The sequence below is a fragment of the Canis lupus genome, chromosome 34 (assembly GCF_048164855.1).
Source record: "Canis lupus baileyi chromosome 34, mCanLup2.hap1, whole genome shotgun sequence".
Lineage (NCBI taxonomy): Eukaryota > Metazoa > Chordata > Mammalia > Carnivora > Canidae > Canis > Canis lupus.
The window spans coordinates 2,780,439-2,924,617 of record NC_132871.1 but is presented as its reverse complement, the minus strand read 5'-3'; the positions used below and the strand labels follow the sequence as shown (position 1 = coordinate 2,924,617).

At 34.8% G+C, this 144,179-nt stretch overlaps 1 long non-coding RNA gene across 2 annotated transcripts; it reads right to left on the bottom strand.

Annotated features, from left to right (window-relative positions):
• Positions 1-45,624: 45,624 nt before the first annotated feature.
• LOC140624537 (uncharacterized) lies at positions 45,625-111,935 on the bottom strand. Of its 2 annotated transcripts, none has more exons than XR_012024009.1 (7): positions 111,807-111,935; positions 110,207-110,508; positions 105,730-105,929; positions 93,093-93,163; positions 90,860-90,982; positions 50,747-50,832; positions 45,625-46,477 (listed from the first exon to the last, which is right to left on the bottom strand). It is a non-coding gene; the product is annotated as an uncharacterized lncRNA (long non-coding RNA). The 2 variants fall into 2 exon arrangements; XR_012024010.1 differs by having other exon boundaries at positions 45,626-46,477; positions 105,836-105,929.
• Positions 111,936-144,179: the final 32,244 nt, after the last annotated feature.

Below are 144,179 nucleotides of genomic sequence, written 5' to 3'. Positions count from 1 at the left end.
ACCCTGGGATCTAACCGGCTGAGCCCCCCGGGCTGCCCTGTAACCACAATGTAAAGCGTATGTATACAGCCACAGGTATAGGTAGGTGTGGATACACCTATAAACAGGTAACACACCTCACGTGCGAGAGCAGTGCCACATTTTAGGGTTGATCACACATTTAGGTATTGATGACACATGAGAGATGTCCCAGGGCTAAGTGGCCTGATAGTGGGAATGTGATGAGGAGAGCTGCAGCCTCTTGCTTATTGGAACATGAGACCACGTTGAATTTCTTCTCACCCAGGTGAAGGCTCACGTACCGATTTTCTCCTTTCCTGCCCCAGTTCATGCTGGTTGACTCCAGACGCGTGCGAGCCTCGAACCTCGATGTGCGGGCTGTGCACCTGCAGCATCCATGACCTGCAGGCACGTTGTCCAAGTGCAGAATCTCGGTTCTACCCTCGGACCGGCTCACCCGGTGGCTTCAATTCCAATAAATGTTTGGGGAAACTGAGGCAAGTTAAAGTTTGTGAAGGAAGGGAGGAGACAAGAGGAGGGCCTACGGGGCCAAAAGATCGACGTAACGTCACCAGGGCTAGTGGCTCCTGACCCTGCGCATCCTGGAGGGACAGGGTCCTTGTCAGCGGTGTCAGTGTTCACTCTGGCCAGGGCCTGCCCCCCACCCCTGGGCAATCACAGCCTCACCTCCCAGAGCTGCAGACACTCCAGCTCCACCCCCCCCACCCCCCACCCAGGCAATCACACCATCACCTCCAACGTGCTGCAGACACTCCAGCCTCGGTGGCAGTGATGCTCCGTGTTACAGGAACTGTTGTGTGTTTGCTTGGTCTTGATCTCTTACTGCCCTGACCTAGACCTGACGACCTTGAACCCAAAACACCTCATCAGAGCACAATTCGAGTGACAGAAACTTCGTTGCATTTATAATGATTTCTCCTCTAAAATATTGGCCAGTTGTTTCTGATTAGCCTCAAATGTACTCTATCATTTATTTCTATAGAAATCTCTCTGGTGTAAAAATAAATTCCATTCCTACTGATGCGCTTAGTTGTACCTAAACCCTAACGCAAAACACCTGACTCAGACTCTAAGATAGCTTAAATATCTTAAATATCTGAACCTTTTGGAAATAGGACTGAAGATATCAGAAGTCACCAAATGGGTTGTTTACCCTTTATTTTCTCTTAAGAAGAGAGGTTATTTTGACGGATTGATGGAGCAGTTTAAGTCTCAGAATGACAGTGTGCAATTTTCTGCGATTTGGGTTAATGATCTTTAAGAAAGTAACCTGCCCCTGCTTTAAAAGGTAAATTTAAAAACAAAAAAAGGTAAATTTAAATGGAGATCTTAAAACTGTTTATATTGGCAATTATATAGAAATAAAGTAATAGCTGTGCTCCACTTCAGGGCAAAAAAAGAAGCTTATCACATGCTTCGTCTTTCGGAAAAAAGAGGCTGAATCAGAACACATCCTTAAGTTCTGACAAGGATGATGCTCCTTCCTACGACAGGTGATGTGCTCTACAGTGACGGGAAGTTTGAATAAGAAATGAGGAAGTGACATACGTTATAATAAATATTGGTCGGTTTTTATAAGGTGGCTTTAGAGTCGTGATGGGGAAATGCAAACGCGTTTGGGGTGCAAGGAGCTCCACGTTGCTGCTTCAGTGCTAGTCTTCCCCAGCCTTGGTTTATGCAGCTTGTTTCTTCTCCATCATCCCAACCTGCTGAGATTCCCTCTTTGTGGACCCACTGCTATGGCAGCAGGTAATAGCAGTTATTAAAATGTGTCCAAATTCTATCTGCTGGCCTATCTTGCGTGGTAATACGACTTTAGGGGATTTTTAATAATTGAAGAGACATCAACTTCCCCAGGCTCTTGGGATTAGTATGGCTCCATTTCAAATGAAAAAAAAAAAAAAAAAGAAAAGTTTACCTGCTGTCTGTCTATATTCCCTGGTATTTTCATCTGTTTGGCAGATTCTTTAAAACAAGATAAGAAAACAAATGGAATACAAATAAAACACAATCTGCAAATTTGTCATATAACAAAAATGCTCAGAAAGCTTTCTTTGGCCCCACAAGGGATGTGTAAGCCTGGGCCAACTACGTGCACCTTAATGAGAGCCCGTTAAGGAGGTCACTTTGATGTGTTTTTGTTTTTGTTTTTGTTTTTACTTTGATGGTTTTAAATGCATTTCCTGGGGAGGGGAGCCTGGGTGGCTCCATCAGTTGAGTGACTGACTCTTGATTTCAGCTCCGGTCATGAGCTCAGTGCGGCCTCTGCTTGCCCCTCTCCCCCGACTCACACGCACGCTCCCTCTCGCTTTCTCTCTCACAAGTAAATAACATTTATAAATAAATAAATAAATAAATAAATAAATAAATAAATAAATAAAATCTTTTAAAAACCCCACCCATTTCTTACTTCCTACAAATAGCAGAATTGAGGACCTATGAGTAAATTTATGAACTATCCTTGTATATTCTTCTATTAAGATTGAGGGGGAAAGAAAGAGTCAGACTGAATTAGGCTTTGCACACAATCATCACTCCTCTGTCGACAAAAACCCTGTCACTTAGGTCTTGGAAATACACCCCCCTCCCCGCTCCCGCCACCAACAGCGTTGCCCACCTCCCACCCCCGCGCAGCTCAGGTTTTATGTGTTAGAATCAACTTTATGAACAGAGAGAAGCAAAGGTTACTTTCACTGAGAAAACATTGAGGTCTGGTTTCTTTCTGATACTCAGTCTCATGTTTCTTTTTATTTTTTTCAAAGCAGGCACTTCAGTAAAAAACTAGGATCACAGGCAAATGTAAGGTTTTAATAGGAGGCTAAGAAAAAAAAAAAACAAAACACCACAGACATCTGTTCTATGTCTATGTCAAGATGATGTCGAATTCAAACACACTTTTCCCCTGTGTTCATTCCTGATAAGAAATGATTCTCGAATATTAAGGACAGTGAAACAGATTCTATATATAACCATAAATACGGAAAAGCATTAAATAAATCCAGCCTCCTTTGCGAAGGCTTCCATGATTTGGGAATTGATGAAATATTAGCAAATTATAATGGGTTGTTTAGGCAACGTGCAGGCATGGTGAGGAAACAGTGCCCTGTTAGGAGTCCCATTGGATCTCATGGTTGGCACCTCATGGGGCAAAAGCGGAAGGTGGAACTGTTTTTTACTTTTATGACAGTACAGCATCTCTCCCATTGTATTTGAGGAATTATTTTAAGAGACATTCCACCAAGCTGTGAGAAGTAAGCTATATTATCTCCCTGTTGAAAAGATGAGGGATAGGGAAATCGGAAGGTTAAATGATTTGCTCAGCATCACACGCTAAGTTATTGGCAAAGGAAATATAGGAGAATAGCCTCTGGACCTCAAATCTGTTGCTTAGCTACTGATCCACAAGGGCTCCCGATTGACGAACTGCAGAGTACTAGGGAATTTGAAGATTCAGAAAAGATCATGCCTCCACCGAAATGAAGAGTGGAAAATCCCATCGTCAGATTGTTCTACACATGAGCCATTTCATCCTTGTCATCCAGTAGATCCTTGTATTGGTGTGTTCAGTTTATTTTCGAATTTCAGGATTGTTATAAAGAAATTCCTAGCTGACGCTGTTATAAATGTTAATTAGAAAGTAGCTACATTAGCTCACCTCTAACTATCCCTTTAAAATATAGGTAGGGGCGTCTGGGGGCTCAATTGGTCAAGCATCTGCCTTCGGCTCAGGTCATGACCCCAGGGTCCGGGGAATGAGCCCTGAATCAAGCCCCCTGCTCAGAGGGGACCCTGATTCTCTCTCTCCCTCTGCCACTATCCCCCCACCTTGTGCTCTCTCTCTGTCAAATAAATAAATAAAATATTAAATAAATATATATATATATATGAAATTTCTTAATCTCCATGATTTAACCTCAGCTGTAATAAGGAAAGCCCTTGCTACTGACAATCCGTGTGGCTAGGCATCCCACTCCCCTATAAAGGAAAATTGAAATAGAATTGATACTTTCTTTCACAAGTCAAATAGGGAGATTGATTTAAAATACAAAAATCATGTAAAATCCGGGTTTGCTCAGAACAGCCTTGCCAGAAAAGTGTCTTGATTTCTAGTACCTTGTGGTTTTAGTCTTTAATTTAATTGAAGAATATTTTAATTTATTTAATTCACTGTCCACTTAAAAGAAAATAAATGTCTCTGTCCCTTCTCTCAAGAGAGAGCATTGATTTCTTCCTTTTCCATGTGCACGTCCCATCTATTCCCATGATATTTTGATTTCCCACTCTGACCCCGCTAGCCCCCTCTGCTGACCCCTATTCAGCTGTCCCATGTGGAAATACACAAACCTCTCGGGTGATGGCACAAAAAGAGCGGAATTGCTTGGCTCTGAGACTGTCACCCAGGGCCTTCCACTGTCCTGAGACCTGGTTTTCGTGGGAGCCGGTGGCCAGCAGAGCAGGGAAGGCTACACGAGTGAGCAACACTCACATTTACTACTGACACGGAATTGGGTATAATCAGTGGCTGAGGAAATGGCCAGTGCTCAGCTGACAGCTGGAGCTTGCAGACTCCAAGGAATATTTTTATACCTAAATCAGGTGCTCTCCTCCATGATCTAAATCTTATTTTGCAATAAAGAAACATCCCCCAGTTTGTTTCCCATACTATGAAACAAATGTTTCACTTCAAACGTGTTACTTGCCCTCTACTCATGGCCCTCATGGGGATGGTCAGTAGGAAGCCTCACCTGAGGGGAGGATGCTCCACCCAGGCCTCACCCGGGCCTCCAGCCTGGTGGTTTCTGCAGGGCTTCCCCGCTAATGAGGTTGGATGGTGTAAACACCCATTTTTTTTTTTTTTGGTAAGATTTCATTTATTTATTCATGAGAGACACAGAGAGAGAGAGGCAGAGACACAGGTAGAGGGAGAAGCAGGCTCCATGCAGGGAGCCCGATGTGGGAGTGGATCCCAGGACCTCAGGGTCATGACCTGAGCCAAAGGGAGATGCTCAACCGCTGAGCCACCCAGGAGTCCTATAGTAAAGGATTTTTTTTTAATACAGTCAACACACAACGTTATATTAGTTTCATGCGCACAAATCTAGTGATTCGACAACTGTGTACGTCATGTGGTGTTCACCACAAGTAGAGCTACCATCTGTCCTGCTCCATGGCTATTGCCACATCATTGACTTCATTTCTTACGCTCTGTTTTTTATTCCGGTGACTTGCTCATTCCATCACTGGAGGCCTACTCCTCTCTCTTCTTTTCATCCATACGGCCCCAACCTCCACCAATCTCCTCTCTGGAAACCATCAGTTTGTGCTCTTCAGTTATAGTTCAGATTCTGATTTCTGCTTGTTTATTCCATTTTTGGATTCCATTTAGGAGTGTAATCATGTGGTTGGTATGTGTTCTCAGCCTGACTTCTTTCACCTGGTGTAATACCATCTAGATCCATCTATGGTGGCTCCAATGGCATGATCTCATTCTTTTTTATGGCTGTGCACTATTGCCTTATCCATCCATCTATTGATGGACACTTAGATTGCTTCCATAATTCTGCTAACTGTAAAAAGTGCCACAAAAAAGCATAGAGATGTGTGAATCTTTTTTTTGAGTTAGTGTTTTCATTTTCCTCGGGTAAAATACCCAGCCGTGGAATGACTGGATTATATGGTATTGCCATTTTTCGTTTTTTGAGGAACCGTTCTACTATTTTCCACAGTGGCTGCACCAGTTTGCATTCCCACCAACCCTGCACGAGTGTTCTTTTTCCTCTACATTCTCGCCAACATTTGTTATTTCTTAATTTGAGCCATTCAACGGGTGTGAGGGGATACTGTGGTCTTGCTTTCCACCTCCCTGATGGTCAGTGATGTTGAGCATCTTTTCATGTGACTTGTAGACTTCTTGTATGTCTTCTTTGGAAAAATATCTTTTCAGGTCCTCTGCCCAATTTTTTTACCAAGATTGTTTGTTTCCTTGGTGTTGACTTATGTAAGTTCTTTATATATTTCAGATATTAAGTCCTTATCCAATATGTCATTTGCAAGTATCTTCTCCCATTCAGTAGGTTCTTTTTGTTTTCTGGATGGCTTCCTTTGCTTGCAGAAGCTTCTTATTCTGATGTAGGCCCAATAGGTTATTTTTGTTTTTGTTTTCCTTGCCTTAGGGATCATATCTAGAAAAAGGTTGCTATGGTTGATGTCAGAGAAATGACTGCCTGTGTTTCCTCTAGGATTTTTATCATTTCAGGTTTCATGTTTAGGTCTTTACTCCACTTTGTGTTTATTTGTATGTGTGGTGTTAGCACCTAGTCCGATTTCATTTTCTACATGCACCTGTCCAGGTTTCCCAGCACCATTTATTGAATAGACTGTCTTTTCCTCATTGTATTTTCTTGCTTTCTTTGTAATAGATTAATGGTTATATACATAGATTATATGACCATATACATGTGGGGGATCTCTATTCTGTTCCATTGATTTATGTGTCTATTTTTGTGCCATAACCATACTGCATCAATTACTACTATGCCTTTGTATTAAACTTGAAATCTGGAATTGTGATACCTCCAGCTTAGGTCTTCTTTTTCAAGATTGCTTTGGATACTCAGGGTATTCTATGGTTCCATACAAATTTTAGTATTATTTGTTCAGTCTTGTGAAAAATGCTTTTGGTATTTTGATAAGGATTGCATTGCATTTGTAGATTGCTTTGGGTGATATAGACACTTCGACAATACTAATTATTCTAATACATGAGCATGAAATAACTTCCTATTTGTGTCATCTTCAATTTTCATCAGTGTTTTATAGTTTTTAGAGTGCAAGTCTTTCACCTCTTTGGTTATGTTTATTTCTAGGAATTTTATTCTTTTTGGTGTAATTATAAATGGTGTTGGATTTTTAAATTTCTCTTTCCGTAACTTCATTGTTAGTGTATAGAAACAATACTGATTTCTGAGTGTTAATTTCATATCCTGCCACTTTACTGAAATTGTTTATTACTTCTAGTAGTTTTTTCGTGGCATCTTTATGATTTTCTATGTACAATAACACTTTATCTGCAAATAGTGAAAGTTTAATTTCTTCTTATATGAAGTCTTCTTATTTATTTTTCATGTTTGATTGCTGTGGTGAGGATCTCCAGTACTGTGTTGCATAAAAGGGGCAAGAACGAACATCCTTGTCTTATTCCTGACCTTAGAGGGAAAGCTCACAGGTTTTCATCATTAAGGATGATGTTAGCTGTGGGTTTTTCATATGTGGACTGCACTATGTTGAGGCATGTTCCCCTTAACGCCATTTTTCTGAGAGTCTTTATCATGAATGGATGTTGAATCTTGTAAATTGTTTTTTCTGTTTCTACTGAGATGATCATATGTTTTTTAACCTTTGTTTAGTTGAGGTGGTGTATGATGTGGTTTGATTCGCAAATATTGAACCATCTGTGCATTCTTGGAATAAATCTCACTGATTTTGGTGAATGATCTTTTTTAATGTATTATTGCATATGGTCTGTTAATATTTTGTTGAGGATTTTTGTAACTATGTTCATCAGAGATATTGACCTGTAGTTCTCTTTTTTTTTGTGGTGTCTTTGTCTGGTTTTATTATCAGGATAATATTGGTTTCAGAGAATGAATTTGGAAGTTTTCCTTCCTGTTCTATTTTTTTGGAATAGTTTGAGGAGAACAGATATTAACTCTTATTTAAATGTCTAGTAGAATTCACTTGTAAACCTAGTCTTGTCCTAATCTTTTATTTTTGGTAGTTTTTTGATTATCAAGTCAATCTTTGTTGCCTGCCTTTGTTGTCAGATTTTCTATTTTTTTCTGGTTCAGTTTTGGAAGTTTTTTGTTTCTAGAAATTTATCCATTTGTTTTAGGTTGTCCAATTTGTTAGCATATAAAATTTCACAAATTTTTCTCTTTCATTTCTGACTTTATTCGGGTCCTTTCTCTTTTTTTCCTGAGGAGACTGGCTAAGGGATTGTCAATTTTGTTTATATTTTCAAAGAACCAACTCTTGCTTTCATTCATTCTTTTCTATTTGTTTGTTTTTAAATCTCAACATCATTTATTTCTGCTGTGATCTGTATTACTTTTTTTTCTTCTAATCATCGTGGCTTTGTTGCTCTTCTTTTTCTAGATCCTTTAGGCATAAGTTTAAATCAATCTTTTTCACTTTTTCTTGTTTTTTTTTTTTTTTTTTTTTTTGAAGTAGACCTATACAGCTATATACTTTCTTCTTAAAATTGCTTTCACTATGTCCCAGAGATTTTGGGCCATTGCATTTTCATCTTCATTTGTCTCTACATATTTTTTTTAAATTTATTTTTTGATTACTTCATTGACTCATTGGTTGTTTAGTTTTGGGTTGTTTAGTCTCCATATGTTTGTGTTTTTTTCCAGTTTTTTTTTTTCTTGTGACTTATTGCTGATTTCATATCATTGTATTATGATTTCAATCTTCTTAAATGTATTGAACTTTGTTTTACAGTCTAATATGTGATCTATTCTGGAGAATGTTCCATGTGCACTTAAAAAGAATGTGTACTCTGTTATTTTATATATATGTAAAATATGTTATGTCCATCTGGTGCCATGTGTCATTCAAAGACATCCTCTCCTAATTGATTTTCTGTCTGGATGATCTATGGATTGATGTAATTGGAGTGTTGAAGTCCTCTACTATTGTATTATCATGAACTTCTCTCTTTATGTTCATTAATATTTGCTTTATGTATTTAGGTGCCCCAGTATTGGATCCATATATATTATTTCCTATTGTTGAGTTGGTCCCTTTATCATTTTGTAAGCCCTTCATTATCTCTTTTTAGAGTGTTTATTTTAAATCTATTTTGTTTGAAGTAAGTATTGCTATCTTACTGATTTTTCACTTCCATTTGCATGATGACTGTTTTCCATCCCTTCACTCTCAGTCTGTAACATATCTTTAGGTCTGAGGTGAATCTCTTGTAGGTGGTATATAGATGGGGTCTTGTTTTGTTTTGTTTTGTTTTGTTCTGTTTTGTTTTTAATCCATTCCACCACTCTATATCTTTTGATTGGACCATTTAATTACATTCTAAATAATTATTAATAGTTATGTACTTATTGTCATTTTAAAGTTTTTTTTCTGGTTGTTTTGTAGTTCTTTGTTCTTTATTCTCCTCTTGCTGTTTCATAGTGATCAGTATGTTCAATGTTTTGTTTGGATTTCTTTCTCTTTGTGCATGTGTGTGTGTTTATCACCAGTTTTGGTTTGTGGTTATAACAATAGATAACATTCCATATTCACTGAATGGTCATGTAAGTTCAAACACATTATAAGAGAAGAAGAGGAAGGAGAAGGAGAAGGAGAAGGAGAAGGAGAAGGAGAAGGAGAAGGAGAAGGAGAAGGAGAAGGAAGAAGAAGAAGAAGAAGAAGAAGAAGAAGAAGAAGAAGAAGACAGAAACTTTTTTTCTTTTTCCCCCTCTTTTCCCATTTTATTCCCTTCCCCACATTTTATGTATACGTTGTCATATTTTATATATATTTTATTTATTTTTTCTTACATCTAATTATGACCATTTCTTTTCCACTTCAAGAAGTCCCTTTAACGTTTCTTGTAAGGCTGGTTTCATAGTGATAAACTCCTTCATGTTTTGCTTGTCTTAGAAACTCTTTATTTGTCCTTCAAATCTGAATAGCTTTGCTGAGTAGAGAATACAGTTGTAGTTTTTCTTTCCTTTCAGCACTTTGAATATATCATGTCACTGTCTTCTGGATTACAAATTTTCTGCTGAAAAACCAGCTGACAGCCTGATAGGTCTTCCTTTGTAGGTAACTTTTTGTTTCTCTTGATGCTTTTAAGATTGTATCTTTATCTAACATTTTACATTTTAATTATTTGTGTCATAATGCAAATCTCCTCGGGTTCATCTTATTTGGAACTCTGTGTCCTTTGACTTGGATGTCCATTTCCCTCTCTTAGTTAGGGAAGTTTAGTTATTATTTCTTCAAATAAGTGTTCTACTCTGTTTTCTCTTCTTCTGGAACTCCTATACGTGTTTATTTGCTGATATGTCTGAGAGATCTCCTAATCCAGCCTCATTTTAAAATTTCTTTCCTTTATGGTGTTATGTATGTTTTCCACTACCCTTTCAGATCATAGCTACCTTCTTCCACATCCTCTTATCTGTTGATTCCCTCTGGTGTGTGTGTATGTGTGTGTGTGTGTGTGTGTGTGTTTATTTCAGTTATTGTATTCTTCAACTCTGATTGATTCTTCTTAGTATTTTTTTTATCTCTTCATTGAAGGTCCCACTGAGTTCTTCCATTCTTTTTTTTCAGTCAGTGAATATCTTTATGATCACTACTTTAAATTCTTTATCAGGCATATTGCTTGTCTCTGTTTCATTTAGTTCTTTTTCTGAGGTTTTTTCTTGCTCTTTCTTTGGAGTGTATTCTGTCTCTCCCATTTTTCTTGACCTTTGGTGTTTATTTCTATAGATTAGGTGAAATGGCTACTTCTCAATGTTAAAGGAACAATCTTGTATACAGTATCCCCTATGCAGACTGTGAGTACTTGGTGACTTCTGCTGGCTGGAGTCGTGGCTATTTATCTTAGTTCCTCTTTTAAACTGTGATGTATCTCATCTCTTTTTCTGTTCTCTGGCCAATATCTCTATCTTTGTGCAGTAGTTATTCAGTCAGTCCACAGCTCGTCTTCAGGAGGAATTATCTATTAATACATATAGTTTGGTGTGTTCCAATGAGGAGGTAAGTTCAGAGTCTTCCCATATAGCCACGTAGACCCAGAACCTATGGTAAGCATCATGTACTTTGAGGACAGGAGTTTAAGTTTTTTTTTTTTTTTTTCCTTTTAGAAACTTAAGTTTAAAGCTGGTAGTGATTGATGCCATTTCTATAATTTCCTATTTGAATACAACAAATTGTACTCTTTCCCTTTTATTAATTAAATATGAATTGTTTCATTCAATGTAAACATAAAGATGGGTTACTTGGAATTATAACTTAAGATAGCTGGAGAAACCATTCTATAGTAATGTAGACAAACATATCCATTTTTAAGTAACAAAATGTCAAAGTTTTAGTAAAATAATTCACTGTTGAGCTTTTTAATTTGTGTATAGTTGAGAGACAGTGTCACATTAGTTTCAGGAGTACAACACAGTGATTCAACAACTTTATGTATTATGCTATTTTAAGAATGCACTAAACAAAAATAAGATTTGGTGAGATACCAACACTACATTTTTTATATTTAGCAAAACAGGACATGGCAAACTAACACACTATTAAATTTTAAGAATATGTTCAAAGTTCTAACAATACTTGATGACATAATTATAGAATTAGATTTATTTATACAATCTGTGCACACATGCAATTTTTATTTTTAACTCTCATAATCGAATGAAAGCAGATATTCTTCATTGCATGTTTTTAAAAATTATTGTTATTAAAGTTGACATATGATGTGGTATTAGTTTCAAGTGTGCAACTTAGTGATTTGACAATTATATATATTCTCAACGCTCACCATGGTAGGGGAAGTAACTGTCAATAAGATTTTATACAATTATTCAAAAGGCATAAATACTTGAAATACATGGGTTAGTCAAGGCAGTTTGCCGAAATTATGACAGCACATGTTAGCAGCTAAAAACTCATTAAAAAATGTCATTAGTTTGATATTTTGTCAATGAAACAATAAAATAGACAAAAGAAATATAAACTATGTATCTATTACTTTTTAACAAAATCATATTCACTTGCATTAACAATGACAGAAAAAAGCTGCAAATGGTAGATCCTTGAATTACATGGAGACCCTGTTCTTTTTGTTTGGTAGGTTTTAGTTCTGAGGAATGGACAGTTATCAACCTCTCCCCATTAATAATTTTTCTTCTATGTAACCTTGCTGTCTGTGTTCCAGAGCTTAGTCCCTCTATAATACACTACAACTCCTGAAAATGAAATGGCCTAAAGACAAAGAGAAACAGTTTATTTCTGATAAAAGTAAGATTCTTGGTGTACAGAATTAGACTCTAGAGAAATGAAAACAGTATAATCTATAAGCTATACCATAAGTGCAACTTATTAAAACCTACATCTTAAATAGTCCATAAAATATTAATAACAATTATATTTTACATTAAAATAATTTTTGCTTAGAGTATTTCGAAAAGTAGCATTAAAAAGAAAAGCTGAAATAATACTCGTTGGATTTAAATGGATTGGATTTAATTGGATATCTTTTTTGTTTCTTTTTTTTTTTTTTTAGAGGGAGAAAGAGAGAGCATGTGACTCTCCATGTCCCCCATGACTGGGGGAGAGGGTGAAGCAGAAGGAGGGGCAGAAAGAATCTTAAGTAGACTCTGTGCCCAGTGTGAAGCCAATTGCAGGCCTTGATCTCATGACACTGAGATCATAACCTGAGCCAAAATCAAGAGACAGTTGCTTAACTGACTGAGCTATCCAGATGCTCTGAGTTTAAATATCTTAATATGTAAAATCAACAGTCATTTTATTCCTCTTTTCAAAACCTACCAATTTATGAATGGAGCAGGGAGATGGCAGTGGAGTAGGAGGACTGTAGCCTCTCCTCCCATGAACACAACCAGATAACTATCAAATCATTTTAATATCCCAGAAATCAACCTGAAAGCTGATAGAACAAACTTTACAATTGGAGAAACAGAAGAGGCCACACTGGAGAAGATAGAAGTGTGAAGTGAAGATTTAGTTTAGAAGAGAAATGAATCAGGACTGCTGTAGAGGGAAGGGAACGGTGGTGATGGAGAAGGGTGAGAGAGAGAGAGGAGCACACAGGGGAACACACAAGGAGAACTTCTACAAAGCCAGTGGCTTGGAAAGGAAAAGAGACTGAATTGTGTGGGTTCTTGCAAGCTGTGGGGCTTAAAGCCTAGAGTTTTAAAGGTCAGTGGGCTTGGGTTGAGGTTGATAATGGAACAGCATTGTTCCTTGAGGGAAGGCAGACAAACAACTTGTGGGCAGACAGCATGGAAATGACAAACTGAAGAGTATACACAGTGGGGAGATATTTTGCTCTTCTCCAAGTGTGTCCTGAGAAGCAGAGTTCACAGGAACAACTCTCTGGGGAAAAAGGAGTTGGCTGGAATATTATCCTCCCCTGTCCCTCAGCATAACCTTGGAGCCACCTGCAGGAAGCAGTGCAGCCCTGACACTGGTTGCTGAATTTGGCTTATACCAAGACCTACTTCTGTGCTCTGGTGAAACTGCCCTTCTCAGTTCAGCTTGCTTCAGTCCCAGCATGGTGGGCCCCATCCCCAGAAATCCCTGTCCACACCATGTCTCCTGACTAAAGAATGCTGCAGGGTCTCAGTTCACAAGCAGATCAGAGCACACCTAGTTAAAACTCACCACATTCAGCCCAGGGAACATGCTCCTTACATGAGGCAAGGAGAGCCCGTGTAGATGATCGGCCTGAAGGACAGGGCAGCCAGAGCACAACAGAGTACATGCAGCATACACAGGAGATGCTCCCTGAAGCACCAGGTCCTGGGCACTATGTGACCTCTTCTTCAGAAGGCCATTATTTTCAGGTGCAGGAGACATAACTAGCTTTTCTAACACAGATAAGAAGGCAGAGACTTAGACAAAATGCTAAGACAGAGTAATTTATCCCAAATGAAAGGACAGGATAAGGCCATGGGCAGAGATCTAAGCAAAACAGATATAAGTAACATACTTGATGGAGAATTTAAAGCAATAATCATGAGGATATTCACTGGGCTTGAGAAAAGAAGACATCAGTAAGACCCTTACCACACAGATAAAAGAGTTAAAAAAGAATCAATTGGAAATGAGGAATGCAAAACTGATTGGAAACATTCTTGATGAAATGAACAGCAGGCTGAAAGAAGAAAAGGGATGGGTTAGTGACATAGAAGACAAAACAATGGAAAATTAGGAAGCTGAAGAAAAGAGAGACAGAAAAATTATGCAACACAGGAACAGGCTTAGGGAATTCAGTGACTCTATCAAATGTAATAACATTCATATCATAGAAGTCCCACCCCAAAAGAAGAAGAGAGAGAAAAGAGGAGAGAAATTTTATTTGAAGAAAAATTAGATGAAAAGTTCTCTAACCTGGATAAGGAAGCAAACATCCAAATCCAGGAGACACAGACATCCAGATCCATAAGCCATCTAAATCAATAAAAACAGGCCAACAAGACATATTTTGGTGAAATTTGCAAAATATAGTGACAAAGAAATGATCTTGAAGGCAGCAAGACAAAAGAAGTCCTTAAGTTAGAAGGGAAGACCTAGAAAGGCTAGCTGCAGTTTTGTCAACAGAAACTTGACAAGTCAGAAGAAAATGACATGATATACTCAAAGTACTGAATGGCAAAAATCTGTAGCCAATACTCTATCCAGCAAGGCTATCATCCAGAAAGAAGGAGACATAAAGAGTTTCTCAGACAAACAAAACCTAAAGGAGTTGGTGACCGCTAAACCAGCCCTGCATGAAATATTAAAGGGGACTCTTTGAATGCAAAAGAAAGATCAAAAGTGACAAAGACAAGAAAGGAACAGAGAGAAATCTCCAGAAATGATGACTTAACAGTTAATATAATGTCATTAAATTCACATCTATCAATAATCACTCTGAATGTAAGTGGACTAAAGGCTCCACTCAAAAGGTATACGGTGTCAGAATGAATAAAAATCTAAGACCTATCTATTTACTGCCTCTAAGAGAGACTCATTTTAGACCTACAGGCACCTGCAGGTTAAAAGTGAGGGGGTGGAGAACCAGTTATCATGCATATGGATGTCCAAAGAAAGCTGGAATAGAAATGCTGGGCAAACTAGACTTTAAAACAGACTGTAACAAGAGACAAACAAGGACACTATATCATAATAAAGGGGCAATCCAACAAGAAGACGTTATGATTGTAAATATTTATGCATCCAACATGAGAGCACCCAAATATATAAAAGTCAAAGGACTAAGCGATAATAATAATACAAAAATATTAGAGGACTTTAATACCCACTTACATCAATGGACAGATCATCTAAACAGAAAATCAAAAGGAAACAATGGCTTTGAATGACACATTGGCCCAGATGGATCTGACCGATATACTCAGAACATTCTATTAAAACAGCAGAATATACATTCTTTATAAGTGTACACGGGACATTCTCCAGAATAGATCGCATATGAGGTCACAAATAAGGACTAAATAAATACAAAAAGACTGAAGTAGCCTTTTCTGACTACAATGTCATCTAACTAGAAGTCAGCCACAAGAAAAATATCTAGAAGGACCACAAATACACTGAAGTGAAATAGGATGCTACTAAACAATGAGTGGGTCAACCAGGAAATCAGATAAAAAATTGCAATACATAGAAACAAATGAAAATAAAATCACAATGGTCCAAAAGCTTTGAGATGCAACAAAAGTGGTCCTAGGAAGGAAGTATATAGCAATACAGGACTACCTTAAGAAGCATAAAAAATTTAAAATCAACATCCTAACCTTACACCTAAAGGAGCTAGAAAAAGAACAAAGCCTAAAGCCAGCAGAAGGAAGGAAATAATAAAGATTAGAACAGAAATTAATGATGTAGAAATTTAAAAAACAATAGAACAGATTAATGAAACCAGGAGCTCATTTTCTGAAAAGATAAACAAAATTGATAAACCACTAGCCAGACTTATCAAAAGGAAAAGAGAAAGGACCCTATTAAATAAAATCACAAATGAGGGAGAACAAATAACAACCAATACCACAGAAATACAAACAATCATAAAATAATATTATGAAAATCTATATGCCAACCAACCAGGCAACCTAGAAGAAATGGATAAATTCCTAGAAATATAACCTACCAAAATTAAAACAGAAAGAAACAAAAAAATTGAACAGACCAATAATCAGAAAAAAAATTTTGAATCAGTAATAAAATAAACTTCCAACAAACAGAAGTCCAGGACTAGATGGCTTCACAGGTGAATTCTACAAGATGAGTTAATATCTATTCTCAAGCTACTATATAAAGTAGAAAAGTAAAGAAAACTTCCAAGTTCATTCTATGAGGTCAGCATTATCCTGAAACCAAAACCAGGAAAGGCACCACCAAAAAAGAGAACTAGAGTCTAATATCCCTAATGAAAATACATGTAAAATTTTTCAAAAAAATACTAGCAAATTGAATCCAACAATACATTAAAAAATCACTCATCACAATCAAGTGGGGTTTATTTCGGGGTTCCAACTGTGGTTCAATACTTGCAAAACAATAAAATAGAGGATATGATCATTTCAATAGATGCAGAGAAAGCATTTGACAAACTACAACATCCATTCATGATAAAAACCCTCAACAATGTAGGTTTGTAAGGAATATAACTCAACATAACAAAGGCCATCCGTGAAAAACCCACAGCTAATATCATCCTCGCTGGGGATAAACTGAGAGCTTTTCCTCTCCAGTCCAGGAACACGACAGGGATGTCCACTCTCACCACTTTTATTCAACACAGTACTGGAAGCCCTCTCCACAGCAATCAGACAACAACAATAAAAGGCATCCAAAACAGCAAGGAAGAAGTAATATTCACTATTTGCAGATGACATGATACTATATATAGAAAACATGAAATACTCCAAAAAACTACCAGAACTGATTAATTCAGTAGTCACAGGATACGAAATCAATATACAGAAATTTGTTGCAGCAGAATGTGAAATTAAGGAATCAATTCCATTTACAACTGCACCAAAAACAATAAGATAGCTAGGAATAAACTAACCAAAGAGATGAAAGACTTGCACTCCATAAACTATAAAACACCAATGAAAGAAATTGAGGAGCACATAAAGAAATGGAAAGACATGTCATGCTCATGGATTGGAAGAATAAATATTGTTAAAAGACCGTACAACCAAAGCAATCTACATATTTAATGCAATCTGCATTAAAATACCAACAGCATTTTTTACAGAGCTAGAAAAAAACCTACAATTTCTGTGGAACTGCAAAAGACCCTGGATAGCCAAAGCAACCTTGAAAAAGAAAGACAAAGCTGGAAGCATCACATTTCCATACTTCAAGTTATATTGCAAAGCTGTAGTAATCAAAACACTAGGGGACTGGCACAGAAATAGACACCTAGATCAATAGGAAAGGATAGAAAACCCAGAAATGAACCCACAACTATGTGGCCAATTATTCTTTAACAAAGCATGAAAGAATATCCAATGGGAAAATGACATTTTCTTCAGCAAATAGTGTTGGGGAAATCGGACAGCAGCAAGCAAAATGACATGAAACTAGACCACTTTCTTATACCATCTACGAAAATTAATTCAAAACGGATCAAAGACCTACATGTGAAATAGGAAACCATAGAAATCCTAAAAGAGAACTCAAGACGGTAACTTCTTTGACATTGGCCATAGCAACTTCCTTCTAGATATGTCTCCACCACGAGGGAAACAAAAACAAAAATAAACTGTTGAGACTACATAAAAATAAAAAGCTTCTGCTCAGCAAAGAAAACAACCAACAAAACTAAAAGGCAACTTACAGAATGGGAGAAGATGATTGCAAATGACACATCTAATATAGGGTTAGCATCCTAAGTGTATAAAGGACTGATCAAACTCAACACCCCAAAAATGGATAATACAACTAAAAAACAGGCCAAAGACATAAATGGACATTTTTCTGAAGAAGACATCAGATGGCCAATGGACACTTGAAAAAATGGTTAACATGATTGATCATCAGGGAAATGCAAGTCAAAACCACAATGAGGGGATCCCTGGGTGGCTCAGCGGTTTGGCGCTTGCCTTTGGCCCAGGGCGCGATCCTGGAGTCCCAGGATGGAATCCCACGTCAGGCTCCGGGCATGGAGCCTGCTTCTCCCTCTGCCTGTGTCTCTGCCTCTCTCTCTCTCTCTCTCTCTCTGTCTATCATAAATAAATAAATAAATCTTAAAAAAAAAAAAAAAACTACAATGAGATGTCACTTCACATCTGTCAGGATGACTGAACTCATCAACATAATAAGTAATACGTATTGCTGAGGATGTAGAGAATCCTTGTACTGCTGTGGGAATACAATTGGTGCAGCCACTCTGCAAAAACAGTGTGGAGCTTCTTCAAAAGCTAAAAATAATACAAAAATATAATTGAAAGGGACACATGCACCCCAATGTTCATGGCAGCATTATGTAATATAACCAAATTATGGTAATAGCCCCAGGGCCCATTGATTGATAAATGGATAAAGAAGAAGTGTATACACACACACACATACACACACACACACAAAATGGATATTATTCAGTAACAACAAAAAAAAAGGAATGGAATCTTGCCATTTGCAAGGACATGGATGGAGCTAGAGTGTATATGCTAAGTGAAATAATTTAGTCAGAGAAAGACAAATATCATGATTTCATTCATATGTGGATTTAATAAACAAAACAAATGCATATAGGGAAAAAGAGAGAGAGAGAGGCAAACCAAGAAACAGACTCTTAACTGTAGAGAACAACCTGATGGTTAGAAGAAGGGAAGTTGGCAGGTGGGGAGATGGGTTCAATCAGTGATGGGGATCAAGCAGTGCACTCACTGGGATGAGCACCAGGTAATGTCCAGAGATGTTGAATCACTATATTACACACCTGAAACTAATGTTACATTGCATGTTAGCTAATCAAAATTTATGTTTTTTAAAGATTTTATTTATTTAGTCATGAGAGACACACAGAGAGACAGAGCCACAGGCAGAGGGAGAAGCAGGCTCCCTGCAGGGAGCCCAATGTGGGACTGATCCCAGGATCCTGGGATCACGACCTGAGCCGAAGGCAGACGCTCAACCACTGAGCCACCTGGGTGCCCTTGCTAATTGAAATTTAAATAAAAACTTGAAAAAATACCAATTTATTTCAGAGAATAACTGATAATAGTAGAATGTGAACATTTTTGGCAAAGAATGGTTCAGTGACTTAGCTATGCTCTCCAAAGGCAATGCTATGACCACCTAAATCATATAGGATTTAGATGGAAAACTGGGGCGGGGGGGAGGAAACAACTGGCATTTATTGAAAAAGTCATAAGCAATCTGAGCTCACATAAGGTAATGTGTACCAGTATAGACGTCATGATTAAAAGATTATTGAAATAATTCTGTACAGATGGGTAGATAACCGGGATTTTGAGTGAACTGAATGCCTCGCTGTCCCTAGACATCTTTTTCCAAATTTCCTCCATTTAATCCAGCAATGCGTAGGGATGATGCCTGGCACAAAATAGGGCTCCCAGAACCCGGGCCTCAAAGCACGACCAGCATCACTCTGACATTTTGCCAGAGATCCCCAAAAATATGGTCTCTATATAGTTAAGCAATTTCATCACCCAAAGTGTTACCAACACTCAGAGAAGCATGGAGTACAACGGTGAGTGAAGAATTTTGGAGAGGGGTCGAAGTCCTTCTGGTATTACTGGAAGCTTTTCACTTGTAGCACATGGAGTATCGTTTATCCTCCAACCAGGTTTCTAAAAGTCCTATCTTATATAAATTTAGTATAGTATCAAACCAGGAACATGTCACTGTAAGTGGTATTGTGTTTTTAATCTCAATTTCAATTTTATGTTCACGGCTAGTGTATAGAATATGATGGATTCCGTTCATTTTTTGATCTTGTATCCTGTGACCTTGAGAACTCACTCATTAGTTCGACATTTTTTGTTTCAGATGCCTTGGGATTTTCTGTACAGATGACGTTGTCACCTGTAAATTGGGATGGTTTATTTCTTCTTTTCTAATTTATATGTCTTTTATGTCTTTTACTTGCTTTATGCTGGCTAAGAATCCCAGGACCGCGTTGAATGAAAGTGGTGACAGTGAGCGTCCTTGCCTTTTTTTCCCATCTTAGGGGGGAATAATTCAGCCTCTCTTTAGGAAGTGCAATAAAGGGAATAAGTTAGTTGTAATATGAATAAGCATAAGTGAAGTGCAGGTTTTGTATGGATGCTATTTATCAAATTGAAGGAGTGTTTCTCTATTCTTACTTTGCCAGGAGCTCAATCACTAATGTTGAGTTTTGTAAGCTATTTCTTTTGCATCAAATGATAGGATTTTATGCTTTTTCTATTCTATTGTATCACAGGTTGCACTTCTTAGTCTTAATGTATACTTATATTAATATATTGTTGAATTTAATTTCTTAGTATTCATTGAGAGTTTTTACATGGAAGCTCATGAAAGATACCGGTCTGTGATGTCTTTATGTGTTTATGCTATCGGGATAATTGTGGCCCTAATAAAATGAGTTAGGGAATGTTTCTTGTCTTTTATTTTTTTCAAACAGATTAGTAGAATTGCTGCTAATTTTTCTCTTACTGTGTTGTACAATTCTCCAATGAAATCACACGGGTCTGTTTTTCCAGTAAAACCATCTGACCTTTCCAAAGCTTTTTAACTGTGGGTTAAATTTCCATTTTATATTGAGTTGGTAGTTTATAATTTCAGGAAGAATTGGCCTATTTCATGTAAGTGGCTGAATTTATGTGAATAGAGTTGTTTACAGCTTTTTAGTGCTACAGAATCCGTAATTATAGCCTTTGTTTTATTTCTTGTATTGGTAAGTGTGTCTGTCATTTTTACCTTGGTCTGTCTTTATTGATATTTATTATTTTATTATCTTTTTAAGGAACCATTTTTTGCTTCAGTAAGTATCTATGGGCTTTTATGAGGCATATTTAAAAATAAAATGTCTTTTGTCTAGTTTTGTGATGGTGACCAGTGTTATCAACTGCTAAAAGCTTCGATTTTCTTCCTTTATATTGCCTTTCTATCAACTGGCTAATTTCTAATGGCCTAAATTCATCTAGCCACGTGTCATCAGGTTGTGCAGAAGTTTAAAAGACTGACACTTAATAGGTTATTTTCAATTAGAGGGTTGCAGGTGTCAATCCTGGCTTTTAATTTATGATTAACTCAAGGTTTTTGAAAGAAAAAGTTAACTTTTACAGACGGGGAAAATCCACAAAATAACATTTTCAATGGGAAATCTATTTTATTTTGAATTAGTCAACCAGCCCAGTCACTGATAATATTTATTATAAACTATGGGCGAACAGTTAATCACCTATATAAATCTGATTTATGTGATAAGACTGTTGGCGATACAAAAAAATGAGAACAAGAGACTCACATTAGTTTGCAGGCTGATTAGAGAAATATAACTGGCACTACATTAAAAATACTATCTGAGTGCCATGCTAATTATATGATACCATTAGGGAATGAGTTATTTGAGTTAATATGCTAGTTGTTCCAAAATGTACTATTAGCTTATAACAATTGTACGAAAGCAAGAGCAATGAAGCATGGAGACTATAGAGTCTTGGAGGAAGACTACTGGATTATTAGAAAAGAGCCTACCAGTCGGAGGTGAGTGAGAGTGTGTGTGTGTGTGTGTGTGTGTGTGTGTGTGTACATAAAGAATGGGCTTATGCAACTGTGGAGGCTGACTAAGCAAATTGGAAATGAGTAGGGAGGGTAGTCAGAAAGAGAAGATCATGAGCAGACTGCTTGTGCCTCACAGGCACAAACTAAATAGAGTCTCTGAACACAGAAAAGACCTATCATCTTCAATAGACTTCACCTGTTAAGTTCGGGCCCACACAGGATAAAGTCCTGACTAGGGAGTTTATTTTTCTATTTTTCTATAAAAAATAAAGATTTCATTTATTTATTCATGAGAGAGGCAGAGACATAGACAGAAGGAGAAGCAGGCTCCCTGCAGGGAGCCCAATATGGGACTGGATCCCAGGATCACACCCTGAGCCAAAGGCAAACGCTCAACCACGGAGCCACCCAGGTACCCCTGATTAGGGAGTTTAATCCCATTTGCAGAATTTCTTCACAGCAGCACCTAAATAATTGTTTGAATATTTAGGACCCTAGTGGAGCTGAGCCACACTAATATACCATATAACTGTCACAGTATTATAGGCTTCCCTTGTTGGTTTAGGAATTTGAGAGCTATTCCATAAAAGTGTGATTATTCTAAAGTAGAATGGGCATCTCAGAAAATGTATTAGTTATTTTTAAAGGTTCACTGGTACTATTAAAAGTATTTATTAAAAGTATTATTTTATTTATTTATTTATATTTATTTTTATTTATTTATTATTAATGTATTATTATTTATATATTATTTTATTTATTTATTAAAAGTATTTATTGAATAATTAGTATATGTTAGGTAATTTCCAAAGTATTTTACATATATCCATTATTGAATACAAAATGACTTTATGAGGTAATATAACGTTTATATAATATAACGTTAATATTTTTATATATAATAATATATTATATTATTATATATAACAATATATATAAAATTATAATATTATTATATTATTATATTATATATAATATAACATTGTATAATATAACGTTTCCATCTTAAGAAATCAAAACTCAGAAAGGTTAAATAAATAGCCCATTTTAAAGTAGCATAGTCATGTTTCATTATGTATGTTCTGTATAATGACATATAGAATGGTTAGCCATGAAGAAAGAAAAAGATCTAGTCAAATAGCTTTGAGGCAGTGACATAATTAAATAGAGACATGAATATGAAGAAATTACATTTAAATAAATGTAACAGGTAAATGAGAGAAACTCAGTAAACTCACTTCAAAATAGAGAAATTGGGAAACTATATATACTGTGTTCATATCAATATAAGGAAGAGATTTTCCAATTAAGACTGTCAGGGAATGATGAGCGTTTGCGGTTAGTTGAGACACATCTTTTTAAAAAATATAAAAAGATGACAAGGAGTACTGGTAACTGTTTACATTTAAGAACAGAGCACCAAGCCAGAAAAACAAGGAATTGAGAAATGAGATGGGAATTACAAAGATAAAATACACAGTATTAGGAAGAAGGGATGATCAACCATGTTAAATAAATTTGAGAGTTTGAGTAGGATTTTCTTTGAATTCAGCTAGGAGACCATCCGTAGCGATATTTAAGAGGAGGAGCTCAAGAGCAGAGGTTAGAATGCCAGCTACAGAGAATCAACAAGGGGCCAGGGAGGAGAATATTAGATGAGTTAATTATTCACGTGAAGATTATTGCTCTAAGAGCAGAGAAGGACTGAGTCAGAGTCAACTGAATGCTCTGAGTGTGATTTAAAGGCAGAAGACGGGGTTGATAAAGAATATGTGCAGTAGAAAGAGGTACGAGAACAAACAACATCTATTAAACACATCCATGAAATATGTCTCTAACAGATTTTTTTAAATTTTTTTTTCTTTTAGTGAGCTCCAAGCCTGACATGGGGCTTTAGCTCATGACCCCAAGAGCAAAAGTTGCATCCTCCACCGACTGAGCCCGTCACACACCCCTGGGATTCTATCTTTAAACCCCAGTCTGAAAAAAATAAAATAATAAAATAAAATAAAATAAAATAAAATAAAATAAAATAAACCCCAGTCTGATATCAGACCCACAGCGAGGCCTTAGGTATTAATTAATTCAGATATCATCAGGATAAATCTGACACATTGAAATTTCACAATAAATTGAGAACCAAGAACCTCTAGGAAAAGGATTTTGTGATACAACAGAGGAATTTAAAGAAAATACTTAAAGAAAAGGAGTCATTTGAAAGAAGTCCCAGGGAAATTTTTTAAATTTCCAGCGTTAAAATTACTCAAACTCGGAGAAAGGATACAATCTATTTTATGGATGCAGATACAAAGGAAAAGAATTTTCTAAATCTGACTGCTCCCTCTTCCAAGTGCTAAGTCCCTAGAGTTTGCGCACCAATACTGAAATGGAGGGTTTATGCCATTAAAAATCAGATTGAATGACTTTCTTTTTTTAATCAATTGCTAACTTTCAGCTTTGATTACATTGCCATACCTTTTTATTTTCTTCTAGCCCCTTGCAGTTCAAGTCCAGTTCCCCTTTAATAATGCAAGGAAGGAAAAAAAAAAAAAAAAACACATTTTGTATACACACTAAAGTCTTCAGATATTTAAATGTGTATAGCTCCAATTTGGATTAAGAAAATAATGTTCACATTGAAATAGGTTAGTTCATGATGGAAAAGCCTCAAAAAATGAGTTTTCCAGAGACGTCTGTCTCTGGAAATCACTTTCAGGACAGTACCTCACTATCTTCCCTGGGCTTGTATTCAGTGACATTTCTCTTGATTTCATAACAGGTTATTTGTTAGACAGCTATGTCTTTTAATTCAAATTACCTTAAAATAGAATCTATCCACATTGATAGACATCACTGAACATGGACCTGCATCAAAGACAAAGATGGAGAAAATAATACAAAAAATAAAATAGGAAACATTGAGTTATAATATGATGGGACCATGTGAGGAGGTCATGGGATTTCATCTCATAGTGAAAATGGAGAAAAGTTAATGATACAAGTAGTTTATTGGGGGGGGGGGGTAACCTCTTCTATGAATCTTAATAGTGATTTGTCATTTGCTTTTGCACAATGATGAAGTCATAGAGGATACTCTAATCAAAAAACAAACCAACCGTATTAATTCTCACTAAAAATGCCAAGTTTTACAAACTAGATCACTTACATCATTTAAATAGTAGAATGCTCATTTGTCGTTCTTTCTCTAATGTGTTTTAGTCACTGAAGTGCTGATATGATGATCTAGCAGTTTGCAGATCTTTCCTCCTGAAACTTAACGATGAATCATTCCACAGGCTTGTGCATGTCAATCATTTTTTAAGAAATAAAAACAGTAGATGTAAGAATGCATTGAGAATTTCCAGTGCAATTTGTGTGCCATGTAGCAAACGACCCTACGAGCCAGCTGAATGTTTGAATTCTAGGCCAAAATGCGTAGGAAGCAGAGAGCCGGGGATACCTCACTAATCAAATCACATAGGATTTCGTCCATACCTGCACAACTGCACCTGCCAACTGCTCTTATCTTACTGGAACTGAGGTCTCCTGACGTGACAGGAATCGTCCCCTAGGCTCTCCTTTCTTATGCTGCTAATAATCACTTGTGATTAGCTCCTTTTCTTCCTTATTTTTTTCAGTCTCTCTGCAAAGTTATGTTAATGATTCCTATGCTATCAAGGGTAAAGATGCACGTCTGAGATGCATCCGAATACGGTCCGAAAATAAATCTTGCTTTCCTATATTCATTATCACCAGAGTCTAACTGAGGAATAGAATAGAATGCAGCCAATGCGTGTCTCGGTGTAAGTGGCTACTGGTGACTAAATCTCGTATTTGGAGTAAAACTTTACAGGCATCCATCGTGTACCAATGTTATAAAAATGAGCAACAGCCGTCCAATCCAGTCCTAACTGGATATTACTGTGGAATTAATCTCACTTGTTCCCTGATAACTTCTCTCCTCTGGTTGCAGTTTATTTTTAATTCCTCATTAACCTCTCCATAGACTCCAGTGTACTGTTTAAAAACCATGTATCCCAGGCTACATTATATAATTTGATCCAAAACAACCCCATACCTGTCACACTAGGAAATAAATGATACTCCCAGGCTGCAAGCAATCAACACAAATTTTAAAAGTCTACTCTATTACAAATATGCTTTAATATGCTTTATTGCTGAGCGGTACTACAGCAAACCTCATCTTTCTTGCCTCACTTTTTATATAGTCATCGCATGCATGTTTGTTACTCACGGTCTGACACTAATAGACCCTTTACAAAATTTGATTTTGTCTTTTATGCTATGAAAAACGGAGATCATATGGGAAATATCTTTTTTTGTGAGAATTAATGCACTATTTGTTAATTATGGAAACTTTCTTTATTATGTCACCTTACTTAGAAAATACAATAAAGGCATGAAACTCACAACATCTTTATAATAAAATCCTTTGAATAAAATCCCTTGCCATTTACTTATGTTAAGTCTTCAGTTACTGGTTATTTTATAAATTGCAAAGACTTTTTTTTTTTTTTTTTTTTTTTTATAATAGATGCACCTGGGTGGCTCAGTGGTTGAGCATCTGCCTCTGACTCAGGTCATGACCCTGGGGTCATGGGATCGAGTCCCACGTCGGGCTCCCTGCATGGAGCCTGCTTCTTCCTCTGCCTGTGTCTCTGCCTCTCTCTGTGTCTCTCATGGATAAATAAATAAAATCTTTCAAAAAAAAAGTTTTATATATGAATTTTATTAGTTATTACTTGATTATAGGGGAAACTAAAGAAGCACAGAAATGAGGGTGATATTAAAATTTAAAGTAGTTTTGCTATTCTAAGAAGAATTGAAATTAATTTTTTTAATATGAAGATTGGAATTTTCTAAGCAGATGCAATTTAAATGTCCAATAATAGGAAATTTTGACATAAAATATTTGAATTCAGAGAATATAATACTATGTAGAAATTAATAAAAATGATATAATTCACATTTATCAACACTAAATTTTATTGAAATTAAAACTATAGTTATGTTCAAGTGATCTTCATTTTCTTTCCCTAGAAAACTTTTTATACATTGACTCTCCTTCTTCCCCCAATGCATTTACTTTCTCCTTGCACACAGGCTATCTGCTATCTCTTCATTCTACACAGCTCCGGAAATGGCTCATCCTTTCACCCTGTTCATGCCCATATTTTAAGGTTTACATCCTTGAATCTTAAACACTGAACAAATCTACTAACTATTCACTTTTTTTGTTCCACAATTAAACTGCTGAATGTTTTAGATAAAATCATCTAGATGTTTAGAGTGACCCTACATGAAATTCATTGCTAGAATTTTCATCTGGTGACTAAATGAGGCCCAGGAGTCTTTTACCACTGACCCACTTAAGCATTTTACAATTTTCATAATAATCATTTAAAAATGTTTCGCGTTTCTGAAAACTTCTGCAAAGCCCTAACACCCCCAAAGGTTTTCAGAAAATGACCTTGCCTTTTAATTCACAGAGAAAATATGTCATCAGATGTTCACTAACATAACTTCCTGACATCAAATCTGAAAAAAAGAAAATGTTATCTGCACTGTATGTTTTATACATTTTTTTTCTTTCATCATGTTATAAAGAAAATTCTATCACATTTTAAGTGCAGATCCTGCACCTACATACTCTATCCCAGTGCCTCTATTTCTTTTTCAAGGAAATTTCATTATCCCTTATCCTCCTTCTCTTTTATATTTTTAACTCCTCCCTCTCATGTTAACTTTTAAATAAGGTCAAGTTTATTTCACATATTTTAAGACATTTTGTTCTACTCATCTTCCCCAATAACTACTGCCTTTTTTCTCCTCCTCACAACCTAATGTCATGCATGAGTTATTTATACAAATTCCCTGTATTACCCTGCCTCCCTATGAATCCTCAAACTACTGTAAACTGGTGTTTGCCAGGCTAAGTTAATCAATGTGATGACAGAAGACAGACATATCACCCAATCTCATAAGATCTTGTTGAAACCAATACTACACTTGGAACTGTTGGCAACTATCTCTTCAAAGCATGCACTTGTCTTTTATACCTTATCATCGTAGGTGTCAAAGCTATCTCCTCAAAAGTATATACAAAAACAAGTACAAAAATAATTAACATACACATAGATTCAAAAGCTGAGCAAACTAAGTAAAATAATTTCAAAGAAAACCACATTTAACTATATCTTAATCAAATTCCTGAGTAAACAAAAAATGCAAACAGAAAAACATTCTTAAAGAAGTTCAGAGTAAAAAAAAAAAGGCATTTCTTTAAGAGTCAGAAAATATTAAAACAGAGCTAATTTCTTTGATATTTTCCTTTTTTTTGATTTTTAAAATATTTTCAAAAAAGATGATGAAAGCCAGAAGTCAACAGAATGACAAACTTTAACATGATGAAAGAACTAAACAGGCAAACAAAAACAACTTTCAATCTAGAATTTATACACAGGAAAAGTATCTGTCAAAACCTAAGAGAAAATAAATTTTCAGTCAATGAAAATGTGAGGGAATTTGTCATCTAGTAGTATTACACTAAAAGAAACTAGAGGAATTAATGTGGCAGAGGAAAAATACTCTTATTTCAAAACATAAAAATTAATGAAGGAATAAAAAAATACCTGGAACGGCAAATATATGTGAAATTAAACAAATATTGACCCTATGCATAATGAGTTTCATTATCTTTTGGAGTTTAAGATATGCAAAATGAAATTACATTCTAACAACATTGAAAAAGAAGGAGGTTATACTAATGATTTGTTAGAATTCATTAAGACAAGGGCTCACGTTACATTGAAATAATAGTAAAATCATATATAATTAATAGCTATTACAAAAAGAAAGAAAAAAAGTTAATACTCCCAAAAAAGGAAAAAAAGAAACATAATACTGGTGGGTCATACGCTCAAACGTAATACTCAAATAATTAGATGAGTGATTACAAGTCATATATAGTAGTAATTATACTACATGTTAATGAATAAAATACTCCAAATAAAATTATGATATTTTGTTCCTACTTAAAAAATAAATATATCTATTATTAGAAATGAAAAGGAATATTTCACAATGTTAATATATAATCTGACAGCAGTGTATTATTCTCCTAAATACCAAATCCAAACAGTCTAGCTGTAAAATCTATAAAGATTATAAAAGACAAAATTAGAAATATACACATCCACAATAATACATTCAGATGGTGCATTTAGCAAGACAGAAATAAAATCCCTCAGAGATAAAAATCAGTAAAAATACAGAAAAATAAAAAAGTCATTAATTTAACCTAATTGACATATATTGAATACTGGACCTCAGCCGATCCCAATCCACCCAATATTTTCAAATGTATTTAAAATATTTCCCAAGATGTGTTGGGACATGGAGAAATCCCTTGTATCGGCATTTCAGAAGATATTGTGGATTCAGTCCTGGACCAACACAATAAAAAGAGTGTCACCAAATAAAATGAGTCAAATGAATCTTTTGGTTTCCCAGCACATATAAAATTTTTTTATACTATACTATATAGTCTATTAAGTATGTAATAGCATTATGTGTACAATCTACATAGTTTAATTAAAAATACTTTATTTCTGAAAAATGCTTACCATCATAATGACCTTTCAGAAAGTTGTATTCACTGATCACAGATCGCCATAACGAATAAAGTTTGAAATTTCATGAGAATTAACAAATGTGACAGGCATAATGTGAGCAAATGCTGTTGGAAAAAGGGTGCTGATAGCCTTGCTCAGCACAAGGTTGCCACAGACCTTCAACTTGTAAAACACACAATTATTTGCAGAGATTAATAAAGTGAAGCACAATAAAATGAGGTATGTCTATATTTCAAAAAGTTCAAATTATTCAGCATATGCTTTTTAAAAACCAATGCAATTAGCCAAAAGATCAATAACAAGAGAATCACCAACCTGCTATTATATAAGCATTACTTTTTTAAATAATCCAAAACGGAAAGAAAAAATTATCAAACTGTGAAGTAGAATACATTTTGAACACAAAAAAAGTAATAAAATAGCCTCAGTTATACAACGCAAAAAACATCTGCCTTTAGGAGGAAATGCTTAGATGTAAATACACATATTAGAAAGAACAGAAAATATATACAAAATAATTTACCCTCCCATCTAGAGAACGAAAGAAAGAAAAAAATCACACTTAAAGATAATAAGGCAGAAATAATATAGACAACAGTAGAATTTAATGAAGCAGAAAACAAATGGAATAGAGAACAACAAAGTCAGATTTGTTTTTGAAACTATGTGTAAAATTAATAAATCCCTCTCAAAACTAATCAATGAAAAGGAAAAAGCACATATTTCCAGTTAAGGAAATGAAAAAGGATATAAAGATAGAAGATATAAAATTATTATTTGCATGTAAGATTACATAAGAATTTCAAAAAGATTTATAATCTATCCAATTAATAAATATTATGAGAAGGCCCTCATCTATACACAGTAGTCAACTGTATTTCTGCACATTAGTAAAAATAGGACACGAACTTAACAACCTATCAGTTTCAGTAGCATCAAAAATTATAAAATTCCCGTGAACAGACCTAAAAAGCGCTACAAACCTCTACACTTACCTAAAAGTATCAAGAGAAAGTCTTAAAAACTTAAATAAGTGTCTAAATAAGTGTCCTATAAACATAACAGCGCTCCTCAGATTAATCCATATATTCACAGTGATACAAGTCAAAATCCTGGCTTGATCTTTCAAATATTAAAAGGCGATTTTGAAATTCAAATTCAAAAAATAAAATAAAATAAAATATAAAATAAAATAAAATAAAATAAAATAAAATGATAAAATAAAATAAAATAAAATAAAATAAAATAAAATAATAAAATAAAATAAAATAAAAAGAAATTCCAATCCGTCGGATCAAGCAGCGCGGTGGGTGTAGCCGGAGGCTCGAGTCCCCGAGGGCAGGAGCTGCTCTAACCTGCGACGAGGAAGGCCCCGGGGCGGGATGCAGGGGGTCAGGGGTGCAGGGCCCCGGCGTGCAGGGGCTGGGGATGCAGGGGGCCGGGGGTGCAGGGCCCAGGGGGTGCAGGGCCCAGGGGGTGCAGGAGGCGGGGGATGCAGGGGGCCAGGGGTGCAGGGCCCAGGGGGTACAGGGGGGCGGGGATGCAGGGGGCGGGGGATGCAAGGGGGGCCGGGGGTGCAGGGCCCCGGGGTGCAGGGGGCTGGTGATGCAGGGGGCCGGGGGTGCAGGGCCCCAGAGGTGCAAGGCCCCGGGTGCAGGGGGCCAGGGACGCAGGGGGTGGAGGATGCAGGGGGCCAGGGATGCAGGGAGTCGAGGTGCAGGGGGCCTGGGGTGCAGGGCCCCAGGGATGCAGGGCCCCGGGGTGCACCTGCAGAGCCCCCACCGCAGGTGTGCCGGCGCCGGGAGCACCCAGAGGCGCCCGTAGGCAGCACAGCCGCCCCCTGGCAGGACGTCCCCGTTGGGCACCTGCGCCCTGATGCACAGGAGGCGGCAGCAGCCGGGAAGCGGCCCAGACAGTGATGAGCGCTCGGTGTTGCCTGGGACGGACGCTAATTTCTACCCCTGGAACTAGTATTGCACTGAATATTAACTAACTAGAATTTAAATAAAAACTTAAACAGAAAAGTTGGTTGTGCCAATTGACATTCCGACCAGTGACCTGTAAGGGAACGTCCTGAGACACGTACGCTGCAACCTTTGGTATCATCGGGGCTCTAAAGTGTTGTAATCAGATGTTTGTAAAATTAGTGGTTTGAATTTGCCCATATTTCTATTGGATTGTTTTTTTAATTTATTTTTAGAAAAGTGTGTGTGTGTGTGTGAATGTCTTCTTGACATTATTCCCTCTCTTATGAGTTGTATATATATTGACTGAGATCATATTTTGTCTTTTCATTCTACTGTGGCGAACGGAAATATTGATTTGTATATATCCAAAATTAACAAGATTTTGTAGAAAGGCGCTTTGGCTTTTGTGTACGAAATTACGAATTCTCTTTCTGCTGCTTCAGGGTTGGTGTATAGAAATGCAACAGAATTCTGGGCATTGATTTTGGACTCTTGCACCTTTGTTTCATTCATCTAATAGTTCCAGCAATTTTTTGGTGGGGTCTTTTGGGTTTTCTCCAGGGAGTCTCACCATGTCTGCAAATAGTGAACGTTTGACTTCTTCCTTGCAGATTGGGATGCCTTTTATTTCTGTTTGTTTCTGATCGCTGACACCAGGGCTTCTAGTACTATGTTAAAAAACAGTGGTGAGATGGACATCTTGTGTCATTCCTGGCCCACAGGGGAAAAGCTCTCAGGTTTTCCCCATTGAGGATGATATTCGCTGCGCCTTGTATCGTGCATGGCCTTGGTGATGTTGAGGTATGCGCCTTCTATCCCCAACTTGTTGATGGTTTTCATCAAGAATAGAAGCTGTGTTTTGTTAAATGCTTTTTCTGGATCTACTGAGAGAATCGTATGGTTCTTTTATCTTATTAATGTGATTGCTTTCTACATATTGAGCCAACTCCACAGCCCCGGAATAAATTCCACATGACTCTGGTGAATCATTCCTTTAATGTACCGTTGGATTCTACTTGGTAATATTTTATTCAGGATTTTCGCATCCATGTTCATCAGGGATATTGCCTGTAATTCTCCTTTGTAGTGAGGTCCTTGTCTGGTTTTGGAATTAAGGTAACACTGGCCTCATACAAGGGGTTTGGAAGCTTTCCTTCCGTTTCTATTTTTGGAACAGTTTGAGAAAAATCGATCTTCCGAAGAATTCCCCTGGGAAGCCATCTGGCCCTGGACTCTTGTTCGTTGGGAGATTTTCGATCCCTGCTTCGATTTCTTTGCCGCTTACTGGTCTGTTCATATTTTCTATTTTTTCCTGTTTCAGTTTTGGTAGTTTCTATGTTTCTCGCAATTTATCCATTTCTTCCAGATTGCCCAATTTGTTGGCATATGATTTTTCATAATATTCTCTTATAATTGTGTGTATTTCTCTCATTTGTGATTTTTATTTAATGGGTCCTTTCTCTTTTCTTTTTGGGAAGTCTCACTAGGGATTTATCAATCTATTAATTATTTCAAAGAAACAGCTCTTAGTTTCATCAATCTGTCCATTGGATTTTTGTTTGTTTCTATATCATTTATCTCTACTCTAATCTTTATTTTTTTAAAGATTTTATTTATTTATTCCTGAGAGACCCAGAGAGAGAGGCAGAGACACAGGCAGAGGGAGAAGCAGGCTCCATGCAGGGAGCTCGATGTGGGACTCGATCCCGGGTCTCCAGGATCAGGCCCTGAGGCCCTGAGGCCAAAGATGACGCCAAACCACTGAGCCACCAGGGCTGCCCTTACTCTAATCTTTATTATTTCCCTTCTTCTGCTGGCTTTAGGCCTTATTTGCCATTCCTTTTCTAGCTTCTTTATGAGTAAGGTCAGGTTGTGGATTTGAGCCTTTTCTTGCTTCTTAAGATATTGCTACGTACCTCCATTTTAGGACCACCTTTGCTGCCTCCCAAAAGTTCTGGACTCTTGTATTTTCACTTTCATTTGCTTCCATGTATTTTTTTTTTTAATTTCTTCTTCAATTTCCTGGTTGACCCATTCCTTCTTTAATAGTCTGTTCTTTAGCCCTCATGTATTTGTGGCCCTTCCAAATTTTTTCTCTGATTGACTTTAAGCTTCATATCATCGTGGTCTGAAAATATGTGTGGTATGATCTCAATCTTTTTGTACCTGCTGAGGGCTGCTTTGTGACTCAGTATGTGACCTCTTCTGGAAAATGTTCCATGTGCACTCAAAAAGAACGTCTATTCTCTTGCTTTAAGATGAAATGTTCTGAATATCTCTAAGTCCATCTGGTCCAGTGTGTCATTCAAAGCCATCCTTTCCTTGTGGGTTTTCTGTTTAGATGGTCTATCCATGGATGTTATTGGGGGTGTTAAAGTCCTCTACTATTATTTTATTATCAATGACTTTATTAAAAAAATGACTTTATGTTTGTTATTCACTGATATATATATATCTTAAGTGCTCCAAAGTTGGGGGTATATTTTTTTCTGTATATTTTTTTAAAGAATTATTTATTTATTTGAGAGAGAGCATGTGCGAAAGCAAGGGAGGGGCAGAGGGAGAGAATCTTCAAACAATCTTCCCACTAAGTGTAGAACCCAATGTAGGGCTCCATCTCACAACCCATAAGATCATGACCTGAGCCAAAACCAAGAGTCAGACACTCAAATGACTGAGCCACCCAGGCGCCCTGAGGGGCACACATATTTACAATTATTAGGACCTCTTGTTGGGTAGACCCTTTTATTATGATATGATGCCCTTCTTCATCTCTTGTTACAGTCTTTTCTACTAGAAGTTCAGCTTTGCAGAACTCTATGGTCGGGAGACATGGTGCATGCAGGAGGGTGTGGGGGTTAGGGGGTGGTGTTTGTGCTGGTCTTCTAGGGACCTGCTGCTCTGGTTCTCAGGCACACTTGCTCTAGTAAAGAAGCTCCTGCTGAGTGCAAGGGGCCAAAGCTTGGTGTAAGGAGTTTAGGCCACCAGGGCTGTGCCGCGTCCTGAAGTTAGTTTATGCTCAGGAGCAAGTGAGGAAATGGCACCAGCCCCCTCCCCCATCCTCAGGGAGGAGAGTTTGTGCCTACTGCTGTCCAGCAAGCCCTCCCTTTATGGGTCCCAGGTGTCCCTCAGATCCCTGTCTTCACCCTGTGTCTGGACTGTCTGCCTGCCCAGCAGAACAGCACACCTGTGTTCTATCCCAGGCAGGCCAGCGGAGTTTTAAAAACCCAAACTTTAGGGACCTGGCATGGTGTGGCTCCAGGCCGGTCCTCTGGGGAAGGGTATTTCCATGATGCAGCTGGTGCAGGCTTACCCCAGAAGGGCAGTCATACCAATGCACAGGAGATTGGAGTGTTTGAGTTACATACAACAAAGAGCTGGTGTCCAAGTTTCTGCCCTCAGCAGGTGTCTCTGCTCAAGGGCACGGGAGCAGAATGGTGCCTGCTGGCTCTTTTGTCCACAGAAAGGCAATGCCACCTCTCTCAGGTGTGCTCTAGGAGGGAGGAACCATTTCTCCCAGGGTGCCAGGGGGTCCTCAGGTAGCACCCTCTGTTCGCCGGCTCCTGCCCTCCTGCACAGCAGCACTGCAGCACCCAGGGCTCAACAGCAGCTGTAGCACTAACCTCCACTGCTCTAGGCTTTGAGCTCCTCTGGTTGTGAGATCTCAGGACAATCATTTTCCCAGGCAATGGCTTTGGGGAAGTGTTTTCCTAGTGCAATCCCCTGCATGCTCCTCGCTATCTCTCTCTGTCTCTTTCTCTCCTTTCTCTGTGATCAGGGTTCCCTCCCCTCAGCAGCACCTGTAATTCTTTTCTCCCGCCAAATCACATCTCTTCACCTTCTACCTCCCTCGATAGGGCCTCTTGTCTCCCTCTGGTTGTGCAATTTGTTCTGTTGGTCCTCAGATTGGTTTCGGAACGATGTGATATTTATCTGGTGTATGAGGCAGGCCTAGGGCCCTCCTACTTTGCTGCACAACCAACTTCCAACTTTGAAAAACAGTTTGGAATTATTTTTTTAATAATGATGATTTCTCTCCCTGTCTCTGTCTTCCTATATAGAGAGGAGCTCTGAGATTAAGAATGCATGTAGTTAAATTATTTCCAATATTCTAATTGTATTGGCGGTCTTGTTTATTTGGCAGATATTTGAATGTAATGTGTAATCCGTTTCTTTAACCCATTTTTCTATTACTTTTCTGTCCCATATATTGCACCAAGGAAAAACTTCTAATGTTTTTTAAACTCTGTTTTAACAAAGAGAGAACAGCTTTTATGCTCAAACTCTTGGCAGGCAGCAATATCTAAGGAGAACTTAACATTTTCTACTATGTATTTAGCTTTTATAAATGGTAAGTGATACTGGTTTTCTTTTTGCCATGATATTATTGCCTTTTAAACAAAACATATTACATAGACTAATAAGTGGATATAAAGAAAATAAATTAAGGCCGAGGTAATATGAAGTTTGAACAATTGTGAAAGCGTTCGGCATAGAACTGATATTTGGGAACAAAGAAATTGAGCATACATTTAAATCAGATTCCACACCAAAACATAGATAGTACTACAGGGATCAGATTCAAAGAAAATAATAGAGTGCTTTACCAACCACTATGGTAGCAAAACAAAGCATTTTTAATGAGAAAATTTAGATAAACTATTCATCAATTTTGCCTAAATATTTAGATCAGTAATACATATTTATGGAGTGTTTCTAACTCCATAAAATAGCGTTTCTAAGCCCTATTCATTCTCTTATAAAGATATAACCATTTCACATTATCATCTTCTTAACTACGCGCCTTAATACTAATTTTTGGCTGACTTGATAGTTTATTTTACCTTAATTTTGTTGTGGACTTTCTAACTAAAGATACACCAACTGCAATTGTTTCTTATTAATAAAACAACCTGAATTTCAGACTTACAAGAATTGCAATTTTCTTGATACAACTCTTTATTTTGACGAGGGGATCTGTAGCCCAATACCACAAGCCGTATGGTTCGCTATCTTTCGCATTAGTGAAATTCAGACTTTTACTTTTGCTGTAAATGGGGTGCAGCCTGATGTAAAGGCTCCTGCCCTACAGCTGTGGTTTATGGAATATGAGTTATATCCTCATATGAAAATTCAATCATTGGAAAACCCCAAACAAGTAAATTTCGATGTCCAATGACAGAAGGCTTTGTCATCTATTATTAAGAGCAGAATTAGGAACACTTAGGGGTCTTATTTGCAATCATCATCGGTTTGAGTTGAAAATCAACACTGCTGGTGGAGAGTTCAGGAGCAGGAGTAAATTAATACTTTATACAGACTCATCCCTAATTAAATCTGAAATATCTTTGTTTCTCTCCTTTTTTCTCACCATTTTGATCTTTAGAGGGCCCTGCACGATTAGAGATATAAGAAATGGCGAGGAGAGAATTCATTGTACTGTGATAAGTCCTATTCATCACCCTTATAGAATCCATTAATATCACAGATACTTATATTCCATGAATTAATATATTTGAGCAGCATAAACAATATTTATTTATTACGTTGTTTTGTTTAGAGGCTCAAATGCAGGATACATCGAATACAGCATCTATCAAACACATTATTTCATTAAGCAATAATTGTGGGAAAATCATTTCAAACTAGTACATATAAATCTTTAAATCTGATCAAAATAAATATATCTTACTTGTAATTCAGGCAGACAAGTCAGTAGTCACTGCAGTTCTAGGTGACACACTTGCAAGCTCCTCTTGTTTCGATCCTTCTCATTTAACTCCCATTACTTGAGTGTCCTCTCATTCCCTTGAACATCGTATACCGTTTCTCATCTCACATTTGAGTCTTTTTATTTTATAACTGAAACAAAAAGTTCCCCAAATCTTTGTCCAGATCATTCTGATCTAGAGTAGTCTTCACTTTTATTGTCTTATCTAGCATTAGGACATCAGGTTTACTTTTGGTTTTCTTAATAGCAATCTCTAATTACCGATTTTATTATTTGTCACATTTTATGTTGGCTTTTTATCCTCAACCATAATACTCATAATAGTCCATGAGGGCAGGGACTTGCCTGTCATGTGCTCCTTCTGTAATGATGTCAAAGAAACAAAGAGCACAGAGTATTTTCCCCTTTCTAGCTGTTGAATAAAGAACTATGTTACCAAAACTCTTTGATAGTGTTTGTATTTCTGATCACATTAAATCTCACAAGCTCTCATTTTATTTTAGAAGAGGTAATCTAACTTGCTTTAATATTGAACTTTGTACGGGTCTATGGACCTGTGAAATTTTTTCATATTTACCATTCTACTCTTATTCTCTCCTATTATATTCTGAATATTGTTTCTTGGATCAAAAATGACTATTTTCCAAATCTTGCATATTTTTAGAAACTGGGTTTATTTATGTTTTTATTTTATTTTATTTTTATTTAGTTATGATAGTCACACAGAGAGAGGGAGAGAGGCAGAGACATAGGCAGAGGGAGAAGCAAGTTCCATGCACCGGGAGCCTGACGTGGGATTCGATCCCGGGTCTCCAGGATCACACCCTGGGCCAAAGGCAGGCACTAAACCGCTGCGCCACCTAGGGATCCCCTTATTTATGTTTTTAAATGATGATAAGTAGGTTACTGTTAGTCTCTAAAATTGTCTGACATATTATTTTAATATATTAGGCCAAATAATATTCTACTTACAAATTAAACTTAAAACTTTTAAATATCTCATCTTGTGTCTAAAAGGTAGTAATAATACAAAGAGTGATATAATTTTGCACCATGCTAATTGTTATTTACCATGCTTTTAAAGAGCTTTTTCTGCTGCTTATTAGCTTTTTACTACCGGAAACTATGTTTCATAAGCTACTGTGCTCTTCTTGAAGAACTGAGTGATTGAGGTTGAAATTAGAAGCATGTGGGTTCTTATCATGATGTGCAATTTAAAGGTCTTTAAAAATCCATTTTAGGCCAGATTTCAGGCATAACAAAATGTGATATTTTTCATATTTGCACTTATAAATTAAATCTATCTAAATACATGTTTTATATATAAAGCTTAATATACTGAAAAATATCCAAGATATGGGCTATTTATATAAATGATTACACATCAAACTCTTGAAAGTCCAAATATTGCAAAATTTTCAGTATGATTCATTAGGGCATTGAGCAAGTTGTTTGAAATATTTTTAAAAAACAACTTGATTGTCCTGTCAGGAGTATGTTAATAAAATATTGTCTTTAATGAAGAATCAGTTTAGCAAAAAGTATTAATGTTAGTAGTAGAATGACTCCCTATATAATCATTAGAAAAGCCCAGTAACTATTGTGAGAAATTTATTCTTTCTGTATGATACACCTCAATAGAAATAGGCTCTAAATAATTTTCATTCATGTAATAGCTTCTTCTAACTCAAGACACAGCACTGAACATTCTTTTCTTATTTCACATATCTGCCACGGAGTCAATAACAAAGAGGTAGCTGGGAAATCACAAGGTACTTGGAGATTAAACAACACACTATTAAATAAGACATGAGTCAAACAAGTTTCATGCGAAATTAATATATACTTTGAAAAAATAAAACTGAAAATACAACTTCTAAGATTTGTGGGATGTAATGTAAAAAGCACTTATAGGAAATTTTGTACCACCAAATGCATATATTAGAAAAGAAGGAAATTAAAAAAAAAAAAATAACCCAAGCTTCCAGTTAGTCAAGTAGAAAAAAAAAAAATCCAATCAAGCAGAAGAAAATGAATTATATAAATCAGAGCAGAAATCAATGAAACTGAAAATGGGAAAACCATAAAGAAAAATCAACGAGATCAAAGGCTGGTTCTTTGGAAATACAGATATTATTGATAAACTTCTAGTTAGGCTAACAAAAGAAAAAGGGAGAAGGCACAAATTACTAATATTAGAAATAAAAGATGAGTCATCACTAGCAATCTTTAGGATGTTAAAAAGATTATAAATGAAAATTATGAAAACTCTATACTCACAAAATTGATGACTTAGATAAAATAGGCCTATTCCTTGAAAGAAAGTCTAGCAAAACTCACGTGAGGGAAAATAGATAATCAGAATAAAATTATATCTATTTTGAAAATTAAATAAATCAACAATTTTCCAAAACAGAAACCATTACGTCCAGATGGGTTCACTGATAAATTTTATTAAATATTTAAGGAAGAAATGATACCAATTCTCTACAATCTCTTCCAGATAATAAAAGCAGAGGAAATGGTACCTAACTCATTCTGATATCTTACACCAAAACAAGTAAGCATATTACAAGAAAGAAAAATACCTTTTATGAACATAAATGCAAAAATCTTCAACAAAATATTAGCAAGTATAATCTAACACTTCATAAAAATAATTGAGCACCATGTCCAAGTGGGATTTATTCTAGGGATATAGGCTGAATCAATATTAAAAAAAATCAATAAATATAATTCATTACATCAACAGGATAAAGGCAAAAACTCAAATAATCATATCATTATATACAAAGAAAGTATTTTACCAAACCCAATACCCATTCATAATAACAATAAAAATAACTAAATAAGTTAGAAATAGAGGGAATATCCACAAATTGATTAAAAAACATCTATGAAAAACCTACACCTACTTCACAATAAGAAACTTAAAGCTGGGAATCCCTGGGTGGCGCAGCAGTTTAGCACCTGCCTTCGCCCCAGGGCGTGATCCTGGAGTCCCGGGATGGAGTCCTACATCGGGCTGCCTGCATGGAGACTGCTTCTCCCTCTGCCTGTGTCTCTGCCCCACTCTCTTGTCTTTCATGAATAAATAAATAAAATCTTAAAAAAAAAAAAAAAGAAAGAAAGAAACTTAAAGTTTTCCCTTAAGAATGGGAACAAAATTGGGATGTCGTCTCTCAAATCCTATTGAAGATCATATCAGAAGTCTAGGTAATGTAATAAAAAATAAAAGTAAATAAAGATATACTGATTGACATGATTAATTAATCTTTGGAACTAATCAATGAGTTGAACAAGACTGTAGGATACAGGTTAATACACAAAAGCTAGTTGCTTTCTTATATATCAGCAATGAACAATTGGAATCTTTTTTAAGGTTTTATTTATTTACTCATGAGAGACAAAGAGAGAGGGAGGGACACCGGCAGAAAGAGAAGCAGGCTCCATGCAGGGACCCCGACGTGGGACTCGATCCCAGGACCCCAGGGTTAAGACCTGAGCCAAAGGCAGACATTCAACCACTGCGCCACCCAAGTGCCCCCCTGTTTTTTTTTTTAACTTACTTTCTGGTTATTGAATAATTGATTTTGAAGATGACTTGGAAAGTCAAAAGACTCAGAATAGCCAAAACAAAATTGAAAAAGAACAAAACCGTAGAACTGACACTCCTGAACTCTGAGACCTACCAACAGCGATCAAGAAAGTCAGGTATTAGCAAAAGAACAGACAAATAAATCATTGCAACAGAAACAGAGTGCCCAGAAATAGACCCACACAATGTAGGCAATTGACTTTGTCAAAAGAGAAAAGGTATTTCTACGGAGAAAAAAAAATATTCTTCTCTACAAATGGTAATAGAATACCTAGATAGCAACATGCAAAAAAAAAGGGGGGGGGGGATTTAGACACAGACTCTACATCTTTTATAAACATAAATCAATTTTAGTATACCTATTGTAGCATATCAAAATGTAAAATACATAACTATAAAATTCATAGAAGACAACGTAGGAGAAAACCTAAGTGTCCTTGGTTTGGTGATGACTTTTCTTTCTTTTTCTTTCTTTCTTTCTTTCTTTCTTTCTTTCTTTCTTTCTTTCTTTCTTTCTTTCTTTCTTTCTTCTTTCTTTCTTTCTTTCTTTCTTCTTTCTTTCTTTCTTTCTTTCTTTTCTTTCTTCTTCTTCATTCTTTCTTTTTTTTTTTTTTTTTTGGCAAAATAAACTTTAGTTTTGGAACAATTTTAGGTTTATAGTAAAACTGAGTATGAAGTACAGAGTTCCCATATACTCCTTGGCCCCATACACCCGGTCTCTACCACTATCAATATCCTGTATCAGACTGGTACATTGATTACAACTGACGAACCTGCAGTGACAAATCATTATCAAAGTCCACGGTTCCCATTAGTGGTCACCCTTGGTGTTGTGAACTCTATGGATTTAAACAAATGTGTAATAACACGTTTCATTGCCCTAAAAATCCTCTATACTCTATCTGTCCCTCCTTCTATCTTAACCCCTTGCAACCACTGATCTTTTTCTGTGTCTGTAGTTCTGCTTTTTCCAAAATACTAAGTTGGATTCATATGGTATGCAGCCTCTTAAAATTGACTTCTTTCCCTTAGTAACACTCATTTAAGTTTCCTCCTGTCTTTTCAGGCCTTTTCAGCTCATTTCATTTTAGCACCGAGTAACATTCTATTTTATGGATGCACCACAGTTTATTTATACATTTCCTTACTGATGGATATCTGGAGTTTTTCCCCACGTTTTTTGCAATTGTAATAATTAAGGCTGAAATAAATTTTTGTGTGAGGTTTCTGGAAGTCAGCTATGCTCACAACTCTGCCACCAATACTGTGTGCAGGTATTTGGCTACACATACATTTTCTGCTCATCAGGGTCAATATTACAGAGTGTGATCACTAGATCAATAGTAAGAAAATGTTTAATTCTGTAGGAAACTGACAAACTGTCTTCCAAAGTGACTGCACCATTTAGGATTCCCATAATCAATTAATGAGAGTTTTATTTCGCTCCACATCTTCACTAGCATTTCCTATTATCCTTATTTAGGATTTTTTCTTTTTCTTTTTCTTTTTTTTTTTTTTACCAGGCTAATAAGTGTGTAATGAATGGTATCTAATTGCTGTTTTAATTTGCAATTTCTTAATGATGGTGATAATTTCTTTAGATACAAGAAAAGCATGATCCATGAAAGAAAAAACTGATATAGTAGGGCTTCATTAAAATTCAAAACTTCTGCTCTGAGAACGTCACCATTAGGAGCACAAAAAAAGTCACAGACTAAGAGGAATATTTGAAAAATACATACTAAATAAAGGTTTTGTATCCAAAATATATAAAGAACACTTAAAACTCAATAATAATATAAAGAGGTAAAGAAGTGAGCAAGGGATTTAAGCAATCACCTCACCAAAGAAAATAATATATAAGTGGTAAATATGTATATGAAAAGATGCTCAACATTATATCTATGGGGATAATATCTGAAAATAACAAATGCTGGCGAAGATGTTGAGCAATAGGAACTCTCACTGTGCTGGTGGAATGCAAAATCCCGCAGCCACTTTCAAAGGTATTTGCCAAACATAGTCTTGTTATATCTTCCAGCATTCATGCTCCTAGGTGTTTACTCAAATGCTTTAGAAACTGTGTCTACACAAAATGGGTAGGTGATTGGTCATACCCCATTAATGAAAAAAAAAAAAATGTGTTTTAGACTTGAGGCAGATTTTCTTTATGTTTTTACTATGTTTCTTTATGTTTTTACTATGAAGGGCTTCAAATGATGGAGTGAGGCCCACATGTTATTGAGGATAAACTGCTTTCCTCTAAGTCGAAGGATTGTACGTATTAATCACATCCATAGAAACATGTTCACAGTAACATCTGGAGGAATGTTTGACTCAACAACTAGGCGTCATGGACTAAAAATTGTCACATAAAATTAACCATCACAACAGTGACGAATGTACAGGAACTCCCTGCAGTAGCTGGAAATTTTCCTACAAGTCTAAATTATTTCAGAATGTAGATTTTTTTAAAAAAGAATAAATGTAACATGCATTTCTGTATAATAAAAGCAACATTAAAACAGCTTCATATTGATATCTAAATGATAAAAATTAATACAGAATAGTTATTTTGGATATTTTTGGGGTAATTTAATTCATTTCTTAGACATCTGTTTCAGATACCAAGTTACAGGGGTTTCTGTTGTTAGAAGAATGTACTTTTAAAATTTATTTTTTTTTTATTTTTTTTTTATTTTTTATTATTTTTATTTTTTGATCTTTTTACAAAATTGCTCGCAATTCTTTAAAGGTATATTTAATAATTAATCAAGTTGAAATTGTGGGCATTGTCAGTTGACCCTTCTCTGTTAACCATACTATCATGTTTTAATTCTAAAAAATACTATTAGGTGCAAACTTTTTAAGTTCCTTTTACTTCCAACTCTTGAGATAGAATTTTTCACGGGGCATAGCATCTAAAATGTCTGTTTTCATGTTTTTAATTCTACTTTCCAAAGGGTGCACTCCTATTTCCTCCTTCACGTCTATCTTTCACTTAATTCTCTACCCTTCTCACCACCCACCAAAAAGGCAAGGAATAAAAGGACCTTAAATTCAGCAAAAAATATCGTTACTTTACTTTTCTAAGTCTCAAACGATACTTAAAAAAATCTATTACTCATACCATATCCTTGTTTCCTCTCCTCACCTCCAATGGACTTCCAACCAGATCAAATACATGAAGGGAAGCTAACTGAATGGCCTATGTTTGGATACTGCTAAGTTGCTACCTCAAATACTAAGGATGATGGGCAGAGATTTGTTTTTCCATCTTATAATCAACATGTTCCAAAGACTTTGCAAAAAATAACAAAAGTATGAATTAAATGTGTCATCTCCAAATTAGAATACATAATGAATTCTAACGATAGCATTTTTCTGATTTTTTTGACTTTTAAATGAAACCATAAGACAAAATGTTCACATAGATGAAGTTGATGATATTTTAGTCTTGGTCTTTTGATCTGCATTGAGCAGCACAGTCTTTACACACACTATATTGTTTTAAGTAAAATAAAGAGACTGCCATTTTAAATAAGATTTAAAATCATTATGATGTTAATTTCATAATTAATTATGAAATTAAAATATTTCTAATATTCATTCAATTTGTTAGAGAGGTGGTTTTTTTCTCAGAGACTTAAACAGATTTTTCCCAGCATTTTTGTCTCTAAAATTTTTGTCTCTAAAATTGAATTGAATGAGTCTTAGAATAATTACCAGATATTTCAGAATAATGCACAATCATATTTTATGTTTTAAGAGCAAGTGCAATGTGAAGAGGCAACTGAGACCAAAAGATGGAAGAAACCTCAGTGAATGACTATAAAGGCTGTAGTTTATATCTTCATAACAACACTCACTGCTTTGTTACATGCTACTAATTCCTGGGACCTTCATTAAGTACATATAATGCGAAAGATACTACTCGCTGCTGAAATTAATTTATTCTAGAATAAAAATGTATTTTTAAACAAATACCTATGGCTAATTTTAATAAGGAAAAGGCATTTGTATTCATCCCCTTAGGGAAGATGACAGGAAAGCAACTACAGAGGGGTACACTATGGAAATTTATGCAAATCTATTGAATATGTGAAGAGCATGCTATTAATCTTAGGCAATGAAAAGACAGGTAAAAGTTACAATTCTCAATGATTTGTGCATTGGGAATTGTACACCTTCCTGATTTCGCTAATTGAGGACTAGTTGAGGTAGCAATTGTGCAGATGTCAGTACGAATGCTGCACAGATAAGCATAGCTGTCAGCGGCAGGTAGGCCAGTCTTGTGGTTAATTTCTATATTATGTGGATGTGACAGTTTCAGCAACGAGGTACTAGTGTGAGGGGGACAAACAGGGAAATCTACTCCTGTCCTAAAAACACTAAATGGGTTCTAAAACACCTAGAAGCAGCCTGCAGAAAAACAATGCAACATCTGCAACATGGGATTATAGCAAAGTAAGAATTTTCCAGATTAGAAAAGAAAGAGATTAAACCTCATATTTAAAAAACAGTTTTATGCCAAAGCAGGGAATTGATATTTTAAAGTCATATCATTCTTATACTTGAGATTATTCATTATGCTGATAAGAATAATTGGTAATATGTTAGCTTGGAACATTTATAACAACAGAGAATTGTGTCAGAAACTCTAATCTTAAAACCAATAGAATGGATCATCTCCTTTCAAGGCCTTGAAATTGTTCAATGACAAAAATTTCCTTTCTGCTTCTGTTGGTTATTCCCAGTTATCTCTTAGAAGGTCAGTAGGGAAAAAGTTATTTTTTTCAGGTTAAAATTTGATACTTTTTCAACCTTTTGATTCAATATAATTCCTGGCTATTAAATACTGGTTTTCAATGGTCATAAGAAAATGGACATTGAAATGCCAGCATTTTGTTCCAAGAAATATAATTAAAAGACAAAGAAAATTTGGCAACACAGCTATGAGATATTTGATTCTGATATTCGACTTTTATTATTTTAACATGCTTTTTATCAATTTTTAAGGGTAATATAAAAATTCTATGTAACAAAAAATTCTATGTAACAAAAATGAATATCAAGTAACTTACTTTCTTACAAGAAAAATATAATATTTTATTCACTTTCATAAGTATATAACCTAAAATATTTTTTCAAAGACTACATTAGATTCCTATGGATCAATTTGTATCATCTTTTCCAATTTTTTTTTAATTTTTTTATTGTCCAAGCTGTTGCACATCTGTAAGATATTTGCTGGGGGGGAGAGGGATGGTTAGTGATGCCATCAGTGGCTATAGATGAAAAGGAAATTCCCTGATCAATATTACCTGCAAATCTCAAGTTTATTATTTGTTGTTTAAGCTAGTTTGTTTGCTATTTGTTTGTTTCTTTCTTTGTTTGTTTGTTTTTAAATCACTGGTGTTAAGAAAGAACATCCAACACAAATTCACTGTGGGGTTTGTGGCCAGCATTAATGGCAGAATTGGTTAGATTATTTTGAAGGTCTCTATAAAAATCTTCCATATCATGACAACAAATGCTTATTGATTCTCTACTCTTTTAGACTTTAAAAGAGTGAAACAAAAGTATTACATATCGCTGTTTTGCTTGATTCAGTCTTTCATGCTATTTGAATGTGATAGGAGATTAATGTAGAAGGATAGGTAGATGATAGATAGACTTTTGATCAATAAATATATTTTATATGAATAAATGCATTTATGGAAGAGTTTATTCCAGGATAATAATGAGAGGTCAAATAAAATTTTTAAGGCAACACTGATATTTTAGTTCTTTTTACATTATTATGGATATTATTCGTTTAAATTATTGTAAATATAAGATATCTTATAGATATCTTAAAAATACATCCATCTCGAGGTGACTGGGTGGCTCAGTGGTTAAGCATCTGCTCAGGTGTCCTGGGGTTGAGCCCAGCATCCCTCTTCTCTTCTCCACTGCTTGTGCTTGCTCAAGCTTGCACACGCTCTCTCTCGCTCTCTCTCTGTATCAAATAAATAAATAAAATCTTTATAAAATAGATAACTATCTCGCAAGATTAGATTTTAATACTTATGGAGATTGAGTATTGGAGCACAATGCATTATGTGTCTTAATTTAGTGTGTTTTGAAGAGGAAATAGTTGCAATACAATTTTTTCCTAATTCAGACTCTTAATAAACTTCTTTAAGAAGTATTTTAAGGCGTTCTTAAAAGATGGCACAGTCTTCAAAACTGTCAGCTCAAAAGAAGTAAAAATTGTGACTCCATAACGGCACAAAATAAAACAATGTGTCATAGAGTGGTCCTAAATCAAGATTCTCTTGTTTCTTTATTTTTTTGTCTTTTTTCTACTGTTTGCTTTGTTTTATGGAAACTCTGATATTGTCTAAAACAAAAGGTGTCAGAGTTAAATATCAAAAAATACAGGGTCTAGAGGAAGTCCTTTCCATGCAAAAGGAACAACTGGTGGTTTTGAAGGCAAAATTTAAAATGCAAAGAAACCTCTCTTAGGCTGTCAGGAGATCTTACACATTGAAACTTTTTATTTCGTTAAATTATCACAATTTGGATTCTTGTCATTCTAGTTTGCACACCCATAACTAAAATTCATGAGATTGTGTAACTCGTAGATATGTTAACTTATTCATTTTCTATTATAAATACAACACGCTTATCAGAATACTTTTCTTCCTACAGCCATTGCAATCACCTCCCATCCCTAGATTACAGGAGAGGCAACCCCTCTTCCTAGCATTTTATATGGCCCTGGCATAGGAGGAAAGCAGGCTAAGTAGATCAATGTGTGTTTGACGGGAGACACACAAATACACTGCTCGTTGGTTTGCAATATGGGGCCAGCATACTTCGGAGACCATGGGCCAAGTTGCCTTTCCCCTGGTCAGGGTGTGGGTGATACCATTAGAGCTTTTGTGGCTGAGGATGCTTTTGAAATTATCTTTTGTATCTGATTGGAACACTGTTCTGTAATTATGTAAATATATTTAATCAGATTATCATCAAATCCAGTACGCAGTGCCTTTATGGTGGCTTTCCTGGTCTCCTTCCTCCCAACTTTTGGAAAGTTCTACTGACAATACTCATATTTCCTATTTGAAAAAAGTATCCATAAATTTTCCTGAAGTTAGACGTCTAATTTTCATTAATCTAATTATATGAAAGCAAAGATAATAGGCATACTGGAATATTTAATGCAGAATTTCTCCATCCAATATAAATTTGAAGTTTGAAAAATTCTTGCCAACTATTGATAAAATTGAGTATTAATTAGGTCTGTACTCAATTCCATTATGTTGTAGACATAAAAACTGGAATTGGATAAGACAGTCTTATGTATTTGCAGTTTATCACTACTTATCTTCTGGTTAGTGTCCTCTATATTTTCATAAGCAATGTGTACCATCCTAGGATGCTTTATTAAAAGAATATTGGATTTAAACTAACGTTATCCACAAACTATACATGTACCGTACTTGTGTGTATGTGTTTCTTTCTCCAATCTGTTCATTTCTGGGACATAAAGTTAACCAAGAGGCAGTTGGTTCTGAAGAGTTACTGAAAATTACAAATATTTAAAACTGCTGAGTCAAGTTGCTTTGTGTAATTAGAATAATCCGCCCCTTTTATTTTATCGTTTTCCCAGAATTGAAAATCCTAATTCTACCAGAAGTAAATATTTACCCCTGGAGAAAAAGAATAGGTGTTTCTAAATTCAAACAGCTCTATAAAAATATCATAAATTAAAATTTTGTTTGCAAAGAAAACTTTTTTGCTTAGAAGAAGACACATCTCAATGTGACATGACCATACAGTAAAGCACTTGCTTTTGGGTATTGCTTTCCAAAACTGTACAAAGATTATTAAAAAATTAAAATAATTTCCAGTGTACTAAAACTTATATCTACGATACTAGATGATTTCATAGTATTTTGCCGCTAGATTTATCAAAATAATAGTTCTAATTTGATATTAAAGACAAAGGTGAAAAAAAAAAGACAAAGGTGCTAATTTAACATTGTAGACAATAATATCGCTAAGTTTTAAACTATATAGCATAGGTACTGAAATCCATTCAGTCATCATTTGTTATGAAAAGCAGAGTAATACTTTGGTGTCAAAATAAAATACAGAGTCAAAATAAAATACAGAGAAATACAATAAATAAATAAATAAATAAAATACAGAGAAAACTGACACTTCGATTTATAGAAAAATATTAATAAGACTAAAAGCTATACAAAATGGACAGTGACTAGGTTTTTATTCAGCATTGATTTTATATCTCGTTGTGAATTATAGATGGAATAATTTAGAACATCAAATAACAGGTTTCTATTACTTTGGGAATGATAAGAAGCAAAAGTCTTTTTTTTTTTTTTTTCAAAAGTCTTAAGTTTATGTAAAGTTTAAGGCTATATACATGTCCCAAATGAAAAAAAAAAAAACACATAAAAGAGATTTGGAAAAGAGCATGGAAGATGATTGGTTCATTCTTTTATGTTGATTTTGAGAAATTTTGGGGATTCCAAATGAGGATTCTAGGCCACTGGATATACAGATCCGGTGATATCAGTTTGGAGGTGAGAAGTTCATAGGTGGCACTCCAAACAAAGGGTTGGGTTAAGTTAAATAAAATACCTATTTAGAATGAAAATAGCACAAGGCCAACAGGATGGAGTAAAACCCAACATGTTTAGATGATTGGAAGAAGATAATGATGAGAAGTGAGAGGCAACAGGAGAGAAAAGTAAAAGACAGAAGAAAATTCCAGGAAAAAATGACTAATAATAACAAATACCAAAGAGAGGTAACATGAGAAGCAAGATGAAAATTTACTTTCAATTCATTCTTCGGTATGGCTGACTGTTCTGAGTAGTTTCCTAAAACTGAGGTTACAACCTGAACAGTGATGAGATGATGGATAATTAGGAAGGAGACGACTAATTGGATTAGTAGGCATAGACCCTCCTTACTCTCAAGGAGCCCCGCTGCTAGGAATGGCAGAGATGGGAGGACAACGGCTGGTAAATAACTTGAGGTTAACAACATTAAAAAAGTAATCAAGAACATGTTAGTATGCATAAAATTGTGCCCGGGTCCTTATAAAAAGGGTTAATCCTGACACAGGAACATATACACCGAGGGAAGATGTGAAGAGACACAGGGATAAGTTGGCCATCGACAGGTCAAGGAGAGAGCCCTACAACACATCCTTTCCTCGGTTCTCAAAAGAAACCAAACATGCCCATACCTTGATTTTGGCCATCTGGCCTCTAGAACCGTGAGACAATACTGTTCCGCCATTTAAGCCACCTGTACTTTGTGGCAGCAGTCCCCCAAACAATTACAGAGGGTTAGCGATACATAGATAAAGAAAAACAAATTAAAAGATTCCGTTTAAATAGTTGATGAACATGGCCAATGCATTTTCCATCCTCCTACTCCCAAAAGGCTAAAATTTGTTCCTAGGTATATGGATAATTGCTTCCAAATATTTTATTTCTTTTTTTTAATGATGTGCAATATAATGAATGCTTTCACTCGAATTCATATAATGTCAAGAGAGCTTAAGCTGATGTACTCTGACCCAGGTGGGGAAGATTCTGGGAAATAATCCGGGCTCTACCACTCAATGTCTAAACAATAATCACAAATTAAAACTAAAGAATTACTTTTTCTCACGAAGTACTTGGATATCATTGCACTTGCCTCCCCACTTCATCTGATGGCCACCCCAATAATGCACAAAGGATATATTTGTCAAAACTCTGTAGATTACAAAGTGGTAAGAAATATTGACATTTTAAAGTATTTGACGAATACAAAACTGAGAAAAATATGACTTCTTATATCAAAAATATAGACTACTAGTGACATCCGCAATCATTTAAAGTGCTATCTGAAAGGGATACCGTTCTAAACGGCAAATTTTAGTTTTGTTTTTATATTAATTCCATTTAAATGGCTATAAATGGAAAATAAAAGTCATTTAAATTCTGCACACTCTTAAAGCAGGGAGCATCTGTCAGTGTAATAGACCCTTTAGCCTCCTGCCGGGCAAGCCCAGCTAGTCGACATTCTAAAATTGACTGGGTTTGAGAAGAAGCAATTTTTCATATAAAAGCTGGCAGTTGGGGAGGAAAATGTTTTTATCCTAATTGGATTGGATTTGGCCACTGGGATCTTTTCTATTCACCACAATAAATTTAGATACCTTTTGTAAATTTATATCACTCAGGATTTTCCCAGTTACCTGATAAGTTGCCCAACTCAGAGGCTGATGCTGAGTCGGCTCCTTGCTTCTCTACTCCTTTCCTGCTCTGCTTCCCTTGTGGATTCCTGGAGACCAGAAAGAGGGAGCTGGGTTTATTTAGCAGCCGCTTGTCTCCTGCTGACACTGACGAATGGGCACCCCTGGAAGACACTCTCTGCTTTGCTCCCCTCTTAACTCATTCTGCTTATTGGAAGATGTGGTTTGTTGCTAGAAGCCGTCGGGAACATGACACAGGCTCTCAAAACCTGACAATTAATATCCATTATAATGTTATGCCAATTGCTTATTCTTAATGTTACTTTTTTTTAATCAACTGGAATAATGTGTTGCAAGCATTGATTGTGTTTCAGCAAGCGCACATTAGAGTCTGATTAAATTTGTACTGGTGCATAACTGGTATTCATTTTTAAGCCTGCAATGAAGATGATGATGCTTGTCCATATATCTGGTTTTATAGTCATTAGCACTGGATTTCCCTGAAATATGCACACACAGAATCACATACATAAATGCATGTTTATTTCCATTGGTTTAATTTTCTAATTAAAATAATCAGAAATAATTATATATAATTATATATATAATTAAATAATATAGAATGCATTGGAATGCATTTCTCATTGGTTGCTGATTATCTTTTGAATTTTCAATTTCTTATATATCCTCAAAAATAATGCTAAGATAACTTATCTGAAAAACCCATACTCTAATAGCTAGTGTATTTCCATATAGTTTCAAATGGTATTTTTTGACTAATTTGGATTGAAAATCAGCACTTGAATTGGGCAAAAAAAATGCTGTATATACCAAAAAGGGTTAAAAAATTGGAAGTCAGACCTCTTGAATGGGGCTAAATATAAAGCAGTCATACTAGTTCTGTTATCCAGAAATATTATCCCCATCTTCGCACATTCCCTGAAGCTGTGTATGCAGAATTCTAGAGAAGGAGGGAGAGGAAACTTCCAGAACTCTCCAAAGAGTAGGTTACCACCAAAACAAAACGATAAAGACAAAAACAATTAAAAAAACTACCAAAAAAAAAAAAAAAATGGAGAGACCAACACAAAGGAAATAGGAGTATACCGTTCCTGAGTGAGCTATCAGCCTACTTAGGAAGCAAAATTAGTGACCAGTCAGGTGCCTGACTGATGAAAGAAATGGAGAGAAGGGAGAGAGGCAGGGTGAGAGATCCCCAGCACCCATTGACCGACCATGTGTTTCCCTTGACTCAAGTGGGCCGAGTGGCTTTGCTGATGCCGTGGGTGTCTGTATAATTTATCGTCCTGCATGGGACACTTTTAAGAGTGAAAATGTGTTGCTACGACTAAATGTTCAGACAAAAGGCATAAGCTGGGAGAGAACTAAGCAAACTACTGTGTATGGTTCACCTGGCCAGTGGTCATCACTACCCACTCTACATCTTCTATTTTCTCTTGACCGACTTTGAGTCAAGCCTCGGTCCTCCCGGTAGGCCCCTGAACCCTGCTTACCCTGAAGCCCGAGCAAGCACTACAGAGCTGAACCTGCCAACCTATCAGCCACCCCGAGAACCCGCTGACACAGCCAGATGCTATTTGTCATACCTGCTTGTCATTTCCCCTTTATTTGCCCACCTTCCCTTTATCTATTGCTTACTGTTACCTACAAAAGGAAATAACTTTTCTCTTTGATTTCGAGCTGCTTCCTATACCCAAAGGATTCTCCCTATTGCCATGGTCTTTCCAGTTAAACTATTTTTATCTAAACCTGGATTTGTTCTTATTTGACATATCCAACAATTGCCTCCAGAAAAGCTGCTCCCCTTACAATGGGTTGCAGCCCTTTTAGGACTTGGAAGGACACTTCCCTGCTCTCCTAGACAGATGGTAGCATAAATGGTTGGGGTTTCACATTAAAAACCAAGATAAGCGGAAAAATACATTTGTGTCTTTAACAAAGTTGGCCCAGGCCTCACTTCCAGGCTCGTTGGAAGGAGAAGAGGAGGAAAAAAAAATGCATCCACATTTCCCAACCCCCCAGAACTAGTATTTATTCTCAAAACCAGGCCTATTTGGGGGGATGTGGGTTAGGGAAATGAAGGTAAAATGAGGGGAAATAGGGGCTGCAATAAATAAGAATGTGAACTTTTAAACGGGACTACATTGGATTGGACTGCATAAATATTTAAAGTGACAACAGGGCAGTGGGTCTGCCCAAGATACTCCTAAGAGATTTGACATGAAAATTCAACACAGAATGGTTGAACATTGTATTTAGAAATCATTAAAATTGTTTTTTGTTTCTACTCCACTAAGTGAAGACCATTTGGGAGTTACATCTATCTACTTGCCATATTAGCTAGAATCCTTCCAGCACAAAGTAGTAGAAGACCTGACTCACAGAGACTTAGACAAGAATGACATTTAGTGACTCGACGTGACAAGGAGTCTGCAGGAAGATGGTCGCAAGGTTGGATCAGAGCCTCTGATAGAGTTCTTTCCTTCTTTTCTTTTATTTTGCCGTCCGTAGCCTGGTGTCCATGTCTTCACTTATGATCTTAGTAGGGCGACAAAACCTACAAACAATTGCCCTTACAATTGCCCATACATGCAAAGCAAGAGAGGACAAGGGATGGTCTAATTGGTGAGAGTGTACTTCTTAGATATCTTTCAATTTTTATCTGGGAGAAAACATCTTACCAGAAGCTCAATTCAGTTTTTGCTTCTCTTTGCTCCAAGTCTCAGGACTAATGAAGAAGCAATTTCTAGCTTCGGACTTTGGAGACCGTCTTTGCCAGCTCAGAAAATGCAGGAGATAATACTGTTCAGTAATAATAAACTAATAACGAGTAAGCTAATAGTGTTTGCCGTACAGACTTTTCAGTTTTGCCAAAATCAATCTAATCTATTCAAGGATGAAGTAAGACATGGTGGCATCAATTTTAGGAGATTTCATGTGAAACAAATTGGGTATATCTTCACTCATGGATTTAAAGAAAGATATTCTTTTATCTGAATGAAATGTCTTTAATGGTGATTGGTTATACTTTTCTTTACGATCTTGGTCTACTTGCAGTAGACATTACTACTGCCCATCTACCTAAAATCCCTTCAATGATGGTTAATTACATCATTCGGTCACTTACACTAAAAACCATATGGGCTCTTCTTTTGTTGTCTTTACAAGTAATCAGATGTTTCTGCAAAATTTATTCCAACTAGTTCTATACTCTATGTGCCTTCTCCACATAGCACTTAGTGTTATCTTGGTTGGGGATCTTGTGTTCTTTTACCAGGATTATTGCAAATAGTGCTCACCATGTGCTTCGGTGTTAGGCCAGACATCTTCCATTCTATCTTTCTTGCAATCCCAATTTTGTTGTATCTCAAATCAAAAATAGGCCATTCATTCTTAATCTCCAAATTTTGAAGTCTCTTAATTCACCATCATATAAAACCCAAGCTCCTTTGTCATGGCAACCTCTTCATGCCAATTCTAGCAATTTCAGCTCTTGACTCACTTTATGCTACATACCATCTTGCAAGTTTGCTATGCCTTTATGCATTTGCCAAAAATTTTTTTTTCAGTTGAAATGAATGCATTCCACTATTCTCTTCACTCATTTGATTTCTTCTACAAGTCTGTCTGAACTTTAGACTGGATTAACTGATCTCTACATATTTCTATCATTACACTTATTACATTCTAAATATGTATTAATGTTCTTTCAGTTCCTATACAGATGGTAGCCTATTAGGGTGGCCCTACCGCTTTTATTCAATAATGGGCCAACACATAACTGAATAAATACAGTCCCAGGAATGAATGAATGACCAAATTTTTTAGACCTGTCTTCACATTCACAGCTAGTCATACCATAGAGATAATTCACTTAATCAAAATAGTTTGCAATCAAATGCTACAAAATGGTTTAAAATTAATCATATGTCTTTCTTTTCTTCCTTCTCTCCTTTTCAATAATATAAGAAAGTTGTAATGTCACACTCTAGTATCATTGCCTATTTTTCCCAAGTCACCTTCTTTGATCAGTTTCCTCTACTCTGACCTTTAATATTGAAGAGTTCCGGAGCTAGCACTCCCGTGGACTTTCCTATTCATCAAACACTGTCCCTACGTAATCACACCTGTCTAATGCCATTACATCATTTTGTGCCGTGTGTGTGTGTGTGTGTGTGTGTGTAATTCATTCACCAATACTTAAACCTGGTCCAGAATCCTATTTTAAGCTCCACGTTTTTTGTTTTTTGTTTTTTTTTGTTTTGTTTTTTTTCCTATTGGTATCTTCAGCTTGGTCGCTAAAAATATCAAACTTAACACATGCAAAATATTGTTGGTTCTCACATACTAGAAAATGTTCTAGCGGACCCCACCGAAGTAAAGATGCACCAATATCCATCGACTCAAATAAACCACTGTTTTTAGCCTTGATTCTTCTATTTTCCTCACATTCCATATTCAATAAATCATTGCTTTGTGCCAATTCTACTTTCACAGTCATTTTAATTTATTCAATTCAGTTTCTTTTTACCTCAACTCTATCATGCTAAACTTGTTACTTTATCTCTTTTCAGAATTAATACAATAAATAGCTCATCTCCTTGATTCCAATTTTACTTCTACTTTTCAAACCCACTCTATATACAATAGTAGAGAATGGTTCTCTTTTAAACTATAAATCAAATCACATAATTCCCTCACCTAGAACCTTTTAATAGCTTCTCAGTGCACACTGAGCAACATTGAATCTCTCTATCACAGCTTTTATACTTTATTGTTTCTACTTGCCTACATATTTGACCTCATCTCCTGATACCTTTGTTCTCATACACTAAGCATCTTGGCTTTCTTTGGGTTCCTCAAACTAGCCAAGTTAGCTTCTTCTTCAGGACCTCTGTGTGGAATTCTCTCTCCAGGGAAAATGTCACCTCTATAAATAGTGTCTCCCTTGATTATCATGACTTATCCCTCTCAAGTCGTTTTCACGTTACAGTTTTTTTTTTTTTTTTTTTTGCTTTCATCTCCCTTATCTGTCTGGAAAAGGCTTTTTAAATATGATTATTTTAATTCTTCCTACTTTTATGCAAGTTCCCTGCCAATTAGAGTGTTGCATGGCATATTTACTGCTGAATGCCCAGTGGCTAGGAATGCCTTTGCCATCATAAGTAGGTAATATTTTATAGTAGAATAACCACCGAAAATGGAATTATGTATATAAAAACCTCACGTATATCTACACTCTAGTATTTAGTCTGTGAGTGATGTTAAAAAAATACTTATTGTTTTTCCATATTAATTAACATATTTGTAAATGATAGCAAAATTCTTGTTTACCTGAAATGCTTGCTGTGAATAACCAATTAAGTATATATGTAAGAAGGCAATCTGCAAATTTTAAAGCACTGTGCAAATGCAAGTTTCTTGTAGTTATCTTCTTGGACATATATACTGTGGCTATAAAGCCCAAAAATGGACCTCCACCATTCACATAAGAATTTTATCTTTTCTAAACAAATTAAACTTGGAAGCTTGGTCATCCAGACTTTTAATGACAATTTTCCAGAAGTTGTAGAATAAACAATGCATGTTCTGCATTTTAAGACTAACTGGATTTTGATAATCTCTTTTACTATAATGAAGGAGAATATTATTATCTGACCAGGAGGACTATTTAAATGAATAAACTTTAAAAAGCAGTATCTTTAAAGGTTGCCAACCTTTTACAGAGTCACACACAGGTAGGTGTTTATACAATTATTCTATTCAATTTTTCTATGAGAAAAAGTAGCAAGGTATTAGGAACAAGTGGTCATTGGAAAAAACTGGAAAATGAAAATAAAGTGATCTTAAAATTAGAATATAAATCGATGTGGACATGAGTCAACTGACAGAAATTGAATTTTTAGAATGCATCTGTTCCAGTGCTGCAGTTGTGGATATTTGGCTAATGATCTGGAGTACTGAAAGAAATGTCGTAGCCAAATTCGGGGTAGAAAATTTTAGTTCTGCCCACAAAACTTATGCTGTGTGTGTATGTGTGTGTGTGCTTACTTAATCAGTTGTGAGCAAAGGGAATGATGAATTCGTTAGAGGATAAAGGGAAAGAAGAGGTATAGATATAACAGCTCCTTCCCTCACCAAATAAAGGTTTATGGTTAAATCCTATATTCTGTTTGGTGTTTTGCCATTCAAAGAGTTAATCATTAAAAAACTATTAGCCAAGGACCTTATATACTGGGGGTTATAATACTCAACTGGGTAGAAATCATCTCTGTCCTGATATCATAATCAGTTGGAAAGGACGTCAAGGATACAAAAAATAACGGAACAAACATGGTAAATCATGAGAGGCACTGCAACAGGAAAGTTCAAGCTGCAGAAGAATACCGGGAGTGACCCACTTAAATGGGACCAGAGCTGATGGGAAAAGAGACTGTATTGTCATCACCAAAAAGAGCATCAGCAGGGTCTTAGAACCTATTAGATCAGGAGGAAGTGAAGACAGTGAAGGTCAAGTGGCGAGAGAGGAGGTCACGCAGTAGGCGGTGGCCATGGCTTAGGATTTGGACTATATCTTCAGGCCACGGGGACGATGAAAGAGTTTTAAGCAGGAGAATGTCATAACTGTATTTTTGTTTATGGAACAAAATGTTGGTAATAGGGTAAAGAATGACCTGAAGGCAAGAAACACAAATGGTTTGCTGTGGTTAGGAGTGTGTGTGTTTGTGTGTATGTGTGTTGGGCGGGTGCTGTCGGCCTAAGGTAACCTGAGCAAAGAATCATCACTATTTGGGGGAGCATTTAGAAGTTGCTGGAGATAACTGTGGGGTCAAATAGACATTTATGAGGTCAGCCTCGGAGAATGGCTGGATATTAAATGTGAAGGAGAGATCAGAGGTAAATACCTCAAGACCCTAACTTTAGTTACAGTAAACATGAGACAAAAATTCAGATTTTGGGGCAAAGGGGATACATTCAGTTTCAACATCATCAGTTTGTGTGATACTATGAAAGCAATTTTTGTGGGGAAATAATTTTCTTAAAAGAATTTAAAGCCATTTCTACTTAGTGGGATACAATTGGTCTCAGACGTTCACAGAAACCACCACAGGCTGCTAGGTTCTGAGCTCTGCTTAATTGTCTAACGTGGTCAACCGCCCATGAGCCAATTTACTAGGGAAGAAAATTTAAAAAATGAAAATAAAAGATTTCTATGGATAGTTTGGTCAGGGATACTAGAGTGTTGATTCCCTGAAATTATTCCAAGAAACAGAGCTGAACAAATATTTCTCTAATACAGAATATGAAGAGGAAACAAGGGCGGTTTTGAACAGTCTGTGGTTACGTGGAGAGTAGCTTTAGTCAAATAGGAATCAAAACGAGGGGTTAGGAAGCTTTTGCTCTAGTCCCAGCTCTATTCTTCATTAGCAGAGCAATCTCGGACAAGTTATTATCCTGGCTTTATTTTCTCTATTCCTTTAGCTGGTTTCTAGGTTGAGTCCCTAGATGTACCAAAAAAAATATATATATAATAGCTATCATTACAGATATTTAGAAAACAGTTTAAATATTTACCAGAGTCTCTAGAAAAAAATGAGCGGAAACAGGAATATTTTCATAAAAATCTCTCCCACCCTGGTCATCTTAGTTTCATTTCTAAGTCTGGTGCCTACTTCTCAAATCCATGTCCCCCTCCTCCTTTTTTTTTTTTTTTTTTTTTAAATAAACTGCCTCTCAATTCTATAAAGTCTACAGTTTTTGACAATTCAATCTCTAATCACCCAACCTTCTCTTCTTTTTATCGTTTTGTGGTCATTGGTTGTCTTTTATAATGTAAATCCTTCTAGCTGATTTAGTTATTTTATTTCTCCTTTTTGATTTCCCTGATCTACATAAAAAGGTTGAGGTAGAAACTACAACAACAACACTCCTGAGTTCTCACATGGTATCTGATCTCCACCAACGCTAGGGGGTAGGGGGCCTGTGGGAGTGAGGAGGACACAGCGGACATGGGGGCTGGTGGTCATGACCGGCTGGGGATAGGCAGTGGCAACAGTGAAGATTAAGGACACCTACAAGTCTTCCACTTTAAGCAATATTTTCCTACGACTATGCTAAAGATACTGTATTTATGGGACACACCATTGAAGTCCATATCCTTTCTGTCCAGGCATAGATAATCAATTTTACACCCCAGCCTCTTCTTTATGTCAGTTGCAGGTTCATTGTGTTCCTTGTGTCAGATTTATTTAAAGACTCTGTCTTGATTTCTTCCAATTACCAAGGTATTTAACGGATACACTGGGGCTGCTCAACGTATTAAATCTAAGGGATTAAAAAAAAAATCTGACCTGTGCAAAAGAAGTATCATCATATAGGCTGATGTTTAAAATAGTAAAAATCTAATGTAAGTAAAATAAAGCTAAACCCCCGATACTATTTGTGTGTGAGAAAGATTTGTTTATGACTCATCGTTTAGTATCTCTTGAGTACACTTCCATCTCAAAAAGCCAAAAATGCCCTAAAATGTGCCCCCAGAAGGAGGGTGTGTCTAAGTTTGAATCAATGGGTCATAAATTCCAAGCCGTGGTGGACAATGAAGAACTAAACATCAGGTATTAAGCTTCAAAATGATCATAGAATGTTCTTTAGTGACCAGATCTTAGTATATAAACTATGTGTACTACGTGGCCAGGGCTACATTCATACGATGTCATAGAATCATCTTCATCTTTACACCTACTAAGTCCTATTCCAGAGAATCTTGCACCGCAAACGACCCGAAGGACAGATGGACTAAGTGTCAGCAAAGTCACTCTTGTAAATGCTCATCAGTTAGTCCTTCCCTTAGAGTCCTCTGAGGCTTACTGTCCTCGCAGGAGGGGGCAACCCTGCCTTCTCAGCTGCTTCGTCGGCGGCAGGCCTAGCCTCCTGCCACAGCTGGTACTGCTGCATCCGTTCATGGGTGCACATTGTTGTACAAAGTGCTCAAAACCATAATCGCACACACTGGGGAAAATGATCACAAAATGCATTTTATATGGTGGCTTTTTGAACACAACCTGAATGTGGTTGGTTGTGTTTCTGAAAATAGCTCAATTCAGTATTAACCTTTATACATTGCGTGGCTGTTTATTTCATCACTGGAACAAAACAACTGTGTCTCATTACCATTAAAGGAATTGTGAATTAACTCGGGGTATAAAATTATAAATTTTTAGTTACTCTATTTTAGATTAATAGATAACACCTTCTACTCTTACACCTTAGCAATATGGGAATGCAAAGAAACGTTATTTCATGTGTTATCATGATGCATATCATTTTAGAGAAATAATGATAGAATTCTAATTTCTTTTTTTTTAAATATTTTATCTATTTATTCATGAGAGACACAGAGAGAGAGAGAGAGGCAGAGACACAGGCAGAGGGAGAAGCAGGCTCCATGCAGGGAGCCCGACGTGGGACTTGATCCTGGGACTCCAGGATCACACCCCGGGCCAAAGGCAGGTGCTAAACCACCGAGCCACCCAGGGACCCCCTAGAATTCTAATTTCTAAAGCCCAGAAAGATATTATCAAGATACACATTGAAATTAATCTGAAAAATTACAAAATGATGATAAACTCATGCATATTTCAAAAGAAATCAAGAGCTGCCCATAACTGTGGAACGAACTTTCTTTTCTTTTCCCCCAGATTTATTGAGATATACTGACACATAACATTTGTTAAGTTTAAGGTATACGATGTGTTCATTTGATACATTTATAAGTCACAAAATTATTGAAACACTTAAGATCTCCTCTCAGCAACATTCAAGTACACAATATAGTATTATCAGCTATAATCACCTTGCTAATCACCATATACCAAATTTGTTAATCTTATGCCGGGAAGTTCCTACCTTTTGATCAGTATCTCCCCTTTTCCCCCATCTGCTCCCAAACCCCTAGTAACCACCATTATACTGTTTCTTTGAGTTTGGCTTTTTTAGATTCCACATATAAGTGATATTATATAATATCTGTTTTTCTCTGACTTAGTAGCATAATGCTGCCAATGTGGAACCCACGGACTCTCATTCCGCTATTCAAGATCTTACAATAACTTTCCATTCAGTTCAAGTTAAAAGTGTTTTAGCTCTCTCATTTACCATCTCAAAAAATTGTATTTCTTGGGGCACCCGGGTGGCTCAGTGGTTGAGCATCCGCCTTGGGCTCAGGTTGTGACCCTGGAGTCCTGGGATCGAGTCCCACATCAGGCTTCCTGCATGGACCCTGCTTCTCCCTCTGCCTGTGTCTCTGCATCTGTGTGTCTCTCATGAATAAATAAATAAAATCTTAAAAAAATTATTTCTTAAAAAAAACAAAAACATTTTCTCTTCCTCTTCCTTGGCCATGAAAGATACTCTTACATCCTAGACAATCACAGTTATATCACAAGTCGTCTTTCCAGCATAGCTTGCTTCACCTCTGGTGCTGCCAAGTCATGACGATTCAGTGAGCATTGTCTTGTCTCTTTATCATTCCGTCTTCTCTTTCTAGAAGTTTCATTAGCTAGAAGGTAAAACTTTTCACTCTGTATTTGGTCTCATGTACACGCTCCTGTATTTCATTCCTTGATCTATCTCTGTTACATTCTCTTATTTCTTTACCATCTACTTTCACTTCACCAATTTTCAACTGAATGTGCTGTTAAACCCAGAGCTGGCAATGTCTGTTGTTACGTCGTCCTACTGAGGATATTCTATTTGGCTAAAATAAGGATCTATATTTTATATAGTATGTTTCATAGAATATATAGAGAGATTATATGTAAATGGATTAGTTATAGATCTAGCTATTTTTCAGCGTTCTTGGTTATTTCATTACATCCTTGTCATTCTCATTAACCAGAAAATCATTTCTGTCATATTTATTTTTTTATTTTTAAAAATATTGAATCCACTGTTATTTTCTGTATCTGAAAATTCTGACATAGGATATTTGAGGAGCTATAGTTAAGAGCATTTCTGATGTTTCTTGTTCATATGCCTTATTTTCTTGTATTGACTGTAATTGGATACCCTGAGCTGCTCATTTTCCTTGAAAAATTATTCGAAGAAGTTCTTTTTGGTCTGTCATGATGTTTATCACGACGTTTCTTCAGAATTCATTTTGTTTTTGTCTACCAGAGACTTGAGGAAACGACCAGTCTTTGTCAACTTTAAAACAGAATTTATAGTTTGAGAATTTGGGGCAGGACGGGCATTTGAACGTACACTGCAATTCTGTGTTAAGTCTAGCTCTGATCAAAAAATTCTTGGGAATGAATTAATTTCCTCCTTCCTCTATTCAGTGATCTGATAACTTTTGTTGCCTTCTTCTGGGTAGAAAAGTGGCTACTTCTGTCCTGAGAGTGATGTTCATCGTGTTCTCCACTTAATGCACTGTGGGCACTTGTACTACTTTTGCAAGTTGGCCATAGGCTTGCTTGCACTTTGTGCAAGATAATAAACAAATACCCTTATGGCAAAATAAATTTATATTGTTCACTTTATTTCTAGTTAGCTTCTCTTTCTTTCTGATTTCATGTAGATTTTGGCCTTATAATTGTGGCTCTTGGTGCTTTAAAAATAGTTATTTCCCTTATATTTGAGTTTTAATCAATCAATCAATTAATTTTAAAGAGATAGTCAAAGGTGTGTGGCTGGTCATATAACTAACAACTGAAGTCTACATCAATGTATTAAAAAAAAAAAAGAATCTTGCTTAATTCTATGTAAAGGAAGAGGTAAGGATCATACTTTTGGATCACAGAAAGCCAAATCATCCCCAACAGCAATGCATGATGCAGAAAATGAGGCAATAATGTCTTACTAATGTTTGTGTGTTTTTAGTTTTCTTGAAAATATAAACATTGAATTTTAAGTTTGTGTCTTTAAATATCAAAATGCTTATTTTAGATATTAATAAATTTAACCCTATGATTATTTTGTTGTAATCTCCAAAGACAGAAAATCCCATTCTCATTTTTTCTCTTCATTTTTATATTCTTTTATAAAATTTTAAATTATTTTCTTAATATATCAGATGAGAGGATAGGAAAGTCATATAAGCAACATTTTTGTACATTTTCCTTTTTTTTAGGTAAGCATCAATACCTGGCAAGAAATATATATTCCTTTATTTCTTCAAGTCCCAAGATTATTTTATTCTTTAAAATTTCCCCTTTTAAATGTTTGAAACAGGAAAACAATTAAACGGCATTTTTATTAATTTTATTAATAATAAATAAATAAAGATAATTTAACGAAGTAATGAGAGTATTGCCATTATAGAAATAGTAATACTGACACATATAAATTACTCTGTTTAATAGATAAAACAATTAAATATATATATATATAAGCTCTCATATTTTAATTTCTATAAAAATACAATCATGAATATAAAATATAAATTGGATAATGTTGAAGTTGGTTCAAAGGAATGTCTTCTTTAATTAGTAATATAGAATAATGGGGTTGTAAAGATGTCATTACTTAAACTGTTTAATAATATTTGTGTGCTTTTAGTATTTTTTCATGAAAACATAAACATACTGATTTAAGTTTTGTGCCTTTATTTTATTATTTTTGAAGGTTTTTGTTTTTACATAATCTCAACAATCAAGGTGGGGCTCGAACTCACAACCCAGAATTCAACAGCCCATTGTTCCACCAACCGAGCCAGCCAAGCATCCCAAGTTTTGTGCTTTTAAATATCAAAATGCTTATTTTAGATTTTAATAAGTGATTCTATGTTTATTTTGGCGTGATCTCTAAAGACAGCAGATCACCGCAGCAGTTTCAGTAGTGTCTGAAGCTGACCCAGCAAGTTCACTCTATGTTGACTGGACAATTTCATTTGAACTTCGGTTTTTACATACATCACATCCTCCAGGTACTGGGAACCTGATGTTTTTCAAGTAACTACTGTGAACACTTGGTATCTAAACCCATAGGGCCTGGTACCCAGGTAAGCTACTTCTCGCCCCGCTGGCTATCTTGTTCTCTTGAATACCCTATATGGACATCTGAGGTCCCTATAAGAGAGCAAAGGAGAAAGCACAGAATGCACCACAGGAACACAGTCCTCTCACTCGTGCCCCCAGCACTCTCGGGGCCATGTGGAGGATGCAGTCCACTAGTATTTAGACCACTACGTTTGGCTTCTGACTACTATTTATCTATTATGTACGTCCTTTATTTTCCTGCTCTGTGGCCATATTACATCGTAATTTATTAAAACAGTAAAAGAAAGATCCACTAAAGTGCTATTAAGTATTTAGATCAGAGAGGGGCTATCTTTTTCTCCCTAAATCTTGTCTCTCACATCTAGATGATGTCTACATAATTATAGGCAGCCATTCTGTAAAAAGATAAATTCCATCTAAGCCCCGGTTATTTTTTTCCACAAAGATGGCCAGAATTGTATCTTGTTTTATTTTGATTTTCTGTTACCTACTGATCCGCAAATTGTTTTGAGATTGTATGGATACGATTTAAGCTGTCATAAATGTGTCAAGTAGTGAGCTCTGTGTTGTAGATGGTAAATGCGATTGAAAACATTAAAAAGAAGTTTAAATTGCTCCAAAACATAAAACAGTTCTATATTACTCTAGTCCTCTTTTCCTTCAGAAATGTAGTCATTGGTATTTCCCAAACGGTTAACTGTAAGCTACGGTTTCATTCATTACAACAGCAACAGATGCATTGCGCTCTTTTAGAGAACTATTGTTTATGAATAATTGAAGCATTGCAGATAAAAGTAGAAAGCTACAGAGAGGAAGTTTACTCAAAGGTGTAATATATGTATAAAAGCTAGAGGATTTGGGGGGATGCCTGGGGGCTCAAGGGTTGAGGGTCTGTCTTCAGCTCAGGGCATGATCCGGGGGTCCTGGGATCAAGTCCCACATCGGACTCCTTGCATGGAGCCTACTTCTCCCTCTGCCTCTGTCTCTGCCTCTCTCTCTGTGTTTTAAATAAAATCTTAAAAAAAAAAAAAAAAAAAAGCTATAGGATATTTTTTTCATATGGCATTCTATTGTAGCCTAGCCAACGTTTTTTTAACAGCTGACATGACTTTAAGGTGAATTACTAGTGGATAAGACCTGAGAGTACATATTAATTAGTCAGGCTTACACCATTTGTAGCTATTCGAGGTGTGCATTATCCCTCTGCCTCCACAGGAACCATTATTGCTTTAAGGGCTGGAGCCCACACAAGGCAGCCAAGAGTGTGACAGAGACAGCAGGGGCCCACTCTGAAGCTGCTGAGTCCATCTGTCATAGCAAGGATTTTAGCATTTACTTTAAAATCAAATTTCCATTCCAAAATTTGATTTCTCCAACCACTAAGTCTTGCAGCATTACATATTTTTACTCTGTTGCTATTTCTGGAGCAACTAGTCATGACTAGCTCTGCATTAAAATTTGAAGACATGTAGTATGTATTAAATCTTCATTTCAAACTCCATTTTATTTAAACAGATGCGGAAATATGATATTTTAGGGAATTAAATAAATAAGTAGTTGTCACACACATTCCCAGGTGATATTAATAATATATCTCTCCCCACCCCCAAATTGATAAAATTTATACAGGCAATTTTCAATGTTCGGAAAAAATTATCAGCTATGGATTTTACAATGCTTAAGGTAATCTTCATAGCAATAACACTTGTGTATTTAAAAGCCAGTGAAGAGCAATTTTCAATTGATTGGAAAATAAAATTTAACACTATTTCTGAACACACATGAGTGTGTGTATAAATCATGTGAGTGGTGTGTGTATGTATATAAACGCACATTAATATGCACTATATACACACATACGTGGTGCACGTGTGTGTATATATGTACATACATGTATATTGTGCACCATATGTACACACACACACCATGGTGGACTACAGACGCGGACTATAGCTTTATCTGGATGTACGTGTTTGTCCCTACATATGTGTATTTGTATATGCGTGAAGTGTTACATACATGCACATTTTTGCAATATGATATTACAACATCTGCAGGGCTGGCTATATATCAGTCACTGCGCTCTTAGCTATGCAAATGATTTCAACTGATGATTTTTCCTATCTCATATAGTCACTACCCTTTAACTCGTTCCAAAAATAGGATGTGGGATAAAGAACTTAAAAGGGCTTATTTGAATGAAATGGCAGCTGATGCATGATTGAGAGCATCAAACAGGTAATGGAATTATATATTCAATCAATGCCTCTCAGTTGAAGATCGTTGTTCTCTAGAATTTTTCCCCACCTTATCACTCAACGATATATTATTCCTACTAAGAATGAAATGAAAAGTGATGTAATCATTTGATAGACTGTTTGCTCATTCTGACAGGTAAATAGTCTATGAAGAGAAAATTAATGTTGATTTCATCAAAGCAAAACTGTTTGTTGAAAATCAATCAGCTCTCATACACGGCTAAGAAAACAGTCACTGCTTTTCAAGCCATCAAATCCTTTCTGTAAATGTCTAAAAGTACGAGATAATTAAAATGTCAACTAGCACTTTTATTAATCATTTTTGTGTATTTAAAAAGAAATAAATCACAGCATATTTTAACGTCTAGAGTTACATACTCGTGTTCAAAATCAAGAGTGAGCAAATCCCCTCAGCTGCATCTCTAAACTCCCACATACCCTCTCTTCCCTAACACCCCCCCCCCAGACACGTGCTTAATATTAACAAGAGGCTTTGTTGAATCGGCAAGAAGTTGGTCAGAATCAGAATTTGCTATATTTTATTAAAGCATAGGCAAAATTATCATTATCAAATTATAATGGCCCTGATTCCAAACTCCAGCTTTTCTACATGCTGCAGCTATGAAGTGTGGACAGACTTGTGAAGAGTTACCTATCTGTTCATCTGCACATCTTTCTCCATGCAACACAGAGGTCCTTCCACCTGACACGTATTGCATACTGTATCTCAGGGCACTCAAATCTGGCCTCGACGTAGAGGACCTGTCTTTACTTATTTTATTTTAATTGAGCTACAGTTAACATAAAATGAAATGCACCAAGGTTCTTTTCAATGAAGTCTGACAATTGATTAAACCAGTGTACCTACTACCCTTGTGGTCGCGTAAAATCCTACACTGTATCGCCAGCGTGGCTCTCTAGAAAATCCCTAACTGAGCAAAATTCCTAAAAATGCTTATAAAATGTAAGCTGTAATTCATATTCTTTATAATTATTTTGTCTGATAGCATCAATTAATTCATGCTACATATAGTTTTGGAACACCTACTTATGTGCCACATAAACATCAAAAAAAAAAAGAAAGGCTGAATGTGAAACAAACACCTTCTTGAGGATTTCAGTAAAGGTAGCAGATATGTTCACACTTTTAATTATCTTTTTTTTTCCTTTTTTTTTTTTTGAGAAAGAGAGTCAGTGAGCACAGAGAAGAGGGAGAGAGAGAGAATCCAAGCAGCTCCATGTCCAGCGTGGAACCCCACATAGAGCCCAATCGCAGGACTCTGAGAACAGGACCTGAGCCAAAATCACGTCTGATGCTTAACTGGTTGAGCCACCCAGTGCTCCTATAATCGTTCTTTTTATTTGGGACAAAAACACTTATAAGGAAGACCTTGGGCGTAACAGCTAGCCAGAGAAGTTGATGTATCTGTTCATTCTTGGATTGATATGTTTGGCTTGATGAAGTTTCTTGAACATCCCATATTTTTACAGGCTTCAAAGAATTTGCATGTATTCCCCCCCTTGATTTGTTCAAGTGATTTGGTATTGGCTAGGGTTTTCTATATATATCATGTCATCTGCAAACAGTGAGTTTTATGTCTCTATTTCCTGAACATATTTTGTTTATTAAACACTGCCTAGTTCAATAGGCTAATGCTTAGATAAAATTCTGTCCATAAGGCGATTTGTTTATCATCTTCTTTCTCTGTGTTTTCCTTGAGAAGAAAATTTTATAATCAAGTATATAAAAACCTTGTAGTATAATATATTTCTATTTATTTTTTCTACAGTTTGAAATAATTTTAAATATAGTGATTATTCTGCGAAAGTTAAGTAAAACTTAGCTTAGACTAGTGACTTTTATCATCTATTTATTGATAATTCATTTGCATGGAAATGCTCAAAATGTTCACAAAGATTTTTTTGAATCTATACTTTTTTCCATGTTTTTATATTTTTTTCTTTTAAAATTATCAGTTTCCCTAATGTTTATTAATTTTTCCGGACTTTTCAATGAATAAGCTATATAGGTTTTATTGATTTCTTCTCTCATTTTATTGTCTTTTTTCCTTTTTTAAGGATTTTATTCATTTATTTGAGGTACAGCATGAGTGGGGGGGGGAGACACAGAGGGAAGGCAGGCTCCCCACTGAGCATAGAGTCAGATGCAGGGCCCAATCCCAGGACACTGAGGTCATGACCTGAGCCAAAATTTGATGCTTAACCAACTGAACCACCTGATGTCCCTGTCTTTTTCCTTTTTCAACTAGTGTCTTTACTTATCTTTATTTATTTCCTTCAATATAATCAGATTTACTGGTTACTTTTCCTAGATTCTTGTGTTGAAAATGCAATTCGCTTATTGGTAGTTTGGACCTCAAGCACATAGAACTTAGTTTTTGATTCATGACACATCCTTGTCAATATGTAAAATATCGTAAAACAAGGTCATGAGATTCTAGCTTAAGTCCATCCAATTGCTAAAGGTAGGAGAAGACCCTCATGTTACCAACTGTTATTAAAATGTAGGAAAAGACCCTCACTGTGTGGATGTAAATTTGGTGTGTCTATATTAAAGAACAATTTAAAACCATAAGTTTTGAGAAAAAAGTTTATATTGCAACACACCAATTTCATTACTAAATACAAATCTTTGAGAAATTGTCACAGATGGGTAAACAGCAAGATGTACATAAGAATATTCATCTGAGCATTGTTTTTTCAAAAGAACAAAAATAACAGATATCACTGGAGTCTCAAAATTTTTCATGCACAACTATTAATTACCTACTCTTTTTCTTTTTTTTTTTTTTTTTTTTTTACCTCTTAAGTGCAATGAAATTATAGGTGAACTCTTCAATTCTAATTTTTTCAAAGCTATACTTTACTCCATATGATGCATTTTTAATTTCAGGAGCCATTTGTTCCTGTCTTATAAATGGCTTCTTTTAACTCTTCAAATATTTTCAATATATTAGTTTGAAAATCTTTTAATCAGCAATCCCAATTCTGGGTATATATCCAAAGGAAATGAAATCAAGACTTCGTAAAGATAGCTCCCCTCTGATGTCCACTGCAGCATTACTCACAATAGCCAAGATATGGAAACAACCTGAGTCCCTCAATGGATGAATAGATAAAGATGTGGTGTATATGAATGCATGTAAATTATTGAGTTATGAAAAAAGAAAGAAATCTTGCCATTTGCACCAAGATGGATGAAACTTGAAGTCATTATGCTACATGAAATAAATCAGAGAGACACTTAGAGGTAGAAGCTGAAAGATTCAAACTCATAGACACAGAGAGCAGAGCAGGAGGACAGTGGTCAAAGGGTATAGACTTCAATTATAAGATAAATACAATTGGCAATGTAGTGTACAGCACGGAGATTACAGTTAATGCTACTCTATTATATACATAAAAGTTGCTAAGAGAGTAGATCTTGAATGTTCTTGATGTAGGAAAATGTTGAGGTTTGGAGCTGATGGCCAAGAAAGAACTCTTGGGACATCTTTGATGTGAAAAGGTGGTTTTATTAAAGAACAGGGACAGGACCCAGGGGCAGGAAGAGCTGCACTAGTAGGGTCATGAGGAGGGGCCTATTTTATACTTTCAAGTTGGGAGGGGGTCAGGGATGGCATAAGACTCTAAGGAGTTTTGGAAGCAAGGTTTCCAGGACCTTGAGAGGGCGAGCTATTGTTAGGAAAAGGTCATTTATTGTCTGGTAAAACCCTCCTCATGAGACCCTTCAGATGGGATCATTGGGCTATATTCTTGGGGGATGATTGCCAACATGTATCTTGGGTGGTAGAGATGAAAGAAATTTTCAAATGTATTTTTAGAAGTTAAACTAGAGTCACAGGATCCTGGAGGGTGGGGCTACATTGCCTTCTGTCCTCAGGAAAGTCAACCTCGAGGCAGTTGAGTTTCTAGAGGAAGGTCACTGGACCTCTTTTAAGGTCTTATCAAAAGGCTATCAGCAGCAAGGGAATCTAAGTTTTTTTCTTTTGCCTTTGTTTCTCACATCATTCTCACCACATAAAACAAATGATAATTAATTGGGGTAATAGAGCTGATAGCTGACACTGAGATCATAATCAAATAAGTATCAAATCAACATGTTGTTTACCTATACTTATGAAATATTATACCTCAATTATATCATAATAAATAACTAAAAATGTTTTCAGATGTTATGTAAAGTGTTTTACCTATAAGATCGGCTACTGTTGATTTTACGAGCTCAAGTATTGTATTACTAGATACATTCCTACATTTTGTGAATTTAGTTTGCTTGTTCTCCGTCCAAACTTTTATTTTCCTTCTCTCCTTCCTTTCATTCACTCTTCACTTTTTTACTCATCCTGTTATTGCTTCCACTAGCACTTTTGGATTCCGGATCCAAAATTATGTCTTTATAATTCACATATAGCTATATAATTCATTAACTATGTAATCATAGATTGTTAAGAACTACTTTTCCCACGAGTTGTAAGGGTGTGAAGAAATGATAAAGGAGACAGTAAGAGAAGGTGGTCTTGTTTAATTTCTAGTACTAGGGCTGGTTTTCCCCATCTTCTGATGGCAACAATTTTGAATTAAAATGAAATCTCAGTTAGGAAACAGCAATAACAGTAAAAGGGAAGGGATGCCTGGGTGGCTCAGTGGTTGAGCATCTGCCTTTGGCTCAGGGTGTAACTGTGGGGTCCTGGGATCGAGTCCCACGTCGGGCTCCCTGCATGGAGCCTGCTTCTCCTTCTGCCTGTGTCTCTGCCTCTCTGTGTGTGTGTCTCTCTCATGAATAAATAAATAAAATCTAAAAAAAAAAAAAAAAGGAAAAAAAAAAAACAGTAAAAGGGAAACCAAACCAAAGAAAAAAAGAAAAGACTTAGGCTCTGTAATGAGTAGGAGAACCTCATCTACAGCTTTAGCATCATCAATAAACCTTGCGCAGGTTTGCTGTCTAAAATAAGCATTTGTAGTTCTCCTTACCTGCAGAGAGGCCTTATTTCTGGGCATGAATGTCTGCTTTTTACACAAAATCTAGCTAGTTTATTTCATCGACTTTTTAAAAAACATTTTTTTTTTATGTTTCAGATCCACAGGTAGGAAGTTCTGGTTTTTTAGTCTAGAAATGCCTATTTCCTCATCACTTTTTATATGTGAGCTGAAGTGACATGCACCCTTTCCAGGTTTGCCACTAACAGTGTCCCGTGAATGATTCCCCATGATCTTTTCATTTCTATGAATGTGATATAGATAAGAACAGTCACCCTGAAAGGAAATGGTGGAAAGGAAAAATGCAAGGGGCTAGGAAGCTTAAATGAGAGTTTTGAGGAAAACTATGTGTTAATTCAGAGTGATTATTTTAATCCTCTTCCTAGGAAAGAATTTTTATTATATTTCAGCCATTATTTACTTATTTGTTTGGCTCAAAGAGGTGTTTTTATTAAAGCACAGGAACAAGGACCCGTGGGCAGAAAGAGCTGCACTGGGATTGTGAGGATGGGTTGATTATATACTTTTAAATTAGGGAGGGTAGAGATAAAGGAAATTTCTAAAAGGATTTTCATATGTTAAAGAAGACTTATGGGATTGGGAAGTCTGGCTATTGTCACGCTAACGTTGCTTTTTGCCTCTAGCAAAGCATTAACATTGAGGCAGTTGTGATTTCCTTGAAGAATATCACATTCTGCCCCTTTTGGTTATTTATCAATGGGCTGCAAATTGTAAGGAAATTTTATTAACATTTCTTTTGCCTTTATTCTCATCATTTCCCCCCTGAACAATTTTGACCCTTAAATCTTTAAGGTCGCTCAGTGTGAAAGGTCTTATCTTCTAGAACTTCTTCTTGCTGGATAGGGGTGTAGAGATGTCCTTATGTATGGATCATATTGGATTGTGGACTTTTAATTAATAAAAAGTCTTAGTGAAAGGATAAATAATAAGGTGGTAGAAAAAAGCGATAAAACTGAGAGCAATAGAAGAGCTAAAAACAGGAAATTGAAGCTGGAGAAAGAACAGCAAATGAAGCCTAAATGCAGTTGGAGAAGAGAATCAATAAAGATTAGAGCAGTAATCAATGAAATAGAAACCAAAAGAACAGTAGAACAGATCAATGAAACTTGGAACTGGTTCTTCTTCTTCTTCTTCTTTTTTTTTTTTTTTTGGCTGCATATACTTTTTAGAAAATTTTATTGAAATTCTATTAATATATAATGTAATATTTGTTTCAGAGATAGAGGTCAGGGATTCATCAGTCTTACATAACACCCAGTGGTCATCACATCACTGCCCTCCTTAGGCCCATCACCCAGGTACCAACCCCCCCACCCCCCCCACCCCCCACGCCCCACACCCGTCTCCCCTCCAGGGACCCTCAGTTTGTGTCCTAGGATTAAGGGGACTTACTGCACTTTTCCAACCTCTGCAGCTTCACATGCTCCTTAGTCTTACTTCCCACTCTTCCATACACATGCCTATTTTATAATATTGGTGATAATGGTAATAAGCAATAATATTTAGTACTAACTAAATACTAGTTAGTACTTACTCAGTATAAGAAGAAAGTTAATACCTAATGCCTGCTAATAATTACATCCAAAATAATTTGGATTTAAGGTGAAGTTACATACAGGTATGTATATAGAAAGAAAAGAAAGAATTAAAAATCTTGGAGGTTCAAACTTTCTGTCACAAAGGCAAATGAGGATATAAAAGACAGAAATCCATCCTTATTGGTTTCTGATGTTTGAGACATTTGCTGTATGAAATAGGCCACCAGTTTTCTTTTTTTTTTTTCTTTAGGAAAGATTCTTTTAGTGAGTGTACACACTTACATTTAATTTCCCAAATTATTTTAGACTTTTCAAAAACTCCTACTCCCCTCCCTTTTTGTTGTCCCTAAGCTAATTTTTTTTGTGGACACTCACATATTATTACTTATGATTATAATAACATTTTACTAAGGTTTAAGTTGCCTTAAATAGCATAAAATTTAAAATTAATACTACCGTGTACTTTCCAGTCTTCTTAAGATCATAATAACCAGGCTTTCTGAAAAACTCTTTTCTTCTTTAAAATCTTTTCCTTTATGATAATCATATTTAAAAAAATAATTATATATGATCATTATTTTCATTGTCTTTAGTAATTACCAAAACTTATTTTACGATTCATAAAGTGGGAATAAATTTACTAACAGGCAGTAAGACAATGAAAATGTGAGTTATTCCATGAAATACTATATAAAGTATGACATGTATATTTACATATATCTAAACCTATATGTGTTTATATCTTTAATTTAAAATAGGATTCTGCAGATAAAATACATTCACTTAAACCCAAAGTCTAACTCTAATTTAGAGCGAGATATAATGTACCTTGAAGTGTAATATCTTAAAGACAACATTCCCGTGATGGAATGACTTTAATTATAGTCATTAATAATTTCCCTGTATATACAGGGTCTCCACTCTCCTTGTCATATTCTATTTAGTAATCTCTAAAGCCAAGTCTCACTTATGTCCATATTTAGAAGGTAAATTTTGCAGAATGTTGAACTAAAATATCTCACTTCAAAATATGTTCTTCTCTAGAAACATTTATGCTTTTAACCAGCCTCAGTGCTCTTGGCTGGCACCCCCGCTGATTTTGCTGACAGCAGAGAAACTACTGGTGCTCTGGAGTCATCCTAGTCATCTTTTATACTTGGAAAATATGGCACTTTGCTCTAATTTTATTCTCGATATGGAAAATGGTGTCTGCTAATGCCTAGAATAGAACCGTGGTATTTTGTAGTGAAGGACATTTCTTTTTTAGCATTTCCTTATTGAGAATAAAATATTGCAAGCAACTATATTTTACAACTTTACTACAATATACAGTCTAGCTCAGCTCTCAACCCATATATACACACACACATATACGGAGTATGTAATAAATATATGTAAACATAGAGTACATACGAGTATACAATAATTATGTTTCTACTCATTATTATGCTTCTATTTATCATCAATCTGAATACTTCTTGTAATAAATAACAAATATTTGACTAGCTTGAACATTTTAAGAAGCTGGAATGATAACACATATTCACATTTTTCCTGTAAAATTAGATATAGTTCATTTTATTTTTTTTATTTTTATTTTTTGAGATATAGTTCATTAAACAAAGGTATCTTAGAAGAATACCTAGCCCAGTTGTTCCAAGGAGTACATATATTGAAAGATTGTCATATTCTATCTTCTTTGTAAAGCATCCTAATTCTCCTTACTATATTCCATATTTATCTTTCCTGGGTCTCTTATGATGTGTTTTCAACCCCCTTTTCTACTTCCCAGTATCTTTCTACTTCTCCCTTTTGTTTCTTTTCTGTAAGGCACTGTTATTTTTTTTCTTTATTTTTTTAATAATAAATTTATTTTTTATTGGTGTTCAATTTGCCAACATACAGAATAACACCCAGTGCTCATCCTGTCAAGTGCCCCCCTCAGTAAGGCACTGTTATTATACCTATCTTATTTCTCTCACGTATAACCCAGAGATGTTTTCATACTATCTCTCTTTCTTTAGATAGATGATAGACAGATCATAGATAGATATATCTAGATATATCTAGAATATCATAGATAGATATCCTAGCTATCTATCCATTCTGTCCTTGAAATTCAGTATACGTTAGGATGCATTTAATAGCAAAAACCTAGTCAAATATATTTAAACACTAAAAAAAGATACTAACAGCTATGAACATTATACGGGAGGATGACCTTGGGAAGTTTTGATACAGTCGCTAAAAAATATCAGTGAAGAAGAATTTCTCTCCATCTCTGCACAGATATCTATGATTTCAGACTTTATCTTAAGGCTGCCTCAGTTAATATGCATATTTTTATTTCACATCCAAATGATAACAGATAATATTTCTGGTATCTTCTGTGCAAATACTGGGATTCTGTTACTCTCGTTGGCCTGAAATAGTTCACCGGCCTTGAAATGAAATGACTCTTATGGCTAGAGAGATGAAGAATTTATTTTGGGACCAACCAAGGGAACTCTGGGTAAGAGCAGTCCCGATCCCCATCCCTGCCCAAACATACACTCTGAATTCTACACAGTGAAAAAGGATAGACTTTTCTAAAGGGAAACCAATGGTATTTTGGTGGAAATAAATGCTGAGGAAGGACTCAACAAATGTCCCTATTTTATGATTTTTCTCGTAAATCAGACATTTTTCCCCTTCCATTTATACTACTTTCTGACCAATTTGGTTCTTCAATTTTAATGAAAAATATGGTCTGCTTTGCTCTCAAACATTTGTTTCCACATTTGTTCTACTTCATAATCTTAGCTATTTTACAACATACAATGTCATTGATATTTTATAAGAAATCATGGGGAGGGGAAATGCCAACATGCTAAGCTTAAAATCAGTTTGATCTTTGCCAGTTACATAAATTTAAATATATTAATAACAGAGAAATAAGCCACCCACCTATGAGCTCATCTGTCTTCACAGGGGATGCTTCTTTTAAAAAAATACTAGAGAAAGATCAGAGTAATTATTATATCTAAAAACAAATACAAAAGAGAAACAGGCTATCAAAATAGTTTTGTGGTCCTGGGTGGCTGAGTTAGTTGAGCATGGTTTTGGCTCAGGTCACAATCTCATGGGTAGTGAGATCTTGCCCCAACTCGGAGCTCCCCACTTAGCAGGGAGTCTGCTTGAGGACTCTGTCCTGCTGCCCCTTCCCCACAACCTCAAAATAAACAAATAGGTCTTTTAAAAAAATAGTAGTTTCATAAAGCTTAAACTTTATGCATGCAAAATTTTAAATGTAACAAAGAAGATGACTGATTTGATTTTTGGAGGGAAAATAAAACAAAGAATGGAAGAATTGAATTGACACCAGTGTAACCTTTCTCTGCTTACTACTTCTAGGGAATATGTTCTTTGACAATTCTTCAAGGGAACTGTACCTTTCAACTCCAGAGAACTATTTCCAACACCTCTACACTAGATAAGAAATTATAAGATCCCATAAATACTCAACATTTCTATATGAACATGCTTTTCCCCATGTTCTTCATTTGTTGAATATGTAAGATCTTACTAATTTTGGTAATCTTCCACATACTGATATAATAATAGAGTGTTTAGTTTTTATACGTGTATTGTGATATATCAAAATCCTTAAAATACAAATGTAAAAATAAATCCTGTGAATTATAAGTTTCTCGTTGTTTTACATTTATTTGCAGTTTAATACATATATATTATGTTCATCTGTTTCTTCAGGTGACAATAAATCTTAATTTATTCTGGCATTTAGTTGAAAATTTGCCACTCTTGTCATCCGTTATTTATGGAATAAACCACTTTCAGATATGAGTCTTCTGGTTCAAAGGTTCTATATAGTTCCAGACAGGATTGCTGTGGGAAGTTTTATAACTAACCACATCCTGATAAAATTTATGAACTTAGAAAAAAAGGGGAAAATCTTGGGGGCTTTCATTGAAAATAACAAATTATCTCTAAGCTAAAATAAATAGCCTTTCAGGTCCAGTATCTTCCATTCTGGGAACCAAAAGACAACGGAATAGCAGCCACATACTAAAAGATGAAAGGACGGCGGAAGAGGCCTGTCTTCTTCTTAGTGTATTCCCACTCACATAGTTTCTCAAGCCCCAAACTTAGGAATTATTGAATTATCTTTTCCTCCATTATTCATATCTAAACTATTTGTTCATTTGACAAATGAACACTTTTATGGAGCCTATGTATTTTTATGTGTTGTGCAAGTTTTAGTGACACTATGACCAAAATGTTAATCCACTTCCTATACGGAGCTACCATTCCTCTTAAGTCAGACCTGTTTGGGTAACTGTAATGGACTAAATGTCTTTCCTTTTCTAGTCTTACTCTGCTATAAAAATTTCTCCAAGGCACTTCTGGATTATGATACTTAACTATTCAAGGTACATTGATAACTTTCCATTTTACTTAAAATAAAATCCAAACCCCTTATTTGCTCTTCCATGCTCTGTGTAGTCTCCCCACTTACCTTCGCATACACATTTCTTACCTACGACTCTCAAATTTAGTCATTTAGTCACTGGCCTGAAACCTCACAAGCCTTTCTATTTCTGGAACAGTGCAATTTTTTTCTGCCTTGGGGCCTTTGCATTGGCAGTTCCTTCTGCATAGGAAGTCTTGCTTCGGGCTGGTCCATTCCTTTATTTCAATCTAAGCTCAGACATCATCGATTCCATGAAACCTTCCCTGACTAATTATTAGGCCTTCCATTCTCTCATATTTACTTTAAAAAAAAAAAAAACACACATAACATTAAACTTCATTTAAAAAAATTATATGTGTATTAAATGTTTCCTTATCCTTACCTCCTACTATGCACACTAAAATATAAGTCCTACGAGATCAAAAACCTCTTTTTTTTTTCCTAATGTATAGCTGGGACCTAAAAAAATATCTGACAAAACTGTTGGAAGAAGAAACATGATTTTCATTTTTTGAATGGATATTAAATTCACTCTAGAAGCTGAGAATCACAAGGATAGTTTCAAGAGTACCTTGAACTCTATTATTTTCTTTTCAATCTGAACTGAAACAGAAAAGGATTCTAAAAAGAACCTGACCTCATAAATTTCATAGTAGTAGGTACTTTTTAACCACAGGAGTCTCAGTAGCTGATATCCTTTTTCACCTAATGGCTCTTTGTCTCTGAACTTTCTAGTAATTTCCTCTCTCTTGAGGTCACTAGAAGGCTCCAAGCAAGGATATTAAGCTAATCCCAACCAAAACCCCAGGATTTCATGTGGAAGTATCCAACTAAGTAATAAAGTATTGAGGTAGAAAGAAACAAGCTTGAACTCTCTGTTAGATGATCTTATTTATTCTGGCTTAGGAAAGCAGTTTTTTTTTTAATGAGTTAAAGATAAAAAGACTGTCTGTTACCACCTACATATCAAAGTCAATGACTTTTATTACCAAACAAAATAATTTGTCATTCATTAGAGAGGATTTAATTGAAGAAGCATACCTAGTACACCATGTATGATTCTAAGTTAGTAAATATTGTGTACTGTCATGTTCCTAATATATAAAGCATTACAATTAAATGCTGTTGCACAAATGCTACAAAGAAAGTAAATAAATTTCAAATAAGTGAATAGATGAAATGAGAACAGACCTAGGAGCAGAAAGGTTCAGAAAAATGAACATACAATAAGATAAAATATTTTATGAAGTCTTAACTGGTAAATGAATATAAAAATCACTTTTTCGTTTCTCATTGATGGGTCAATTTTTTTTTTTTTTTTGGTAAACAATTCTAACCATAATCAGTTCTGTGTAACTGTAGAAAAATAATCTATTAAATATATATGTATACATACCGGATAATCAAATGAAGGAATCCATCATTTTTCTTCCTTTTAATTCCACCAAGCCATTCATTTTAGAATACAGTATAGCCTGGATGGAATCTGATTTACATTAAGATAATCAAACCTTATCGAGAAATGAAATTCAGAAATGATTTAACACCTATATGTGCATATGTCAGTGGGTTTGCAAGTATGTGATTCCTTGACTATGCTATAAAGAAAAATAAAACAAGGGTAATTTAAAATAAATGATACTACATTAGAAGAAACAATGAAATAGATTTTTGTTTCTAATTAAAAAATGACAGTGAATACAACAGTTAAAAATGTAGACTGATTCAAGTGTGTTGTATTATAATTCAATTTCTATGTGCAGGGTTTCTGATGTACAATTTTTAGTAATGACTCCCAACAGCAGCAACAGAGGAGTTATCCTCCTTTTTTTTTTTTTTTTTAATATGCTAGTTTTATTCTTAGGTAGTGTAGTAAATATTAAAATCTTTTCAAAAATCATTTGTGTTTATTTGTAGGATAAGTTAGGTTTTAGACCCAGGTCACTAGGATGCAGTATTTCATGTGGATGATGGGCAGCAAGGCATTCAAAAGACTTATTGGACACACAGGACTAATCTTTAGTTGTTCAGATTGTCTGACTGCTTGTGGGGTCTCTGCAATGTTTGACCCTTTCCTGGTAAGTGTTCCAATCTTTATAATGAGAACCAAAGCAAACCACTGGGATACCACTGAACTGGAACAAGAGTTGGCCAACTACGGCTTTATGTGCCAAATCGGACCTACGAACTCTTTTGTAGGGCCTATAAGTTACGAATAACTTTTACATTTGTAGCAAGTTTAAAGAAAACAAAACAAAACAAAACAAAAAACCCAAAGACTGTGCAACAGATATATTTACTCTCTCGCCGTTACAAAAAATGATTCTATGAACCCTGGCGCTGTTTCCAGGATGACATGTATTTTATCCATCTTGTTCATCACCATAACAAGACTAAAGTGCTACCAAAACATAGAAGACCCATAATAACCACCTGCATAAAGAAAAGGAGAAACTGTGATTACAGTTATAGGACTATAAAATATTAAGACTGAAGGGAAAGTACAAATATACCAAAGATGGCAAAGAGGATCAAAATAGTTAAATTAATTCATCAAAAAAATTCAGAGTTGAAGTGCCATTATCTGTTTTAACTCTGACTGCAGTCTCTAGCTCAATGTGTGTATATGGATGTTTATACAACAACAAAATTGTATGGGTTACTCTATGTAAAGTATCATAACCTTTTTTTTTTTTTTGCTTCAAGGAGTTTCCTCTATCATTAAGTTAATCTCTGGAATATATTATTTTAAGAACTACTTCTACATAGTCCAATGGTTTGATTTGATTCTGTTTTTTTTCCCTCCATTTCTATTTTTTACTATTACAATAATATTGTGATAAATATCTTTTCAATTGACACATCGTCAAATTTCCACTTACTAAGAATTTCTCTCTAACAGGTTTACTACTAGTTTAAAGGATCAGGACAGTTTTATTCATCTTGTTACATTACGTCAAATTGCTTTCATCATATATTGCATCTGTTTACACCATTACTAGCAGTACACAAATGGGTCTGTTATGAAAATTTCATCCACTCATTTAAGTGACTTCACTCATGACTTCATTCATTTAAAACAAATTAATATGCCCTTTAGACATGACATCATTCTCAAAGCAAGATGTGTATAAAATTGCTAATTTTATGACAGTGATGAGTAAGTAAATTTTGCCCATATATACAAGGTTGTGAAAAATCATTTGTTGTAAGGTTCCAAGATCTTTCTTCCTGTTTTACCTGCTTTAATCAGTTTATTTATATATCTTGCAAACAATCTGATTTTCTTTTTAACATTAGCTTTCTCTTTTACTAATCCCACCAAAAAAAATTTACTTTGCCCTCTATTCTAAGATCCTCCCTTAGGTTGTCATACATACTTTAACTTAATATTATTATATTTACATGATGCCCCTTATATACAATCACACAAGACTGTGAGGCATAGCTTTGCAATTTTATGCAGTGAATTTCAGTATTGAGAGGATAAGAATAAATACATTTTGTAAACATATTAATCAGGCTTAGGCTATCAATATTTCCATATCTATATATACATATGTACAGATAGTGAGCAAACCACGATATAAGATGCATTAAAGCAGACTAAGAAACATGTAAAATATTAAAAGATATAAAATCTGAACTTAAATGATAAAACTTATAATATTGAGTAAAAAAAAATTAGAAACACTATAGAAGGAAACCATTGCCAGATAAAGTGTATTAATTCATTTTCCCTTAGTGAAGCTCTGAAAGGATTGCATTTTGTTGATTAATGGGTGGTTATATTAGTTGAATATGGTTCACTGAATTACAAGCAAATGTGACATATTTCACAGATTGGCCTTAATAGTTGTAATACCATATTCAATAGGTATCAGTGTTGGCATAATACTTCTAGGGTAGGAATCTCCATGACACTGTCAATATAATTCCTGTTGGAATTGGTGATGATTAAAATTTGAAATAAAAAATAAGATATAGTGTTTATCCCACTTCTAGTCTACTTTGCTATTTGTTGTAAGAACCAGCTAGTTGGTGAAGTTTGCAATTTCCTACATCTTAGTGAGGATATTGGGTTCATAGGAACTGCACAAAAGGTGCCATTACATCTAAATTGCTTTGGTGATCCCTGCTCATACAAATTTCCAGACTAGGTATTACATTATTATTATTTAATTGATACATTTTCTGTTATGATTTTTCTATTGCATATTTAAGACTGTATATGTAATTAGGCACATCTTCATTTCGTCTTTCCCTATTGACCACCTGATACTTTGAGATATAGTCTAATTAAAAGTCATGTGGGCAAATGGAAAGTAGATTCACATTGAAATATTCATTTCTTTAAAATTGGTAAACTCTTTACTGATGTCAATTGAACTAAAATGTCTCTACTAATTTCACCTTGATTGAATTTACTGTGTCCTCTAATTATTTGTATTTTCCATCTACAAAATATACATTACTCAATAAATATTCAAAATTTTATTTAAAAGTAACATGCAAGAAAGATGAATTAATTGTGTGTGTGTGTGTGTGTGTGTGTGTGTATGTTTGTATGCATGTATGTATGTATTTGGCCACCAATGGCAAACCCTACTTATGTCTCTGTGGATATGGTGTGTCTTTTGATTAAGAGAAGTGTGTTTTTTCTCTTTTTCAGTATAGTCGACACACAATGTTACTTAATCCATAAGTGGACTGAGGAGTGCACTTGTGATGAGCACCAGGAGTAATGTAGAAGTGTTAAATCATGATATTGGACACCAGACTCTAATATTACTCTGTATGTTGACCAACTTGGATTAAAATAAAAACTTATAAAACAAAACAAAAAGAGAGCATGAAATTTTTTAAGTGTATTTTAAATAAAGCTTCAACTATAACTTGCTTGTTTTGATGTTATTGAGCTCCACCATGATCCAATTCAGTGTAGTGATTTTGTATACAGCCCTTAGTAACTCCTACATAGTCAGTGTAATGAAAAGTGTACAGCGAGTTATCTGGTGGATTTGTAATCCCTCCATTCTCTGGAAGATGGTGATATGAACGCTTGACTTTCTAGAATCATGAATTTATTTGGACATTACAATGGAGTGTACCAAAGCAACAATATACTTAGTAGAAAAGTGTTCTCCAATTAGTTTTTCCCAGTGAATGCCAAAGCATCCATTTAATTCTTTCAAATATGTACTTAATCTTCAATGACTAGAAAACAAATATAGTATTGATTATATAATTTACTAAAATGGCTAATCTTTAATGGTGTTGTTTCAATCCAGGACTAACCTTTATCAAAGATTGCTATTTGAAGCAAACTTTCCTAAGCTGTTGTTCTTTCAAAATGTGTTCATACATCATTCTTCATTTTTACTTTCCTGAGAAATGTTGCATATTCAATTCCACTTTCCTAAGACCTAAGACTACACTATTATGATTTAAGTTCCCATCAAATAAAGTTGAGCCCTTTTCCTTACAGTGAAGGTTATTGACTTGATCTGCATTTAAATAAAATATAAACCATGAAAACTAAAACATATGCTTTAATTTATTATTTAATGTCAAATCCTCTCAATTGAGCCTAAATTTTAGCATCATTTCATAAAAGATAATCTGCCTGTTATATTGTTTTAATAATTAACACTCTATTACTATTAATAACATTTAATCATATTAACACTATCACTATTAGTAACTTTAACACTGAGATTTTACCAGGGTAATTTCAATAATATTACTACAAACTTTAAATGATTAATTGAAAAAAGGAATGGGTTTGCATATATAATATATTATTGATATTTAATGATAGCTCAGAAATAATTTTCTATGCAATTATAAGAATGTTGGGAGAAACTTGCATAATCTTGAAATAAAAATATTCAACTATCACAAATCACATTTTTAATAGCTCAGGTTAATAAAGCATTCAGGTTAAAAAATAAAACTGTTATTAGAAATTCAGCAAAACAAAAATTGGCAAAGGTTTCAATATATTTGAAAATGTTGTAATTTTTTTTCTCACCATTTCATTATTTAATTCTATAGTTACCTTTGCCATTTTCTGAATTATGGTAAGTGAAATCCAGAATTTAGTATTCATCATTAGTAATTCTGGAAAATTATATAAAAATATCTTTCTCTGATATAAACAATATTACATTGCAATTGATTTTAGTTATATTTTAATGAAACATAAACTGAAATTCTTCTTGTCACTAATATTACTGTAAGAAAATAAAATATAAGTGATCCTTGAACAGTATGTTAGTTAGAAGTACCAACCTTCCATAGACAGTCAGAAACTCATATATCCTTTGACTCTCTCCAAAATTAATTAGTAGTATCAGACTGTTGACCTGAAGCTTTATTGATAACCTAAATAATTAACAATTATATTATATATGTATTATATATTGTATTCTTTCAATAAAGTAAGCTAAAGAAAAAATATTTGAAGAAAATGATAAGGAAGAGAAATTACATTTACTATACTGTGTTTATTGAAAATAAAAACCATGTTTAAGTGAACCTGCAAAGTTTAAACTCATATTGTTCAAGGGACAATTGAGTTTAAAATAAGCATTAAACATTTGTATGACTAAAAGAGTAAACAACTTTTATATCACATGAATTTTTTCATACTTAGATTTTTATTCAGGATAAAATAAATACATAGATTAATTTAGAATGATTCATATAGCTGAGATTAATTTTTCTGGATTTTATTTTGAATATGATTTGTCAATTGGTTAGCATCCTATATGTCATTGGATTGAGTTCAATCTCATTTTTAAGAATAATACTAGAAAGTGCTGACTAGTCTAAATTAGAGGTGGGAAGTGGAGTAAAGGAGCACAAGGAAACAAAAAACATTATTTATTTACCCATTCATATTTTATTTTATTATTTTTTTAAGATTTTATGTATTTATTTGAGAGGGAGAGAGAGTGTGTGTGAACCAGGGTGGGAGTAGAGGGAGAGAACAAGCAGATTCCCTGCTGAGTGCAGAGCCTGATGCAGGGCTCGATTTCACAACCCTGAGATCATTATCTGAGGGGAAACCAAGAACCAACTGAGCCACCCATGTGCCCCTACCCACTATATTTAAGATGCATATTTTTCTTTTTAAGTTCTATATTCTTACTCATTTTTGTCAGTGAATTATCTAGTTATCAGTTCAGGCATCCCTTATCTTCTTTCTCTCTACGGAACAAATTCATTCCACCTCCTCCCATATTTTGACAGCAAAGAGAAAAAAAATCTGCTCATTTCTAGTTTCCTTTGACATATAGAATCCTTTAAGTTCTCACAAAAATATATGACCTTTTATTAAAAAAATCTGTTATTATATATCCCATTTATATATAGATATAATACTAAATTATTGTTCATATTTCTCATTATTTTATTTTATTATGGCTATCCAAAGGCAGAAGTAAATTTGTAATTTACATATGAAATTGAAATTATCATAAGAAGAAAACTTTTATTTAAATTTTAGTCTAAAGAAAATACAACAAAGAAATTAGCAACTATATAGACTTTAATTGATAATCTTGAGATATCTACAGTAAACAGGGGCTAATGGAATTAAAAAAGGCTGATGGGCCTTTCATACCTGACTGAAATTTCCTAAAAAAAATTCATCACTAATGTTTACTGTGAAAATGAAACATATCAATGCATGCAAATATTTATATCTATTATCTATCTATCTATCTATCTATCTATCTATCATTGTTTTGTATCTTGTAGTAACATGACTCTTTGACAAGTATACAATTCTGGCATAGAATTAAAGAGCTCAGAAAATGAGTGTTTCTCCTGAAAAAAATAAATACACAGGAAAAATTGTATAGTGTTATACTGCTGAAGAGATTAAACTCCATCATCAAAAATTCCATATGAAAAAAATTGCAATGTTAGTTGTCACTTAATAGTTCTAAAATAGGACATTAAAAACCAAAATAAAAAGCAAAATGTTTCAATATCAGTCTTATAATACCAGAAATATATAAATATGTATTTAACTTTATTTAAATTAGTTTCATATGTTTAACATATTTAATATACTCATAACTTAGTATGTTATAATTTTTGATCCTCTCTAGTTTTTGTAAAAAATGGATTATTACTTCCTATGGAACTATTTTACATTAATTTATAAATAAATAATGAGTAGAATCATGGGAAAAAGGGATGATATAAACAGCACCTCCTATCTTAAGAGTTTTTTTCCAAAGGAATGATTTGGTGCTTTCTTGACCTGTTGCAGAGCAATTGTTTTCCAGCATTGCAAATTTTGAAATAATTAATTAACATGTGATGACTAGCAACTGAAATAACTATTTAAACTATGAGAATACACTATTTTGATGATAAAATAATTAATTTGCCAACCATTTGACTTCCATAGGGTATTATTCTAACAAGTATATCATTCATTTGATAACTGGTAATCACACTTAATAAAGGTAGGGTTCTACTATGAAGAACTGCCAAGTTGTTTAAAATAACATGCACCAAAAAAAAAAAAAAATGGAGCAATCTTACTGAACAGAATATAATACAAATAAATCACTGAGTGTTTCTAATAAAATTTAACAACAAGAAATATAACCAATATGACAAATCCTTTGGCCCACATTCTCACTTGACCCAGATACAAATCAGTGTATAAGCCTACTTTTTTCTTTCATACATTGCCAAGGACAAAGAGCTCCTTTCTTCTTTCTGCCTGTGTCAACTAACAAAATAAACCAATAACTACAACAAAGAAGACATGCTGTAAATAACCCAAGACTGGCAGTGCAACTCTACCACATTTATGTTTTACAAAGCTATTTTCATAATATTTAAATCTGAAAAAGTCAGTCAAAATTTACTCTATTCCTTGTACTAAAAGTAAGCCATGCTCTGAAGGGGTAAAAGGAAGGTATGTATAGTTCCATTTCAATGCTATCTTTGTCACTGATAGAGGTGAGACTGCTGGGATTGATTAATAGGCTCTTAATAAAAGAGTTGAAACCTACTTCCTTCATGACATAAATTTTCAGCCACATTTTGAAGTATTGGAGAAGAAACGTATTCATGTAGGAGATGATTAACGTGAGCCAGGGCAGTGTTTGTACAGACTATTATCCAAATGTGCCATGTATTTTCACATCTTCATATTTTTGTGTACAGTGCCACTTCTGCTGAAATTCAACCTCTTCTTATTTACTCGAGGAGAAAAAAAGTTTAATTTTCAAGGTCCAAGCTGGATATCTAACGAGGTAATATTGTGACCAATTAGCCAACATGCTTCTTTCCCTCCACACTTACAATTACTGTCATTAAGCCAGTTAGATTGGAATTGTTCATTGACTTGAGGAGTTGTCAGCAAAAGCAAAGTCAAACTCAATAGTACTGGTCTTATAGTAAGAAATGTATCTAAAAACAAGTTTCTGAGACTGTTTTTCTCCTTTCTCAAAGGACATTCTAGCCATTAACTGAAAAAGAGCAATAAAGAGAGAACAGTAGAGCGAGATATTGGTTTGAATGTTATACCTACTCATCCACCTCACTGGCTCTGGTATGAGGAAGAGGGACTGGAGGTGGAACCCTCAGATAACAGGGAGGATCTGCTAGTAGGCCTCCTGGTGTTCTGTGTCCTATCGGGAACTCTGGCTGGCAAACCACATACTGGTTTGAACTCCCAGCATAAGCAGGGCAGAGACCAAAGGGAAGCTTCATGGAAGGGTAAGCCAGCTGTACTGATTTCTGCAAACCCAAAGAATGGATAATAATAGATGAGAGGACTTATATCTTTAAGGAAGAATAAGAAAAGACCCAAGACTTCTACCAATCTATTTTAAATAATTGGATATAATAGCAAGTGCAACATGGGTACAGAGGGAACACAGCTATTTAGCAGATGCCTTCTTGGAAGGAGAATAGTTACCACAGACTACATGAGATAACAGAAACCTTACTGGATGTTCTGTAACGACTTTTGGTGGGAACTTTTCTTATTCATCACATCATGCCCACTTATGACTTGAAACTAGTAAGTATCTCCAGCATAAGTGCAAATCCAAAAAAGGAGAGGGAGAAAACTTTAAAATAATCCAAGAAGTACTGAAGTTGCTTAGTTTGTTCTAAAATTATCAACTTAAAATATCCACTACTGGAAATCCTGGATGGTATATTGGGGCTTTGGAAAGGACCTAGGTGCAATTATCTTAAAAATATTTTCATATGCAGTATATATGGCATATTATATCATTCGCATTGCACATGTCATCTCAAAATGAAGGCTTCCATGTTCCTCTTCTTAGTCAAATCAATTGCTCCTCTGTTAAATTATAGAACTTTGTTTACAGGTGTTTTATAGCATGCACAAGGACGTTTATATATTAGAGTTGTTTATGTACAGATTAGTCTCCCAGTATAATGGTACATTTTCAGGTGTACTGAAAATACCTTTTCAAATATGGATCTCTCAGTTCCTAACAGAGGACTTTGTATGTAGAAAATGTACCACAAACGTGAATTTAATTGTATTTAATCTGACTGACCTGAATTGAAAACATGGAGGAAGATGTTCTAAGTACAGTGTATATTAAACATATTTGTGTAGATTAAGTGTCAGTACTGATTTTGGAGTCCAAAGCATAAAAGATAGTTATAATACCAGGTGGAAATAAGAATTTATCACAAAAGTGATGTTGAAGCAGAGAGAAAAAAAACATTGGACCACAAACAAGAATGATGGCTTCCTTGGACTATTTGTGAAAACATTGGTTCTATGATCATGAACAAGTAAAAAGTATGTTTTACTCTCTTGAAATAGTAATAATATTTATCTTGTAAATCTAATAGAATTCCTAAAGATTAATATATGTGAACACATTTCCTGTAATATAAAGGACACTGCGGTGTATTGCTACTGTTGTGTTTATTAATATAATAAGTAATTATGAATAGTTAAAATGATTTATATTGAAAAAGATATTTGTTCAATAAACATATGCAAGGCACTGTTCTCAGCAAAAAAGATTTAGGAAGGGAAGAGACAGATTTCTTTTCATTCATGATTTTTTTTTCTTTAATAAATTATGTAAGTAGTATTCTTGCCAGTTTTTAAGAAGACAGCAAAAATTTCAAATTTAACTTTACAACAATTTAATTTTATAACATCTACTGAGGGACATTCCTTAGAGATATTGCTGCGATAATTAGTGGTCAGAAAGGAAGTTCAACATTAGTTATTTTTAAACACTTCAAGTCTTCTTGAAAAGAAGACTTCTCTGTAGTCTAACTCAGCTTGAAGTTTTTCAATTCTGAGTTATTAAATATTCTGTTTAATCTTTACTAAATAATAATTCATATCCTTTGTTTAAGAAGGAATCAATCCTAACCTCGGCAAACATTGTCTCCACAGTACTATTTGATCATGCATCTGTGGCATGCAGAAGAATATGTATATTAAATATACACAGTAATTAATATTTGTAGAAAAATAAAAAGTCATGTAAGAAGTTATGCTAAAGAAAAAAATTAAAAAAAAACAAACAGTAAAGTAGCTAATGTATGCGGAACTGGAAATACAACTGAAAAGCAACTTAAGGTAGCCAAATATTGCAAGACAATTTGTCAAAATGAATTACTTATTGAATGACCATTATAAAATAATTTTCAACATTTACATTAAGTATTCTAAAGATTTTGATATGTAGATGGAACTCAATATTTTATGAATAAATGAATAAAGGGAAAATTCACTAATTAAGTTAGCTTGTATGCCATGAACCAAGGATTGTACTTTAATAAGACGATATAAAAACAACAAAAAGAAAATAGTAAGCTAACCTATCTCCAAAGCATATGGCCAGAATCAGCTAGGCACTTGTGATAAAAGGAGAAAACGTTTGCTTTTTGAGTTCAAGGACCCACAAATTGATTTCATTGGTGTGGTAGAAATAAATATTTTGGGCTCTCTCTGAAGACATCTACAAAGTGTATATAATTATGTATTGATTTATTGGTTGATTGACTGCAAAGTGGTTTTATTTCCCCATCTGTACCATTAAGAAAAAGGGTCAAGAGAAAAAAAAAATAAGCTCTTTTTTCACGTGGATGAGGCTTTTTTATCAGCAGTCATTTCATACTTCTACATTTTGATAAACTACACCCAAATCTATGGAGCCCCTCCAATAATATTTAAAATTACTCTGAGAAAAGTTAAGTCTATTTCAACCACTGTTGTTCATCGAGATGACTAAATTGAATATGGTGCTTTAGCCTCCTTTCCTTAGAAATTAGAAACTGAATTACCTCGAGAGACAAAAGGCCTAAACTCTACTTTATAGCCTGATACTGCACCTTTAAATGGATATGGATGGTAAGAATTGGATCGTTAGCATACTGGAAACTAAGAATCAAGATGAATCTTGATATATCTGAATTTTCTCTGTCTGTACTTGGACCTTTGAATTACATTTCTAACTCATTAAATTGTACAATTAACTTTGATGGGTAAAGTGTAGAGTATATAGTAAGATGGCTAAAATACATATTCTTTTTGGCCCATTAATTCCATATTTAAGATTGAGCCTAAAGAAATAGTCCAAAAGGTACAAATTAATATATGTACGAGAATGCTTAGTACAGCATTATTTATCACAATGAAAAAGTGGAAATTTCCCAAAAGTAGAAAATCAAATAAATTATGCAGTATCATAAGATGAATAGCAATAAACCCACATATAAAGAAACTTAGAGGTATAGGAAATTCCTCATTGTAGCAGATTTAATAGAAGTAGCACCTTTAATAGAACTAGATATAAAACTGTAAAACACCATCATCACATACTGAAAATATCTTTAATTAGAGAACAGCACATGACATTCATGTTATATCTGAACCCCAGATGTGATATGTCCAATTGGATGCCCAATTTTTAAATAAATGTTTTCCCAACATTAGAAATTAAAAGATTTTATATAGAATCTGACAACCATGTATATCTTAAGGATCATAAAATTTCCTATAAAGAATATGTTCATGGGGCATGACTAAAAGATCCACATATATCTACCCCACACAATATTCTAAATATGTTTCTAAGTAAAAAACTGTTAGAATTTCTACAAATTTTAGTTTTAAAAAAACTTACATTCTTAATTTCTACTCAAGGTATGCAAATAATTTCCATAGATAGGGAAAAGAGTATTACCATTTTAAAAATGAAAACAAATTATGAAAGTAATAAATAATTTGAATATTAGACAGTTTGTACATAAAATTCAATGTAACAAAGATTTACCATGTTATCCAAGAGAAGAGAAAATTGTTGGTAGAAGAGGGTTGTGAGAGACATACTTTGGAAGGCTATTCTTTCCATAGCATTTCTTCAGTAATACTTCAGAACTTTGGAGAATCACCTGTATCTTTCATTAAAATTGTACTTCCGAAAGTTTTGGCACAGAAAATTGCCCTTTGAGTAACACAAAATCTAATATAAATGTGCTTCAAGCCATAGGGAAAAATCAGATGTCCTAAAAATAGATTATTTGGAAAAAAGATGGATTTGTACAAGTTGGATATTTCCACAAAGCAACAAGTTGCATGATTCAAATTTGTTCCTCCATCCCCCTCCCCCCCAAAAAAACCCTCAATTTGTTCCCTATGATATATTCTGACAGAAAATATTGTTGAGTGAAGTGGTGACAGTGAGGGTTTCTTTGCCTAAAACCATGTCAAGACGTTGTATTTTTTTTTTCAGTGCTTTTTACAAAGAGGAGCTTTTTACCTGGAAGGTGGCACCACTTTTTGTAAGCTACCATCAGGCAGTTCCAACAGAGCAGTGTCTGTGTGAGGTAAACCTGTAGGATATTACCTTTGAGAAGAGCAGCTTGTTTGGCCAGCAAATCACCTGAGAGAAAAGAGTCAGATTTTCAGGATATTCCTTAGAATCCCTTTCACCGTGGCATTCCAAGAACATGAACACATTTATTTTAGGAATTTGGCCATACCATGCACAAGTTAACTTCTAGCAATACGAAGATGTAATTTTCCACTAGATCATTGGTATCTGCTACAAAAGGAAAAGCACCTCATTAAGTAGCTATAGCTCCATTGTTTCCCCACTGTCTGCTGTTAGGCTCAATTGATCAAATCCATAGACAAAAAAAGATAAAGGAAATTTTGGAAATGAGTTTTAACACTATTGATTATAATATAAAATACAACATGAGGGACGCCTGGGTGGCTCAGTGGCTCAGGTGGTGACCCCAGGGTCCTGGGATCCAGTACTGCATCGGGCTCCCCGTAGGGAGCCTGCTTCTCCCTCTGCCTGTGTCTCTGCCTCTGTGTGTTTGTCTCTTATGAATGCATAAAATCTTTAAAAAAAGAAAAATAAAATAAATACAATGTGAAAGTTTTTCCTAAGAATATAGTAAGCAAATATGAATGAGAAAATAATCTGTTATAATGATTGAGAAATTCTTCCTTTTTTTTAAGATTTATTTATTTATGATGGACATAGAGGGAGAGAGAGAGAGGCAGAGACACAGGAGGAAGGAGAAGCAGGCTCCATGCAGGGAGCCCGATGTGGGACTGGATGCTGGGACTCCAGGATCGCGCCCTGGGCCAAAGGCAGGCGCTAAACTGCTGAGCCACCCAGGGATCCTGAGAAATTCTTCCTAAAAATTTTTTCTAAGCATTTACATCAGATTTTAGACTTCAATATCTGTTGCAAATACTAACATTTTCTTAAAAAAGAAAATCATTAAATGATTATGAAAATCATAAAGAACTATTTCAGAAATATAATTCTTAACATTTGGAAACATAACCCATTAAAAATCTCACCTGTATTAGAAAGCAGATATATTTTGATCAAATTTTTTTAATAGACAAAACAACATCAATACTACATATAGAGCCTAAGGAATGTAGCCTGGATTTTAATAAAGTCCAAACTCATAAATTTAAACATAGTATATGATTAGAAAATAATCTAGGAAATGAAAGAGCACATAAATAGCTCATTTAAAATGAGTAGCTGAAAATTTTATATTGTTTTCAATATTTTAATATACTCCTGAACTCTGGTTCTGTTTCACAAAGTATTAAGAAACTGACAAACACTGCATATACCTGTAAGGTAGTAGCTCAGAGACTGGCTGCATCAAAGGTGCAGTTCCTGGGGCCAATTTCGTAGTCGCAGCATATGCCTGTCATACTGATAAGTTCACCTGGCCACACTCTCACTCCTACTGTTAGTAGCTGGGTTAGCATGTAAATTTACTTTCACCAAACTTATACCAGTTCAGATCTTTAAAGTAAAAAAATCAAATAATAAAATATTCAGGATGAGATTGTCCTATTACCAAGGAACTCTAAACTTTCCAAGATCATAGAGAAGAAAATAACTTATGAACAAGCATAGTTAAAAGGCAGAATACAAGTTAAGTGTAAGTAAATGCAAGGTAATCCATTGATAATAAATATTCCAAGTGTCACAAATAAAACAAAGGCTTATGAAATATACCCCAAGAAAAGAACATAGCAAGCCATATAAATAATTTCATAAAAATGTTGACTTCAAAAAACTAAGAAAAATCTGAAACTGACATACAAAATAGTATCACATCTTTAAAGATAATATCTAACATTTTTGTGATGTCACTTTTCAATTTAAATGTCCTTTTACAGAGTGTAACACACTTGATTTTTAAAACTAGCCTATCATCACTATTTGAGAACATATCATCCCTACTTAAAGATACCTAAATCAAGAAAGTCAGATACCTTTTAGATCAATGCTAATATGCAGTGATCAAAGAGCTACAAATTATTAGGTCTTACTGGTTCCAAATGTTCTTTCTACCTCCATTTCTCTTTATCTAATAAGAAGTGATACAGTGAAGCCTCCTCTGCAATTTAAACCCCTCATTCCCTCCCTGCACATACCATGGGAAACACACTAAACTGGAAAATTTAAGACTGAGAAAAATAAAATCAAAAGTTCAAAAACCTACCGTGCAATATATCTTCTGGAGAGATGAAAATCCTTCTTTCAAATGACTCTTTCACCTGAAGCAAGCAGGTCCTGGAATCAAGAGGGTAAGGAGATGTAAGTGGGAGCTTTGTGCCAATTGGATACCAACACAATAGAGCAGATCTTGTCATACAGGAAAATAAGAGGAAGAAAAACAAGCACTGTGTTTTCTCTACAAACTGTATGGAGAACAGTTTGTAGAGAAAATTGCTGCTACTTCATTTGCAAATATGATTAGGGTGAAATTCATCTGAAGGCAGGGAAATGATGGCAACCATCAATGAAACAGAAAGTATGGAGGAATTTTTATATCAGCAGGTAGGAAAAGTAAATTGAACAGCAACTTGTGTGAGCATGGAAAAATAAGGGGCACCTGGGTGGCTCAGTCGGTTAAGCATCTGACTCTTGATTTCAGCTCAGGTCATGGTCTCAGGGTGGTCAGATCAAGCCCTGCATTGGGCTCTGTGCTCAGTGTGGAGTCGGCTGGAGATTCTCTCCCTCTGTCCCTCCCCCTGCTCACATTGTCAAATAAATACATTTTTTTAAAAAAGCATGGAAAAAATTAGAGCAACAAAGTAAAAGGGAAACATCAACATAAATCAGACCTAAAGTAAATTAGAAAAGACTTACTAAAAGACTTGGTATCTGATTTAATTACTGGGCTAAAGAACACTTTCCCACTCTCCATACCTCACCACCACATTACTAACATTATAGCAACTTTGTTTACTCAGTACGTGATGTCCAAGTGTCAAGAAAAATTACAAGGCATACCAATAGGCAAAAATACAAGAAGACAAGCATCAGAACCACACATGCCATAGATGGTGGAATTATCCAACTGGGGACTCAACACAATTATGGTTAATATGCTAAGTGCTCTGTGAATAAACTACACAGCACGCAGAACTGATGGGCAAGGAAAGCAGAAGACTGAAATCCTAAGGAAGAATAAAAATGAAACCAAAATGAAGAGTGCCTTATAGACTTACTTGTGGGCTGGACATCACTGAAGAGTGAATCTCTGAGGTAAAGCATATTTCAGTAGTATTCTCAAAAGGCAAAAATCAAAGAAAACAAAAACAGGGGAAAATCCCAAACAAAATATCGAGGGTGTATGGGACAACTACAAAGGGTGAAACATATGCCTAATGGGAATACCAGATGAATAAAAAAGAAAAGGAGGAACAAAAGAAGTAGCTGAAAAAATAGGGACTGAGAATTTCCTCCAGTTTTTTGTTAGACACCAAGCCATAGATCCAGGAATCCCAGAGAACAGCACACAGGATAAATACCAAAGTTTAGAAAAGAAAAGTTGAGGACTAAAGATAACAATTACATCTGACTTTTTAGAAACAGTATAAGAAGAAAATGCAGTAAAATGTTGAAAGATATCACCGACCTAGAATTCTGTCCCCTGCAAATTATCTCCCAAAAGTAAAGGAGAATAAAGACTTCTTCAACAAACAAAAATGGAAAGAATTTGTTGCAAAAATATTTTTAAAATTTCTTTAGAGAGAAGGAAAATAATATAGATCAAAAAAACGCAAATCTACATAAAGGACGAGCAGCAAAGAAGGAATTAAGTAAAAGTAAAACAAAAACTTTTATTTTTCATATTTTTTAATTAAACAGATAACAATTTGTTCAAAATAATAATAGCAACCATGTATTAGATTATTATGCTTAGGGATATTGTATATGTGTGTGTGTATATATATATATATACACACACACACATACACATACATATATAGGCCTGTGTGTGCTTATATGTAATGAAATGAATGAATGACAGCAATGACACAGGGATGGAAAGTAGAAATAAGAATTATTTTCTTATAGGTTACTCACAGTACCTGTGAAGTAACATAGTGTTATTTGAAAGGGGACTTGCATTTTGAAAAGGTATATTACAAAATCAAGGTCAGCAATTTTAAGGAGTACAACAGATATACTAAGAGAGAAAATGGAATTATATAAAATGTTCAATTAAAATTTTAAAAAGGCAGATAATGACTGGAAGACAAAAAAAAAGGAACAAAGAACAAGGGTAATAAATAGGAAACAGTAAGGGATATAGTAGGGATTAATTCATCAATGTCAATGGCCTAAATACACCACTGAGATTGTCAGAGTGAATAAAAAAATATTGGCTAGGTATATTTTGTCTACAAGAAACACACTTTCAATATAAAGATACATATAGATTAAAAGTAAATAAATGGAAGAAAATATATCTTGTTAACACTAATCAAAAAAAAAAAAAAGCAGGAGTAGCCATACTAACTTCAAACAGAGCACATTTTATTTTATTTTTTATTTTTTTTTTTTATTGGTGTTCAATTTACTAACATACAGAATAACACCCAGTGCCCGTCACCCATTCACTCCCACCCCCCGCCCTCCTCCCCTTCTACCACCCCTAGTTCGTTTCCCAGAGTTAGCAGTCTTTACGTTCTGTCTCCCTTTCTGATATTTCCCACACATTTCTTCTCCCTTCCCTTATATTCCCTTTCACTATTATTTATATTCCCCAAATGAATGAGAACATACAATGTTTGTCCTTCTCCGACTGACTTACTTCACTCAGCATAATACCCTCCAGTTCCATCCACGTTGAAGCAAATGGTGGGTATTTGTCATTTCTAATAGCTGAGTAATATTCCATTGTATACATAAACCACATCTTCTTTATCCATTCATCTTTCGTTGGACACCGAGGCTCCTTCCACAGTTTGGCTATCGTGGCCATTGCTGCTAGAAACATCGGGGTGCAGGTGTCCCGGCGTTTCATTGCATTTGTATCTTTGGGGTAAATCCCCAACAGTGCAATTGCTGGGTCGTAGGGCAGGTCTATTTTTAACTGTTTGAGGAACCTCCACACAGTTTTCCAGAGTGGCTGCACCAGTTCACATTCCCACCAACAGTGTAAGAGGGTTCCCTTTTCTCCGCATCCTCTCCAACATTTGTTGTTTCCTGCCTTGTTAATTTTCCCCATTCTCACGGGTGTGAGGTGGTATCTCATTGTAGTTTTCATTTGTATTTCCCTGATGGCAAGTGATGCAGAGCATTTTCTCATATGCATGTTGGCCATGTCTATGTCTTCCTCTGTGAGATTTCTGTTCATGTCTTTTGCCCATTTCATGATTGGATTGTTTGTTTCTTTGGTGTTGAGTTTAATAAGTTCTTTATAGATCTTGGAAACTAGCCCTTTATCTGATATGTCATTTGCAAATATATTCTCCCATTCTGTAGGTTGTCTTTGAGTTTTGTTGACTGTATCCTTTGCTGTGCAAAAGCTTCTTATCTTGATGAAGTCCCAATAGTTCATTTTTGCTTTTGTTTCTTTTGCCTTCGTGGATGTATCTTGCAAGAAGTTACTATGGCCGAGTTCAAAAAGGGTGTTGCCTGTGTTCTCCTCTAGGATTTTGATGGACTCTTGTCTCACATTTAGATCTTTCATCCATTTTGAGTTTATCTTTGTGTATGGTGAAAGAGAGTGGTCTAGTTTCATTCTTCTGCATGTGGATGTCCAATGTTCCCAGCACCATTTATTGAAGAGACTGTCTTTCTTCCAATGGATAGTCTTTCCTCCTTTATCGAATATTAGTTGCCCATAAAGTTCAGGGTCCACTTCTGGATTCTCTATTCTGTTCCACTGATCTATGTGTCTGTTTTTGTGCCAGTACCACACTGTCTTGATGACCACAGCTTTGTAGTACAACCTGAAATCTGGCATTGTGATGCCCCCAGATATGGTTTTCTTTTTTAAAATTCCCCTGGCTATTCGGGGTCTTTTCTGATTCCACACAAATCTTAAAATAATTTGTTCTAACTCTCTGAAGAAAGTCCATGGTATTTTGATAGGGATTGCATTAAACGTGTATATTGCCCTGGGTAACATTGACATTTTCACAATATTAATTCTGCCAATCCATGAGCATGGAATATTTTTCCATCTCTTTGTGTCTTCCTCAATTTCTTTCAGAAGTGTTCTATAGTTTTGAGGGTATAGATCCTTTACCTCTTTGGTTAGGTTTATTCCTAGGTATCTTATGCTTTTGGGTGCAATTGTAAATGGGATTGACTCCTTAATTTCTCTTTCTTCAGTCTCATTGTTAGTGTATAGAAATGCCACTGACTTCTGGGCATTGATTTTGTATCCTGCAACGCTACCGAATTGCTGTATGAGTTCTAGCAATCTTGGGGTGGAGACTTTTGGGTTTTCTATGTAGAGTATCATGTCATCGGCGAAGAGGGAGAGTTTGACTTCTTCTTTGCCAATTTGAATGCCTTTAATGTCTTTTTGTTGTCTGATTGCTGAGGCTAGGACTTCCAGTACTATGTTGAATAGCAGTGGTGAGAGTGGACATCCCTGTCTTGTTCCTGATCTTAGGGGAAAGGCTCCCAGTGCTTCCCCATTGAGAATGATATTTGCTGTGGGCTTTTCGTAGATGGCTTTTAAGATGTCGAGGAATGTTCCCTCTATCCCTATACTCTGAAGAGTTTTGATCAGGAATGGATGCTGTATTTTGTCAAATGCTTTCTCTGCATCCAATGAGAGGATCATATGGTTCTTGGTTTTTCTCTTGCTGATATGATGAATCACATTGATTGTTTTACGGGTGTTGAACCAGCCTTGTGTCCCAGGGATAAATCCTACTTGGTCATGGTGAATAATTTTCTTAATGTACTGTTGGATCCTATTGGCCAGTATCTTGTTGAGAATTTTTGCATCCATGTTCATCAGGGATATTGGTCTGTAATTCTCCTTTTTGGCGGGGTCTTTGTCTGGCTTTGGAATTAAGGTGATGCTGGCTTCATAGAACGAATTTGGAAGTACTCCATCTCTTTCTATCTTTCCAAACAGCTTTAGGAGAATAGGTATGATTTCTTCTTTAAACGTTTGATAAAATTCTCCTGGGAAGCCATCTGGCCCTGGACTCTTGTGTCTTGGGAGGTTTTTGATGACTGCTTCAATTTCCTCCCTGGTTATTGGCCTGTTCAGGTTTTCTATTTCTTCCTGTTCCAGTTTTGGTAGTTTGTGGCTTTCCAGGAATGCGTCCATTTCTTCTAGATTGCTTAATTTATTGGCGTATAGCTGTTCATAATATGTTTTTAAAATCGTTTGTATTTCCTTGGTGTTGGTAGTGATCTCTCCTTTCTCATTCATGATTTTATTAATTTGAGTCTTCTCTCTCTTCTTTTTAATAAGGCTGGCTAATGGTTTATCTATCTTGTTAATTCTTTCAAAGAACCAACTCCTGGTTCTGTTGATCTGTTCCACAGTTCTTCTGGTCTCGATTTCGTTGAGTTCTGCTCGAATCTTTATTAACTCCCTTCTTCTCTTGGGTGTAGGATCTATTTGCTGTTTTTTCTCTAGCTCCTTTATGTGTAAGGTTAGCTTTTGTATTTGAGTTCTTTCCAGTTTTTGAATGGATGCTTGTATTGCGATGTATTTCCCCCTTAGGACTGCTTTTGCTGCATCCCAAAGATTTTGAACGGTTGTATCTTCATTCTCATTAGTTTCCATGAATCTTTTTAATTCTTCCTTAATTTCCTGGTTGACCCTTTTATCTTTTAGCAGGATGGTCCTTAACCTCCACGTGTTTGAGGTCCTTCCAAACTTCTTGTTGTGATTTAGTTCTAATTTCAAGGCATTATGGTCCGAGAATATGCAGGGGACAATCCCAATCTTTTGGTATCGGTTCAGACCCGATTTGTGACCCAATATGTGGTCTATTCTGGAGAAAGTTCCATGTGCGCTTGAGAAGAATGTGTATTCAGTTGAGTTTGGATGTAAAGTTCTGTAGATATCTGTGAAATCCATCTGTTCCAGTGTATCATTTAAAGCTCTCGTTTCTTTGGAGATGTTTTGCTTAGAAGACCTATCGAGTATAGAAAGAGCTAGATTGAAGTCACCAAGTATAAGTGTATTATTATCTAAGTATTTCTTCACTTTGGTTAATAATTGATTTATATATTTGGCAGCTCCCACATTCGGAGCATATATATTGAGGATTGTTAAGTCCTCTTGTTGAATAGATCCTTTAAGTATGATATAGTGTCCCTCTTCATCTCTGACTACAGTCTTTGGGGTAAATTTTAGTTTATCTGATATAAGGATGGCTACCCCTGCTTTCTTTTGAGGACCATTCGAATGGTAAATGGTTCTCCAACCTTTTATTTTCAGGCTGTAGGTGTCCTTCTGTCTAAAATGAGTCTCTTGTAGACAGCAAATAGATGGGTCCTGCTTTTTTATCCAGTCTGAAACCCTGCGCCTTTTGATGGGGTCATTAAGCCCGTTCACATTCAGAGTTACTATTGAGAGATATGAGTTTAGTGTCATCATGATATCTATTCAGTCTTTGTTTTTGTGGACTGTTCCACTGAACTTCTTCTTAAAGGGGAATTTTAAGAGTCCCCCTTAAAATTTCTTGCAGAGCTGGTTTGGAGGTCACATATTCTTTTAGTTGCTGCCTGTCTTGGAAGCTCTTTATCTCTCCTTCCATTTTGAATGAGAGCCTTGCTGGATAAAGTATTCTTGGTTGCATGTTCTTCTCATTTAGGACCCTGAATATATCCTGCCAGCCCTTTCTGGCCTGCCAGGTCTCTGTGGAGAGGTCTGCTGTTACCCTAATACTCCTCCCCATAAAAGTCAGGGATTTCTTGTCTCTTGCTGCTTTAAGGATCTTCTCCTTATCTTTGGAATTTGCAAGCTTCACAATTAAATGTCGAGGTGTTGAACGGTTTTTATTGATTTTAGGGGGGGATCTCTCTATTTCCTGGATCTGAATGCCTGTTTCCCTTCCCAGATTAGGAAAGTTTTCAGCTAGAATTTGTTCAAATACATATTCTGGCCCTCTGTCCCTTTCGGCGCCCTCGGGAACCCCAATTAAACGTAGGTTTTTCTTCCTCAGACTGTCGTTTATTTCCCTTAATCTATCTTCATGGTCTTTTAATTGTTTGTCTCTTTTTTCCTCAGTTTCCCTCTTTGCTATCAACTTGTCTTCTATGTCACTCACTCGTTCTTCCACCTCATTAACCCTCGTCGTTAGGACTTCTAGTTTGGATTGCATCTCATTCAATTGATTTTTAATTTCTGCCTGATTAGCTCTAAATTCTGCAGTCATGAAGTCTCTTGAGTCCTTTATACTTTTTTCTAGAGCCACCAGTAGCTGTATAATAGTGCTTCTGAATTGGCTTTCTGACATTGAATTGTAATCCAGATTTTGTAACTCTGTGGGAGAGAGGACTGTTTCTGATTCTTTCTTTTGAGGTGAGGTTTTCCTTCTAGTCATTTTGCTCAGTGCAGAGTGGCCAAAAGCAAGTTGTATTGGGAAAAAGAGAAAAAGAGAGGAGAGAAAGAAGGAAAGAAAAGAGAAAGAGAAAAAAAAAAGGGAAGAAAAAGAAAAAAAAAAAAAAAAAGAAGAAAAAGAGAAAGAAAAAGAAAGGAGAAAAAAAAGGGGGTGGGGGAAGGAAACAAATCAAATAACAAAACAAAACAAAAACAAAAACAAACAAACAAACAAAAAAAGAACCACCGGGGAGTATCTTCTGATTCTGTGTTCTTTAAGTCCCTTGGCTTCTCCTGGAAGTTGTCAGTCTAGCTGGTCTTCTGGGGGAGGGGCCTGTTGTGCTGATTTTCAGGTGTTAGCAGTTGGGGGAGCTGCTGTGCCCCTGCCTGGTGCAGGGCTCGGTGGGGGTTGTTTACCCCGTGAGGCCGCAGGAGGAACAGCCCCAGTGGCGGGGCAGCTCTGGAAACCTGGATTCAGCTCCGGCAGGAACCACGGAGCTCTCCGTCTGCAGGGCCTGGAGGCTCCGGGGCGGGGCCGCTGCTCTGCTCAGCTGGGGCAGGAGCGTCCTTGCTGTCCTGGGCCCTCCCGGCCTCTGCCTGTCCCGGGGGAGGCGGGATCCTGGGCTGTGTCCCGGCGCCCTGTGCTCCGGAGCCTGCGCTGGTGGATTCGCGCTCCCGGGCCGCGCAGCCCCCTCCGCGGAGCCGCCCCCGAGCCCCTCCGAGCTGCTCCTGGAACCGCGCAGCCCCCTCCGCACGGAGCCTCTTCCTCTGCCCGAGCCCCTCCGAGCTGCTCCCGGGGCCGCGCAGCCCCCTCTGCGGAGCCGCCCCCGAGCCCCTCCAGCTGCTCCGGGTCCCGCCGGGTCCCGCCGTGCGCGCTGCAGCCCTTAGGGAGCTCGGGGCACTCTCCTGGGCGCGCAGTTGCTCTGTTACTGTCCCAGGGAGCCCGAGGGCATCCTCGCCCTCCTGGGTCCTGCTCCACCTCCCCGCGAGCCCCTTTCCGCCCGGGAAGGTCGGTGCAGCTCCTGCTCCTCCGGGACGGGGCTCTCCTGTCCTGGGGACACTCGCCCCGGCCTCAGCCCAGCTCCTCGCGGGGCCCCTCCCCCTTGGAGGCCTTTGTTTCTTTATTTCTTTTTCCCCGTCTTCCTACCTTGATAGAAGCGCGAACTCTTCTCACTGTCGCATTCCAGCTGTTCTCTCTTTAAATCTCAGGCCGAATTCATAGATTTTCAGGATAATTTGAAGGTTTTCTAGGTAGTTTGGTGGAGACAGGTGATTTGGAGACCCTGCTCTTCCGGCATCTTGCTCCTCCCCTCCAGAGCACATTTTAAAGTAAAGAAAATTATCAGGAATAAATAAGAGCATTACATTATTTTAAAAGGATCAATTTTCCAAGAAGATATAACAACTCTTAATGTCTATGTACCCAACAACAGAGTATCAAGCTACATAAGGCAAAAAATGATAGAACTATAAGAAAAAATAAATGAATCCAGTATCAAAACAGGAGACTTCAGCACCATTCTCTCAGAATATAGACAGCTTCAGCAGGCCAAAAATCAGTAAGGAAACAATGAAACCCAGCAATATCATCAATCAACTGGATATAATTGACATTTACAAAATATTTCATCCAACAACAGAATACACATTTTTCTCAAGCTCACATGTAATACTCACAAAGATAGATCATAATTTAGGCCATAAAATACAATTTAACATTTTGAAGTATAGAAATCATACAATATATACTCTTAGAATATAGTAGTATTAAGCTAGAAATAAATAACAAAAAGACAACTGGATAATACTAAAATACATGGGGATTAAACAACATACTTCAAAATAACATAGGGGTCAAAGGAGTTTCCAGATACATTTAAAATAGTTGAACTAAATGAAAACGAAATCTCAATTTATCAAAATTTGTGAGATGAAGTGAAAGTAGTGCTTAGAAAGAAGCTTATAGTATTGAATGCATATATTAGAAAAGATAAATATTTAAAATCAGCAATATACCTTGGGAAACTAGAAAAAAGGGCAAATTAAATGCAAAGTAGCTAGGATAAAAGAAATAATAAGAATTCGAGCAGAAATCAGTGAAGTTAAAACAGGAAATCAATGAAAATAAAAGTACTTCTTCGAAAAGATCAATAAAACTAATAAATCAATATGCAGGCTAGCTAAAAAAATAGAAGATACATATTATTAATATAAGAAGTGAAAGAGGGGACATCATTACAAGACCTAAGTACAACAAAAGGATAATAAAAGAATACTCTAAACAATTCTATGCCTACAAATTTGATAATTTAGATGAAGTGGATAAATTCCTTGAAAGAATGATTTTCCTAAACTCAAACAAAAAGAAATAGACAATCTGAAAAGAACTATATCTACAAAGAATTTTAAACAATAAACAATGAACTCCCAAAACAGAAATTGCCAGGTCCAGGTGGGTTCACTGGTGATTTCTACCAAACATTTAAGGAAGAAACCAGACAAATACCCTACAACTCTTTTAGAAAGTTAGAAACAGAGGGGATACTTCCTAACTCACTCTATGAGACCAATATATTACCCAAATGCCAATACTGGACAAAGACATTTTAAGAAAACTTACAGACCAATAACCTTCATAAACATGGTTGCCATGGATAAACTCTAGCAAAGTAATAGTAAACTGAATCCAAAAAAAGTAAATAAAGAATTATACATCACGACCAAGTGGGATTTACCCAAGAATGCAAGGTTGATTCAACATGTGAAAATCAATTAAAGTAGTTCATCACATCAGCAGACCATAAAAGAAAAATGGCATAATCAAATTGATAGATGCAGAAAAAGCATTTGACAAAATCTAACATCTATTTATGATAAAAATTCTCAGTAAACTAGGAATAAGGAAGAGTTTTCTCCAGAATATAGGTTAAAAACTACAAAAACCCTACAACAAACATTATACTTAGAAGTGAGAAACTCATTCATACTTATTAGTGAGAAACCTAAAAAAAAAAAAAAAAAAAAAAAAGTGAGAAACTCAAAGCTTTCCCACTATAATCGGGTAGAAAGCAAGGATGTCTTATCTCCCCACTGCTTGTCAACATGGAGCTGGAAGTCCTTCCCAGTGCATCATGTCAGGATACAGAATAAAAATGAAGACATAAAACTGTCTTTGTTTGCAGATGCTGTATCAACTATGTAGAAAATCTGAAAGAATAACCTAAAAGACTCCTGAAACCAATACCTTAAACCAGCAAGTGATTATAGCAAGATTGTAGGATATAGGTTAATACACACAAGTTAATTGCTTTCTTATATCCCAACAATAAACAAGTGGACTTAAATAAAAACACAATACCATTTACATTAGCACCCCCTAAAAATAAAATATTTAAGTATAAACCTAATAAATATGCATAAGATCTGTGTGAAGAAAACGAGACTCTGATAAATAATATCAAAGGCTAAATAAATGGAGAGATATCCCACGTACATGGATAGGAAGACTTATATTGTCAAGATGTCGTCATAAATTGATCTATAGAATCAATGCCAATCTCAGCAATTTATTTTATATGGAGAGGTGAAAAATGCAGAGTAGCCAAATATTAGAAAAGAAGAAGAAAGTTGGAGGACTAACTCTACCAACTGCAAGATTCACTCTAAAACTACAGTAATCAAAACAGTGTGGTGAAAGAATAGACAAATAGATCAATGGAGCAGAATAAGAGCTCAGAAACAGGACACTTACAAGTATGGCCAGATGTTTGAAAAAAGCAAAGGCAATACAATGGAGCAAAGAGCAAAAAAATGGTCCTGAAATGATGTCCCCATGAAAAATCTGAATCTAAAAAGACTTCATACTCTTCACAAAAAAATAACTCAAAATGCATCATAGCTCTAAATGTAAAATACAAAAGTATCCTACAAGATAACTTTGGAGAAAACCTAGACAACTTTGTGTGTGGTGATGCCTTTTCAGATACAACACGAAAGATATGATCCATGAAATAAATAATAAGCTTGACTTCATAAAATTAAAATTTTCTGTTCTGTGAAAGAAAATGTTAAGAGAACTGAAAGATAAGCCATAAACTGGGAGAAATATTTGCAAAAGGCACAATGGGTAAATAACTGTTATCTATATTATATAAAACAAGACAAAACAACCCTCTTAAGACTCAACAGTTACACTGAGCATCATATGTAAGTGATGAGTCACTAAATTCTACTCCTGAAACTAATATTATACTACATGACAACTAATTGGTATTTAAATAAAACACTTGTAACAAATAAACCAACAAACTCAACAATAAGAAAACAATTCAATTAAAAAATGGATCAAAGACCTTAAAAAGACAACTTGCTGAAGAATATATGCAGATGGAGAGTAAGCATATGAAAAGATGTTCCACATCATAGGTCACGAGGAAAACGCAAATTAAAATAATGAAATACAACTAGAAACGTATTAGAACGGTCAAAACCCATAACACAACAAAATGATGGCTAGTGAGGATGTGGACCAACAATGAATGACCAACTCTCATTCGTTGCTGGCGGGGATGGAAAATTGGACATTTATTTTGGAAGACAGTTTAGCAGTTTCTTATAAAACATACTGTACCATATGAACCCGCAATCAAGCTCCTGAGTACTTACTCAAAGGAGTTGAAAACTAATGTACCATCCAACCCTCATGTGGAGTGTTATGGTCTGAATGTTTGTGTCCCACCAAAATTCATATGTTGAAATCCAATCCTCTAAAGGCAATGGCGTTAATAAGTGGGGTCTCTGGAAAGTAATTAGCTCATGAGGGTGAAGCGCTCCCTCATCAATGGTATTAGCATTATTATAAAAAACATCCCACGCCTGGCCCCTTCTGCCCTTTGAAGAGTAAAGTACATAACCATGGTCCTCACCTGACCATGTTTCCTCCTTATCTCAGACTTCTAGAATCCAGAACCATGAACAATAAATTTTTGCTATTAACAAGTCAGCTACTCTGTGGTATTTTGCTGTAGCAGACCAAACAAACTTAGACATGAGTGTTTATAACTGTTTTTTCATAATTACCAAAATCCCGAAGCAACCAAGATGTCCTTCAGTAGATGAACGGATACATAAACTTTGGTACATCCAAACCATGGAATATTATGCAGTGTTAAAATAAAAAAAAAGAACTTTCAAGCCATGAAAAGACATGGAGGAGACTTGAATACTTCTTGCTAAGTGACAGAAGCCAAATTATTCCAAGTATATGTTATTCTGGAAAAAGAAAAACTAGGAAGACAATAAAAAGGTCGGTGGTTACCTGAGGTGAGAATGAGGGGAGAGATGAATAGAAGAGCACAGAGGATTCTTAAGGCAGTAAAAATACCCTGTATGATATTATGATGCATATGTCACCGCCATTATACCTTCATCCAAATCCATAAAATGCACAACACCAAGTGAATACTAGGGTGAACTATTGACTTGATGTGATTATATTGTGCCAATGCTTGTTCTTTCCTGGTAAAAAAGGGGAAAAAAAGTACCATTTTAGTAGGTGGGTATTGCTAATAGGGGATGCTATGCACAGATGGTGGAGGGGCTATATAAGAAATCTCTGTACATTGTTCCAATTTTGTTGTAAACCTAAAACTGCTCCACAAATATAAAGTCACAAAAAAATTTCAGGTTGATGATCACTAGTAAATTCTGAAGGTAACAAGTAGCCGTGATTTATCAGAGTCAACGTTAATGATTTCCATACAATGTAAGTACTTTTCAAAACTGACTGAATTACTATAAACTGTCTCTTCTATTACCTTCACATATTTTAATTTTATATTCGTCATAAACTTTCAGGATATTTTATTATTGTTTTTTAAATAGTTAATAGTTTTTTTTGCATATTACCCACATGATAATTTTCCCATGATTTTTATTCTTTTCCAAATATCTATGCTTCCTTCTTGAGTTATTTTGTTCTATCTCACCTTGAAGAACTACAGTAATGTGTCTTCACTTCACCTATCTTCTGGTAATAAAGTCTCTAGACATTTTATTTTTCTGAAATCACATTTTGCCTTACTATCCATAGGATACTTTCAATACAAATAAAATTTAGATTAATATCTTTTCATTCTCTTTTCTTTATTAAAATGTAGATCAACACTTTAAAGGTGTCAGCTCATTGTCTTCTAGCTTTTATAGTTTCAGTAGAAAACTTAACTGTCAGTCTTATTTTCAGCTTCCTGGAGGCAACGTGTCTTTTTTCCATAACTGCTGTCTAGAGTGATATTTAGCAGTTTGATTATGACTTTTCTAAAGTAGCTCTGCTTCCCTTTGTATAATCTAACACATATATATTTTCATAAAATGGAATGGAATATTACTCAGCAATTAAAAGGAATGAGTTATTGATAATGGGATATGGAAAACATGGATTTCAAAAGGAATGGGTTATTGATATTGACTTAAGTAAAACATAGATTAATTTCTTATTGAAATTTTGGATGAAAGAAACATTATACAAAAATAGATCTTTTATAATTTATTTAAGGGAAGTTCTAGAACAGACTAAACTAACCTTTGGTGGAAAACACAACTCTAATGGGTGGGCCAATGATCAACAGAAGATGGGCATAATAGACCTTTCTTAGGTGACGTAACATTCTCTCTTTTTTTTATGGTTTTACGTTATATGCATTTGCATAGTATATGCATATATATAGATTTGTCAAAGCCCATTAAAATTGGTGTCTTTCACTATATATAAAATTTATCTCATCAAAAATATACAAATGATATTGAATTCTAATTTTACTTTATTTTAAAGATTTCATTTATTTATTTACGAGAGACACACAGAGAGAGAGAGAGAGAGGCAGAGATGTAGACAGAGGGAGAAGCAGGTTCCCTGCAGGAACCTGATGTGGGACTCAATCCTAGGACCCCAGGATCATGCCCTGAGCTCAACCACGGAGTCACCCAGGCATCCCTTGATTCTAATTTTAACATGTTTTGGAGTAAAGTTATTGATATCTACAACTTACTTAAAATGAATAAAATAGAATAAGGGACTGATGAATGGTTATATTTATAGATATATGAAGATAGTGTAATTGATCATAATTGGTACAGTTAATAACTAATAATATTGGTCAGCAATGAGTCGAAAATAATTATTTCTTCATTAGAATTCAAATATATTTTATCCTAAAGTAATTGTATTGTCACCAAGAATTATACATGTCACCAGCACATATCAGTATATTCACTGACCTGCAAAAAGAAATACTTTGCTAGATTTGTTTCTTCTGTGCAATAACCTTCCAAATAATTATCAAGTACACACTGAGTATTTCAAGTCATGGTATTGCTGAAAGTGGCACTTGAATGACCTTGTTTGTCATTGATTCACCAAATATTTCAAATAAATATATTTAATGCAATCTTTTGGTATAATCAAAATTGTATGTGATTCTTTAGTCTTAGCAACTAAAAGTGTCATTTATAAGCAGTCAAAGCAAACCATACTAATGTTTAAATGTGAAATACCAAGCATATACTTTTATAAGCAACTTAATGATTAAACATTAAATAATAATCATAACATTTTTAATAATTTCAAAACTGGTCCATGCAAGGAAAGAGTAGAAACTATCTTCGAATACCACACAAGTTTGAAGGAAAATGACAATAATAAGCTTGGAAAAACAGAGTGTCTATAGATTTTTTTCACATTTTCTATAATTTAACAATCATCAATGAAGTCACTTATAATACATATTTCATATCTATGATTTTATTAGAAAATATCTTATTAATTTGATTGATAGTATTTTTGACATTTGTCTTCCATCAAAAGAGTGTATGAGTTGGAATCCACTTTTTTTTTTTTTTTTTTTTTTTTTTTTTTTTTTTTTTTTTTTTTATTTTTTTTTTATTTTTTTTTTTATGGAATCCACTTTTTAAATTAAAAGTTAATTTAAATATTTATAAGATAACCTGTTTGCCTGGCCACTGATATATTTTGCAAATAAAGCATCACTTCATTTAAAGAAAAAAAAAAAAAAGAATATTATTTGCTTGATGAAAATTGCTGTATCTTTTGCCATTCCCACCAATATATTTCCATTCAATCAGCTTTTCAAGAGTAATTGTGTTTTTTCTTTTGAAGATTTTATTTATTTATTCATGAGAGACACAGAGAGAGACAGAGACACAGGCAGAGGGAGAAGCAGGCTCCCTGTGGGGAACCCTATGTGGGACTCGATCCCAGGACCCCGGGATCATGCCTTGAGTCGAAGGCAGACGCCCAACCCCTTAGCCACTCGGGTGCCCTTAAGAGTAAGTATTTATTGTGTATTGAGAAATAAAATCATAGCTTTAATAGTGATTCTCCATGTTACTCATCAGTATGCATACTTTCAATTAACACAATATATGTCAATATTTAAACTTTTTAATGCAGCAAAGTAAATTGCTTTTTCCTTCTTAACCTAACTATATTTTTATGTTGTTAAAGAAAGAAGGAAACCTAGTATGACATTAAGTTTATTACTTGAACAAATGGAAAGAGAAAGTGCCCTCAATGGAGATGAGACCATGGCAGAAAAAGCAGGTTTTCTCAAGGTAGAGATCACAGGCTTAATTTTGGCTATGCCAGGATTGTGGCCTCTACTACATACAGGCATGACCACATTGGAGTTCAAAGTTAGGAGTTAGGAGTTCAAGGAATACAGGTTGTAGACACAAATTTGGGTGTGGTCATCTTATGGAAGTAATTAGAAGGCATGAAGATGGAAAAATTTCCTCTAAGAGAGTATATAGCTGGGGGAAAAAAAAAGAAAAAGAAAGAAAGGCAAGGATTCATGCCTTAGGAAATCTGATAAATAAGGATAAACCTGCAAATCAGATGGCGGGATGAATAATTTTGTGACATATTACGGAAACCAGGGGAGTATAATATCCTGCAAACCAAGGAAAGTAAGTGCTTTAAAGAGGGAGTGACTTACAGTGACAAGTGCTGATGATGACTTAAATGAAAAAAAAAAAAAATCTGATAAACAAAAGTAAGCTCATCAATGCCTTTGGCAAGAGCAGTTTAAATGAAATAGTGGAAGCAAAAGACAAGCCTTGACTGAGTGTTAAGGAGAATGAGATGAGAAAATCAAAGACTAGCTGATTACGTTTTCAAAAATCTTAGGTATAAGCGGAGTGATAGAAGTGTTATTTGCAGAGTGAACAAACTCCAGAGGAAAGAGTACTGACACACGTTTGATTGCTATTTTCCTTGTAAAATTTCAAATTCTACAGAAGATAGATTAAAAGATATTTTAATAAGTACTTAGATTTTTAACATACACATTTTCTAGCCTAATATCTATTTTTTCTTAGTTGGTACCGATAAAATAGTCCCAGGATAAAATTAGAATAATTTGAAATGACTACAATAAGAGAACACTAGATCTACCCACAATTAATGAGATGACAATTTCTTATCATAAGTATAGCGTATGTCTAATTAGTCAGAGAAAAAAATGCTGACTCCATCAGGAACAAGAATTTCTGCCTCTTAATGAAAATTTATTTGTCGTATATAATAATCACTATTCCTATTATGTAGCTGCAGATTTTTATCCTGTAATCAAATATGCTTTCTCAAAAGATTTCTTTTAGTTCAAAACGTATTTTTGGCATATGAGTATATAAATTTTAAAAAGCTCTATAATATACAACTAAATAACCATATAATGCATATACCATCTCACACAAATCAACAAAATATTATAACTCACCATTTTTATCTGTGCATAGAAACTATCTTTCTGTACCAAATATATTTTTCTCAGGGCAGGTCTATATTGATGAAGTGTTTAACCGTGCTCTAAAGTGTAAATCATAATTTTGGAGACTAGAAGGTCATATCTGTAAAGTGGTGGCATCTACAAGCTCCTCTTTCCACTTTCCTTTGCTCTACTTTTGTTTAGAGGCTTTTAAGTGTCTTAGACTTAATGAGTTCTTACTTGATTAGTTTTGCCAGATGATAAATGAAAACCTTTTAAAAAGGATCTAGTCTTTTAAAAAGTTCTTTTTTCAGCTGAAAAAAAAATAAATAATGGTAAATATACAAAATTTTTGAAATTTCAAAAATGTCAGAGAAAAGAAAAATTTAATTGAGAAGCTCAGAAACCATTTATCAATATTTATGAAAATCTTAATAGGACTGTATGACTACGTCTTACTGCAGTGACTAGAGATGATAGTCTATGGAGCTCTACGGCTGAAGTATAAAATGGATACGCTATTAGCTATATTAGTCTCTATGTTGCACTAATATACAACACTAAAGAGAGAAAAAATAACCTTTGTGAAAATGCATCTGAAAATTTGATTCAGAATTACAGTTCCCAATATAATTTAAACTTGTAATAAATTTCTGTGAAATTTTATTTCTTGAGGTTATCAGGAATTGAAAATAATACATATGGTCACTTTCCTCCTATAGTCAACTTTTTCTCCTATAGTCTTTCCAAATTAATAAATGGCATGACTATTTACTAAGTTACTCAGGTCAAAAACCTAGAAGACATTTTTGATTCATCCCACTGCCAACTTCCTTTGGCAAGACACATCATTTCTCAGTTGGATTATAGGGGGACATTCTCCTGGTTGGGATCCATTCCATTCTAGACATGCTTCTGCACATACTAACCAAAGTAATAAATAAAATGATAGATTTCACTATTCAAAAATGCTTTTCACCTGCAAAATTCCAATCTGCATATTATGACCCATAGGACCCTACATTGTTTGCCTTTGCTGACTCTCCTTCCATATCTCTAACCACAAATCCAACTGCCTCTCATTCCGTAATCAATCAGGCTCCTCCCATTAGCCTGTGAACTAAACTAGTTCCACCTTCGGGGCCTTGCATTTTCTGTTCCATGCCTGAAACACACTCTTTTTACATTTCCCATTTGTAAAGGAGGCCATAGTGCGATGTCAGCCCTCCAGAGAGTTGTTCCTGACCAAAATTTATTCTTGACCACATTCAAATGTGACTCCATATATCAGAATTCTCTTGTATATTTTTCTCTTGCCTTCTAGAACAGGGCTGGGCCCATCATAGGCACAGAATATATATATTTTATAAATCAGCATGTGTGATACATTAATGAGTTCTTAATTTATGAATTTCCTAATTAGTATAAAATGGGGAAAGGAAAGGAGAACGCTGTAGAGGAAAAGGCAGGGTTTCTCCTATCAAAGACTGAAATTCAAATCTCATCTCTTCCATTTACTCACTATAGGACAAAATATAAAACACTCTTTTATTAAAATATAAAAACAATAGCTTCCTAGAAGTAGTATTTCATCAATGAAATGAAACTTTACCTCATTATGTGTGGCACTACTTAAAGCTCAATAAATGTTAACTTATTTTCTTATGTGTACATATCTTCTTGAGAAGTTTATATTGACTCCTTAAGATATCCATATCTTCTCATGCAAGGGAAATTATTGGGTAGTGAGTACACTGAGGAGAAATAAATATATACTTTACTGTCTGAAGAAGGATAAAGAATTGAAAAGTTCTGTCTAAAATGTTGTCACTGGACATTTTGGGATATTAATCTAACAATGCAAATAGGTACAGTTTAGAAGCCTTGATAACACTTCAGTCTCTTGTATTTTCCTCAAATATAAGTCATAAAAGACATTTGTTACTATGTGTGTGTTCACAGATTAAGAACCACTTAATGTAAACAAGTTTAATAAGAGATATGGAATGAATACTTTTCCTATTATCTAAGGGTAGACCAAGCAACTTGCTAATTTCCTTTTCAACATCCCCAGTTGTTTCCAAAGATCCATATATCACAATAGTTCTAGTTGTTGTTGTTTAAGTTACAGAGAGAAATATGATCTCTAACATCAGCGTTTGAACCTTCTTTCTCAGAGGCAGGCATATCCTTTGTGTTCTGTAGTGAGCAATTAATGTCATTAGAGGCTAGAGAATTAATAGCTCTCATTAAAAACATCTGAAGAATTTTCAGCGCCACCGTGACTGCTGGCAACTTGTTCTGCCCAAGTGGAAATCAAGGTTATATCTTTATTCTGGCTTCTAAATTCCTTCAACAAGTTTATAATTAACCAAATGAAAACTATTGCGCCACATGAAGACTCTAATTTAGTTGCCATTCAGGAGTAGTGTAACACGCTAGATTATTAACAAAGTTTAATGGATAATAAAAATTATCTTGACATAATGTCAATTAGTATAGGAAAGCCAATACTATTTTTATTTGCTGCAGTTAGGATGATAGAATGGTATATCCTTCTTATTGCCATTTTTCCTAAGGATAGGAGGCGAAGGTAACTGATTTTTCACTAACTACGGTTGATACAAAACCATATAGTATTAGAACTCTTACCTTGTATATAAAATCACATAGTGGTGATCTAACTCAGCAAAACAAAAGAGATAATACTTAAATTAGAAGTCATATAAATTAAAAAAAATTTTTAAAAAGAATCATATAAATTGATTTTCAGTTCTTGAATTATTATTTGAAGACTTTGTCATAGAAAACAAAGCATATGCAAGGACACTTGGACAATATATATATATATATTTTTTTTTGGACAATATATTTTTAATTCAATGGCAACTAATTTATTTCATATCTTGCCTGAATTCTGAAATTGGAGAAAATTGGAGTTCATCTAGGTAAATTTTAATAATTCACAGGACAAACTAGAAACCTGAAGGAGGTAAATAATAAATATATGATGTGAAAGTAGTGGAGGTATAATTCTGTCAACCTAGTAATCAGAGAGTCATAAACTATTTATTAGAAAATGTGTTAAGATCTGTCAGATTGTGGCAAATTTTCATTTTTTTCTTTAATTTTTATTAGTTCTTTTTTACTAAAATCTCTAATTTTTGATCAACAGTTTTCTTTAGAATTTAATTATTTTTCATTTATTTCATGTAGTTCCTTTATTTATCCCCTGCTTAAAATTTAGAGTATTTTTTCCTGAAAATCTCATTGTTTTATGATACTTTGTACCTGAAACAATCTTTCGTTATCCCAAGGATAAACATAATTTTTGTAAGTTATTATAGGTTCATGGTGAACACTGGGCGTTATACACAACTGGTAAATTATTGACCACTACATCTGAAACTAATGAAGTACTATATGTTGGCTAACTGAATTGAAATCTAAAAAAATCTTAACAAAAATTACTATAGGATAAAAATTGTTTTCAGACATTAACATCTAATGAACCATTTCCATGTGCCACGTGTCAAGTGTTTGTTTTTATAACAACTTCTGCTGCTGGCCACGATTATGAACGCTAGTGGATGACGGAAATGTTTAACACGTATATTCTTGCTATTTCATTAAACATATTGGTTGACTATTGACAAAATAAGTATAAGGAGAAATAACTATGCCCTAAAATAGCTTAGTATATATTAAGAAAGATATAATCTGCATGAGTAAAAGCATTAGACAAGTATGAATAGGTGGTATCATCAGTTTTGCTTGTCTGTTTACCATGGAAAACTTTGATGTGAGCTGATATTTTGAAGAAAGCCTTTTATAAATAATAGTGTGCATCCTATTAATGTGTTTTCCCAAAGACCATACATTTCTTTTAAAAAGAACACCTATTTTCATAAGTAGTATTCAAGCAACAAACATGAGTTGTCACTTTTAATGAGTTGACACCCTAGCTTTTCTGTTAAATTTATAATCAAACTGTCCTTCTGATTACTTTCCTTAAGTAATTCAGTCTTGAGGGTGAGATTGTGTACGATATTATTCTTAACATCAGTGTTTGTATGAATTTTCCTCCTGAACTATCAAATATGACATGATAAATGTCAAATGACAGTATAAAATAGTGGTAGACAAGATGGGTTTTTAGTGTGTTTGTGGGTGGGGTCAAACAGCTTGAATCAAATCCAGTTCAATGTGATAACTATATGATTTCAATTATGATATTTTCATTGTCCTTTAGAGCCCTATTCTTTAATTCGGGGGCAATAGCATTATCTCCTCCCTCATGATGTTGTTGTGGAATTAAATAAATAAATACAAGCGGAAAATTAGGAAGTGTCCAGAGGTAGACGGAAGGTTGGCCATTATATTGAAAATTTAGTGGCATTGACCCCAAGCATTAGAAAGCTGTTTTCCTAGATTATACACATTAAAACACATTATATTACTCTGAAATAAACAAATATTACTTTCTCTTCTACAGCGGGATTTACATGATCGATACAGAAAAGTAATCCATCATCTCTGCCTTGTGAACCCCTTTGACTTAAAAGAATATTTCCCCAAATATGCCCTGATAAATACTAGTTTTAAGAAATGTTCTTGAAAAGGGTTTTTGTTTTGTTTTTTGTTTGGATAAGAGGTTTTATATTCAAATAAATTTTGAAAATATTATACATGCATCATCCAATGGAAGAATAACTAATCATATATACTGTATATGAGAGAGATGTGTGTGTGTGTATATACACACACACATTCTGAGTAAAACTGATAGTTAGAAAAATCTAAAGCCAGCCAGTCACAAAATTATAGCACTATAGCACTCATTCACATGTATGTAGGTGTGTGAGAATAATTTATAAATATAAATTGCTGTGGAACACAGTTTAGGAAATTTTGTTCTAAGTCCACAGATGTCCTTTTCCATAGGATCAAAAGGTAGCTATAAGATAATGACAGTTATGAAAAAAATCTGAATGTGGTGAGAATTTTAGAAGTATCCAAAACTTATTAAAACTCTCTAAACATCTTAGGTCTGCAAAAATTTCTTAGAAACCTAACCCCTCAAAGACTAGCTTTATTATTAGATTGCTGGTGATTGCTGCTTTCCTTCAGGCTAGAAACGTAGTTAGAACAAACCTTCTAATGATTCCACTTCTCTTTTGGAGCCTACAAAATGCAGACATATATAAAACATAAGAACTTTAAAGTGGTAAGAGTCAACACATTTTTTGAAACTTCAGATTGCAGGAGAAGTTCAAGGACCACAACTATGAATATAAAATAATTTTCTCACTTTCAAGCTGTCATTTCTAAAATTATTAAAAGCAGAATCAACCAAAACCGGTTTCTCTGGGCCGTATATTTATAATCAGCGGGTACTTTTAATTGTAGTTCTCTTATTCTGTTAATTTAGCTGAGAAGAAACATACTTAATCTTTATCTTCAGTGTATAATTTACCTGTATATGCAAAACCAAGTTTATTAAGTCTGTAAACAGCAGTTCTGGCTGAGTGTGATAGGAATACCAATTTGAGAAACAGATGATTTGTACATCGAGTTGCCCTTATAAAATCAGTACTCCAGTTTGCTTTGAGTTAGCAAACATTTTGCACTGTGTGCAGTCCAAAATAGCTTGAATAAGCAGGGTAGGAAAAAAAAAAAAAAAAAAAAAAAACAAGAATCAGAACAGAGGTCAAATATTCCAAGGCTGCTTCACAAAGCTAACATGATAAAACGCAAAGACTAATAATGTGCTCACTAATTAACTTTAAACGCAACGTACCTATTGACATACAGTAGATTCAATATTGTTTTTTTTTTTCTACGTGCGTTTATGCTTGTTTTATTCTCTCTACATTTTAAAATTACTCCCTGGGTGTCTAACTTAGGAAGAGCTGGAGGAATTCTATCATTCTCACATAATAGAAATGCATTATCTCAAAATTATCTTTTCATTTTACTAAACGGAGTTTTAAAAAACCAACCAAGATATAATGCTACCGTAATTTAAATCAGTACTCTTCATTTTTAGCTTATTCATAAGGAATAAAGTGGCTAGATGTTTAAGAGCCGTTTAAAAGAAACTTTTGCTCTCTTCTGAGCTTTATGCTTCCCAGGCTTGTCAGATGTTTCAAGCTGGCAGCCTTAACTATGAAATATCCATGGATGGTAGGGTAGAGGAAAGAAGAGTTGACTACAACTTTATTATTTATTTTCTGATTGATGCTGTGATAATGTAGCCATAATTACTAGGTTCGACTGATGCTTAGAATTCACTATTTCTCCCCCGAGACACACACATGGGGTATTATCTCCAGGTAGCAGCTCCAGCTCTCTCCAAAGAACCCACACTGCTGGGGGCCTGATTCACTTTGATCTTAGTAAACTCTATTACATTCCTGTTTACTTTTCCATAATTCCCCAAGTATCCGATGTTGACAATTCAGCTTCAAACTCATGTGGACTCATTCTCTATCCAGGTGTGAAAAACAGCAAAATAAACTAGGTTTTACGCTAGTTTTCTCTCCTATTCATGGCTCATGGCTTCACATTCAGGACTATGATGGGCTGCAGAACTGAGGCTAATATGCTGAAAAAAAAAAAAAAAAAAAAAAAAAGGAATGATGATACTTTGGTTGTTAGCTACATTTTTTTTTTTTTTTTTTTTTTTACTTTGGGTAACATCTAGAATGGAAATACATATGTAAAGCCAACCAAAGCTTAAAACGAGTAAATTATGGATCTCTGTGAGTCTTAGTCTGCTTCTGCTTTTTACTTCAAGTCTTTCCTAAAGCAAAGTCTGAGCAGGTTTCATGCAAGTCACGCTAGGGAGGTGATTCTAGGAAACATCCACAGGGAGTAGCACTGGGAGACAGGTCAGGGAAGTCTATAATGCATGATTTTGCCAAAATCTAAATAATATTGTTAGTGTCTGAGTTTCTTTCCATGAACCCGTTATGAATTGCTTGGTTTTATTTTTCTTCTGAATTCACTCTCCTCTGCATGCTCTGGACCCACATATCATACACTCTGCACAGAACCTGGGCCAGCTGGTTGGCACGGTTACATGAGGAGCCCATAGTGAGGAGTTTCCATCCCTGCTGTCATGGAGCACATCTGTCATCATTAGCGTCAATAACTATTAATCAGGCTCTCTCTTTGGTCATCAATAAATGGGTCTAAGGTCTTGTATTAATAGTACAGCCACTTTAAAAGCAGTGTCTCAGAAGAGGTTTATCTCAGCTTCCCTTTATGATAGCATTCAGGAGCATCTGCTAATAGAAATTTGCAGCCATTTGGTTTTTGGTGCTCCTATTATTCCATTTTTTTATGTAGTACCTGAAACTAACAATATACCTTCCTGATCACTGAGTTTACACACTCATGCCGGTGTAGACCAGGTTTCTGCTACCATTTCTCCATGTAATGCTCAAGTCCCTTAACAGAAAAGACTTAGGAGTCAGTAGTCACTGGATCTTGGCCTCCACGTGTAAGAATTTCCTAGAATCATTAATTGCATTTATCTTAATTTATGAGTAAATAAGGCATATCTCCAGGTAATAGAAGAAAAAGTAGGTCTTCCAGTAATAGGAAAAAAAAAAAAAGTTTGACAGCATTTTTCCTCAACTGACTGAGCCATGCAGGCGCTCCAATATTTTAATAAGCCCAGAGCCAATTCATAAGCTGAGAGTAAGGAATACATGCTCTCATTGTTTCCTTGTGAGACACAACAGTTAACTGTTCTTCACATAATTATGTCACTTTCCTGCTAATAATAAAAATAACTACAGCTGAAACCCCAAATCAATGCTCTGCGTACTTTTGTAGTCATTTACAGACAAATACAAAGGGGCAAAAATCATTAGTTGCTCAAGACACATGTTCTCAACTGATGTTGAACAAGATACCTGTTATGCTTTCTTGTTTTCAGCTCCCATCCTATAAATAAGTGTCCTTTTAAAGGTTTATTTAGGGTTCCTTTTTTTTTTTTTTTTTTTGCTTTTTCATGGAGGTTTTTTGCAATTTAATATGCCCCTAAGCATCGTGCTGATGTGCTGACTAGAGTTTCTAGGCACAAAAAGATGTGATGTACCTTATGGAGCAAATATGTGATTTAGATAAGCTTTGTTCAGGCATGAGTTACAGCGTCGTTGGCTGTAGATTCAACGTCACTCAATCAATAACATGGTACATACAGTAAAAGGAAGAAGAATTTGCCAATCCGTACGTGGGGCCACTCTGGAAAATGCTGAGGTAACATCTACAGTTTGTGATAATGCTATGAAAAAGTTGGGAAAATGGCTAAATTTCTGGACTTATGAGATGATAACTAATGCAAAAGTGCATAGCTGTGAGGCTGAAAGCCAAAGAAATTTATAGTCTCAGATATTCTGATTTAGTAGAATAGAGAAGGAAATAAGAATCCTGATATTTGGCTAGCAGAATGGTTAATTGAGATGCTGGTATTCCACTCTGAGAAACAGTAGAAAACAACAGAAATGCAGCTATTTTCAATTTAAAGTATTTTGTTGTTGCTAAAAATCAAACTTTTTAAAACTATGACCGCAACGCCATGAAGACCCAGTATTTCAAATATATCACCGGGGATCCCCGAGCTGGTTGGTCACAGGAAGATATTGATTTCTTCTCCCTGAATCCCATAGCCTTTTATTTAAAAAGAAAACAAAAGTGGTTGAAAATGGATTGATGGCGCCTTTCATTTTTGAAGTAGTCCTGAGAAAGCTTGATCGTAATTCAGGCATGCCTTCCTCTAAATCTGTATCCTTTTAAAAATGTATTTATTTATTTCTTTTTTTGGGATCCCTGGGTGGCTCAGTAGTTGAGTGTCTGCCTTTGGCTCGGAGTGTGACCCTGGGGCCCTGGGATCCAGTCCCCCATCAAGCTCTCTGGATGGAGCCTGCTTCTCCCTCTGCCTGTGTCTCTGCCTCTCTCTCTCTGTCTCTCTCTCTCTCTCTCTCTGTGTCTCATGGATAAATAAATAAAATCTAAAAAAAAATATAAAAAAATAAAACTTTTTTTTTTTGGCTTTACTTTTTTTAGTATAGTTGCCACACACTGTTACAGTTAGTTTCAGGTGTACGACTCAGTGATTTGACAAGTGTATACCCTATGCTGTGTTTGCCCCAAGTCGAGCTACCATCTGTCTCGTCCATCACTGTTACAATATCAGTGACTGTTCCCCATATGCTCTGCATGTTGTTCCTGTGACTTACTCATTCCATACCTGGAGGCCTGTGTCTCCCTTTCCTCTTCATCTACTTTGCTCAACACCCCCCCCCCACCACCACATACTCCCAGCAACCATCAGTTTGTTCTCTGTATTGATAATTCTATGAATAGTATCCCTTTACGTTAGTAGGAACCTAACCCAGGGTTTGTTTTCAAGGTTATGCATCATTTTCTTTCTATAAAACATGAAGGAGCTTGTAAACTTTATGTATGTTAAAAATATTTTACTTTTAAAATATTTCTTTAGATGTTTTAAATACTTTAAAACATATTGGTATTCTTGTTTGGGTGGCGTTTGCATGGCACTAAAGGTCTGACTATGGTTGTGGCAATTTTTTGAGATTAAAATGGTTTTGTAGACTAACAGTTTTATAAGGTGCTAATATCAAAGTAATGTTTAAAATGCTGTCCTGTTTTTAAACAAATTTTCTAAATGTTTTTATTATTAGCCATTTTTATGGATGAGGTAACCATTGTTCATTAATGTTGTAATTGGTTCTAATATACAGATTATTATGTATCTTTTTGTCTGACATAAACACTTGATGGGCATTAATATTTAATTTTATAATGCATACATATGTGGATTCCAATAATAAAACAAAATTCTGACTGCTTTGCTATATATATTTATATTATAGCGTTTTATCATTTAGGGGAAGAGTATTTCAGTATTTTTTTTTTTAACATGTGTTTTGAATACAGCGTGTTCACACTTGCTGATTACATTTCTGCAAGGGCTTTCTACCATCTGTACTCTATAGTTGCTGAAAATGTTAAACCCAGAGGGCAAGAAACGACAATAATCATTAGCATGAAGCAACAATAAAGAATCTAAACTTGCAAGCTCAGAATTTGCCTACAGTTTATGATTAATGAAGGCAAATACATACTGAAAGCTGATTATGTGTTTCATTTTATGTGATGCCTAAGGGGCTACAGCTTAAGAGAAACAGTATTGGAATCCCTCAAATCTTAGTACAAGTTCAATTTGTTTTCCCACTTGCATTGATTTTTGGATAGTATTTAGCAAACTGAATCAGCAATAATAACTCTTGCGCTACAGTAAATTTTAAGCAATTTGAATATATTTGTTTCCCAGTCCCCAAAGTTAGCATTGTTTCATCTAGTAAAAGTATGACACCTTGATTCTTAGATTAATAAAGCTTTCAAAGACAAATAAATATGTATTCCCATGAAATTCTTCAGTCTTTTTATAAGCTTTAATGCGATTTCTGAGGTATTTGCTCTAATGTCTTTTCCTCCATTTCATCTGGGTTTTATTTATTAAAGTAATTACAAAGTTTGTCTTACCTAAACACCTCAAGATTTCCCTCACAGTGGTTCTGTATTCTCAACTGCTGATCCATGACTTACCAAGAAATAGGAGTTTTATTTTGTAAATTATGTAAATCTAACAATGGAATCATAACTGGATTAGAACTGTTACTTGTTCATTTTATTTCTTCTTATCCGAAAGAAACCTAACCTTTTGTTTATATTTAATATTCATATGTTAATCTTTGTTGCTAATTTGCATTATTTACCTATAGATGTTGTTATAAAATTCATGTTTATACTTGATCCTATTTTTAATTTATAAAATTCATAAAAACCCATATTCTAACTCACAATAATAGTTTCCTCAGATAGATTAGAGGAGCCCAAATTTTAAATTTCTTTTTAACTTGGCAAAATATTAAAAATTGGAGAATTTGGATGAAAGATATATAAGTATTTATTGTACCATTCTATATTTTTTTCTTCTTTAAGTTATTTGAAAATATATAAGTGAAAGTACAAAAAGATTCAGGAGTTGAGTGTTTCAAGCAACTAAAATGAGGGAGAACCATTGCAATAGATGCTAGGGAGCTGTGAAATAAGGCATTGACTATGTTATCTACATAGATTCTGAACACATGGGAATGTTGAAACATATTTAACTGTGAATAAGACAGTAAATCACATCCATTGTCTTTAATGAATGTGAGGAGACGAGTGGGAGTAGATAAAATAGAATGTGTCCAAGATTATTAGAAAGATAAACATTGTTAAAAAATAGTGATTTATGGTTTGGAAGTGACAAAAAATATATATATATTTCCCCTCTTCCCAACTGTGAGTTCATTTTCAACTAAGGTAAGCGATAGAACAGTCAGTAAAATAAAATATTATTGAAAATATTTTAGCAAACTCCTGACAAATATCTTTCTTGTTGTACCATCCAAGATAAGATCACCAAAACAACTTACTGGTAATAGGCAGCATATATTTATATAATAGAATAAGATTGATGTGCTTAGGATAAACATTGTTCATGATTTTTTCCTAATTATATTAATATATAAACTGATAATGATGTAAAATGTAATTCCTAACGTGGGTTGAGGCTTAAAAATGTTTGAAAGTCAACTGCTCCAAAGAAACTTCTATTGATTCAGGGGATTTAATGAAAGGAACTTGAAGGGGCTAGATATCATTTTAGTGAATGAATTAGTGCAGAGGAAGGAAGAGAAGTATATGGATATTATCAATCATATCTTTAAAAATAAAGATTTTATTTATTCACTCATGGGAGACACAGAGAGAGAGGCAGAGACACAGGCAGAGGGAGAAACAAGCTCCATGCAAGGAGCCCAATGCGGGACTCGATCCCAGAACTCCAGGATCATGCCCAGAGCAGAAGAGAGCTGCCCAACTGGTGAGCCACCCAGTCCCTATCAATCATATCTTTGATGGTTAGTCTTTTTGTGTCCTGCTTTGTGAAAATTTTCTCCTATATTTCCTCATAAGCTATTCATTGCTTTATCTATTATATTAACATCTAAATTTCATATGTGATTCTTAACAAGCTGTCAGGTAATAGATATAATTTATTTTTCCAACTAGATATAAAATTGATTCAGCATGACACTGAAAATAACCCTTCCTTATGGAACCCCTCCTTGTACTTTACTTGTAATCAGATTTAAAAAATCAACATTTGTGAGATTTTTCTGGACACATGATTTACCACCATTGGTCTATATGTCTAACCTATCTGAAATTCTTCTCTCTCCAACTTGGATCATCTTCCTCAAGACTGTCTTATAGTTCCATACAAGCTTCAGAATCAGCTGGTCAATTGACCCCAAAAAATCCACTGGAATTTTGTTTGTGATTGTGTAGAAACTATAAATCAGTTGAGAAAAATGCATAGTTTAATAGTGTTGAGACCTCAAATCTGTCAAGTTCCCTTCACTTTGGAGTTGCACACATTTTGGTAGCTTAATTTATAGGTATTTTAATTGTTCTGATTGTATAAGAAATCGTTTTTTCAAAAGAATGTATTTTCCAGTTGCTTGCTATCATTTTATAGAAATATTATTGATACTTGTATACTCAACTTGTATTCTGCCACCTGTTAAATTTGATAACCCTACTAGCTTATTGATTTATGTACAGAATCATGTCATTTGAGAATAATGAAAATGTAATTCGTTATTTTTCCCTAACTTTGTGTATGCCACTTATAGGAACTCCAGTACAATGTTGATTATATGTGTTTTGCTTGTTTTAATTTCCAATATTTAGTTTTTATTTAATTTTGTGGACCAAAATTAAATGTCCTGAGATGTAGAAAGCAGAAGGAAAATAGGAAATCAAAGCATAACTAAGCATTTGTAAATTTCCTTAACAAGTGAAATGGCTAAACAATCTAAAAAGATTGAAGAGGTGCATATGAATTTCTGAATTGGGGAGGCTGTCTCTCTGCCTTGACTACCTCCAGGTATATTCTGCTCTGATAGTCGAGTGGTTCATGAAGGGAGTCAACACTGGGCTGGCCAATTGGAAATCATGACTGGCACACCAGACTTCATTCTCCAGCTCACTATGATGGTGAAACATATGGTGTATGGCAATTGGATGGGTGCCTCCAAATATAATGACTTAGCCTACACAAGCATTCCTATGGTTTCACATTCATCAAATACTTAGTGGTTTAGCTAAAGCATTTTATTCTTGCATATTTTCTCATATTATACAAGTTAAAACAGGTCATAGTAGTCATATCTGGCCACAGTAGGCTATAAAACCAACTCGTGGGTAAGATGCCCCTTACAAAGCTCATTAGGGTGGATATGCATATGTCATTCCTGTGCTGGAGGCGAGAAAAATTCAGTTATCTCTCCACTTAATAGTATGTTTCCCATAAGTATTTATTACTTGGATAGAGAAGCAGTTTCTGTTTTGTTTTGTTTTGTTTTGTTTTGTTTTGTTTTTTTGAGAACGTAATAACTGTTACCATAAGCAGGCACTGAATTTTGTCAAAACTAACTCATTTTTATCAAAACTGCCATTCCTTAAAAAAATTCTATAGTTTTTCTTATTTTTTTTATGTGAAGAAGTAAAATACATGTTTTCTTTTTTTTAAATGTTAGACCAAATTTGAAGAGTTAGGATAGACCCTAGGTAATCAAATTTAAATGTATTTTGCATTTTTACATATATTTCCATAAGTTACATTTATAACTTTTTAGAGTTTTCACATATGTATCCATGAGATATATTGGACAATAATTTTCCTTTCTTGTATAGTTCATATTGGCTTGGAGATGCGTTAATCTCCTAATCAGGATTGAGATGTGTCCCTTTATACTATAATCTCTGAGTTTTGTAAGACTAACATCACATTTTTTTCTTAAAAGTTTGAAATAATTCACTAGTGAAATCATCTGGCCTGAAGTGTTCTTTGATTTTAATTAAATTTTAAAAATCAGATTTAGGGATACTAAAATTGTCTATTTTGCATGTTGAAAATCTAGAAATCAAATTTAAAAGAATATATTTAGCCAGAAATTGGGGCAGCTGAGGTCAAAGAAGTTGCTGCCTATATATCTAGGACCTGTCTCCAGAGGCAAGGGAAACAGAGGCAAAAGTGAACTATTGGTTCTCAACAAAATAAAAAGCTTTTGCACAGCAAAGGAAACAGATGACAAAACCAAAAGACAACCAACACATGGGAGAAGATATTTGCTTATGTTTTATCAGATAAAAGGCTAGTATCCAAAATCTATAAAGAACTTCTCAAACTCAACACCCAAAAACAAATAATCCAATCAAGAAATGGGCAGAAGACATGAACAGATATTTCTCCAAAGAAGACTTACAGTAGCCAACAGATACATGAAAAAATGCTAAACATCACCTGGCATCATGGAAACACAAATCAAAACCACCTCATGCCAGTCGGAATGGCTAGAATGAACAAGTCAGGAAATGACAAATGTTGGCAAGGATGCAGAGAAAAGGAAACCCTGTTACACTGCTGGTGAGAAGGAAATTGGTGCAGCCACTCTGGAAAACTGTGGAGGTTCCTCAAAAAGTTAAAAATAGAGCTACCCTATGACCCAGCAATTGCACTACTAGGTATTTACCCCAAAGAAACATATGTGGTGATCCAAGGGGATACCAGCACCCCAGTGTTTATAGTAGCAATGTCCAAATAGCCAACTATGGAAAGAACCCAGATGTCCATAGACAAATGAATGGATAAAGAAGATGTGGTCTATATACACCATTGAATACTACTCTGCCATTAACAAAAAATGAAATCTTGCCATTTGCAATGGCATGGATGGAACTAGATAGTATTATGCTAAGTAAAATAAGTCAACCAGAGAAAGACAATTGCCATATGATCTCACTAATATGTGGGACTTAAGAAACAAAACAGAGGGTAATAGGGGAAGAGTGGAAAAAATAAAACAAGGCTAAATCAGAGAGGGAGACAAACCACAAGAGACTCTTAACCATAGGAAACAAACTGAGTCGCTGGAGGGGAGGGGCTTGGGGAGGTGGGATAATTGGGTGATGGGCATTAAGACGGGCACATGATGTAATGAGCACTGGATGTTATATACAACAGATGGAATACCGAATTCTACCTCTGAAACTCATAATACACTATAGGTTAATTAACTGAATGCAAATAAAATAAAATTTAATTTAAAACCAAATCTTACAGAAAAAATATGAAACACAAAAATTACAGAAAAATATTTAAAAAATAACAGAAAAATTTAAAGACATAAAAGAACATATCTAAAATCAACATTAGCAAATGGAAAATTCTAAGAAAATTGAAATTCAGAATGGACATCTCTAGTTTTCCCTGTTGAGATGTAAAGCTAAGATTATGAAGGGCATATTGCCTTTAATCCCTAGTGAAAACTGTAGAAAATAAATTTGATTTTTCCCTATTGACGAAGGAAAAGCTTTTACATCACATTTTTAAAAAATATTTTATTTATTTATTCATGAGAGACACAGGCAGAGGGTGAACCAGGCTCTGTGCAGGGAGCCCGATGTGGGACTCGATCCCAGGACCTCAGGATCATGACCTGAGCCAAAGGCAGATTGAGCAGTGCCCCTAAGTCACAATTTTTTCCTCTAAGTCACATTTTTAACTCATGTTTTGAATAAGGTCAGTGGGAAAACAATTTAATACTTCTTGTGTAATGGTTATAAAAATAGTCAACTTTAAGTTATAATACTACTTTATGTCTGTTCAATGAAATGTAAACAAATTCAAAAATTTGGGGGTATTAAGTTTGAAGATTTCAAACCTGGTCTAGAATGTCCCTTAGTAAAGTTTCTTTTTTTAACTTTTATCAGAGCAGCTTATGAAATATAAATATGGAGTATATTTAAATTTATTAATTATAGAATATATGCATTAGAAATTATTCCTAATGTATAATATTTTAGTGTTAAAACATATTAATCTGAATATCAAGCCGTGCCCTTGCCCCAAACCAACTGTAATAGCTTGGAAAGGTAATCTAATATCATTAAATTTGACTCTACTCATCGAGATAAGGGAGATAATAAAAACTGCCTTAAAAAGTGATTGTGTAAATGCAATGAGAGCATTCATAATGCACTTGGCATTTTACCAGATACTCCTTTGGCACCCAGTAATTGCTAACTATCATGAATTTATGTGTCTCAACTTGCTTTTAACTCTGTTAATTAAAATATTATCTCTAACATAGTAGATATTTAATAAAAAGTGAGAATAAATTACACATTAAATTTACATTAAAAAGACATTTAGGAGGGGGCACTATCAGAATTGCCTAGTAAGGACCTCAAAAATCCACTCTTTCATAAAAGCAACATTCATAAAAGCTGTCCACATCAACTTTTTAGAACACTGAAAATTAAACACTTGTAACCATCTGAATAGTATTTATTCAAGAGATACAGACAAATCTCAGTAAAAAGAGCAAGTTTTGTTTGAATTACCCTGCTCTTATTCCTGCCTCCCTAATTTGACTATGCATGAAGAGTCTTAAAAAATAAGGTAATGTGAGCTGAGCAGCCCAGCAGACACTGCCAGGGATAAGCAATTTGGAGGTCCACACCAGTCCATTCCCCAAGAACTGTCATTATTTGACATCTTTGCTCACTGAAAAGCTCCACTCTCATGTCGCCTCTTGTCTGACCTAACTCAGCGCTTTGCTCTGAACAAATAGCCTGTTCTCATAGCATTTGTCAGGATTAATCAGCAGCAATTGTCTTAAAGGTCCTGTACCTTAGCTGGCATTGTTAGTTATGGCTAACAAAAGCTGACCGAAGTAATAATAAATAATAATAACAATAAAATAATAATAATAATAATAAATTAGAAAATGTGATGTTCCTAGAGAACTTTGGCAATTACTAACAGAAAGCTGGGTATCTAGGAGATAACAAAGATACACAGGGATATGCACAATGCTCAGGAAAGATCCGAGAAGGCTTTTAATTCTAACCTTGGGCTGACATTGAATCTCTGTGGAAGCAGAAAATGAAGGCTAAAGCAGAATAAGTAAATGGATAATAAAAGACAAGCCATGTAAACAGTACACATAAGACAATTAGGCTCTATTAAAATCAGACAAAAAGTTTAAGATAAAGTTGTTAGAGACAAAGAGGGATATGTTGTAATGATAAAAGAACCAATTATCAAGAAGATATAAGAATTATAAACATATATGCCTGACAACAGAATCCCAAAGGATGAAGCAAAAACTGACATAACTGGGAGAAAACATAATTCAACAATAATGGCTGCATGCTTTAATACCCTTTTTGATAATGGACAGAAAAGAAAAGAATATTGACAGTATATACCAGTTAGACCTAATAGACATTTAATGAGCACTCCATTTAACAACAGCAGATGCAAATTCTTACCAGGTGCATTGTCCAAAATAGATCTGACAAACATTTGCACAAACACTCTGCTCAATAATAGCAGGACAGACATTTTCCTCAAGTGCTCATAGAAGAGTCTCCAGTAGTGACCATCTTTTAGCCCATAAAACAAATGTCAACAGATTTTAAAGGATTTAAGTTAGAAAAAGTATGTTTTCTAACCACAATGGATAAAATTAGAAATCAATGTCAGGAATAATTTTGCAAAGTAACAAATATGCAGAAATTAGAAATATACTGATAAGTAAGCAAATGGGTTAAAAAAGAAATAGCAAAGGATGTTAGAAAATATTTTGACATGAAAGAAAAGGGAAACTCAACATAATAAAACTTTGGGTTATAGTAAAGGTGGTGCTTCAAAGGAAAATAATGGAGACTATAGCAGAAATCAGTGAAATGGAGATTGAAAAAACAACAAAGAAAATAAAAAATCAGCTTTTTTAAACATCTGCAAAAATTACAAAACTTTAGTTGTACTGACCAATAAAACAGAGAGACGGCTGAAGTTATTAATATCAGGAATAAAAAAGGTGACATTACTTCCACATTACTAAAATAAAAAATAATATAAAGGAATATTATGAGCAATTATATGCCAAAAAATTAGATAACCTACTAGAATTGGGCATTTCCTAGAAAGATGTAAATTACCAATAAAAGTCAAAAGAAAAAGAAAATGTGTTTTGTAATAAGTAACAAGATTAAATAATTAAAAACATCCCACAAAGAAAAGCTCCAAGGCCCTAATTGCTTCTCAAGCAAATTTTACCAAATAGTAAAGAATTGACACCAAATTTTCACAAACTCTTCAAAAAAGTAAAGCACTTACAAACTCATTGTAAATTACACGTGCTAACTCTTGTACCAAGATCACAAAAGGATATCACAAAGTCAAACTATAAACTCAAATCCGTTATGAATATAAACATAAAAGCTCTCAACAAAACACTAGCAAACAAAATCCAGCAGCATACAAAAAGGATTAAACATTATAATCAATTGGGTTTATCTCAGGTATTCAAAATTGGTTTAACACATAACAACCAATTTAATACAATGTATCAACAGAAAAAAAAGATAAAAGCCACATGATGATCTCAACAGATTTTTAACAAAATCTAATATCCTTTGACAATAAAAAAACTTACAAATTAGGATTAGATATGAACTTCCTCAACGCGTTGAATCATACACAGAAAAACTGTAGCTAACATTTATATTTAATGGTGAAAAACTGAATGCTTTACTAAGATTGCTAATTTTACTTAAAATCTTCATGGAGGTTCTAGATAGGGCAATTAGACAAAAGATATCCAAAGGATTCATATTGGAAAGGAAGAAGTAAAACCATCTCTATTTGTAGATGAAATGTTTTTGTGTATAGAAAATTCTAAACAGATAAAAAGTTATCAGAAATAGTACATGAATTCACCAATGTTCCATGACAAATATTAAAACACAAACATTAATTTGTATTTCCATACACTAGCAATAAATAATCTAAAAATAAAATCAAGAAGATTCCATTTCTAATACCATTGAAAAGAATAAAACGTTTATGAATAACTTAACAAAAAAGTATGATATATACTGAAAACTACAAAACATTGTTTAAAGAAATTAAAGATCTAAATAAATGGAAATCTATCCCATGTTCATGAATTAGAGTCTTGGCGTTTCTAAGATGGACTCATCAATTCCATTGATAGATTCTACATAATCCATATCTAAATCTATTTTTGCGGAAATAGGCAAGATTATCCTAAAGTTTATATGGAAACCCAAGAAACCTAAAATAATCAAAACCACTCTTGAAAAATGAGAACAAAGTTGGAAGGCTTGCACTTACCAGAGTAAAAGGTTAATACAAAGTTATAGTAATCAAGACAGTGGTACTGACATGAAGAAGTAATATTGATAGATGCAATAAAACTGAGAGTTTAGATATAAATCCATACGTTTATGTTCAATGGATTTTTGGCAAAGATGTTAACACAGTTCAATGAGAATAAAATATTCTTTTAACAAATGGTGCTAGGACAACTGGGTATCGACATTAAAAAAATAAAAGTAGGATTTTTCGTAACACATAATAAATGAATTCAAAGTGAGTTCTAAATCTAAATTTAAGAGCTAAGAACTATGAAACTATTGGAGAAAACATAAATATAAACATTTGGGGTTTTGGATTAACCAATATTTTCTTAATGTAAAACCAAAAGTATAGCAAAAAATTAGTAAATTATGTTATCAAAAGAAATTAATCATTAAGGGCAAGTATATAATTGGGTTTCAATAGCTGTGTGACATTATTTTTTTATAAATCCATAATCTATTTTAATTATATTATATAAGGTAATATTTTACATATTTACTAGTAGTAGTATACTGTATTGGACTTATCATGGATCTAAAATTTTGCAGATTTTGAGCTTTAGGTTAATCTAAGGTATAAATTTTCAATGTATACTTCAGTAATTTAATTTTCCATATTCCATTTTATTTTGTTTTGCAAAATATAGGAACAGTATTAGGTGGTTGATTAGATTCCTTCAAATAATAACATTCTAACATTTTAAGACTAAAAATATTGTTTTTATTTCACAAAAATATTCGTTGTAACCAAAAGCTAATAATATATTTGTTTTAAAATAACATATTTATTATGGACAATACCAAGCATAAGTATAACTGTAACTGGAATCTCAGAAGGAAAGAGGAAAAAGAAAAATTTTGGCAGAAAAAAATAATGAAAAAATAAAGTCAAAACTTCAAAAAGTTGAAAGGCATACATTTACAGATTCAAGAAATCCAAGCACTTAAATAAAAAGCCCACCTTAACATGTTTTATGAAATCCAAATACAAAGAGAAAAATGTTGAAAGTAACCAGTAAAATATAGGTAAAATAAAAAACTCAGACTAGGTTAACATCATCAGAAACAGTGGAGGCTGGGGGTCCCTGAGTGGCTCAGCCAGTTAAGCACCTGCCTTTGGCTCAGGTCATGATTCCCAGGTCCTGGGATTGAGTCCACCTTGGGCTCCCTGCTCGGTGGGGTGCCTGCTTCTTCTTCTCTTCCTTGCTCGTGCTCTCTCTCACTCTCTCTCTCTTTCACTCTCCAATAAAATAAATAAATCTTAAAAGAAAGAAACAGCAGAGGCTAGATAAAATGGGTAACATTATTTTAAGTGCTGAAAAAAAAAGGTTAACCCAGAATTTTACATTAAGTGAAAAAATATATTTTTTTAAATAAAGGTGCAATACAGACATTTTTCAAATAAAAACTAAGAGCACAATGCCAACAGACATATATGAAAAGAAATACTAAAGAAAATTTTTCATTTTGAAGGAAATGTTACCAAATGGAAAGATCAGATCTTCAGAAAGAAATAAAAAGCAGCGAAAATAATAAATATGTAGATTAATGTATTTTTAAAACTACCTTCTTTACCCTTCTATATTTGTTTAAAACACTATGACTTTTTTTTTTAATTTTTATTTATTTATGATAGTCACAGAGAGAGAGAGAGAGAGGCAGAGACACAGGCAGAGGGAGAAGCAGGCTCCATGCACCGGGAGCCCGACGTGGGATTCGATCCCGGGTCTCCAGGATCGCGCCCTGGGCCAAAGGCAGGCGCTAAACCACTGCGCCACCCAGGGATCCCACACTATGACTTTTCAATGAAATAGTTATAAGATTGTATTTTGGTATCTATAGTGTATGTGTATAAAATAACTATAGAATAAAACATATGCAGCTAACAAATTATACTGATAGGAGATTTTTATATTTTATGTACAATGTAAAATATTAACTCTAAATACGCTTTGAAAGTTTAAAGATATATAATTTAACCTGTCGAGAAAAGGCAAATAATGCAGCAGCATAGATAAAATACCAATAGAAAAATTAAATTCTAAGACAATATATTCACTTAACATAATAGAAGACCAAAGAAGAAGAAGAAGAAGAAGAAGAAGAAGAAGAAGAAGAAGAAGAAGAAGAAGAAGAAGAAGAAGAAGAAGAAAGAGAGAAAAAGAAGAAAAGAAGAAGAAAGAAGAAGAAGAAGAAGAAGAAGAAGAAGAAGAAGAAGAAGAAGAAGAAAAAGAAGAAGAAGAAAAAGAAGAAAAAGAGAAAAAAAGAGAAACCAAATAGCCACTATAAAATAAAATCAGTGCCTTATGGACTCTCATAACACCACTTGTTTCTTCTCTCTTCCCCTACCAATAACTCTTATTCTAGAAACTTTTGAGTATCCATATTTCATTGTCTGAAATGCAATTATACAGATATAGTCAATTTTGAAGGCACATAGTACTTAGATAGGTCTTAAATTAAGCTTTATATTAATTACCTCCCAGTGAGCTATGTATCAAAATATTCTCTCCAGCAGAAGTGCTCCCCACTTTACCTAAACTCTTCTTAGGGCTTCCTGACTCTACTTATATTTACAACTGCTGGTACCACTTATCCTGACTTCCCATTCAGCTTTCCTAGTTTGTCCCAGGTGGATTTCTGAAAGATCCTTTCTGCCCCATTTTCTCCCAGAAACTTAGGGCAGTACATCTCAAATTTCTTTGATAAAGGACTTTGTCTATTTACTTGCAAATTTCTAATTGGTTGTAAGCCTGATAGTTCTGTAAGGTACCTGAATATTGTTCCTTTTAAGAATTTTTTTGTTTTGAATTCATATTTCATCATTTATATGTAAATGGTGTTTACAGTTTTATGATTGCTTCTTAGTACATCTTTGCAAATTACAGACTACATCACTTATAGCTATAACAATATTCAATATGTAGTAATACTTTCCTACGAGCATCATAATACTTCCTACTAAAACTAGAAGCACTTCTTTTGGTCTTTATTTCTTCAACATCATCTCCATTGTCATAATTTGGCTAATGCTATTGTCACATTCAAGAAGGTATATATTTTATCAACAAATAATTCTAATGAAGCTTCTTTCACTTTCAGTAAATTGGAATTAAAATAAATGATGTGAATTTTACATCCTTAATTTAGTTAATAATCTTACATTCTATACAAAAAGCTGTATTGATTAAAAAGACTGTAATTTATTAAGAAAAATGTTTGCACCTTATGTAATTTTTATGTAATTTGGAAGTGAAATGGACAAACTTTAAAATATCATATATTATAACACAGTTCTTCTACCCCTAAATAGAATGCAGCTTACATCATATGCAGCTCACCTTATGAGTTTATCTGTACCTGAACTGGTCTATATTCTGTTCACCAAGATGTCTCCAGTAATTGTGTACTGAGATACACTGGTAACAGTTCACAGACTTGAAATATGCAAATCTGAACCACATTTTGTGTAGCACTACTCTAAAGAAATCAGTCACAATCACAATATCCACCAAGATAAAACTATCCCTGCTCTTAACTCAGTTTCCTCTGGTCACCAGAGTTTTCAAAACTCTCTATACTGAGCTTTGTAAAACTTATGGTCTAGTCATCAAAAGCATTGTATAAAAGTAAAACTGTCTTACTAATAGCATTAATTGAAATTAGCAAAAGTAGTGTGTGAAGAATAAAAGGGACTGTTGTGACTTTAATTCTAAAATTATCTCAAAATAAATATTTAAAAATGATTTTCCAAAAAATTAATTTCTAAGGATAATAGCTTACTACAAGTAGAGTACATAATACTGCATAACGAAGCTCCATTTGTTCCTGGTAAAAAACCACCTCAGATGACATGAGATAAGTGTTAAGAAACAAATTATTAAGTCCATTATAACATCCTTCTGAGTTTTAGCCTAGAAAGCATTTAATCTCTATCCTTTTCCTAAGATTTTTCCAGTTGGATTTTCTCTATTGTGAGTAGTTGTGACTTTCTATTAGACAAACTTATTTTTGTTGCTAGCTAATGGTAAATTACACATAAAAATTTTCCCCATAGAAATTGTCAGCTAATGAACCAGCCAAAGTTGTATTAATTTGACTGATGTTCATTTTTAACAACCCTTCAGGATAGTTCATCAAAGCCATTGTAGTTATAATATCTGTGGTTGAGAACAACTGGAAGCCTTGCTTACTTGGCTGTAAATCACAGCAAATCAATATATCCTTTCTATCACTTACACTGTTCTCTGAAAATTTCTTATTATAAAGGATAAATAAAATATCAAAGGGATACAATAATATATCAAAAAAATCGAGTGACTTCAAGTTATTATTAGCATTAATAATATACTACACTTGACACTGCACAGAAGCAAAATCCCAAGTTATGATTTTTTAATGTGTCTTGGATTTATTAATTCATTTAGGCATTTTTAGGTTGACAGCTATAGATCTGAATAGAGAAATTTATTTTTTTTTATAAGACAAGTACTAAGTTTATATATTCTCAAGTAATCACTTGTAAATACAATGCGTTAGTCTAATTGGTCAGGATGGTGATTTTTTTCATGCTCTATAACTGCCAATAAATTGAAGTAAAAAATTGGATACTTTTTAAATGTTAAATAATGCTGATCTTAGGAATTTTTGAGAAAATTAGAGAAGAGAGCTGTCTGATCTAATACATAATAGCATGCACATTTCCTTTCCATTAGAGTCTTCATTCTTCATCTCCACATTAATACTGAGCCCAAGATATGCTAGGTGTTTATGCTATGAATATACATACAATATGATATTGGCCTGTACACTTTTATTATAATGAAAAATAGCAACAAGAAATACATTATGTCTTCTGAAAGCTTGCACACTTCTATTACAACATATCCTTAGCTATTTGGTCCCACAGGGCATACTGTTGATGTTATGGTCCTTCATGAATACTCTTGTTTGAAATTTATTTTGCTATTCATTATAAAATTAATCCTGGAGAGCAAATATTAAAAATAATATCATTAACTCTGTGTTTTCAGAAGTCCCTTCTGTGTAGGAGAGGTGGAGAAGATGGTGGTGGAGAAGGAGCACCGAGGCTCCCCCCATCCCACAAATACAACTAGATAACTGTCAAATCATCCTAAAGACCAAAGAAATGGACCTAACGACTGGCAGAACAAGCTCCACAACTAAAGGTAGAGAACAGGTCACATTAAAGAAAGTAGAAAGGGCTGAGATGCAGTTTGGGACAGAAACAAATCATGGCTGGTTGTAGAAGGAGCCACAGCTGTGGAGAAGCATGAGAGACACACGGACATAAGTGGAGTACACAGGAAAACAAATCTCTACAGCAATTAGCTTGGAGACTGAGAGGGACTGAATTTCATGGATTCTTGCAACCAGCAGGGCTTAAAGTCTGGAGCTTTCAAGGTCAGCATGTTTGGCTAATGGGAAAGTTCAGAGAATATTGGGTTGCTCTCAGAGAAAAGGAAGAACAAACAGTCCACAGACATACAGCAGGGGAACAGCAATCTGAAGGGCAGCTGGGACACACACTGGAGGGGTTATTTGCTCGTCTCAGAGTGCATCCCAGGGACAGTGTTCACAGGAAACCTCACAGGAAACAAAGGAACTGACTGCCACCATTTACTCTCCTGCCCCTCAGCATAAGTACAGGGCCACCTGCAGGAATCAGCACAACTCAGACACTTACTAAGTTGCTTACACCAAGCCCCACCCCCTACATTTGAGGAAACAGCATTCCTAGTTACATTTGCCTCAGTACCGGTGCAGTGGGATCCCTTCCTCAGAAGATGGGACCACATCTCTGCTCACACCATCTCCTGACATGGGAGCTCTGGGGGGAGCCTCAGTTCAGCAGTAGTGGTGACATGTCTCATTTCACAAGCAAGCCAGAACACACTTAGGTAAAAAGCACCACATTCAGGCCAGCAACCAAACACTTCCCACTAGACAGAGAGCCTCTTCAGAGAACTAGCCTTAAGGATAAAGTGGCCAGGAAAAATGACATAACGCAAGCAATGCATATAGGATACACTCCCAGAAAACAAAGTTTTGCCAGGCCCCTGGGAACAGAAGACACCACAGCAGGGCACTGCAGGACCTCTTCTTTATAAGATCAGTACCATCAAGAAAAGGAAATATAGCTGACCTTCCTAAAACACAGAAACAGGCATAGAGACTTAGACAAAATAGGAAGACAGAAATTTATTCAAAATGAAAGAACAGGAAAAGACCATGGCTGGAGATCTAAGTAAAACAAATGTAATAACATTCCTGAAAGAGAATTTAAAGCAATGATTATAAAGACCCTTATTAGAGTGGAAAAGAGAGTGGAAAACATGAGCAAGACCTTGACAGAGAGTTAAGAAAAAACAGAACAGATTTAAAGGGCTCAGTAAATGAAATAAGAAACATACCTGATGGAATGAGCAACAGGCTAGAAGAGGCAGAGGAATGAATTAGTGACAACCTAGAAGATGGAGTATTGGAAAGTAATCAAGCTAAACAAAAGAGATAATAAAAAAAGAATTATGGAAAATGAGAATAGACAGGGAACTCAGGGACTCCATCAAACATAATAATATCATATTATAAGAGTAGCAGATGAAGAAGAGAGAGAAATGGCAATGAGAATTTATTTGAAGAAATAATATTGAAAACTTTCTTAATCTGGAGAAGGAAATAGATAACCAGATCCAATAGGCACAAAGAACTCCTATCAAAATCAACAAAAGTTGATCCACACCAATATATATTGTAATTAAATTGGCAAAATATAGTGATGAAAAAAATATCAAGAGCAGTAAGACAAAAGAAGACAGTGACTACATTTTTTTTAATTAAAAAAAAAAAAAAAAGAAGAAGACAGTGACTTACATGAGAAAACCCATACAGCTAGCAGGGCATTTTTCAGCAGAAACCTTCAGTTCAGAAGTAGGTGGCATGACTTAAAGTACTGAATGGGAAAAGCTTGCAGCTAAGTAGTCTTTACCCAGCAAGGCTATTATTCAGAATAGAAGGAGAGATAAAAAGTTTCCCCGACAAACAGAAACTAGAGTTCTTGACCACTAAACCCTGTGAGAAATATTAAAGGAGACACTTTGAATGGAAAGGAAAAACCAACAATGACACTATGAAGATAGGAAACTCAAAAGCTTCACAAAGTGAATATTTCTGTAAAAAAAAAATCAGTCAAGGAACTAACAAAATAAAAGTATATAGAATATAAAAACATATACCTAGAATGTGGGAAGAAGAGGAGAATACAATGGGTTCAAACTTAAATGATCATCAATTTAATACAGACTCCTATATGCAGAAGAGGTTGTAGACAAATCTAATAGTAACCACAAATTAAAAACCACTTATAAATATGCAAATAATAAAGAAAATAAAGTCCAAATATATGACTAAGAAAAACCAGTAACAATGAAAGAAAGACAAGAAAGGTTCAGAGAAAATCTTCAGAAGCAACCCACAAATAAATAATAAAATGACAATAATTACATATTTATCAATAATTACTTTGAATATAAATGGACTAAATGTTCCAATCCAAAGACACAGGGTGTAAATGGATAAAAAATTGAGACTGATCTATATGCTGCCTACAAGAGACTGATTTTAGACCTAGAGACACCTGCAGATTGAAAGTAAGGGATGGAGAAATATTATCAGGCCAATTGATGTCAAAATTAAACTGGAGTGACAATACTTAGAGTAGACCTTAAAACAAAGACTAACAAGAAATAAAGAAGGGCAATGTATAATAATAAAGAGGTGAATCCAACACGAAGATATAACAATTATTAATATTTATGCACCCAACATGGGAGAACACAAATACACAAAACAGTTAATAACAAACATAAAGGAACTAATTAATAATAATACAATAATAGTAGGGAACTTATATACTCCTGTCATATCAGTGAAAAAAATAATTTAAACAGAAAAAAAAAGGAAACAATGCCTTTGAATGATTCACTGCACCAGATGGATTTAACAGATACATCCAGAACTTTCCATCCTAAAACAGCAGAATACAAGTTATTTTCAAGTTCACATGGGAATTTCTCCAGAATATATCACACATTAGGTCTCAAAACAGGGCTCAACAAATTCAAAAATATTGAAGGCATACCATGCGTGTTTCCTCACCACAATACCATGAAACTCGAAGACAAACAAACATAAGAAAAATCTGGAAAGCTACAAACACATTGAAGTTAAGTTCCATGCTACTAAACAATAAATGGACCAACTAGGGAACAAAAGAAGAAATGAAAAGGTATGTGCATACAAATGAGAACGAAAACAACGGTCCAAAAGCTTTGGGATGCAGCAAAAGCAGTTCAAAGAGGGAAGCAATAGGGGATCCCTGGGTGGCGCAGCGGTTTGGTGCCTGCCTTTGGCCCAGGTTGCAATCCTGGAGACCCGGGATCGAATCCCACGTCGGGCTCCCGGTGCATGGAGCCTGAATCTCCCTCTGCCTGTGTCTCTGCCTCTCTCTCTGTGTGTGTGTGACTATCATAAATAAAAAAAGAGAGAAGCAATAGAGCAATATAGGCCTACAGCAAGAAGCAAGAAAAATCTCAAATAAACAACCTACCTTCACATCTAAAGGAGCTAGAAAATGAATAACATACAAAACCCAAATCTAGCAGAAGGAAGGAAATAATAAATATTAGTGCGTAAACAAATGATATAGAATCTTAAAAAAAAAAAAATGGAAGAGTTCAATGAACCCAGGAGCTATTTCTTTCAAAAATCAGTAAAATTGATAAGCCTCTAGTTAGACTTATCAAAAAAAAAAAAAAAAAAAAAGAGAGAAAGGACCCACATAGTCATAAATGAGAGAGGAAAATAATAAAAACTACAGAAATGCAAGCAATTATAAGAGAATGTTATGAAACATTATACACTAATAAACTGGATAACATAGAAGAAATAGACAAATTCCTAAAAACTTATAAACTACCAAAATTAAAACAAAAAGAGAAAATTTTAACAGACTGATTACCAGCAAAGAAATTGAATCAGTAACCAAAAAACTCCCAATAAACAAAAGTCCAAGACCAGAAGGCTTCACAGGCAAATTCTATAAAACATTTAAAGAGTTAATACCTATTCTTCTCAAAAATTCCAACAAAATAATAAAGGAAGGAAAACTTCCAAATTCAATCTATGAAACCAGCATTACCCTGATATCAAAACCAGATAAAGACACCACAAATAAAGAGAACTACAAATCAATATCCCTAATGAACACAGGAGCAAAACACCTCAACAAAATACAAGCAAGCCAAATCCAACAATACACTAAAAGAATCATTCATCATGATCAAGTGAAATTTATTCCTGGGTTTCAATGATAGTTCAAATCAATCAATGTGATACATCAAATCAAGGAAAGAAAGGATAATAACTACCTGGTCATTTCAATAGATGCAGGAAAAGCATTTGACAACATCCATTCATGATAGAAAACCCTTAACAAACTAGGTTTAGAGGGAACATATCTCAATGTAATAAATGTCCTTTATGAAAACCCACAATAAATATCATTCTTAATGGGGAAAAACTGAGAGATGTTCCCCATTGGTGAGGAACAAGACAGGAATGTCTCCTCTTACCAATTTTATTCAACATAATACTGGAAATTCTAGCCACAGCAATCAAACAAAAAGAAATAAAAGGCATGTGAATAGGTAAAGAAGTAAAACTTTCACTATTTGCAACACTATATGTAAAAAATCCAAGAGATTCCACCAAAAAAAAACCTGCTGGAAATGATAAATTAATTCAGTAAAATTATATACATCAATCAATAATGAAGCGGCAAGAGCCAAAATTAAGAAAACAACCCCATTTACAATTACACTCAAAACAATAAGATAGCTAGGAATAAGCTAACAAAAGAGGCAAAAGATCTATACCCTGAAAACTATAAAACATTAATGAAAGAAATTAAAGATGACATAAAGAAATGGAACAGCATTCCATGCTCATGGATGGGAAAAACAAATATTATTAAAATGTCTACACTACCCAAAGCCATCTGCACATTTAATGCAATCCCTATTAAAAATCCACCAACATTTTTTTCACCAGAACTAGAATAATCCTAAAATTTTTTTTTTAATATTTTTTTTCAATTTTTATTTATTTATGATAGTCACAGAGAGAGAGAGAGAGAGGCTGAGACACAGGCAGAGGGAGAAGCAGGCTCCATGCACCGGGAGCCCGACGTGGGATTCGATCCCGGGTCTCCAGGATCGCGCCCTGGGCCAAAGGCAGGCGCCAAACCGCTGCGCCACCCAGGGATCCCGAATAATCCTAAAATTTGTATGGAATCAAAAAACATCCTAAATAGCCAAAACAATCTTGAAAAAGAAAAGCTGGAGGCATCACAATTCCTGAATTCAAGGAATATTACAATGCTGTTGTGATCAAAACACTATGGTGCTGGCACAAAAATAGATACATAGATCAATGAAGTAGAATAGAAAATTTAGAAATGAATCCACAACTATAGGGTCAATTAATCTTCAACAAAGCAGGAAAGAATATCCAAAGGGAAAAGATAAGCTCTTTGATAAATGATGTTGGGACAGCACCAGGCAAAAGAAAGAAACAGAACCATTTTATTACCTCATATAAAAAAATAAATTAAAATGGATTAAAGACCTAAATATGAGACTTGAAAACATAAAAATGCTAGAAAAGAACACAGACAGTCACCTCTCTGACATTGGCTATAGCAACTTGTTCTAGATATGGTTCCTGAGGCAAGGGAAACAAAGCCAAAAATAAACTATTGGGACTTCATCAAGATATAAAACCTGCGCAGTAAAGGAAACAATTAACAAAACTAAAAGGTAACCTGAGAATAGGAGAAGATGTTTACATATCAGATAAAGGGCTTAAAGGGCTAGTATGCAAAATACATAAAGAATTTAAAAACTCAACACCACCAAAACATAATAATCCAATTAAAAATGAGTAGAAGGCATGACAGACATGTCTCCAAAGATGGCCAACAGAGACATTAAACGATGCTCAACATCCCTCATCATCAGGGAAATGCAAATCAGAACTACAGTGAGGTATCACCTCACACCTGTCAGAATGGCTGAAAGCAACAACACAAGAAGCAACAGGTGTTGGTGAGGATGTGGAGAACAGACGACCCTCTCACACCGTTGGTGGGAATGCAACAAGAGAAAGATGCAACGGTACTGAGTGTTTAGTTTCATGAGACGTTGACATTGTAAACTCTTCAGAGTGGCTGGACCATTATACATTACCACCATCAAAATGTGAGTGATCCAGCTTTTCCACATCCTCACCAGAATTTGGTGCTGCCACTATTTTTTTTTGTTTGTTTGTTTGTTTTAGTCATTCTGATAAGTATGGAGTAATCTCATTACTGCCTTAACTGTCATTTCTCTACTAGTAATGAGTCTTTTCATGAGCTTATTTGCCCTTTGCGAATCCTCCCTAATGAAATGTTTTTTCATATCTTTTGCTCATTTTCAGATTGGATTGTTTTCATTTTGTTTTTACTATTGAATTTTGAGTTCTTCATATATTGTAGACACTGGTTTTTGTTAGATATGTGACCGGTACATATTTTCTGTCATTCTGTAGCTTGTCTATTCTCTTAATAGAGACTTTCAAAGGGAAAACTTTTAAGTTTTGATGAAGTCAAGCATTTTTTTAATGGATTTTGCCTTTGATATGAAGTCTGAGAACTCCTTGTCTAGCCTTATAAATTGAAAATTGTCTCCTGTTATTTTTTTCCCTAAAAGTTTTATATTTCACACTCAAGCCTGTAAAGCCCATAATCCATTTTAGTTCATTTAGGGGTACTAATTAACTTTAAATAACACATCTTCTATGTACATCTTAGATGGAATGAGAGTGTGAACTGTGAAAATATCTTTTACATATATAAATTTTGATATAGTATAAAATGAAGTCTACAGCATTTAATGAGTTGTGAAGAATTGAAAAAATCTATTCCTTGTTTACATAATATGAAATTAATCATTAAAAACACCTAAACTCTGGTTAATTTTCTAAATATATTTAACTTGAAATATGTCTTTGTAAAGTCACCCAAAATTATTAAAGCTAAGAAATTAATAGGTCATGGTATTTCATTTGGACACACATTTTGTGTTTGAATACTTTTCATACAAAAGATGTTATACAATATGGACCTATTACAGTGCAACTAAAAGTGTCATCCTCATTGAAAGAAAAATAATGAGGGTAAGTGAAGTCTTTTTAAAATGGCAATTTGATATCTATGTTAAAATTGAATTATTGGCTGTGGGAATTTGTTCATAGATATTAAGAACTTGAAAGAGCATCCCTCCCAACCTTGCAATTAAAAAAAACAACAATGAAAAATAAAAAGGAAGGAAGGAATAAAAGAAAGAGGAAAACAGCAAGTTCACACAATTTCTTGAACTTTTTGGCAACCAAACAACCAAAAATCTGTGACAGATGTCTAGCAGAAAGATTAAGATGTAGCCAAAGACAGATAAGATTTCAGCTAGTTAGACTGGTGAAGTCGTAGAGGTTGGTTGAGTGTGTACTAGTGAGAAAGGACAAAACTCCTGGGAACTGAAAACATGAAGATTCTACATTGTTTTGCAGATGTTTGCTCTAAAAATCCTACCAGCTACTCAGAAAAGATCATGAGCATCCTGATAAAGTCTCCCTTGTGGTTACAACTGGAAAAGGGAAAAGGCAACCGCTCTGGGAGTTCCACAAAACGCCACCAATAACATGCTCTTTCTATTTCCCTTATGGAACAACAATTTTCATTTGTGAGAGGAAAGATAACAAGCGACCTTGTCCTTGAGGCACTTAAGAACACCTGTTGTAGCTGGGAGAAGTAAGGCTACCAGATTTAGCAAATACAAGACTCCCAGTTAGATTTCAATTTCACATTAAAAAATAATATTTAGTATAAGTGTGTACCAGGTAATAATTGCCATTTATGTGAAATCATCCACTGTTTAATGTACTATTCAAATTTAACTAACCTTCCGTATGTTTTCTGGCAATCCTAGGAATAAGGGTATAATTAAAAAAGACAACACTCTACCACTAAAGAAGAAATAGGACGACTTGCTGAGCTCAGAACTATGTGCGAAAGGGCTGGGGACTAAGACGGTCAACCCCTAGGACTGAAGGATGTAGGGAGTGCCTAAGGCTAAGGCTTGACGGGAAAGACTCTGGAACTGTCACAGCTTGGGAGCAGATTAATGAGGCACAAAAGCTAAACACATGAGTTCCTGGATCATGTTCTTGAATGGAAAAAAAATATGCTAGTAGAAAAACTAATGAAATTAAAATAAAATCTGAAATTTAGTTAATTGCATCAATGTTAATTTCTTCATTTTGGTAATGTACGACTATTACACAATAACAATAGAGAACGCTAGGTGAGGAATATACAGAATGGTAGCAACAGTTGTACCAGTATAAATCATTTCAAAAAGAAAGTTGAAAAAAGTAATATTACTTCTGTATCATCACAAAATATTAAAAAATGAAACTAATACATGAGATGAAAAACATAAGTAATTTATTAATATGTAATCATAAAATTATTGTAAATATATTTTATACTTGTGAAAACAAAATGTATAACATAGGTATTTCAATTTATGATTAATTAACTTACATATTTCAATTTTTGTTTAATTCATCATTAGGAGGAAAATATTTTTGATCAGATGCATATTAACTATTAATCAGTTAATTTCTCTGTCATGCGTTTTCAATAAAATTTTAAGAATAGATTAAAAATATTGTCTCATACAGTCTTAAATAGGTACTCTCATGTTTTCTCTCAGTTCTGGTCTAAAAGATTAATTACTATGTAACTTTTTGAAATTTTTCATGAACACTTAATGTAATTAATAAGGTGAGATCAAGCTACAACATGCAGCGCTCAATTTTCATAATCTTGACACTTTTAAAGGTGAATTATTTTATTATCTCCTATTAAAGAGCATTTTTTTAAAAGAAGTATTGTTAAGCCTCTCAACAGCATTATGTAGATTGCTTATATTATATATTCAGCATATTTCAAGAATTTACCAATGCATTAAGATTAAAAAAGTAGTGAATTGGGATAACATTTCTGCATCACCCCTCATTCTGTATTACCCTGTAATACTTCTTATAAATATTCTTTCTTACTTCTCCCCTGCAAAAGTTATCTACATTTTACTTGTTTCTCCAACTCCATGAAATTGCCAGATTCCACTGGCTTTTCTACCACTTAGGTAACAGTGGCCCTCTTAAGCCTCCCCTTGGATTTAGCAAGACCTGGCAAATACCTTCAGGGAAGAAATCACTACAAAATATCTGCTCACTTCTCTTCAGGGTCCTTCTCTTTAAAATCTAGGTCCTTAGGTAATTTGCCTCAGGAATTCTATGCTGAATTCAAGCAAATGCTTGATACTTTGTCCAAATTTTCTAGCTGTTCGCAGCAGGAACATTGTCCTGCGGCAATCCATATCATAACCAGAGATTAGCTATAAAACATCTCATG